The sequence below is a fragment of the Eubalaena glacialis genome, chromosome 18, assembly GCF_028564815.1.
Source record: "Eubalaena glacialis isolate mEubGla1 chromosome 18, mEubGla1.1.hap2.+ XY, whole genome shotgun sequence".
NCBI classification, from domain to species: domain Eukaryota; kingdom Metazoa; phylum Chordata; class Mammalia; order Artiodactyla; family Balaenidae; genus Eubalaena; species Eubalaena glacialis.
In genome coordinates, this window is record NC_083733.1 from 24946950 (window position 1) to 25091128 (window position 144179).

Below are 144179 nucleotides of genomic sequence, written 5' to 3' on the forward strand. Positions count from 1 at the left end.
TTGGAATGGAGGTGCCAATTAGAGAAAAGGATAATAAAACATGAAATATTTTAAGCATCTATCAAATGAGGGCTGTGTGATGGGAATAATGAAATGTAGAAGAAAGAGATCACACATGAGTTATCTTCTGTCCTTTCTTTTACAAGCCAGAGTTCTTAGCTGATTTTTAATGCTCACCAAGACTCCTTATAGTAGGTACGGTATTATGTCTACTTTATACCTGAAGGAACTGAGTTTCAGACACATTAAACAATTTGTCCAAGACTGCTCAGCTATAAAGTGCCTGAGTTGGAGTCCAACCAAGTCCAGCTAATTGCAAACATCCTGCCACTCTACAACATGGCTTCCTCTTGGGAAGCTAACCATGTTGGGTCCTCTACTTTTTAAGTCTATAATAAGGTGCCCAGTAGAGCTTACGGAATTTGCTTGTGAGTCTCTGTGCCTGTGAAGAGTTTCTAAAGGAGGATACTCACAGCACACAGACAGTGGGCAAAGGTGCTAATGGTGACCACAGTATACACTTACTGAAGATTGATGGCCATTGGGGGACTCCTTACAGAGAATATGAAAATCCAGTTTGTTATCAATAGTGTCATGTTTTCACCATCATCACACACATCGTTTCTTTCCACAGTCCACAAAAGGTTCCAGAGAACTGGCTTTGTATCACATGGCACTGGGCACCAGGAATAAAATATAATATATACACTCCCTTGTCCTCTAGAGGTGTGCTCCCTAGCATAGTGTAGCTATTTAAGAATACATTAATTAAATAAAATTAAACATTCACTTCCTTGGTCTCATTTAGTTGCATTTAAAGTACACACTAGGCACAGTGACTAGTGTTGACCATACTGAACATAGCAGGTATAGAGCACATCTATCACTGTAGAATGTTCTACTGGAAGTCTGAATTAGAGGCTCCTAGTTCGGATATGGGATGGAGCTAAGCTTCTAAATTTACTGCCACCACTGCCCTACTGCTTCCAGCTAACTTGTCTATCAGCATGTTCTAGGTGGTTTAATCCTCCAAATCATCATACGAGGAAAGGACGCTGGATGAAGAGACCAAGGCTCAGAGTGTTAAACTAATTTACCCAAAGGCTAGTAAGCAATGGAGCCTGGATTAAAAGGCAGGAGTGTCTGATTTCAGAGCCCAGGCTCTCAACTAATGGGTAATACTTGTTACACCCAAAATACAGTGTGGTACATGGAATAGTTGTATTGTTTGCAAGTTCTATAATGAGTACAGAAAGCTAGGATTGCTCAGGGAAATCTTCACCAAAGAAAGAATAACAAGGAAAGGTTTTGAAATGTAAATGAAAGTTGCTTAAGTAGACAAGATGAGAAAAGGAAATACAAGCAGCGGGTAGAAAAGCAACACAATGTTACGGATTGCCTCCTCAAGCCAGTCCTATTTTATATATTTTGTTGTTGAGATTTTCCAAAATGTATGTCTTGGGCATCTATATGTGCTTGTTATTGTGCTAGCTAGACCTTGTGGATATAAGCATAAGAGTTTGTCATACTTTCTGGAAGTTCACAGTCTACAAAGAACATACGTTGGCCAAGGAACCAAATTAGGACAACACTATAGTAAGTCCTATGTCATATTAAAACTTATCCATCCAATGCTATTGTCATAGAATCTAATAGAATCAGTATGAAGGGAAACTGGGAGGTCAAAAATCCCACTTTCTATCCAAAGGATGAACGGTTTTATCTTCATCCCTAATTTTCATCGTCTCCACTGACACAGTTAAGGAGATGAACGTAATTGTTAAAAGTCTGCACTGGAAAAAGTGAACCTTACTTTAAATATCTTATCTGCCATTTACTACACGTGCAACTTTTGGGAAATGAAAACCTTTCCAAATACTTTTCTAATCTGGGGAATGGGAATATTAATTAATAGCATCTTTATCAAGGTGCTACTGTGAATATTTTCATAAGCTCATGTGTATAATATGCTTAGCTTATACCATGGGTCTGCCCCATGGTATAAACTGAAAAAATAAGAGCTGTGTCACTTTCATAGGAAAGGGACGTATCTGAACAGTTCTAATTATTAAAATCTTCCTTGTAAGTGACAAAGAGGTATATTTTGTCTTTCCAGGATATTTTTTTCCTTCTTCTCTTAGTACAATATCTCTTTCTGCAAAAACCTTATAGTGGAGGTTGTTGTTGCTGTTGTTATTATATAATTTATCCAGCAATTTTAACATTTCAACCCAATCTCCAATGGAATAGAAGGGAGACATGCAACATTACTTAATAGTTATTTAAATAGTCCGTTTCATAGCTCCTCACAACTGTGCCCCCACAAGTGGGCTTCAGAATCATCAAAACATCTATTCATATTTTATAGCCAAATACCAGGTATAGCAAGAATTTTATGCATTTTGCATGTTGTACAGGGGGAAAATACACTTTTGTAAAACTAAACTGGCCAGGTCTACCTTATCACAAAAGATCCTATTCCCCAAATCCTGTCAGTTTTCTATCCGTTCTGCATGACTCCACATTGAACATTTAAAATGAGGTTACACAATGGCATTGCCGTAGAGGAAACTGCTTAGTTATCTCAGTGCTCTCAAGAACGTTCACCTCATCCTTCCTAGTAACCTTAAGCCTGTCCTGATGTTTTAATAACAGAATTATTTTCACTACAACTCAGAGCAGAAGAGTTACAATTTTGCTCAAAAGAAACTCTGCCTATGCAAACTTAGTGTGTAAAACTAAATGTAATTTATTTTTTAAGGCTAATGTGGTTTTTCTAAGAAGCTACACCCTATGTGCTCTACACTTAGGTTTCATGGCATTAAATTTTTATGAGCTTAATTTTCATCAGTTTCTTAAATTCAAGAGGCAATTTCAGTAATAGTATATGAGCTTCATAAACAACAAGTGCATATGTATAATGTTGTTTAATCAGGAAAATCAAAAAGTTAAATTTTCTGTGATCCTTTTTAAAAGGAGTTTTTCTTAGGATGGTATAATTTTCAGAATTTTGTTGTGCATGATTTTTTTCTAGTACTTTTCAATGATATTATATTTAGCTCCAAATGATTAAAAAATCTAGCTATTTACAAATATAGCTTATATGTGAACATAATGTTCTGCTTCAATGGACTTTATTAATTCTCATTATTAAAAGAATCTGCATAAGCAACTCCGTCTTATTGGCATATATCTTGAATTTTAAATGACAAATGCATAGAGTCATGGCTTCACCATTACAGTATCATATAGAATAGTTTCATTGCCATAGAAATTCCCTGTCCTTCACCTGTTCATCCCTATGCTCACTGCTCCCTCTATTTGAAGCCCTGCAACCACTGTCTTTTTATTGTATCTACAGATTTGCCTTTCCCAACATGTCATATAATTGGAATCAGATATTATGTAGCCTTTTCAGACTGACTTCTTTTGCTTAGCAATAAGCACTGAAGCTCATCCATAGCATAATAGCTCATTTCTTTTTATCACTGAATAATATTCCATCGTATGAATGTAACAAAATGTGCTTAAAGATACATTGGTTGCTTCCAGTTCTTGGTGATTATACATAAAGCTGCTATAAAACTTTGCATGCAAGTTTTTTGTGTACACATACGTTTTGAAATGTATGTGTCATGAAACACATGACTACAATTCCATTGTATGCTAAGACTATATTTACCTTTGTAAGAAGCTGACAAACTGTGTTTCCAGGTGTCTGTTCCATTTTACACTACCACTGGCAATGAATGAAAATTCCTGTTACTCCATCTTCTCACCAAAAACTGGTAGTGTAAGTTTGTTATATTTTAGCAATTCTAACAGGTGGTGGTGGTATCTCCTTGCTGTTTTAATTTGCAATTCCTAAAGAGAAATGATGTTGATCTATTTTTATATGTTTATTAACCATCTGCGTACAGGCGTACCTCATATTATTGTGCTTCACTTTATTGCGCTTTGCAGATACTGTGTTTTTTACAAATTGAAGGTTTGTGGCATTCTGTGTTGAGCAAGTCCATCACTGCCATTTTTCCAACGGCATTTGCTCACTTTGTGTCTCTGTGTCACATTTTGGTAATTCCCACAATATTTCAAACTTTATTACTATTATTATATTCGTTAAGGTGATCTGTGATCAGTGATCTTTGATGTTACTACTACAACTTGCTGAAGGCTCAGATGATGTTTAGCATTTTTTAGTAATAAAGTATTTTTAATAAAGGTATGTATATTTGGTTTTTTAGATGTAATGCTTTGTACACTTAATAAACTACTCTATAGAGTAAATATAAATTTTATGTGCAGTAGGAAACCAATCTGTGTGACTCACTTTATTGTGATATTCTTTATTACAGTGCTCTGTAACTGAACTAGCAATATCTCTGAAGTATGCCTGTATATTTTTTTGTGAGATGCCTATTCATATCCATTGCCCAGTTTTAACTGAGTTGTTTTCTTACTGTTGAGTTTCAAGAGTTCTACATATATTTTGATTAGAAAATCTTTATTTGATATGTGTTTTGTCAGTCTTTTCTCCTGGTCTGTGCTTGTCTTTTCATTGTCTAACTATGTTTTCACAGAGGAGAACTTTTTAATTTTAATAAAATACAACGTATTAAAATCTTCTTCTTATATCACGCTTTTGATATTGCACCTAAAAATTCATCAACTAGCTTGAGCTCACCTAGGTTTTTGCCTATGCTTTTTTACATATTTTATAGTTTTGAACTTTGCACGTAGGTCTATGATCTATTTTGACTTAGATTTTCTGAAAAGTGTAATGACTGTGTTAGGATTCATTTTTTGGATATGGACATCCAATTGTTTCAGCACCATTTGTTGAAAAGACTAACCTTTCTCCATTCAGTTATGCTTGTTCCTTTGTCAAAGATTGCATGGCTATGTTATGTGGGTCTATTTCTGAGATCTCTGTTCTGTTACATTAATCTGTCTATTTTCCCTCACCAATACCACATTCTCCTGATTATTGTAGCCTTGTAGTAAATTTTGATATTGGGAAGTTAGAGTCCTTCAATCTTGTTTTTGCTTTTGTAGGACTGTTTTAGCTTGTCTGGCCCCTTGAATTTCCATATGAATTTGAGGATTAGCATGTCAATTTCTACAAAGAATCAGCTGAAATTCTTATAGGAATTATGTTGAATCTGTGCAACAACTTGAGAATTATTGCCATCTTAACAATACTAAGTTTTATGATCCATGGACAAAGATGATTTATAGGTTTTTATTTTTTCCCATTGACTTAGATCTTTTATTTCTTTAACAATATTTACAGTTTTTCATAGTTCAGTTTTCAATTTTGTTAAATTATTCTTAAATGTTTTATTTTTTGATGCTATTTAAATGCAACTGTTTTCTTAATTTCATTTTTGGACTGTTTATTGCAAGTGTGTAGCGATACAACTGATTTTTGCATACTGAGTTTGTATCCTGCGACCTTGCTGAATTTGTCAATTAGTTCTAATGGTTTCCTAGTATAATAGATTCTTTAAGATTTTCTACACACAAGATCATGTCACCTGTGAATATAGATGGATTTACCTCTTCCTTTGCCCCTAATTTTTCATTTTCTTGCCTAATTTTCCTGGCTAAAACTTCCACCACAGCATTAAATAGAAGTGATAAGAGTGCACATTATTGTCTTGTTACTGATCTTGGCAGGAAACATCAAGTCTCTCACCATTATGATGTTAGGATATTCTCTATCAGGTTGAGAATGTTCATTTCTATTCCAAGTTTGTTGAGTGCTTTATCATAATAGAGTATTTGATTTTGTTAAATGCTTTTTCTGTGTATATTAAGATGATTTTTGTTTTTTATTCTATTGATATGGGGATTGTTTGTTTTTTATTCTATTGATAGAGTATACAATCAGTCCTTTGTATTCCTGGGCTCTGGATCCATGAATTCAACTAATTTCAGATCAAAAATATTTTTTAAAAATTCTGTAAAATGGCAAAAAGCAAAACTTGAATTTGCTGTGCACCTTTTCATTTCTGTAAGAACTGTATGAATGTCTCCTATTTCATTATTTGTATTAGTAATTCTTTCTGTTTTTCTTTTGTTAATCGAGATAAAGATTTGTTTGTTTTGTTAACCTTTACAAAGAACAAGCTTTCAGTTTCACTATTTTCTCTATTGTTTTCCTATTCTCTATCTCATTAATTTCTGCTTTAATTTTTATTAGTTCCTTCCTTCTGCTTGCTTAAGGCTTAATTGCTCTTCTTTCTCTAGTTTACTAAGATCAAAGCTAAGATTATTGATTTTGGTTCTTCCTCCTTTTTTTCCCCTAATGTATGCATTTACACTATATATTTCCCACTAAGCAATTTCATTCACTTGCACAAATCTTGGTAAGGTGTATTTTAATTTTCATTTAGTTCAACATATTTTTTAAAGTAACTTGAGACATCTTCTTTGACATGCGTGCTATTAGAGTGTATATTTAATCATGGAATATTTGTGGATTTTCCAGATTTTTTTTGTTATTGATTTTTAGCTTAATTCCATTGTAGTCTGAGAACATATTATGTATGAATTACATTGTTTGAAGTTTTTGAAAGTGTGTTTTATGGCTTTGAAAGTGGTCTATTGTGATGAATATTCCAAATGAACGTGAGAAGACTGTGCACTCTGCCCTTAATGAATGGAGTATTCTATAAATATCAATTAAATTAAATTGGTTGATAGTGCTCTTAATGTCAACTGTACCCTTATTTTCTCTCTGCTTGACCTATCAATTACTACCTGAGGGATTTTGAAGGTCTCCAGTGATAATGGTGGATTTGTCTATTTCTCCTTGCAGTTCCATCAGTTTTTACCTTATGTATTATTAGATGCATACACATTTAGGAGTTGAAGAAATGCTCTTCTCCCAGGTCAGATAAGGCTCTGGTAGTGTCTTTTACCAGAGCAGGTCTCTGTTACGGAGAACACTTGGGCATATTTCACAGGGATTACTCTTTCCCCATTGTTCCATGAGGGGCTCTTGGTTCTTTATCATGAGAACCTTTTGGGGACCCTGAAGGTAAAACTCACAGATGTGTGGCACCCTCCTAAAGCTGTAGCCCCGGGATTTCCTCAGTTTTCTGACAGTCCACACTCAACCTCCAGTAATTATTCAAAATTAACGCTTTTGTGTTCTTACCTGTTATGGCTCCAGAAATTTCTGTGCCAAGAAAGCGGATTCACTCAATGTACCTGAATGTTTAGACTTCAGGGTAACAGTTTGTCCTGTGAATTCTATCCTCTGAAGGGCTCAAGAAAAATAGCTGAGAAGTTTTCCAGCTTTTTCTTGTTATAAAGTTGGGAATGAAAATTTTCAAACTTTTTACATGTTGGAGCTGAAACCAGAAACTCAGTAGTGATGTTTTTAGATATGAAAAAATCTAAGTATCTTAGACTGCATTTGACTTGAAGCGGGGCTTGAGAAAAGGGTTCATGTTTAACTAATTTATGCAGGAGTTGATTCCACAAAGCTTGAATATTATGGAAGAAGAAACTTGAGACAGGGAAAGAAAGAAAACCCAAACAGGGTATGTTTATGAACATATTTCTGTTACAGGTAAGGGGGTCTTACCCTGAAGGATTTAATCAAGCCCTGCTGAGATTTTTGGTGTGTTATGTAAAACGTATGGGCAAGAAACTTGGTGGTTATGAACCGATTCTCATTTGTCATTGATTGAAATGTGCTCCCAGGGCATTAAATTCTTAGAACGTCAGGATGCCACGAGAAAAAGTCCTCAAGTAGAGAACAGCAGGTGATCACAGTAAGAAGCCAGTGGCTAAAGGATGGGGATACTGATGGCCTTTGCTGCACCAGAGATGCATTCCAATGCATACATCACACACATAGTAAGTGACTAAGGCCAGGGATAAAACTCATGACTTTCTGACTCCAGTGTGCTCTCTATACTCTTTACCAAGTACTTTTCTTCCCAAGAAAATATAGTACTTATAAAGTTCCACAAAAATTTTTTTTTTTTTTGCACATATATTCTGTTTAGAATTTACCAAATGTTTCAAAAGATATAAGAGTTCTGCTGGTCCTGCAATCTGACCCTGCAACAAGTAGCCCGAGGGAAGCTACAGGAAATGTCTTAGCTTGCAAGACATTGATCTTGGGCTCATCGTACAGAAAGATATCCAGCTTTGAGGATGAAGCACTTGTGGAGTAATGATATTCACTTCTGTTTGCTGCTCTTCTCTGTCCCTTGAAAGTGCCCTCCACCCAAAACTGTAATTTAGAAATAATTTACATTTCTAAGCTTCACTGATTTTCTATCTAAAGTTATAAGAAGAATTCAACTGGTAGTTTCTTTAAGAACTTCTATTAAAAAACTTTTTTATTTAAATTATCTCAAAATATATTCATTCGAATTGTTGAGAATTTAGTTTAATTCAGACAGTGCTCTAGGTGTGGAGGACCTAGAGTGGAAAGATTTAATATTCAATTATGTCCAGAAAGTCACTGAAGTACAGAAATCTATTGTTCTCTCTTTATTTTCAACAATTATATACTCTCTAAAATTCATGTAAAATCTTTGTACAAGTCCATTTTACTCATTGCTACTTCTCTTTCAAACCCACAGCAAGGCTTTCTCTTCTGATTGAAAAGCTGCGAACTGAAAGATTCTCCTTCATGTTGTTAGTATAAAATAGGGGAAGTTCAGAATAGTGTTCACATACATAGATTCAAAATCAGATTTTCTTCTAATTATGGTTCTTTTACTTTGGCATGGCTTTTTTTTCAAGTTACTTCTTAAAGTAATTTGTGGCTTTGGACAAGTTACTTAATCCATCAGGGTATCAGTTTATTTATAAAATAGGGGAAATAATACAACTTACCAGTAAGTGGTGTACTAGATGCTCAATAAAGTTTACTGCTATTAAAGAATTCCATAGGCTTGAATGTGTTTAACAATTAGCACTTCATTTCCTACATTCCAATCTTAAACACAATCAACAAGATTACCAATAGCTGTCTCATGAAACCTACAGAGACAAACTTTTGCTGCTTCAAAAAGTGCATCTTTCAATATAGAGACTTGATTATTAAAATCAACGTATACTAAAGTTATATGCCTGACCTTCAAATGCCCCTGCCCCTTGCTCTATGCTCCTAGACTTCCAAATAGACTTAAATCATCTATGGAGTTGGAAACATTGATAATTTTATTTTTTGGAAAATATCTAAAGTGGTATTTTTTCCAGCTTTTGTGAGTAGTAGCTGAAAATAGATTTCAATAAAACAAATTAAAACCATTTAACCCCCAAAATGTCCCTCAAACAAACCAAAACAAACCAGTCAAGAAATTCACCCATTTGTGCTGACTTCATCAGTTTGATTTCCTATTGAATTGTTTCCAACTTGGGTTCATTGCTAATTTAGAATTTTGCAGAATGTTCATTAAGTTTACAGCTGGCTGAAATTGTGAGTTTGCTTTGCATGAATTTGGGTTTGAAAAGAAACCTAAGTAATATTTGTCAAACTCATGAAATTTTCATGAGTAAATAAAAACCCCTATTTTTGCTTGATAAGTATTTTATTTCTTGGACCCATGGTTCCTTGATATGAAAATCATTGGGACAATCATTAGGAGAACTTTCTCTGTGGTTGGGACAAATTACTGGGTGATTTAGATAACCATAAAATTAAAATCATCATTTCTCACTGAAGCAGGCAATTTTGCTTAGACATATGCATGCACACTTTAATTTGGAAATCCAAAATCAATCAGTAAATTATGTAGTTAAATTCATGGTGTATCAGACCTTGGGCATTTTCTCCTTCTCTATTCAGCAAAATTTCCTTGGCATCATAGGTCGGTGAATTTATACATAAATTATTTATTGGATCCAAGAAATCAGTTGAGACCAGAGGGCAGACAGAAGAAGCAAGAAGTACTACAATCCTGCAGCCTGTGGAACAAAAACCATATTCACAGAAAGATAGACGAGATGAAAAGGCAGAGGGCTATGTACCAGATGAAGGAACAAGATAAAACCCCAGAAAAACAACTAAATGAAGTGGAGATAGGCAAACTTCCACAAAAAGAATTCAGAATAATGAGAGTGAAGATGATCCAGGACCTTGGAAAAAGAATGGAGGCAAAGATCGAGAAGATGCAAGAAATGTTTTAAAAAGACCTAGAAGAATTAAAGAACAAACAAACAGAGATGAACAATACAACAACTGAAATGAAAACTACACTAGAAGGAATCAATAGCAGAATAACTGAGGCAGAAGAACGGATAAGTGACCTGGAAGACAGAATGGTGGAATTCACTGCTGCGGAACAGAATAAAGAAAAAAGATTGAAAAGAAATGAAGACAGCCTAAGAGACCTCTGGGACAACATTAAACGCAACAACATTCGCATTATAGGTGTCCCAAAAGGAGAAGAGAGAGAGAAAGGACCAGAGAAAATTTTTGAAGAGACTATAGTCGAAAACTTCAATAACATGGGAAAGGAAATAGCCACCCAAGCCCAGGAAGCGCAGCGAGTCCCATACCAGGTAAACCCACGGAGAAACATGCCGAGACACATAGTAATCAAATTGGCAAAAATACATAAGGCAACTGCTAACAGCTATAAAAGAGGAAATCGACAGTAACACAATAATAGTGGGGGAATTAACACCTCACTTAACCAATGGACAGATCATCCAAACAGAAAAATAATAAGGAAACACAAGCTTTAAATGACACAATAGACCAGATAGATTTAATTCATATTTATAGGACATTCCATCCAAAAACAGCACATTACACTTTCTTCTCAAGTGCGCACGGAACATTCTCCAGGATAGATCACATCTTGGGTCACAAATCAAGCCTCAGTAAATTTAAGAAAATTGAAATCATATCAAGCATCTTTTCTGACCACAATGCTATGAGATTAGAAATGAATTACAGGGAAAAAAACGTAAAAAACACAAACACATGGAGGCTAAACAATACGTTACTAAATAACCAAGAGATCACTGAAGAAATCAAAGAGGAAATCAAAAAATACCTGGAGACAAATGACAATGAAAACACGATGACCCAAAACCTTTGGGATGCAGCAAAAGCAGTTCTAAGAGGGAAGTTTATAGCTATACAAGCCTACCTCAAGAAACAAGAATAATCTCAAGTAAACAATCTAACCTTACACCTAAAGGAACTAGAGAAAGAAGAACAAACAAAATCCAAAGTTAGCAGAAGGAAAGAAATCATAAAATCAGAGCAGAAATAAATGAAATAGAAACAAAGAAAACAATAGCAAAGATCAATAAAACTAAAAGCTGGTTCTTTGAGAAGATAAACAAAATTGATAAACCATTAGCCAGACTCATCAAGAAAAAGAGGGAGAGGACTCAAATCAATAAAATTAGAAATGAAAAAGGAGAAGTTACAACAGACACCACAGAAATACAAAGCATCCTGAGACTACTACAAGCAACTCTATGCCAATAAAATGGACAACCTGGAAGAAATGGACAAATTCTTAGAAAGGTATAACCTTCCAAGACTGAACCAGGAAGAAATAGAAAATATGAACAGACCAATCACAAGTAATGTAATTGAAACTGTGATTAAAAATCTTCCAACAAACAAAAGTCCAGGACCAGATGGCTTCACAGGTGAATTCTATCAAACATTTAGAGAAGAGCTAACACCCATCCTTCTCAAACTCTTCCAAAAAATTGCAGAGGAAGGAACACTCCCAAACTCATTCTATGAGGCCACCATCACCCTGATAGCAAAACCAGACAAAGATACTACAAAAAAAGAAAATTACAGACCAATATCACTGATGAATACAGATGCAAAAATCCTCAACAAAATACTAGCAAACAGAATCCAACAACACATTAAAAGGATCATACATCATGATCAAGTGGGATTTATCCCAGGGATGCAAGGATTCTTCAATATATGCAAATCAATCAATGTGATATACCATATTAACAAATTGAAGAATAAAAACAATATGATCATCTCAATAGATGCAGAAAAAGCTTCTGACAAAATTCAACACCCATTTATGATAAAAACTCTCCAGAAAGTGGGTAGAGAGGGAACCTACCTCAACATAATAAAGGCCACATACGACAAACCCACAGCAAACATCATTCCCAATGGTGAAAAACTGAAAGCATTTCCTCTAAGATCAGCAACAAGACAAGGATGTCCACTCTCACCACTAATATTCAACATAGTTTTGGAAGTCCTAGCCACGGCAATCAGAGAAGAAAAAGAAATAAAAGGAATACATATTGGAAAAGAAGAAGTAAAACTGTCACTATTTGCAGATGGCATGATACTATACATAGAGAATCCTAAAAATGCCACCAGAAAACTACTAGAGCTGATCAATGAATTTGGTAAAGTTGCAGGATACAAAATTAATGCACAGAAATCTCTTGCATTCCTATACACTAATGATGAAAAATCTGAAAGAGAAATTAAGGAAACACTCCCATTTACCATTGCAACAAAAAGAATAAAATACCTAGGAATAAACCTACCTAAGGAGACAAAAGACCTGTATGCAGAAAACTATAACACTGATGAAAGAAATTAAAGATGATACCAACAGATGGAGAGATATACCATGTTCTTGGATTGGAAGAATCAATATTGTGAAAATGACTATACTACCCAAAGCAATCTACAGATTCAATGCAGTCCCTATCAAATTACCAATGGCATTTTTTACAGAACTAGAACAAAAAATCTTAAACTTTGTATGGAGACACAAAAGACCCCGAATAGCCAAAGCAGTCTTGAGGGAAAAAAACGGAGCTGGAAGAATCAGACTCCCTGACTTCAGACTATACTACAAAGCTACAGTAATCAAGACAATATGGTACTGGCACAAAAACAGAAACACAGATCAATGGAACAAGATAGAAAGCCCAGAGATAAACCCATGCACCTATGGTCAACTAATCTATGATAAAGGAGGCAAGGATATACAATGGAGAAAAGACAGTCTCTTCAATAAGTGGTGCTGGGAAAACTGGACAGCTACATGTAAAAGAATGAAATTAGAACACTCCCTAACACCGTACACAAAAATAAACTCAAAATGGATTAGAGACCTAAATGTAAGACCGGACACTATAAAACTCTTAGAGGAAAACATAAGAAGAACACTCTTTGACATAAATCACAGCAAGATCTTTTTTGATCCACCTCCTAGAGTAATGGAAATAAAAACAAAAATAAACAAATGGGACCTAATGAAACTTCAAAGTTTTGCAGAGCAAAGGAAACCATAAAGAAGATGAAAAGAGAACCCTCAGAATGGGAGTAAATATTTGTAAACGAATCAACGGACAAAGGATTAATCTCCAAAATATATAAACAGCTCATGCAGCTCAATATTAAAGAAACAAACAACCCAATCCAAAAATGGGCAGAAGACCTAAATAGACATTTCTCCAAAGAAGACATACAGATGGCCAAGAAGCACGTGAAAAGCTGCACAACATCACCAATTATTAGAGAAATGCAAATCAAAACTACAATGAGGTATCACCTCACACCAGTTAGAATGGGCATCATCAGAAAATCTACAAACAATAAATGCTGGAGAGGGTGTGGGGAAAAGGGAACCCCCCTGCACTGTTCGTGGGAATTTAAATTGATACAGCCACTATGGAGAACAGTATGGAGGTTCCTTAAAAAACTAAAAATAGAATTACCATATGATCCAGCAATCCCACTACTGGGCATATACCCAGAGAAAACCATCATTCAAAAAGACACATGCACCCCAATGTTCACTGCAGCACTATTTACAATAGCCAGGTCATGGAAGCAACCTAAATGCCCATGGACAGACGAATGGATAAAGAAGATGTGGTACATATATACAATGGAATATTACTCAGCCATAAAAAGGAACAAAATTGAGTCACTTGTTGAGACGTGGATGGATCTAGAGACTGTCATACAGAGTGAAGTAAGTCAGGAAGAGAAAAACAAATATCGTATATTAAAGCATGTATGTGGAACCTAGAAAAATGGCACAGATCAATCCGTTTGCAGGGCAGAAGTTGATACACAGGTGTAGAGGACAAACGTATGGACACCAAGCGGGGAAAGCTGTGGGGGGGTGGGGATGGTGGTGTGCTGAATTGGGCCATTGGGATTGACATGTATACACTGACGTGTATAAAATGGATGACTAATAAGAACCTGCTGTAAAAAAAAATAAAATAAAATTCAAAAATTAAAAAAAAAAAAAGAAAGAAATCAGATGAGAGCACTTGAGCATATGTATCTTTTTCTACCTATACTGGTTCCTTATAAGACCCCCACTAGTCTGAGGGTTTATGAAAAATATATAATGCAGAAAAACGCTATATATTCAGCTTTTGGCCCCTTAGCAACAATACCCACCAGGAACTGAACCCCAAATCAGGAAGAAAGTGAAAAAGGCATGTAAGAAGTCAAATCACGTGTGTCACAGAATCCTCGTCTTAAAACAAGTTCCTGCAGTCAGGACCTATTCCTGCTTTTTTATTTGTTACTTTATTTTAACTATGCAGTAATATTACCTAGTTTAAATTCATTTTCAAGTATACCAATGGGACTTGCTACAAGATGGCCAAATGAAATAGCTATCACTCCCTGTCCTTCACCATCTGAGTTAAATGTCTCTCCTCTTAGCTCTCACTGCATCTTCTGCTGGCCTTTTTAATGATACTTATTGGACTGTATCATAATTCTATTTCCTTTTTTCTTCTTTGCTTCTTTTCTCTCTCTCCCTCTCTCCCCCTCTCTTTCTCTCTCTCTTTCATCTGCAAGGTCCAGTGACATGTAACTAGTCTTTTTGTGTTTAATGTTCACGCTGCAGGTGACCAAGTTCTACCTACTTGGAATTTAGGGCAGTTTTTATCAGTGGATTTCCATAAAGCAATTCTTTGGATCCTCCTTATGGTTAGAGTTATTTACATGTAGACAAAATTTCTAATTCAATGTATAAAAAGAGCTTGTGTTGTTAATATGGTTCAACTGCATTTATATTTGAAATTTGAGGGAAAACTTTTGCTTTTATAAAATGCTTCATTGTCTTTTTAAAACTATCTTATCTGTTTTGAAGAAAATAAATATAATCAAGAAATCACATCTTAACAAGTTACTGAAAACTTCAAGCTAGTAATAATAATAATTACAATGATAATATCATAAACATCAATAACCACAACTATGTTCGGATTATATATCCTCTGCCAGATATGTGCATAGCTTCCCCCACTATCTGTAACCCCCACCAGAGTGGTGCATGTATTGTAATTGATGAACCTCCACTGTGACATCATAATCACCCAGAGTCTGTTATTTACATTAGGGTTCATTCTTGGTGTTGTACATTCTGTGGGTTTCGGCAAATTTATAACAACACGATTCCACTATTAAAGTATCACATGGAGTAGTTACACTGCCCTAAATAGATTTTATATAAGACATAAGATTTCAAACTATGGAAAACCATGAATATATATTATTGTGCACAGTTAAGTATGTCATATCAGTTCAATTCTATGGTTGATAATGGCATTTTCTGATTCAGTATAGTTTACACACACACACACACACACGCACACACTCACAGACGGAATGTGTGTTTCATCTTTTTATTCCCAGTGATAAGCAGAGGGCCTGGCAAAACTATGAACCTCATGATGTATGCTTTAAATTAAAACCAACAATACCCTATTTAATAACAAAAGCAAGTATTTCTTTCCTCGCAATCTATTTTGTTGCCATTGTTAATAAATGAACCTTGTAACTGACAAATTTAAGAGACTCTCACTGGGGAGAAAGACTGTGCTGAAATTAGGTTTTTGTTTTTTTTACAAATTTATTTATGGCTGCGTTGGGTCTTCGTTGCTGTGCGCGGGCTTTCTCTAGTTGCAGTGAGCAGGGGCTACTCTTCGTTGTGGTGTGTGGGCTTCTCATTGCAGTGGTGGCTTCTCTTGTTGCGGAGCATGGGCTCTAGGTGCACGGGCTTCAGTAGTTGTGGCATGTGGGCTCAGTAGTTGTGCCCTGTGGGCTCTAGAGCACAGGCTCAGTAGTTGTGGCACACGGGCTTAGTTGCTCCTCGGCATGTGGGATCTTCCTGGACCAGGGCTCGAACCCGTGTCCCCTGCATTGGCAGGTGGATTCTTAACCACTGCGCCACCCAGGGAAGTCCTTAAAATTAGGTTTTAAAATAGCACAGCAGTTACAAAGGAGACTAACTCAACAGGCCACTTCTATTCTCATTTGCCTGTACTCTCAGGTCTGAGGGACCTTCCTCAGTTTCTAAGTCAACACAAATCAAACATAATCACACTAGTTTGTCCTTTATGTTTCACTGCCCAAGTTTCACACTATTGTCCAATGTCCTTTGGGCTAAAGCTAGAAGCTTTTTATCTTGGCATCTAAGGCAGCTCGGTGATATACCTGCTATTAGAGTCCAGACTAATCACAATGGTACACAGAGCTAAGGTCATTCTAGCTTTTAAATGCTAATTGTTCTGCCAATGGTCTTCATTTACAAAAATTTTAAAGGTCAAGCTTATATGGTATTTAGTGCAAGAGGCAGACAGACATTCCTTAATTGAATACTCCAGATAAGATAGCATTAGAGAAAGAAAGAAAAAAAAAAACTAAAAGAAATCAAATATAAAAATTGTCTTATGGGAGGGGGAGTAGAGAGTCTTAGATTACCATAGAATATGTGAAAGCAAAGTGAAACAGTGTGCAAATCTAGCGCCTGTTTCTGCTTTTTTTCCCCAGCCCTTTCTTTTGCATTAATAAAACCCTTGCTCTACTCCACAGATTTACATGTAGGTGAATGTCTTAAGGCTCACTATTTCCCTGCTGAGATGTTTGTGTGCCTTCTATAAGCTTACTGAAAAACAAACAAACAATTTTTGTATTACAATGTTTCCATTTATCTTTCAGGCCCAATATTTACTTGTTTTGCTTTTAATTATCTTCCTTTAAGTTGTCATATATATAATTTAAAAAATACTATATACCAGGGAATTCCCTGACGGTACTGTGGTTAGGACTCTGAGCTTCCACTGTAGGGGGCCCAGGTTGTATCCCTGGTCAGGGAACTAAGATCTCTCAAGCCTTGCAGCACAGCCAAAAAAAAAAAAAAAATTACTACACACCAGGGGTATATACCACTCTATGCTGTCCAGATGTTCCCTCTGAAGTTGTGTTCCCACTGCAGCAGTTTTGATTTCAGGAGCTTATTATAACATAACCTGATGAAGTGTTGCAGAGCGGACTTTGAAAATACATTTTCTGGTGTTTTATCTTGCTTATTAGTGGTTCTGTAGGTGCTAGCCTAATTTCTCGTGTTGAAATTATATGAAGGGTCTTTGACTCAGCAACATTGGCAGAAGCCAGAGGGAGGGAACATGGATACTTTTGCACTGGGTATAATGTTGCTGCCCCCTGTCAAGAGAGGGCATTTACCACTCAGAACCTTTTTTGTCTCTTCTGGAACCATTTTCCAAAAATGTATGTTTGCTTCTGTGTGTATTTAAAAGATACTTGGGGACCCAGATAACACCACAAGCCTTTAAAATGCAAAACTAAACAAAAGTATTATCCCTGTAGGCCTGTCTTTGGGTTACTCAGGTTCCTGAAAAGAATTATTTTAAGTTGTGGTGAGATATTAGGAGGGTGCAATCCCTCAGGACACACTTGGTACATTTTGACTGTACTCACGACTGAAGGACAAACTGCTTGACGATTTCTTTTCTTGCCAACAATGTGAAGCAGGACCCTGAGGTTTGCAGATACCATTCTGGTTAAGGAAGGACACCGATAGTAACTAACATTAATCCAGTGCCTGTGACTTGTCAGGCACTGGACTAATTATTCTACATTCCCCATCTAATTACATCCTCTCTTCATCTCTGGGTAGTAAATGTCTGATTTTGGAGGTGAAAAACCTAAGCCATATAGAAATTAAGTAATATGCTCCAGGGTTACACACCTAGTGTCAACATATTAGGATTAGTGAACAATGATGACGATGAAACTTGTCTTTCAAGTATTGACACTGGGTTACAAAATACTGGTGTATAGTGCTTTTTGAATTTCTTTTATTGAGAGTTTGGAAAGAGAACAGATTTTAAAATCATAAAAAAAGAAATGCCCAGTATCAACATTCTCTATTTCCTGGTATACATATACATATATTATGTATCATTATTACCTGTGGGAAGAGTAAAAATAAGATAGGCTTATTGGAGTCTTGATGAATAGCACATCGACACAGTTCAATTATTTCAGGTCATATAAATAACTTTCCCTTAACTACACTGGTGGCCACCAATTCTAAGTATGGTGATAGATGAAACAGAATAATACTTGGATGGTGTGTTTGATAGAAAATTTAAATATATTCATGTGTTTAAATATAAACTAAACGGTATATTACATTTAATGTTATTAAGTGTAACGTGCTTATATTCAGGATTTGGCTCTTGCGGGTTAAAGAAAGGCAGGGCTGTGCTTATTTTCCTTGAACTTCATTACTGAAAGCTAATGATCATCTATTCTATTTTATTACACCCTGCAGTTTTTTTGAGAAACCCATAATTTCTAAGTAGCACCACTAATTAACTAGATGCTGCTGTTTGCATACAAATAATAGTTACTGTAATTCTGCTTATCTTTACATAACAGCACATTACAATGATCAATCCCCTTTCAATTTGATAAACTGGTTTTCTAAAACTCCCCAGGTGTAATATATTAAATAAGGCATATAAGAGCTTGTTTTTAAACATGCGTACATGAGTACTGGCCAGGAAATGGGCTTGGGGTATTATGGGGTGTCTAGATTTAATGTCATTTATGCTTAGGTTTTGTATTTTTAGGGGGAGGATGTACATGAAGATGTAGGGGAGATATGGTAAAAAGACAGCATTCCTAAGGGGTACTTCTAGACCTCATCAACACGGAGTTGGTATTAACTGGCACTATTCTGCCTGCATAAATGCTGTGAGTCTTGTGCAAATAAGAAAAAGAGGCTTTTAAAATTCTGATTTCAACTCATGACTTAGAATTTAATGAAAATGTTCAAGTTCAGCACTTTAATCTCACAAATTGGTTTATCACAGCCTAGTGGCCACTTCTTGTTTTATAATAAGCACAACAAAAAATATCTGTGAACACTTAGAAAATTAAACCGAGGGAAGTATATGCAATTCTGAGCTCATTAGAAGCAATTCATATTTTCATCTGTCTCATTAGAGAGGTTTTTATGAACTGAAAAATGTACTTTTGTATGTGTCTTTTAAATTTTCAGACCAACTGGTAAGAGCAAAGTTTTCTTATTATTTGCAAACAATATACATATACATTTTTAAAGCAAAACTTGAATGAGGAGAAAAGCAAGGCAACAAAAAATTCAGAACCGGGAGGGGATGATAGACAAGTATTGAGACAATGTTCAGTGAATCTTTCTGCATTACAACTCAGATTTAATTCCACACTTTGAGGACCCTGTATCTGAAAGTAGCATAACTGGCATTCTGGACAAAAACCATGAGGTCAAAAATTGAGAAAAAAATATTCACATATTTTAGTTAATGCCCATTCTTTTAGTCTAAAATGAATTTTTTTGCCATATTGAATACACTTGGCCTTTGATAGGAGGTATAAAAAATGTTCTTCTGTGTTTTTGTTACATAAAATAATGAATTTCTGTTGTTGCTCGTGTTTGTGTGTGTGTGTGTGTGTGCGCGCGCACGTGTGTGTGTGTATCAAGCTGGTCAGATGCAAGGCTAACGTTATTAAATTTGGGTGTGAATTTAGGAGACATTTCTAAATTATACCTGGTTCTTACTCATCTTTAGAATGGGCAATATCATCTTTATTGGGGTTATTTTTAGGACTTTTATAATTGATTATAAATTATTATAAGCAATATAATTTAAGCATGGCTTAAGGATTCACCTTAATATTCTTTATCATGATTTTGTTTGAGCTAGAATATCATTGAAAAAACAGCATTCGATAAAAGAATCTAAACGTTTATTGATTTCAAATTCTACCTTGTAAATGGTTGAATTAAGTGTATTGAATCAGGTTCCCCTATTACCTGAGTTACTGCTGGGCTGTTAATAGTTCTCTTGGGATGTTGCAGTGCTTGGGGAGAGGAATCGTAATTCATGTTTGTGCAACCTTAAGAGAAAAGTGAACCGGCTTTAAGTTTACCTTCACTAATTACAACTCACTTCTTCTTCATTGGGCTGAACTTTTCAGTTATAAGCTGGTTGAGAAAGGAGGTAACAAGGGAAGCATTTCCCATTCCCTAGTTCAGGTCCATACACTGGACACCACCTGGTTTCTGACCTCACATTAGCCATTTCCCTCTAGTCTGATAACAGTACCTTATTTCTTTTGGGGGATCCACTTCACTCCCATTGTGAGCTGCTGCCAAATTTTATGTTCTTCTCAAATAATAATTGAGTATGTAACAAAAGCGGTAACACTTCATTTTTCTCTCCCAGAAACTTGAATCTAGAGAAGAATTAGCTAAGCCCAGAAGATTTTTTTTTTTTTTAATGTCCCTGAATTGTCACAATTCTGCCATTTACTTTCTGCTACCTGGATTTTTGTAATTACCCTGGCTCCTGTCCAGGTTCTTCAGCCATCCCTTCTATTCTGTGACATGCTCTATACCCTTGTTACAAATTTTTTTTCCGCCAGAAGGAGTTTCTGTTACTTGCATCCCATGATTCCTAACACATGCCAAACATCACTAAATAATAAGAGTACCCATTGAGATTCGTCATAAGCATAGGATTCTTACCAACAAAAGGATTCCAAGCAGTTACTAGCTATCAAACCAAGTTAGCACATGATGGAAAATAAATTAATCATGCCAGGAAAGTTGATAATATCCTTACTTCTAACATGATAAGATGTTAGGAGTATACTGACTAGACCTCAGAATGTGGTGAGAAGAAAACCATGCCCAGTGGCTGGTAGATAATTACATATATTAATTGTTCATATCTGTATATATATGTGTATGTACATATATATATTATGTTTATACATATGTATTATCTTTATAAAAAGAAATGATTTAAGTATGCAAACTTCACTGCATACTATGCAATGAAATATCTCAGAAAACATATTTTATACACAATTGTTGATATGTGAACTTCATTCACCATCTTTCATTCTAAACGACTTTCTAAAGATCCAATTTTGTTGCCCAGATTTAGAAAATCTCGAATGCAGGGTAATGACTACCAATTTTACAAGTTCACTATATATTAGAATACAATTAAAATAGATTACTCACCTTGTTTTATATATATATAAATATATATTAATTTTCTCAAAATTAGTTTCTCAAAAAATTTTTATGCATTCTTCAACTTCTATAATCCAGGCATAGAGCATTATGTGTATCAAAATGAACAATACAGGCCTCCTGTTCGCAAGGATTCCCATGAATGATATCTTCCCCGTGCCAACAGACAAAATACTAATTGATAAGTGATATAAGAGAGTACAGCAGAGGATACTAGACCCTAAGAAAATATCTGACTTACTAAATGCTCTCTCACCTAGGCATAGGGCAATGACATGCAGATATCTGTTGAAAAACGGACCAATGAATCAATGAATGAGGCAATCAATGGGTAAAAGAAAATGATTTTTAAATATCTTATCAACCTTGGCATAAGAAGGAATTTCAGAGCTGGTGTCAGAAAGTTAGAAAAGATAATTCTGAAGGATTTAGATAAAGAATAAGCAGGTGGGAAGGAGAAACAATATTTCAGGTAAAATAGCATGTCTAAGATTAGGGAGTTGAGAAACCACAGGATTCTTCCGAGTAATTATAAATATTTCAGCATGACTGGAGCAAGAATACAGGGGGGAGGTTACTCCTAAGGAGAAAGTTGAGAAGAAAATGTTGAAGAGGTTTATATGTCTTGCTGAGGAATGTAGATTTTATCCTGAAGGTCTTAGGAGACACTAGATATTTTAAACAGGGGATGGCATTGGTGTATTGCATTGTGAAAAGTCTTGTTCTTCCAATGAATCTTACTATTTTGAGTGAGTTTCTGCTTTCCTGGAATATTAATGGAGTGGGATGGGCAATCACCCCTTTCAGTCAGGGCCTCTGCTGCTTGCTAATAACAGCCTTTTTGTGCTTGTGGTGGTTACATTTTGTAATTTCAGAGAACAGGGTCAGCTTTCTGACTAATTCTCTATATAGGTCCCTGGATGTTGTCCATCTTTAACATTACTCAAATTCCATCTCACTTCTTTGGCCCTAGATTCTTGTCCTTTTAGATTAAGTCTGCTGGATGCATATCTATTCAGTTACTACTGAAATGGGTGGAAAAAGGGTGGAATGGGAGCCAGGTAATCAGCATACAAATTTGCCCAAGAAATACTATACTGTCTCAAACACATAAGAATCTATTTCTCAGATCCCAACATAAATTAACTATCTTGCATTATTGTTTACGAAATAAGTTAGTAAACAAATATGAATGGGTATCTACTGTGTACCTATCTCTTGACACACACACACACACACACACACACACACACACACACACACACATATATATTAGGAACCTGAGGAACTTGTAGTATGTGAAGAAAACTTGGGTGTCAGTTGGAAGTCTGCCCAGGACTGAAAGCTTGCTGTTGCTCTAAGATGTCACTTGGGACCATATCATCAATCTACCCACCTTTCCTGAATGGCTCTGATGCCGATCAGTCTGGTTTCCCTGAGTATTAAAGTAATGGGCTCCTGGCTCTATTTCAGTTCTGTCAAAATAGTTTCTAAGCCTCTCTATTGCCTTCCTACAAGGATTTAATCCACTCCAAGTTCCCTGACACATTATAAGGAGGAAATCTGTTTTCTCTGTCACTTTTTCTTTCTCAGGCTGAGTCTGCACCAGAACATCTTTGCTTTGGATAAGACTGTGCAGACTTGCTATGAAAGCCGGTGTTCTCATTCCTGCTATGAGTTGTCTAACTTAATCGTCTTGTTTCTCCACACTGCCGAGGCTCTCTGCATGCTGCTCCCTGTGAAAGGAGGACCTTGTACAACTTATTTTCTCCTCCTCTGCGAAATGTTTGACCCCTCAAGGAGAAAATACCGTTTCTCTTGGACCTGCAATATCACACCTTTTAATGCCCATAATATTCTTGTAATACATTTTATTTGTTACTACTATCTTTCTCCTGTTGGACAGTAAACTGTCTGATGACAGAACATGCACCTTGGTCACAGTATTAATAACAATAATAATAACACAAATATCTATGGGCTGCATTCTCTAAGCCAGACACTAGACTAAATGCTTTTTTTTTTGACATAATTTCCTCACAACAAACTTCAGGTTGTTTTTGTTTGTTTTCAATTCTTTTTTTTTTTTTTTACAGATGGCATAGAGAAGTTTAGGAATGTGTACAAGCTCCTGTGGCCAGTATGTGATAGAGTTTAGACTTGATTTCAGCCCAGCAAATTCCAAAGCCTTCTCTCTTTATCTCTGTGTTCTACTTCTGCTCCTTGATTATAGTGTACATTTGCTAAGCAGCTTTGATTGTCTGAATCAGTCCTAATAGAAACCCATTTAATGGATGAAGAAACAGAGGCTCAAAGTTTAAGCCATTTCACTAAACTCAAGCACCAGATAAGCAATGAGAAAAGATCCAGGAGGTTCAAAAACTGTATTCACCTTTAAACACTGACCTGTCTTCCTGTATTCCTTTTCTAATGCAAGAACCTATCACAAAGATTGACAAAGGTTAAATATTTGGTAAACTAGTTTTGTTGCTTTTTGTTTGTTTAAAATCCATTTTAGAATAAAAAATAACTCTTTTTGAAAAGGGAAAAATTTCCCATTATTTGTACCAAGTACTGTTTTCACAGTCAACAGTTTACACAAAATTAGTAAATAACCGTCCTAAGGGCTTTGGGAATTTAACATCTCTGAACCACCTATAGAGGTGGTTTGCTCATCTATAAAAAGGAAGTAAGAATAGAACTCATCTCTTAGATCTGTAAGTGGGATTTTAATTTTTTGTTTGCTTATATCTGTGTGTGTGTGTGTGTGTGTGTGTGTGTGTTTATGTGTGTGTCTGTGTCTGTGTCTATGAAGCTGAATTTCTTCTTATGGTCCCAAAGCCTTAAGCTCATCCACAAATTTCATTCTCCTGGTTTACAGTCATGGTGCAGGGAGGGACAAGGAACCAATAGGTCTAATTTGAGTGAATATTGCTTGAAAGGCTGGGAGAGGCATGTTCTCTCCCTTTACATGTTGTCATATCCAAATAGGAAGCCTTGAACCCCTGTAGTCAACACTCCCTGACCAGTCATGGCACTGATACCAGGAAGATCACCAAGATGAGAGATAACTGTGCCTACCTCTAGAATCCCAGTGACAGGTACCAATATATCTCCTTACACTGTAAGCCTGTTGATCTGGGTTTTCTATTACTTGATGCAGAAAGCATCCTAATTGACATGCTTGTGGAGGTGAAATTCATACCCTGGCTCTGACACACACTAGTTATGGGATTTGGGCTTAATGTCACTGGATCTCAGCAGCTTCTCATCAAGTGGCACTACATTTCTACCTTAATTGGTCTCTTTGAGCATGAGATATAATAACATACATTAAGCACTCATCAAACAATCTGTTGATATGTAACCAATTTGGTTGATACTAATTAAGCTCCTTAACTGCTTATTCTTTTATTTCCTGCCACATGAAAAAATAACAAACCCAACATTATTTGGCATCTACAATGTCTCCAGCACTGGCTTTACATTGGTCAACTTACTTAATCCCAGTTACAGACCTATGAGATGAGTTCCGTTCTCACCTCCTTTTTATAGATGAGGAAATGGTGGTTCAGACATGTTAAGTTTCCCAAAACCCTTTGGATGATTACTTACTCATTCTATGTAAACTGTTGACTATGAAAATAATATTTGGCATAAGAAAAGGGAAATATCTGGAAAATAGTTCATTGGAAAAAAAGTATTCCAGTGAATATTGCCCTTTCAGAATATATATAGCCAAAAAAGTTGCATGCTAAAAATTATATTCTAATAAAAAATTAAAATTAGCCAAGTAAGTTTATTTCCAAGTGAGAGTTGCTATAATGTTATGAGAAGGAGTTTGATGCTGGAGAAAATCCCATACATCTCTTTTACAAGCTAGAAATTTATGGGAAATTCATCTATTCACTCTAGCTTCCGTAATCTCCTCTCGAAAATGGGGATAGTTATTAAATTCCAGTTCAACCCTACAACAACCTACCAAAGAGATATTGCATATACAATGTAGAGCATCTAAGTGCTCAATAAATGCTAACTATTATTATATTAATTAGCACATGGGTTTGAGCTCCTAGTCACTGCTCTTTCAGCAAGACATATATTTCTGATTATAATCAAAGTAAAATAAACTTGCAGTCATTGATTAAATAATCATTGGCTATACTTTGTTCTTGCAGAAGCTAAGGATTTGGAAAAAAAAATTTTACCTAGGGAAAAAAAATATTTTATCCATAAAAGAGATAGCAAACTATCTCTTTCATGAAAAAAAAAAGCAAAAAAAAAAGCATGTAAACTATTTTCTCTGAAGAGCACTTTTGAGAAGTCAATTGGATTTATTTTTTCAGCAAATATTTTTATGGCAAAATGCCTTTTACCTTTCAGTTTCCTCAGTAGTAGTGTTGCTGCCAGAGTATATGTTGATCTTTATTTTTATTGAAAGCATACATCGTACACACCATTTTCTAAATGAGGGGCCATCAGAGAATAATAGAAATCTCATAGGTCTTACAGAGCTGCCTCTTACTCAGATACATTGAGACAGTTTGTGTGACTTTCTTTAAAAACACAAAATTGTTATGCTTGTTGAATCACCTGAGTATCTCTTATTTACTCCTTTGGGTTTTTGTTTTTGTTTTGTTTTTTCATATATCTCTAGTTTTTAAAGAATCTTACTAATCTCTATATTTTCAGAATCTGGCAGAATTCATGTCACACTGTAGATTCTTAATTAATGCCTAATAGATAAAGTAATAGATAGAATGGGAGACTAGTCCTAAAACAGCCTTCGTCAAACCCCATATCATGACTCATAGGGGCCATATAAGGCCTCAAGGCCCCAAAAAGGTCTGCCTTGAGCTCTCACTTGGGTTTCACTTGTCCTCTCCTACTGCCAAGCGTGGTGTAATCAATTCTTTCCAATTATACAGTCTATTTTGGTGAAAACTTCTTAGAGATGAGTTTTTCAAAAATGTGAAACATGTCTTTCATTGCCCAAAGTAAATACTCAAAAAATAAATTTCTCAGTGCATTTCTGACATGGCTGATTTATAAGCACAGATCATACCATTTGAAGATGAAGACTTTTGTTCAGCGATATCTGTTACCTTTGTGGGTGTCATACTCATCCCTTACTAGTGATTTGCTTTGGCTGACTGTGACTAGATGGCTTGACCAGCCTCAATCCTTCTCACTCTGCCCTCCCTGAAAATCCAAGTTGTAATATTCCACATATTAGTGGCTTCTCCTTATGATGAGGATTGCTAAAGGGCTGAGCACTGATAAGGACCTAGCATTTTCAAATACAAACTTATCAGCTTTCAGACTCAGTTCCCTTCACTGATTCCCTGTCTCAGTCTACCTCTTACAGCGTATCATCTCTCACCCAGAAAGGTTTTAAAAACTCCTGTGGTTTCCAGTACCATCTGGAAGCTGATGACTCACATCTTTCTCCTCCTATCCCTCACTTTCTTATCTCCTGAGCAATAAACTCACGTATGCATGAAATCCATCTCCAAATTCACCATTTACCAAACAGGAGTCTTCATCAAAAAATGGTCAAGACGGTTAAAAATACACTTTTCATTTTATTTGAAAATAATTCTCAAGGTCACCAATAAACAGCAGAACCACAGGTTTTTGAATGAACCTCTCCCCATTTGATCCTTATGCCCTTTTCACTCAGAGTTCTGTTTATTCTACATCTGAAGTACATTTTAGTGCTATGAATTTTTTATCCACTCACACACATTATTATGTCCATTCCTTGCAAAAAAATCTGTGAAAGATGCATTTTCATTCACTTATCAATGAGAAAATTGAAGTGTGCCCGAGCTCCTTAGGCTAGTAAGTGGTAAACTCACAATTTGATCTTAAATCTGGCTAAGACCATAGCTGATATAATCCATTATGCTTCCTTACCACCATTTTTTGATTAAGAAGATGAAATTTTAAAATTTCCACTTCCATTCCTATATTATTCTGGCTGGTTTTTAGGGTGATCTGTAATATATCTAATAATTTTTAATTAATAGCTATTTTAAAAGGTAACATAAGGAACTGTGTTGAAATTATCCACTCCCTTACTTGTCTGGAGGTGATTACAATTTTTCACAAAGAAATTAAAGAGATACATTTCCCCCTCTTAAGTGACCCAGGCACCTCTAAAAGGGAAGCTAGTCTGCTTAACATATTTCAGGGGCTGCTGAATTATTTGTGCTCTACTACAAGGTCGCTATAATTCCTCACTAGCTATCAATTGTTTGACAATGGGATGTCATCAATCAGCCTGTAACTTTCATTGCCAAGTACATTCTATTTTTGTATACCCATGAACTCACACATTTAGCAGTGACAGGAAGAAGTCTTTCTCTATAGGATAAGCAATGAATTGTGTGTTTCATCTGAAATACATTATTTTACAACATATTATTCAGAAATATCCTTTGCCACAGACAAAAAAAGACTTTGAAAAAAACTGTAATATATTCCTCCTTAAAAACTGTTTTTTCTATGAAGGTTTGCTACAGGGAGCAGATTGAAAAAAAATGCCTCCTATTCTGCCATTTTTTAAAATATGTCTCAGCAAATAGTCATAAATCTGTCAGATATTGCAACCCAGTTTGGTATTATATACTAGGAAAATGAACTCAATAGCAATATAATCTTACTTTCCAATATAACTGAACTCAGGGAAAATATCTCTTGAAGAATGCAGGCATAGAGAGCAAATAAAATCTAAGTACCGCAAATATAAAGAAGTTTATGATAGCATATACAACTTTGGATATTGGTGTTTTCCTTTTATTAATTCTAACACAAACCCTCAATCATATCTTTCTTTTTAATTTGGTTTAGCTTCTTTTTTCATTGCTCTGAGAAAAGTGATATTATATTTTATTATCTTTTACTTATTTTTGTTTGTTTAGGTTTATCTTTCCATTTGAAATATTATTGGGACCTTATTTAGATGTTAGTCTATTTATGCAAACACCATTTTCTCAGAATTGATGCACTGGTATCTGTATCACTGAGATTTATTGATTTCTCTTTCTTGCAAATCAGATAGTGTGTTTCCATTTATCAAATGGGAACTTTAATTGAAAGGTGAACAGAGCTGGCTCAAATTGCTGCTTGAAATGTTTCAGGATTTCAACTCTTTAGCTGCCCTTCTTCAGCGAGAGGAGAGACAAATACATTTGGTCAATTCAATTTTATTTATTTATTTATTTATTTACGGCTGCGCTGGGTCTTTGTTGCTGTGTGTGGGCTTTCTCTAGTTGTGGCGAGCGGGGGCTACACTTCATTGTGGTGCACAGGCTTCTCACTGCAGTGGCTTCTCTTGTTGTGGAGCACAGGCTCTAGGCACGCAGGCTTCAGTAGTTGTGGTACATGGGCTCAGTAGTTGTGGTGCACGGGCTTAGTTGCTCCACAGCATGTGGGATCTTCCCGGACTGCGGCTCAAACCCATGTCCCTTGCACTGGCAGGTGGATTCTTAACCACTGAGCCACCAGGGAAGTCCGGCCAATTCAATCTGACAGCTTGTCAAACTTCTACAAGAGCAATCTTACTTACTGTAGAGAATATGTGCTGACTTTGAGTTTTTGTCACTTAAGTCTTTGGGTAATGATCACCTAAGTGACTGACTACAAATAAATGAAATTGATTGTTCCGTTTTGGAATAACTCTGCCATTCATTGATACTATAATAACATCTAGCAAGTATTTATTGAGTAATGTAGAAGTCAGCATGACAGTGAGAACAGAAAATTGAAGGAAAGAGTATAAAATAATCAGAGCCTCAACACTGGCTAAGTTATTTGCTAATTAGTCAGAGAAAAAATAGCTTCTCATTGATCTAAAATACAGAGTAGTAATAAACTCTTTAATTTGACTCCCTATGATTTTTATAATCTAGGGACTCATTTGCTTTTCAGTCTCATCATTTCTGACTATTCCACTTTTTCTCCTCCAAATTCTATGCTCCAGTCTGAATAAATTTCTTTCAGTTTTATAAAAAAAAAGTCCAGCTGTCTCCTGGGAGACTGTATACATGTTGTACTCTTTGCATAGCTCATCCTCTTTCTTCCGTCTATCTCCCACTATGTACTCCTTCTTGAGAATAGAGATCAAATAAGGTCTCCATGAAGTCTTGATTAGATGCCCTATTTTGACTCCCAGATACTGCACTTCCCTTATCCTGGCCTCATGGCATTATAATATAATTCCTTGTTAAATTATCTGAGTTTCCTAAAGTCCCAGAATATGGGGAGGGGATACTACAGTCCACCCGAAACTTTAAGGATTTATTTATTTAAAGACACTGTACTGAGTTGGACATGTAGTCCCCAAAATTTGTGTCCTTCCTGGAACCTCGGAATATGATCTTATTTGGAAATAGGGTCATAAAGATATCATCAGTTAAAATGAGGTCCTACTGGAATACAGTAGGCCCTTAATCTAATATAACTGGCATCCTTATAAGAAGAGAAGAAACACAAAAACAGACACCCACACAGAGAAAGCCATAATACAAGGGAGACAGAGACTGAAGTGATGCTTCTACAAGCTAATGATTGCCGGCGAACACCAGAAGCTAAGAGAAAATCATGGAACAGGTTCTCCCCTAGAGCCTTCAGAGAGAGCATAGCTCTGATTACCCCTTGATTTCAGACTTCCAGCCTCCAAAATTGTGAAAAAATAAATTTCCTTGGTTTTATGTCATCTAGTTTGTGGTAATTTGTCAAGCAGCCCTAGGAAACTAACAGAGACATGATCCTAGAAAGTAAGTGGAACTCTTACTCCTGACCCTAAATTTAATGTGTCAATATATTGGCATGGCATATAGTAAAAATAGAAGGATCATTTGGCCATAAAATCAGAAGGGATAAGGTCAAATATTATTGTTACCTCTGTTCTTTATTTTTTTATCTTTATACTAATTCAAAAATTCATATATAATAGCTACCATTTGCATTGTCTTCTTATGATGTTTATTGGATCCAAAGCAAAAAATATTCCTTCCAAGATGGAGAATTTGGTTAAATAATTTAAAAAGAAGATTAAACAGTATTTTTTTTCCTGCTAAACTCCAGCTATTGTCTATTTTAACATTAACTGCCTTCCTTTAACAAGTGCCAAATGCCACAAGTATTTTCAACGGCATAAGGATTCTTAAAATTAGAAAAGTAAAAAGGACAAAAATCAACCTTATTTATATATTCTAAATTCTAAGCACTTGCTAGTATCTTGACATATTTTCTTCCTCATATGCAGTGGAAGGAGAAAGTAAGAGAATTAAAGTTTCATTAACCCCTCCTTTAGACTTATGAAGATGTTTCATGTGTAAGAACATGATAATGGTATTGAAAAATCAAAACTTTTTTCTATATGTTTACATTTCCTAAGAAAGGAACTTACTGAGATGTTCAGTTTTAAATTAAGAAACTTACATTTAATCCTGATCACCCTCCCTTAAAAGATAACAAATCTAGGTGTAGGGGGTGAGGGGTATGTGGGTATCTGTACTTTCCACTCAATTTTTCTATAAATCCCTAAACCTGCTCAAAAAATAAATAAACTCTTAATTAATCTTTTCAAAGAGTAATGAATCTCAGGATATCCAGGCCCCAATTCGGAGCAGTTAAATCATATCTTCTTGGAGTGGGGCCCAAGAATCAGTAAAATTCAATAAGAATTAATTTAAAGCTATGCGGCTTATTCTTTTGTGCAGCTATGTTGAGAAACCCTATTATCAATCATCCTTCCAGGACAGTATGAACAGGTTACAAGTGTGAAAAACTTCAAGCTATGGAATGCATTTTGTGTTTATCTTTGCATAACATATACCTGATACACCGCATGCATAGTATCTGGTTTACAAATGATATGTTTAGCAAATGAATGGATACATGTGCATGTGTTCTTGATTTAATGGACATTACTATGGACACTTATCCTTCCTTGGAAACAATTTATCTTATTATCATGCTTTAGTAGGTGGAAGAAGTCTTGCTCTAGGGTGAGATTTTCAATAGGTGATAAGCTTGATGTAAAAGTCTTATCTTCACTTGACTGAGGAGGCTTTGGATAGAATCCCCACACCCCCAAAAAAATCTTCTTTTTCAGGGTGGTTGCTTTGGAATAATTAAATGGTATGGCTTCCTTGAGAAGCAGACCTTACTAACTCTCTGTTGCATGAGTGACTAGATGAGAACTAATGTAGATTTTAGAAAGATGGAAACAATATTTACATGGCTTTCTAATGATATGGCTGTCTACCAGACAAAACACAGACATTCTACTGGGAAAAGAATATTAAACTAATAAGAAAGTTTGCTTAAAAATATAACATTTTACATATTAAAATGAACAGATTATATAATAATGAGATTTCACTCAGACATATAAAATATGAAAACCTCAAAAGACAAGCTTAGTAATAAGCTTAATTAAAATTAATGATCTGGTTCTAAAAAATAAAATAAGACTTTATGGAGCAATATAAAAGGTCAATTATTAACTGGAGAGACACTGTATGATTCTAAAAGTGAACAGTGAATTATAAATGTGCCAATTCTTCCCAGATTAATCTAAAAAATTGATACATTTCTCCAGTAAATGACATTGTGAGTTTTTTTCTGAGTATTTTCAAAGTGATTGAAAAGTTCATCTGAAAAATAAAATGGACACAAGTAACCAATTTTTAAAAATATAACTACTAAGATTACCTGCCTTAATAATTAGTCCTATTTTTAAACTTTTACATACTTAGTCCTAAGAAATTAGAAATTTTTAAATTGAATTCCCACAGACACATGAAGTCTGCAGGCCAAATCAGACTATTAAAATAAAATCTCATTTATTCTTTTGTTATTATCTTTATTTTTCTTATGTGTGTATATATTCCACAAATTTTGTTGAATGCCTAGAAAAGCACTTGTACAGAAAAGCTAATACAGAGACTATGATGTTCAGAGACAAAAGAGGCCATAAACTATGTCAAGTTGTACAAACTGAGCTTATGGATATGGGAGTGGTTAACTGTGATGTGGTTCTTTTCTGTTCTCTTCAGCAAATGTATAAGAAGTTTTGAAAAATTTTGGAGAAGAAATACTGCAATGGGCACTGGGAATAGAAACCAATGGCTTTGAATTTTCTCCCAACTACTGCCACTTACTTTGTCTTTCTGGCCTCAATCTTTCTACCTATAACCATAAGTTCACATGTGTTTACAATCCTCTTGCATGATGTAATTTGCCTCCTTCAAAGCTGGATTGCATTATAAGTCAGAGAGAATGACATTAACATTTAGACTTATTTAATTGTAGGATAACTACCTGTTTGAATTAAACTCAAAGTTCCTACAAAATCAAAGCATGAAACATACAGTAGTCTGTATGCATGTTATATCTTTTTCCCCCTTCTAAAAACCAAAGAACCAGTTAAGTATCATTGGAAAGAAAATAACAGTGTAACTTATACTGAAAAAAAAAATCTAAATTACCAAAATTGTAATGCATTATTGATCTCTCTGGGCATTTTTACAACTGGCTATAGAAGGAAAATTGCCAGTGACAGCAGCAAGATAGTCACAATATATATGTGTGAATATAGGAACCCAGCATTCTTCAAGTCAAGAAGAATTCAAATGCAATTGATTTTTTTCTGATTGGAATTTGGGGATAAATTACCACCCTCAACATCGTGATACAGAGTTGAAGAAAACTGACCTTAACATTCCCAGTCACAGATAACATCAAAAACAATAATAGAAAATAAAAATCTTTGGAATTATCCCTTTCCTTTTCTTTATATACGTAAAATATTTTCTAAAATATTACATGTAATGATGGCATAGTATTTTATCATATGTTATACCTATAATTTATATGTATACTATCTTTTATGGTCTTCTTAATTCCCTGCTAGTCTTCTAGAACACTTTTAATTCCTTGCTATTCCCCACAAAAAAAAAAAAAAGGGGGAAAAAGAAGGTCTTGTAGAGAAACACTAGTGCACCTGCAGAGTAGTTTCTTAAAATACATTTCTAAGCAACAAAGTTGATAAAAAATATTACATTCTTTAAGAATAAAATCCCTCCACACTCTGTCAATGGAGAGTTCTGCCTTTTTTAAATGAAAAGTTTAATAAGCCATCAGGGGTTTAAATCTTCCTGGAAACAAAGAAACATGGAAAGGAAAGTCAAGTTATGTTTCCATTTGCATATAGGAACTGAGTCACTGCCACATTGCCATAGGTCAAGTAAGAATTGGGAAAGAAGTATGGAAAAACTGATACAAAGGCTTGCTCCTGGAAGATTTGGGAAGAATTTAAGAACGGGAGAAGTCAGGGGAAACATCCAATTGGAGGATTTTTGTTAAGTGACTACTTTGTAAAGCCCATCCTTCAGTTCCTCATGAAATGTGCAGTAAACTTGAGGTTCCTCATTAGTGTTGTAGAGCTGGATTTACTTTTGGTGGATGAGAAGAGGAGAGTCTTTCTCGATGGCTCCCATGCGCATCCAGCAATGTTCTATTATACCCGTAACTGAAATTAGGTCTCAAATCTGTCTCCTCTGCTTAATTTCATATTTCACCATTTTAGTTCTACTTCTTTTTATTACTTGCCTGGATAACTGGCTCCCTCTCTCCCATTCTCTCTCTCTCTTCAAATTTAAATTTAGAATGTAATGTGTATTTCTAAATATTTTTTACAGGTGACACCAAATTAACTTTGGTGGAAAATTGCCATTTATAATACTACCAAAGTTCTGTAAAATTATTTCCCTTCACCTATTTGAATAATGGACAATATCATCTAAAAATTTTTAAAGGGCCATTTAATAATCTCCACCCTCCTCTAGATATCTCTGAATATATCAACTAAAGAAATTCAGGACTTTACATGTTGTCTTTTTAACTGCATTTGTTCTGTTTTGAACTATTTGGTTTTCTTTATTTTGCTATTGGGATGTTCATCTTGTCTTTATTGACTTAAAAGAACTTTTTATACATGAAGTTCATTAATATCATTTTGTCATTATATATACATACATAGACACATCTACACAAGTATTTTAAATAATTATCAACTTTTTCCATATGCTTTCTGATTTTGGTGTCTTGTTCAGAAAGCCTCTGTTGTACCATGATTATATAAACATTTACCTATTATTTCTAATATTGTTAGACTTCATGTTTATTTTAAAATATTTAATCCATACTGACACTCTTTGTATATTGTGTGAAACAACATTCTATACTCCTTTCAAATAATTAGTGAATTTCCCTATTTATTGAACTGGTCTCTTACTCAAAGGTTCAAAATGCTGAAGTATCATCTTTATCATGTTGCTCACTCTATTATTTTCCAAGAGTCTGTTTCTTTTTCCCTCTGCCAATACCACACTACTTTACCAACGATAGACATGTTTTAAGTTTCAAATGCTGGTGGCAAGCTCCTAATGAATTGTATATTCCATTGTTTTTTCTACATTGATTTTAGAATACCCCGAATCCCATTTAAAATTTTGGTTACATTATTTAAGGTTATAGACAAATCACTTTTCCCCCCAAATTATTTCAGGTTTCTGTAGTTTCCTATATAGAAACAAGAGATTTCTCTATTTAGCCATAGCTTTTCTGATGTCAAGTTGAAAGAGCCTCTTAACTAAGCTGTTGTTTTCTATTCATCTTCCAGAGTGAACTTTCAAGCACAAATCCTGTCATGTATTTTCCCAGCTTAGAACTTTTCATCGGTTCTCCAGTGAAGATAGGGTATAATTTGATCTCTAGACCATGGATGCAGGACATGGCTTTATTTCTCCATCTGATTCACCCAGTAATTGACTTAGTAGAGCTGGCTTCAACAACAGATGTGCCTAGAAAGCACACATTCCTTATTGCTGAGCAACATTGTCTTCAGAAAAATTCACAGTCCTCTTGTGCTGGCCTCCGTTCTTTGAGGTGGTAGATGACCATGGTTTCTGACATGATGAGTGTATTGTAATGCTTTCCCATTTCATAGAGTAACTGACAAAGCAAAGGTTAAGCCAGGTGCACTTCAGTGGGTTGCTTAAAATGACAGCTTCTCATTCACATAGCAGTAGACAGCGTATGTCAATATGTCAACTAAAATGGTTATTTTTTCTTTGTATTGTTTTCTTTTCTTTCCTATTTAGGCAAAACTAAAGCAAGTAGGGTGCCTTTCTTTAGGAAAAGAGTATAGAAAATTATGTTGAGTTTTGAATATCTCTCTTATTTCTTGGAAAGAGAAAGTCACTAGAAAACAACAGGATGAGACAGAAGCTCCTGCCTTGACCTGGTGGTTCTGGAAGGTTGCTATTTATATAAATAATAACAAAAAAATGCATTGCCAAGAGCTATAACCTTGGCGTGCCAAGTGTCTTGGGACGCATTTGGCACGACCCAGTAGTAAGGGCATTCTATCATCTCCTCTTGGGAATTCATCATGGTCTTCACAGGGATCTGGGCCAGTAAATAGATAAGCATCATCTATCAGAGTGTGCAGGACCATCATTTAATTGTGACCCTGTGTAATAGCAAACAATGTTGACAGTAATTAACTGAACAGACTTGGGCTTTCTCTCTAACCTGCTGTTGAAAGAGAATGGAATCCAACTTTGAACAGAGCAAATCTAGAATGTTTGGGGACAGTTTAAAGGAGAGGACTCTCAAGAGAAGGAAACTGAATTTCCTTCTTATAAGTCATTAGGGGTTCAACTTAATGGAAAAGTAAGAGTTGTGACATTATGCCATGAACATATGGAATAATTAACATATATTAGCAATCGTTTAAATAAAATGCACATATTGAATATCTGCTATTAAATCCAATTCAATATTTTTGTCTACTAATTAGTGGATTTCTATCATCCTCTTTGATTGCTGAGGAACTGGTGACTCAGGTAAGTCAGGGATCAAATGGACAGTGTAAGTAAAGAGAGTCACTGTGAAGCCAAAGCTTCAGTTCTCTGTACTCTGTTTACCTTAATCTTCTTACTTTACCTTGAACTCCTAATTGTCAGATACCAAAATGAATCCTCATTTATAATGCCCACAACTTTTATCACATTACCTAGCATTTAATAAATGGAAAGTGCTTCTTCTGTAGCCACCTTGCTCTTATTATTTTATTTCATCCTCATAGAAAAAAGTATTTGGTATATTTACTTTAATACTATAAATCAAGACACCATGAATTCAAACTAAAAGTTACGTGCTCTTGCTTGGATAGCTGAATACAAACACAAAGCTCATGTTTATCCTGCCATGCTGTGATGCCTCCCAACTACCAGATCAGTAAATATTTTTTGAACTTTTTAAGAATAAAGGGGCCATGGCAATGGAGAAGCAACAATAAGGAACCTCATCTTTGAAACAGTGTTTTAAAATTGTAGCTTATTCTCTTTTATTTTTTAAACTTTTTGTATGCATTGCCTCTGTCTGATACAATGAAAGTTAAACATAAAGGCAAAGGAACTCACAAATTCATTATAAACCTAACATGTGCCAGTGACTAAACCCGGGCTACCATTCTGGGGGGTAATTATCCTCATATAAATGCATAGCTTCAAACTGACAGAAGACAAGTGCCAAAAGCGACACAGCTCTTCAATACCAAATGCAGTATTCAAATTCAAAATTAACTGACTCCTAAGCCAGCATCCTTTTAACTTTCCCATTGGTGCTGTGGTAACATCAGGAAAAGTTTATTACTGTTGCAAATGTTCTTACTTGTTTCTCCCCTTGCAAAGTGAAATCACCCTCTGTTTCAAAGTAGTCCAAAGAGAGAAATGGAGGAATGATACCATCACTGGGCAACTGACTTCCCCATCAACAGGAGGTTTGTTTACATTGAATGTTTGATAGTTGACATCCACCTGCCACAGGGAAGCCCCACATTAATAAAGAAATGAAGATCTGTTACTTGCCTGGAGGCTTAAGTGGTTAATATAGAAGTAATTATTTTATGGAGAAAGAAATGTTCTATTCAACCAGTTCATCAAATTTATATATCTAAAGGATACACTGTGTTGGCACCCAAGGGCAAAGTGAAATGGTTCTGTAAAAGAGTAAAAATGCCACTGCAATTTTTAAAAGATAAATCAAGCAAATAGTTCTACTACCTATTAAATTTTAGGGCTGCTTTTCAAATTGGAGGATATTTCAGAATAACTAAGATAATATAGCAGAGAGGTTAGCATAACCCTTGTGCCCTTCTATTCTATTTACCAGCATTAGAGTCTCCCACTGTCAGAAAGTCACTGGTTCAACAAAGAGTTTTCAAACAAAGAAAGTCTGTGTACCTCAGCACTGAAAGTCAACCAGAACCTAAAATATTAATTCAGATGCTGCAACCTGGCAGACCAAGGGCGTCCAAATATGTGTTTTATCAACATACTTTGTTCACTTACTCAGTGTTGGCATATTCAATACTTTAAAAATGAATTTTTTACCCAAAGAGTTTTTAAAAACCAAGATTTCATAATGTGAATTTTAATTGCCAACTTATTTTTTTCTACGTTTTCAAATCTATCCCCAAATCCAGAGTCTGCCAACGGGGGAGGAGGCTAAGAATAGCATGATATATTTTTTGTTTTATTTTTCTTTCCAGCTTTTTTTGTTGTTGTTAAACTGTTTTTTCACCTTTTTTTCTCTTCAACCCCCTTTTCCTATTTCTACTTTCAAGCAGCTGAATACTTCTAGGCTACAGCTGAGATATGGAGAAGGCATTAAAACATCCCTACATGAGCAGATATAATTAATATTGGAAACTTCTTAATTTGGCAAATATCCACACACTGGTTTTCTTTAAGGTAAATTATTTTGGGGGTTTCTTAGTATTCCCCTAGCCCCTATGTAGAACCCCAACTGCAGTTCCTTAGACGGCTCCTCATTAATCCCACGTATAGACCCCCTGTGCTTGGTTACCTTGCTTTTCACCTTGGTCTGGGTCCATTTCAAGGTGAGACAGTCTGGCTCATACAAAACCCACTACAGTGAAGCACGGTTTGTAGTGGAGTTCACTCTCAATGGACCCCATCTTTGTACTACTACTACTACTATGACTTAGTGTTTTATCTTCTCTCCTTTAGCATATTTTCACAGATATTTGAGATTGAGATGGCATAACTTGCCTCCCAATTCCAGCTCTCTAGGTAATTCTCAGAAGACCCCCTCACTTGACCTGGAGGAGAACACACTGATTATTTTCCCCAATGAAATATTCTCTTTAATCTCTATCTTTCATTAGTGTAAGTAATAGTGTCTAACACTTACTGAGTGATTTTTCTATATTAGGCATTGTTTTAATTAAGCATACCACATAAAAGGACTCAATTTAATATTAAGAGTAATCTTATTAACTAGGTATGGCTATTATACCCATTCTATAAATATGAAAACTGAGGCTTTGTAAATCTGAGTAAATTAATGAAGGCTACTGAGTTAATAAAGTTGCCGAGTGGACTGTATATAAAATAGATAACTAATAAGGACCTACTGTATAGCACAGTGAACTCTGCTCAATACTCTGCAATGGCCTGTATGGAAAAAGAATCTAAAACAGAGTGGATATATGTACATGTATAAATGATTCACTTTGCTGTACACCTGAAACTAACACAGCTTCGTAAATCAACTATACTCCAATAAAATTTTTTTTAAAAATAGGTAATAACTAAAAAAAAAAAAGACAAAAAATAAAGTAAGTAGCCAAGGGGGTGATGGAATCTATAGCTATCTAACCTCAAGGTTTTACTCATCATCACTTTACTGTACTGCTTCTTGCCTCTCAGCACTCATTGGTGATCATCTTGTAATTGCAATTGTTTTATACTCTAGGAAATACAACTAACACATAGTGAGATCCTACTTTTAAAAAATGTTCTGCTAAGAGCATTTAGGTTTATTTCATTTGATCAGCATAAAATGAGACTAAGTGTTATTATTATTCCCAGTTTATAGCTGAAAAACTATGGCTCAGAGTGCTGCAACAGCTTGCTGATGCTAAGAGTTAGATGGTGGGTCTAAGGCTTGGAGACTGGCATTGTGATTGCACAGTTCTTCAGAACTATTCTAGGCTGTCTCCCTCTAGAATGCCGAGAATTCACTAATTTAGGACAGTAGATACAACTAGCTCTTCCATAATACCTAAGAAAATTTAAGAGTCTTTTAAGATGTAGTGAATATATCAGTTTTTATTTCAAGCTTTAGTTCAACTATATGAGCGCTAGTTATATAAGAAATGGAGATCTTTATTGGACTACTGAGGGCAAGGTGAAAAGTATGTATCAGTGCATCATCTATATATATATATATATCTACATGATTAAATGGTTTAATAAGTTTTATAATAATTATTATTGTAGCACATGGCATTATCCTATTTCACATGACAAAACATTATGCTGGAATGTTTTATGTTATTGCAGCTAAGTCTTCCAGAACAATAGGACACCATGTTAGTGGGTGAATTAGAATTGCATTAATTGTTCAGTGAATGCCTACGTCTTGCATAGTAACTGATACTACGTAAGCTAGACATAGACTCGTTGCTGCCCTAGTAATCTTGAAAAGTATAGGTCTAATACACAATATGCCCTTGTGGCAGATGCTGTTGGCTGCCCACTTAACAATCGTTTCCCTCCTTATTTCTTACCAACAGAAACTGATGTGAATCAGACACCAATTAGAAAAACATTCTAAGAAGGTAGGTATGAATCATGATTGGTATAACACGGCAATCTTAGTCTCCTGTACTCTTTCTCGCAGATAGTTCTGCTTAACGATACAGTTTGGGTCAATATAAGATAGGTAATATCTTCTATGGGGATTTCTGAAACAGATTTTACTTTAAGCTTCACCAAAAAACACATGCACGAGAAAAGACCACTTATGAAGCCTCTTCTCCTTTCTTCCTGTTTGAATATATTTATCTGAGGACGTGGTGTTGTAGGTGAGGCAGCATCCTTGTGATTCCTAGGGAAAGAGCCTAAGTATGACAGTCACAACTGAGCATGGCTCAGTAACATGATAGATGGACCCATGTCCTTTATAGCAACATTAAGCCACTACATGAATTTGGATTCACCTGACTCCTTGGTTTATGGTAAATTCGCTGTCTTTGTGGATTCATTCATTGTTTTCCTAGTATGCTATTACTTGTAGATGAACACTCTAACTGGCACACCCACCCTAACTGTGGAAAGCAAAATGATAGCCCCTTAAGATGCCCCAGTCCTAATCCCTAGAACCTATGAAACTGTTACTTTGCATGGCAGAACCTATGAAACTGTTACTCTGTAACATAATTAAGGTTAAGGACATTGAGATGGGAGAGTATCTTAGATGGTCCAAGTGAGTCCAACCTACTCAAGAATCCTTAAAAGCACAAAAATCTTCCACAGGCTATAATCAGAGGGAGATATGATTAAAGAAGTAAGGTCACAGAGATGCTGGCTTGGAAGATGAAGGTGTCCAGGAGCCAAGGAGTATAGAGAACCTTTCGAAGCAGGAAAAAAGCAAGGAAACAATCTTTCCCTTAGAGAATACAAAAAAGAGAACAGACCTGCTGCCCCCTTGATGTTAGCCTGATAAAACTCACTGGGTTTTGGGCTTCTGACCTACAGAACTAAAAGATAATACATTTGTGTTTCAAGCCACCAAGTATGTAGTGCCTATTGGAACAGAGATAGGCTCTCATTCTAATTTAATTCTTGTTTCTTTGTTGTTTTCTTTTTTAAAAATATTATTTTCTGTTTTGATTTTTGTGTGTTTATTCTTAATTATTTTGTCTTTCAACTTTCACTTGTATTGTCAGAATATTTGCTGCTAGTCATTTATCTCCCTTGCTAATTGAGTGTCAACTTACTTTTATGTTGCTGTCTGTAAAATAAGAATAAACAGGCTCTGAGAGAGGCTGGAAAGTTCTTATAGGAATAAAGTGCATTGGCAATTTTAGATCCTAAGAAGCCTATTTCTCTTACTTTGCTGGGTCTTGCAAATGTGTTGAACCAGAGTTGTCCATATAGCTCACTCATATTCTTATATCTTTTTCATACCAAACGCTGAGACAGATTCTAAGACTATTTCAGCCACTCTCCTTATCAAATTTACCTTGCATCCTAACATACTGAAGAAATTTGCCTCAAGTTCCCTAGCGACCCTGTAGGCAAGAGAAAAGTAGAGAGCTCTGTAGTCAGTTGCAAGGGAGCTGTGGATTGGGAAATGGGAGAACTGGGCTCCTCAGTCCTTCCAGCCTCTCACTAATTAACCTCTCACTAATTAGAAATGCCATTCTTAATTACCATCATTTCCCTCTTTAAATGTGGTGAAAGCTAACTCTGTCAGCCTCTGGGGTTCCTATACTTTACAACAGCTGTAAATTACCTAAGTGATTAATATGGCCTCTTCCGATGCCCCTGGAGGTCTGCTCTCCCTGGGGAGCAATGATGTCAAACACTGAGCTCAGCATCATCGGATGGAGTACTTGTTTTCAAGATCTAACTTAATAAAATAATCTGAAATGATGAGAAGTTTGCTCTGAACCTGGTGTGCCATATGGTTCCCAATGAAAGGATGGGTCTCACCTGGCACAGAGAGCAGCCTAGACCTTCTCAAATGTTTTGTCTTATGATGAGATGCCCATTGCTCCCCCCCCCCCCCCGCTTTAAACACCTTTGTGCTGAGTACAAACCTGCCTGTGCTGAATTTTTGTTCTCTAGAAAGAGAATGGTGGTTACCCTTCATGGCACACATGTGCCTCCCCTTCCCAGCTCACTATTGCTTTCCCCTTCCTCACATTTTCCATCCATACTGGTCTTCTAGGTTGAGAATCTCAAATTCCCACCCTCCAGGGCCTTTTTCCCACTCTGTTCTCTCAAGTAGAAAGCTCTACCCGCCCATCTTAGCCTGGTTAACTCCTACTAGCCTTCTAATTTCACTTCAGTAATGTCTTCTTTCACCAGCCCCTACAACTCAATCAACCCCCACCCCATTGTGCTCTCATATTGTGCTCTTTTTTATAGCCCTTTTACCAGGGTCACAAGTTAATATTTATTTAGCTATTTGATTATTTTTATTTTCCAATGCAATCACAGAAACCAGGACAGTTTTGTGCACACAACTGACGTTCTGTTTGACATACAGTTTAGGCTTAATAAATATTGTTGAATGAATTAGTAAATTAATAATTGAGATAACTAGCTCAGTTGCAGCAGTCTTCTCCTGCCAGCAGCATTTAATGAGACAAAGGGCATTTAAAACTTGGCTATCTGCTAATCAGATTGCCTTTTTCATATGAGTGTCTTCCAAGGATTTTATTTCTCCTATGACTGTTAAGGATGTTCAGAATTTTTTGCATTGTTTTCCTTATTCTCTTCAAATCTTAGAGTTCAAATGGTTTGAGATATCAGTGTTTTTTCTCTAGGTTGATGGGTTATAATGCAATGATTCAAGCATAGGGGATGGCTTTATAGTTAGAGAGATTTAGATAAAAATCATCATCCCTCACTGTAAATATTTGAGTCCTCAGGATCTGAGTATCCTTATCTCTTAATGGTGAAGTGATATTTTAAAATTGTTCATCATGAGAAAAATACTGTAAACAAGTGACAATGGGTCCACTCTTCAGTAAAGTGCCTGGTACATAATCAGTGTTCAGCAAATCCCATTCCCTGGAGAGAAAGCAAGAAAAGTAAGATATAAACAAATAGTCTGTGTCAATCATTGTGGTAGGGAGAATAACCGTCCCCTCCATGTCCATGTCCCTAATCCCTGGAACCTGTGAATATATTACACAGCAAGGGGGGAAATTAGGTTGGTAATCAGCTGACGTTAAATAAAAAGATTATCCTGGATTATCTGGTGGTCTCCGTATAATCACATTATTTAAAAAATTTATTTTATTTATTTATTTTTGGCTGTGTTGGGTCTTCATTGCTGTGCAAAGGCTTTCTCTAGTTGTGGTGCTCGGGCTTCTCCTTGCGGTGGCTTCACTTATTGAGGAGCACGGGCTCTACGCCCGCGGGCTCAGTAGTTGTAGCACACAGGCATAACTGCTCCGCAGTATGTGGGATCTTCCCAGACCACGGATTGAACCCGTGTCCCCTGCATTGGCAGGCAGATTCTTAACCACTGCACCACAAGGGAAGTCCCCACAATGGTTTTTAAATGTGGTAGAGGGAGTCAGAAGGGTAAGCTCAGAGTGATATAGTGTGACAGAGACTCAGTGAGACAACTTTGTTGGCTTTGGAGATGGAAAGAGTCCATGAACTAAGGGAGGTGGGCAGCCTCTAGAAGCTGAAAAAGGTAGGGAAAAGGATTTTCCTTTTTTTTATTTTTTATTTTTATTGGAGTATAATTGCTTTACAATATTGTGTTAGTTTCTACTGCACAGCAAAGTGAATCAGCTATACGTATACATATATCCCCTCTTTTTTGGATTTCCTCCCCATTTAGGTCACCACAGAGCACTGAGTTCCCTGTGCTGTACAGTAGGTTCTCATTAGTTATCTATTTTATACATATTATCAATAGTGTATATTTGTCAATCCCAATCTCCCAATTCATCCCACACTCCCCTTTCCCCCTTGGTATCCATACGTTTGTTCTCTACATCTGTGTCTCTATTTCTGCTTTGTAAATAAGATCGTCTATACCAATTTTTTCATATTCCTCATATATGTGTTAATATACGATACTTGTTTTTCTCTTTCTGACTTACTTCACTCTGTATGACAGACTCTAGGTCCATCCACGTCTCTACAAATAACCCAATTTTGTTCCTTTTTATGGCTGAGTAATATTCCATTGTATATATGTACCACATATTCTTTATCCATTCCTCTGTTGATGGACATTTAGGTTGTTTCCATGTCCTGGCTATTGTAAAGAGTGCTGCAATGAACATTGGGGTGCATGTGTCTTTTTGAATTATGGTTTTCTCTGGGTATATGCCCAGTAGTGGGATTGCTGGGTCACATGGTAGTTCTATCTTTAGTTTTTCAAGGAACCTCCATACTGTTCTCCATAGTGGCTGTATCAATTTACATTCCCACCAACAGTGCAACAGGGATTTTCCTCTAGAGCCTCCAGAAAGAACACAGCCCTTCCAACACATGATTTTAGCCTGAGACCCTTTTCTTCCTTCTGATATCCATAACTGTAAGATAATTAATTTGTGTTGCTTTAAACCATTAAGTTTGTGGTATTCTGTTACAGCAGCAACAGGAAGCTAATACAATCATTATCAGCAGCAGCCTCTTTCTCTCTCCCACCGTATATACTTGTACATGTATTTTTATATATTCATATTTATAATTACACGAAGAATAAAACCCACGTATATGCAAGAGGAAAAAAACCACTTAAATTGTAAGACAAAATGGAAAGGATTTTCTTCACATTTAGGAACAGGCATGATTAAAGTGAATCTCCCCTCTGCGATGTTCCCTCAGTAAACGAAATCCTACATCACTGTCATTAATCTGTAATTGTGGCACTAATTTTATGGTGGGATCATGTCTCCCTTATCAATCTCATTTCTTCTACTAGAAGTGGCTTTTTTTTTCACCTTAGAGGTGAGTCTCAGCTGCAGAAATGTGCCCTTCATACTGGAGAGGTCATGGTCAGCAGAAGGGAGACTCCATTAGCTGGACACATCTGCTTTGCAGGTGTCGGTAAATTCTATACTTGGCTCTTAGGTGCAAAGTTATACGTGCCATCAGTGAATAAATAGACCGGAGAGAATTAAATAGAATTGATACTGGCTGGATGTCAGTCTCATATTAGAAAAGACAAAAAAATAATAAGAGGAAACTTTACACTGCTAAGCCTTACTGAATAATTTCATTCTTCCCTTGGTTACCTGCAGATGGAGGATTCAAAGTTTGAAGGGCACAGTGGCTAGAATACACTACATGATCAATAATTGTTTATTAAACTAATATAGTTTGAGCCTTTTACAGAACAAAAACTGAATTAGGAGAAAGAAAACACTGGAAATGATAGGTATCTTCTACTTCCATTTTGTTTCTACATTTTCTCGTATTTGTGACTTTTTATTATAAAAATGATTAAATTCAGATATTGGGTCTGGGTTTATAAAAGCAATTTGATGTTTCTCTATATGATTAATTATGTGTTAAACTGTTATTTATTGCTAAATATACTTTCTTAAGTATAGTTTTCTCTGTATAAATTAGTTTTTAACCAAAAATATTCTATATTTCCAGACTCCATTATTAACAGCACTCAATGCGGCTTCTTTTTTGCAATATAAAATTGCCTCACCCAAAGCACATGGTAACAATCATAAAAAGGAAAGAAAAACATAGAGCCCCATCATCTCATCATCCTGACTAATCAATTGTTTATTTTTTCTACATTTTCTTGTTTTATATGCACATGGTCCCAAAATAGTTAATACAATTATAACTAAGGAACAGTCTCAAATATTTTATTTTCCAAGATTTCTTATGAAAAATTTCAAACATATAGAAAAGTTGGAAGAATTTTATAGTGAACCCATGTATACCTACCACTTTGATTCTATTATTAATATTTTGCTATTCTTGTTTTATAATATATCTACTCATCTATCCACCATAGGTTCAAATCTATATCCTTATTTTCTCTTCTCATTTTGTAGTTAGTGTTTTTCTATGTAGCTGTAATATCTTCTTAACTGCCATTTATGTTTGCATAGCAGTAGCTGTTTTTTATAAGTGAATTTTTCTTTTAAAATGTTATCATAAATGATGTATTGAATTTAGAAATGATTACATTTATGAATAGAATTTACTTTCCAATTATACTTGATAAACATTCATTGAGAACCAATTATGTGCCAGTCAATGTTGGGTGCTGTGGGTATGAAGATGAATAAAACATTTATTTTGCCATAGGAGTTCCCTACTGGTAGGAGAGACTGCAATTTAATTTTATTCTGTCCAATGCAATAGAATAATTACAACAGTAAAGGTACGTACAAAGTTCAGATACAGGCAGAAAAGGACATCATTAACCTTGCCTGGTGTGACTAGAGAATACTTCACAGAAAATTTAACATCTTAATTTTATAGAATTCGGTGGCAAAGAAGTTTGGTTCCTTATCAAAAGAGCATCTGCACTCCCCGAATGATCCCACCCCCTTTCTTGTTTACAGAGCTACAGTTGATTCAATTATCCATAATCAAGTTCTTCAGGGGAGGCAGTTTCAGCCACAGTCCCAGCTTCAGGTTATTAGAATTTGTCTAAAGCCAATCAGGATGGGGCCATTCCCATTACCAATGATAGGTTTAGGTCCTGACATGTAACATGATTCTGGGCAATTAGCCATGATTGAGAAGTTGCTAAAGGAGCTTCTGGGAAAGGTTTTCCTTACTCCTTAAATGTAATTTTCAGGAAGGAATAGTTCCTAATTTGTGGCCTATCACACTTGTAACTGGGACCTTGAAAAAACTTTGCTATCCTCACTATATTCTCCCTAGGAAAGGGGTAGGAGCCTGAACCCTTGATAATATCCATTGAATCAACATATTTTAACCAACTCTAGATCCTGACTACTTTCAGACTTCTTATTATAAAATAATACATCTCTTTGTTATTTAATACATTTAGAGATGGGCTATTGTCACATTGCTATTGTCCCAAAATTAACCTACCTACAACTAATGCATCTAGTTTAAAGAGTAGAGAAGTTGGATGGTGGCAGAAAGACACATGAAACAGAAACATAGAGGCCTGTTTATAAAATGTTAAATGGCACTGAATGCTTAGCTTCTGAAATAAAAAGAGGAGGTCAGAGAGAAGAGGGAAAGAAGGCTTGAGAGAGAGAGAGTAGTTATGATGGTGCATAATAGGATAAAACTTGTTTTCACGTTTATATGATCAAAGGTAAAGAACATGTGGCTTGGGGCTTTTGAAATAGCCTACTATCTTGAAAATGACACAATTATTGCCCTCATGATTTTTCTTTAGCCTGAAAATTTCAGTGTTATTATACCTCTGGTACCAGATCATAAAATTTTAAATTAGTGACTCAGTAATTTCTTCTCCAAAGGAGAGTATTTTCTTATCATATTAGGCTTACAAAATCTACATAAACTTTACCTATATAATCCATCAGGGTGACATGATTACTGAATACTATTTTTCCCAGAAAAATACTACAGCATAATTGAGAGCAACATTCTATAATGCAAATATCATCACAAGATAAGAGTAGGTCACAAATCCAGTCAGAGGCCTTCTACTTATTTGTATGATCTTTGTCAAGTTACTTACACTTTCTGTATTTTATTTATTCATCTGAAAAAATGAAAGCTGAAAAAATTCCTTCTATAAAGAAAGTTTTTTAAGAAAAGGACACACACAGGTTAGGTGGAATAATTGATATCCACAAGCTTCTATTACTTTCCACTTTTCCTACATGAAAATTATGAATTGATGAGATGTCCACCAGAGTAAAAGCACTGCTTTTGGAAAAAACTGACTGTAGCCTGAGTATAACAAACAATATAGCTTTGATAGGGGCAGAGTAAAGGGACAAAGTAGGTAATTAGTTAATCCTACTAGGGGGTCGTAAGTAGAGAAAAAGTATGGGAGAACCCTGTAAGTTAATGATCACTCAACAAAGCAGGTTTGCTTAATCACAAAGCCAAGCAGGCTTGCTTAGTAACAAAACCATGCAACAGAGGCGTGAGACATGCCCCCAAACAATAAAACAATGGTGGCATGAGACATACATCCTGCCCAGTGAGCTCAGTAAGTAAATAGATTCCCAGGACATGCTCCTCTGTGTGCACTAAAAGCAAAAATATAAGGAAAAGGTGACATTATACTAAAACCTGAGATGATTTACCATTTTAGCATGTGTTACCGCCTTTTTGTTCATTTTCATTGCACCATGACAGTCCCAGCTTGACTATGTAGGGACAAGAAAACTCCCCCACCTGACGTGGAGGAGGAATGGATGATGGAAGCCTGATGTCTACTCAAGAATGAGAAAAAGGTAGTCTTCTCCCCCTCCCCACTTCTCCTTTGATTATAAAACTGTAGCTCACTAAGTTCTCAGGGAGCGGCACCCTCTCATCTGCCTGACTGTAAGCCTCACAAGGATCCTATTCTAGTAAGTCACTTCTTATCTATCACTTTGCCTCTCTCTGAATTCTTTTTGCACTGAGACATAAAAAACCAGAGCTCCTCGGAGCACCCTAAATGCCACCTAGTGGTTTCAGCTTGGTTGAGGTAAGTACTGTTGCCCTTCAAGAATGGTAAATTTTTTTTTTTGTAAGTCATGTTTAGTGGTAATTTTTGAGACTCACCAGGCAGTTCAACAATCATAGTCTGGTGAAAAATGAGCACAACTGGCACCAACACAGACAGGCCTGAGTTGGAACACAAGATCTAATTTTTAGAAGCAAAATAATGCAGTTTACCTAACTCTGCTTCGGTTTTGACGTGTGTAAGACATGACACAGTTCTACTGATGCATAAATATGAATATATATATGGCAAGCTCTTTGTTCACACATACGTTGATATGAATAGTGGGTTTAATCAGGCTTCATCTCAGAGTTGGCAGGGCAGAGACTGGAAATTCATCTCACCTCATTCTCCACACAAACTCTGTGCCTCGTGTGTGAGACCAAGTTGAGCGAAAAAGTTGAATGGGACCGATCATATCAAGAATGAGTGGGACATTTTTTTCAGTCCTCTCCTAGCATTTTTCCCTGTATAAGTAGGATGTTATTCTTACCCTCATTGTTTCAGTTGAAGAAGTAAAATACAGAAGGTTCAGGTAACTTGATTATGGTAATACAATGAAAAAGTTACTTCAGAGAGAATCATTGTAAGAGAGAGAGAGAGAGGGAGAGAGAGAGAGAGAGAATGAGAATCTGAACAACTGACTGCTGTTACGTCCCTCTGTGGAGTTAACTTGAAGACACACACTCAGTCTGCACCTACATGCCATATTTTGAATGCACTATTTATGCAAAGGAGAAAATGTAAGCATTACCCAAGACATCCTCTGCAAGCCAAGCTGCAGGAGGAAGCTGGGCATGACAGTGTCTTCTGTCACCACGGGATCAAAGTGCTGCAGCCATGACTCATTGCACAACCACTGGCTTGGATCTGCATGCAGAACAAACTGAGGTGGTTACATTTACAGAGTTCCTTAGGGCAGGAGACAGTTGAAGACGGTGGGCATTGTTTGTACCTAGGATGGGAGGAATGTTGGGGAAATGGGAGGGAGGTCTGGTCCCTCTTTTAGGGCCTTTTAAAAATTTTTTTAATTTAATTAATTTATTTTTTTAAACAGCAGGTTCTTATTAGTTATCTATTTTATACATATTAGTGTATATTTGTCAAACCCAAGCTCCCAATTCATCCCACCACCACCACCCCACCTTCCCCCCTTTGTGTCCATACATTTGTTCTCTACATCTGTCTCTATTACTGCCTAGCAAACTGATTCATCTGTACCATTTTTCTAGATTCCACATATATGCATTAATATACGATATTTGTTTTTCTCTTTCTAACTTACTTCACTCTGTATGACAGTCTCTAGGTCCATCCACGTCTCTAAAAATGACCCAATTTCATTCCATTTTATGGCTGAGTAATATTCCACTGTATATATGTACCACATCTTCTTTTTTTTTTTAAACATCTTTATTGGAGTATAATTGCTTTACAATGGTGTGTTAGTTTTCTGCTTTATAACAAAGTGAATCAGTTATACATATACATATGTTCCCATATCTCTTCCCTCTTGCGTCTCCCTCCCTCCCACCCTCCCTATCCCACTCCTCTAGGTGGTCACAAAGCACCGAGCTGATCTCCCTGTGCTATGCGGCTGCTTCCCACTAGCTATCTATTTTACATTTGGTAGTGTATATATGTCCATGCCACTCTCTCACCCTGTCACATCTTACCCCTCCCCCTCCCCATATCCTCAAGTCCATTCTCTAGTAGGTCTGTGTCTTTATTCCCGTCTTGCCACTAGGTTCTTCATGACCTTTTTTTTTTTTTTTTCCTTAGATTCCATATATATGTTGTTAGCATACTGTATTTGTTTTTCTCTTTCTGACTTACTTCACTCTGTAGGACAGACTCTAACTCCATCCACCTCACTACAAATACCTCCATTTCATTTCTTTTTATGGCTGAGTAATATTCCATTGTATATATGTGCCACATCTTCTTTATCCATTCATCTGTCGATGGGCATTTAGGTTGCTTCCATGACCTATTGTAAATAGTGCTGCAATTAACATTGGGGTGCATGTGTCTTTTTGAATTATGGTTTTCTCTGGGTATATTCCCAGTGGTGGGATTGCTGGGACATATGGTAACTCTATTTTTAGTTTTCTAAGGAACCTCCATACTGTTCTCCATAGTGGTTGTATCAATTTACATTCCTACCAACAGTGCAAGAGGGTTCCCTTTTCTCCACACCTTCTCCAGCATTTGTTGTTTGTAAATTTTCTGATGATGCCCATTCTAACTGGTGTGAGGTGATACCTCATGGTAGTTGTGATTTGCATTTCTCTAATGATTAGTGATGTGGAATATCTTTTCATGTGCCTCTTGGCCATCTGTATGTCTTCTTTGGAGAAATCTCTATTTAGGTCTTTTGCCCATTTTTTGATTGGGTTATTTGTTTTTTTAATACTGAGCTGCATGAGCTATTTAAAAATTTTGGAGATTAATCGTTTGTCCGTTGACTCGTTTGCAAATATTTTCTCCCATTCGGAGGGTTGTCTTTTTGTCTTGTTTGTAGTTTCCTTTGCTTTACAAAAGCTTTTAAGTTTCAATAGGTCCCATTTGTTTATTTTTATTTCCATTACTCTAAGAGGTGGGTCAAAAAGATGTTGTTGTGCTTTATGTCAAATAATGTTCTTCCTATGTTTTCCTCTAAGAGTTTTATGGTGTCAGTCTTACATTTACGTCTTTAATCTATTTTGAGTTTATTTTTGTGTATGGCGTTAGGGAATGTCCTAATTTCATTCTTTTACATGTAGCTGTCCAGTTTTCCCAGCACCACTTACTGAAGAGACTGTCTTTTCTCCATTGTATATCTTTGCCTCCTTTGTTATAGATTAATTGATCATAGGTGTGTGGCTTTATCTCTGGGCTTTCTATCTTGTTCCATTGATCTGTGTTTCTGTTTTTGTGCCAGTACCCTATTGTCTTGATTACTGTAGCTTTGTAGTATAGTCTGAAGACAGGGAGTCTGATTCCTCCAGCTCCGTTTTTTCCCCTTAAGATTGCTTTGGCTATTCGGGGTCTTCTGTATCTCCATACAAATTTTAAGACTTTTTCTTATAGTTCTGTAAAAAATGCCATTGGTAATTTGATAGGGGTTGCATTGAATCTGTAGATTGCTTTGGGTATTATAGTCATTTTCACAATACTGACTCTTTCAATCCAAGAACATGGTATATCTCTCCATCTGTTTGTGTCATCTTTGATTTCTTTCATCAGTGTCTTATAGTTTTCTGAATACAGGTTTTTTACCTCCTTAGGTAGGTTTATTCCTAGGTATTTTATTCTTTTTGTTGCAATGGAGAATGGGAGTGTTTCCTTAATTTCCCTCTCTGATCTTTAGTTGTTAGTGTACAGGAATGCAAGAGATTTCTGTGCATTAATTTTGTATCCTGCAACTTTATCAAATTCATTGATTAGTTCTAGTAGTTTTCTGGTGGCATCTTTAGGATTCTCTATATGTAGTATCATGTCATCTGCAAACAGTGACAGTTTTACTTCTTCTTTTCCAATTTGTATTCTTTTTCTTTTTCTTCTCTGATTGCCTTGCCTAAGACTTCCAAAACTATGTTGAATAATAGTGGTGAGAGTGGACATCCTTGCCTTGTTCCTGATCTTAGAGGAAATACTTTCAGTTTTTCACCATTAAGAAGGATGTTTGCTGTGGGTTTGTCATATATGGCCTTTATTATGTTGAGGTAGGCTCCCTCTATGTCCACTTTCTGGAGAGTTTTTATCATAAGCAGGTGTTGAATTTTGTCAAAAGCTTTTTCTGCATCTATTGAGATGATCATATGGTTTTTATTCTTCAGTTTGTTAATATGGTGTATCACATTGATTGATTTGCATATATTGAAGAATCCTTGCATCCCTGGGATAAATCCCACTTTATCCTGGTGTATGATCTTTTTAATGTGTTGTTGGATTCTGTTTGCTAGTATTTCGTTAAGGATTTTTGCGTCTATAGTAATCAATGATATTGGTCTGTAATTTTCTTTTTCTTGTAGTATCTTTGTCTGGTTTTGGTATCAGGGTGATGGTGGCCTCGTACAATGAGGTTGGGAGTGTTCCTTTGCAATTTTTTGGAAGAGTTTGAGGATGGGTGTTAGCTCTTCTCTAAACGTTTGATAGAATTCACCTGTGAAGCCATCTGGTCCTGGACTTTTGTTTGTTGGAAGATTTTTAATCACAGTTTCAATTTCATTACTTGTGATTGGTCTGTTCATATTTTCTATTTCTTCCTGATTCAGTCTTGGAAGGTTATACCTTCCTAAGAATTTGTCCATTTCTTCCAGGTTGTCCATTTTATTGGCATAGAGTTGCTTGTAGTAGTCTCTTATTATGCTTTGTATATCTCTGGTGTCTGTTGTAACTTCTCCTTTTTCATTTTTAAAAAAATTTATTTTTTTATACAGCAGGTTCTTATTAGTCATACATTTTATACACTTCAGTGTATACATGTCAATCCCAATCTCCCAATTCATCACACCACCACCCCTCTTTTTCTTGATGAGTCTGGCTAAAGGTTTATCAATTTTATTTATCTTCTCAAAGAACCAGCTTTTAGTTTTATTGATCTTTGCTATTGCTTTCTTTGCTTCTATTTCACTTATTTTGGCTCTGATCATTATGATTTCCTTCCTTCTACTAACTTTGGGTTTTGTTTGTTCTTTTTTCTCTAGTTCCTTTAGGTGTAAGGTTAGATTGTTTATTTGAGATTTTTCTTTTTTCTTGAGATAGGATTGTTATAAACTTCCCTCTCTGAATTGCTTTTGTTGCATCCCATAGGTTTTGGATCATCATGTTTTTGTTGTCATTTGTCTCTAGGTATTTTTTGATTTCCTCTTTGATTTCTTCAGTGATCTCTTGGTTATTTAGTAACGTATTATTTAGCTTCCATCTGTTTGTGCTTTTTATGTTTTTTCCCCCGTAACTGATTTCTAAACTCATAGTGTTGTGGTTGGAAAAGATGCTTGGTATGATTTCAATTTTCTTAAATTTACTGAGGCTTGATTTGTGACCCAAGATGTGATCTATCCTGGAGAACGTGCCATACGCACTTGAGAAGAAAGTGTAATCTGCTGTTTTTGGATGGAATGTCCTATAAATATCAATTAAACCTATCTGGTCTATTGTGTCATTTAAAGCTTGTGTTTCCTTATTAATTTTCTGTCTGGATGATCCGTCCATTGATGTAAGTGAGGTGTTAAAGTCCCCCACTATTATTGTGCTACTGTCGATTTCCTCTTTTATAGCTGTTAGCAGCTGCCTTATGTATTGAGGTGCTCCTGTGTTGGGTGCATAAATATTTAAAATTGTTATATCGTCTTCTTTGATTGAGACCTTGATTATTATGTAGTACCCTTCCTTGTCTCTTGTAACATTCTTTAAAGTCTATTTTATCAGATATGAGTATTGCTACTCCAGCTTTCTTTTGATTTCCATTTGCATGGAATATCTTTTTCCATCCCCTCACTTTCACTCTGTATATGTACCTAGGTCTCAAGTAGGTCTCTTGTAGACAGCATATATACGGGTCTTGTTTTTGTATCCATTCAGGGAGACTGTGTCTTTTGGTTGGAGCATTTAATACATTCACATTTAAGGTAATTATCGATATGTATGTTCCTATGACCATTTTCTTAATTGTTTTGGGTTTGTTTTTGTAGGTCCTTTTCTTCTCTTGTGTTTCCCACTTAGAGAAGTTCCTTTAGCATCTGCTGTAGAGCTGGTTTGGTGGTGCTGAATTCTCTTAGCTTTTGCTTGTCTGTAAAGCTTCTGATTTCTCCGTCAAATCTGAATGAGATCCTTGCTGGGTAGAGTAATCTTGGTTGTAGGTTCTTCCCTTTCATCACTTTAAATATGTCATGCCACTCCCTTCTGGCTTGTAGAGTTTCTGCTGAGAAGTCAGCTGTTAACCTTATGGGAGTTCCCTTGTATGTTATTTGTCATTTTTCCCTTGTGGCTTTCAATAATTTTTCTTTGTCTTTGATTTTTGTCAATTTCATTACTATGTGTCTCAGCGTGTTTTTCCTTGGGTTTATCCTGCCTGGGACTCTCTGCTCTTCCTGGACTTGGGTGGCTATTTTCTTTCCCATGTTATGGAAGTTTTCCACTATAATCTCTTCAAATATTTTCTTGGGTCCTTTCTCTCTCTCTTCTCCTTTTGGGATCTCTATAATGCAAATGTTGGTGCATTTAATGTTGTCTCAGAGGTCTCTTAGGCTGTCTTCACTTCTTTTCATTCTTTTTTTTTCATTCTGTTTTGCGGCAGCGAATTCCACCATTCTGTCTTCCAGGTCACTTATATGTTCTTCTGCCTCAGTTATTCTGCTATTGCTTCCTTCTAGTGTATTTTTCATATCAGTTACTGTATTGTTCATCTCCGTTTGTTTGTTCTTTAATTGTTCTAGGTGTTTGTTCTTTAATTGTTCTTCTAGGTCTTTGTTAAACATTTCTTGCAACTTCTCGATCTTTGCCTCCATTCTTTTTCTGAGGTCCTGGATCATCTTCACTATCATTATTCTGAATTCTTTTTCTGGAAGGTTGCCTATCTCCACTTCATTTAGCTGTTTTTCTGGGGGGTTATCTTCCTTCCTCTGGTATATATAGCCCTCTGCCTTTTCATTTCGTCTTTCTGTGAATGTGGTTTTTGTTCCATAGGCTGCAGGACTGTAGTTCTTCTTGCTTCTGCTGTCTGCCCTCTGGTGGATGAGGCTATCTAAGAGGTTTGTGCAAGCTTCCTGATGGGAGGGACTGGTGGTGGGCAGAGCTAGGTGTTGCTCTGGTGGGCAGAGCTCTGTAAAATTTTAATCCACTTGTCTGCTGATGGGTGGGGCTGAGTTCCCTCCCTGTTCCTTGTTTGGCCTGAGGTGACCCAGCACTGGAGCCTACAGGCTCTTTGGTGGGGCTAATGGTGGACTCCGGGAGGGCTCATGCCAAGAAGTACTTCCCAGAACTTGTGCTGCCATTGTCCTTGTCCCTGCAGTGAGCCACAGCCACCCCCCACCTCTGCAGGAGACCTTCCAACACTAGCAGGTAGGTCTGGTTCAGTCTCCTACGGGGTCATTGCTCCTTCCCCCTGGGTCCTGATGCACACACTACTTTGTGTGTGCCCTCCAAGAGTGGAGTCTCTGTTTCTCCCAGTCCCGTCGAAGTCCTGCAATCAAATCCCACTAGCCTCCAAAGTTTGATTCTCTGGGAATTCCTCCTCCCGTTGCCGGACCCCCAGGTTGGGAAACCTGACGTGGGGCTCAGAACCTTCACTCCAGTGGGTGGACTTCTGTGGTATAGTTGTCCTCCAGTTTGTGAGTCACCCACCCAGCAGTTATGGGATTTGATTTTATTGTGATTGTGCCTCTCCCACCGTCTCACTGAGGCTTCTCCTTTGTCTTTGGATGTGGGGAATCTTCTTTGGTGAGTTCCAGTTTCTTCCTGTTGATGACTGTTCAGCAGTTAGTTGTGATTCCGGTGCTCTCGCAAGAGGGAGTGAGCCCACGTCCTTCTACTCCGCCATCTTGAAATAATCTCTCCAAGTGCCTTTTTAAATTGTGGTAATATACACACCACTCCACAAGAACCAGGACCCCCCTGGTGGTGCGCTCTCCATCAGCAAGAAACTTCAAACTTGAAAGCACTGTGTAGGATAATTCATATTCTCTCTCTCTCTGTCTCTGTCTCCCCCTCCCTGCCTTCCTCTCTCCCTAAATACCTCTCTCCATCTCTCATTAATGATCTTAAAAATCTCTGCTTAAAAGCAACAGAAAGCAGTTTTTACAGCCTCTTCAAGTAGCTTTGCTAAACACCTGTGGGGATAGGATTGTCTTATCAGATGGACAAATTTCCATGTATTTCAATCTTCAGAAAAATACCTTCTCTCTACTTGATTCAGGTTGACGTATCAACTTGACTTCAAGCATTTCAAAACTTCTGTGAACATAACAATAAAGGTGTGTATGTGTTTGTTTGTGTGTATTTGTGTATGTGGGGGGTGGTTTCCATTTCTCACTGTCCACAGAGCATTTCCACAGGCATATCTTACATGAACCAAAAAAAAAAAACATTTATATTCCCTGATATAGTAAACCTAAGAATATTACAATTTTTTATTTGAAACTTCTGCATGGAAATAGCATTTTCTTTATGAATCAGTTCCTGTGTTTGCATTCTGCCTGCATTCTTCTATTTCTTAGGCCAACTAAATCACCAACAATATTACCTGTAGAAATCTGTTTATTGTTATTCAATGCTTTTGCCTTTTTCCACAGAGGATTTGAGGTGGCCTTTGGGTTATTTAAAAAAGGAATATAATTCAATCCCAGGTGAATTATTGCTTCTGTGAAAAATACTGAAGTTAGCTTCTTATTTAAATATTCAACAATATTTGCTCCAAAGGAACTTTCTTAAATGCCTACAATGTGCCAGACACTGTGCTAGATAGTAATGTCTGTTAAATATTAAAAATCTTAGTACCAGTTACCACGTTAAATACCATTTATCACATTGAATACTCATAAAAATATTTGAGCTGAATGCATTTACTCCATTTTGCAAAGGAAAGGAATCCTCAGAACAGCATTTGAAGGAAGTATATTAATGTCCTTTTTGCAAACAGGCAAACTTGCTTGCCCCAGGTAAAATAAGTGATGAAATCGAATCTAGACTCAGGTTTTATGAACCAGAGTCTATACTCTAAAATAACATGCCATACTGCCTAGTAGGATGCCCTTCCCAGGCACTGTCAAAACAGTTGGAGAAAACATTTTGGGTATTCACAATTTCATGAGGCCCTTAAAGGATAGGGAGAAAATGAATGATGCAAAGTTCCAACACTCAAGATATCCACAGGCAAATGGGATACACATGTTGCTCAACTTTTATTCAAATCAACAAAGGTGTGATTAAAGTAAGTTTTATTCATGGAGGATGCTGTCATAGATACAGAACCTCAATCCTTTGAGGTTTTGTTTTAGCTTTTCTTAAAGTGTGCTGTGTGCAACACTAGTTTCAACAAGAGATTGTCATAGGTCAGTTCTCTAGAAGCAGATCCTGAGATACGGATTTCTGATCAAGTGTTTGGGGCAATGATCTCAAGACAATTCTGTACATAAAGGGGACTGAGGGAAACGGGACAGGGCAGAGGGCAAAGCAAAGCAAAGATGTGGTTTTATCTGGAGTCTAGCCTCAGCCTGATTTCACAGAAAGCTCTGGTGTGTGAAGGGTACCACTAAGGTAGCACAACTTGGGGCAAGAAAGTGGGACATTTGCATCCCCTATATCTGTCAGTCACTGTCTATAGATGTAACCAGTAGTATACAAGTAAATGTTTAACAAACGGCTCTCAAACAGTCCTTGATCTGTAGACTTTCAAGATACAAATACTCGATGACTGATTTCAAGCTACCAACACGTGACATCACTGGCTGCTGAGTTGGGAAGAGCAAAACTGGCTCTCACAAGCTGGTATGAGCTGGATCCAGTGCACAACTGGGTGTAGCCTTCTAGGCATTTCTGATATAGGAGCCTTCTAGAAGTATGAAGCTGTGAGCATTTGCAGCCGACACTTCCAGAATCTGGAGGATGGGGTCCTAACCCAGCAAAGAAGATCAGGGAGGGCACCAACAGTGTTTACAACAGTAAACACTTTTTTTTTAATGATAAAAACTTTGTCTTAAATATCAACTATTTTACATATCACTTTTTCTTCAGAAAGTTTCCATTAAAAAAAAAATAAAGTGTTTTGATTATTTAGGGCTGACTTACATTTCAGTGTGTGACAAAAACTCAAACCCAAATGCATCTAGTTCTCTCAGCTGCGATAGGTCTGTGTCCAGCCCCTAAACTAATGGCTCAATGCAAACAACTCTGGGATTCCTGAATTTGGTTCCCTTAAGTTCTCAGGTTTTTCCCAACTCTCAGAACCAAAGCATGTAGGAGTGACTGGGCCATTTGAAAGCTTATTTTGCTAATCAGCCTAGTTCTTATAAGATGCAGTAGTCTCAACATGCATTAATAATTTTTAGTTGCTAAAATGACTTTGTGGACAAATACATTTGGGGAACATTAAGTTAAATAAAGATACATTTATTTCTCTAGTGAAGAACACCTCAGGGCCTTTAATATCGTATGGTTCGATATGGCATTTCAAGAGGATGATATGCTTTATAGGGTTTTAAAACTTAAGTTTATTTGAATTAATTTTGGTCCAGACTATCTAACATGTCTAGGGTTTTATGTAGAAAACAGATATATACTTTTAAAACAGCAATTGTTCCTTGGACGACATGCATCAGAATCGCCCAGGTTCTTATTTGACCTGTAGATTCCTAGGCCCATCTGTAAAAATAATGAATCAGAATCACTGATGCCTTGTCCTGGAAATCTGCAGAATAAGCATTGCAGGTGACTCTGATATACCTTAAAATTTGAGAACCTGCACACTGCCTAATATATATGTATACATACTTAATCTTATAGAATACACTGGCTCATTATAAACTATATACACTCTGTTGAATGGCTTTCACTAAATTATGATCTGATATAGTGGCATACGACCCACTTCCAGCAGCAATGAGTGCTAGAAAATCTCCTTTGGAACTTATCAGAGAGTTGTTGCCAAACATATTAACTTCTGCGTTACTTTCTTTGCTCCCTGAAGAAGCATTACTTGAGAAAAAAATTTTGAGAGATTAAGTGGCAGAAAGTTTTTCTCTTCTGATAGAAATCATAGGCTCCTAATGGAATTGGAAAAAATGCTTTCCTGTGATATTGATTACTAAGAAGCTTGGAAACAAATTCTGGGTTACCTTTAGTAGCTCAACAAATTGCTATAACCAGGCTATAGGTTTGCATTTGAACCTTCCTTACCTCAGCATTAATAATAATAACTAACATTTATCAAACTGATAATAATTTACCATGCTCTGTGTTAATCATGTTACATGCAATAACTCATTTAATATTCTAATACTCTATGAATTACAGGCTCTGGCTCACATTTTACTAACTAGGAAACTGAGGTTTAGAGTAATTATAACTCTTGCCCAGATTATGAAGGTAGTGAGATGTAAAGGAGGGATCTGACATCAGAAAGTTCAACTCTGGAGTCGACCCTTGCTATATTTCCTCCCTTTTGTCATAATTTATACTATTTTTTAAAGAAAATATTATCTTGGTAAGCTACCATAATGTTTTGTGAAAAATGATTTAATTTAAAAAAACATGTAGGAAGAGGAGCAAACTATTAAATAAATAAATGTATAAATGTATTTCAATATTGAGGTAATTATCTGAATATTTTGGGATGTACAACATAAGAACAAGAATTGAATTTTGTTTTCCTCTTCTGTTGACTTCATGTTTGGGACTGAATAACAATACTCCCGATTTTAGGTAGTCAATAATTATTCCACCTAGTTTCTTTGAAACAATGATATATAATCAGTGATCATAGTTTTCATTTATAATTCAATTGGTGTTTATATTTTAGATAAATTGTTAAGACTTATTTGAGATACATATGCAGTGCCCACAACACACTTTCAAAATAGTGGATTCAAAATTTAACACATTTTAATTAGTCATACATCCTCCCTGAAGAGGCAACAGTAATAATGTCTTAGAATTTTATCTTATAAAATTGAAGAGGTTCGGTTAGTTTACCAAGATCATGAATATCAAAGGCAGAACTATAAATTAAACAAGGTGTTTTTATAGTCCAAAGCCCATGATTTTCACAACTCACCATATCTCTGAAATATATTTTTAAATTTTTAAAAAACAAATAGAGGACCCATAATTTTTCACTTTCACAAAATTACAATGATCCAGAGACTAAGTTTGGGAAAAATAATGTTGACAGAATCAACTGTAGACTTCAGTGGAGATTTTTAGTGGAAATACTTAAGGGAAGCTTTAAGGAACTGCAATTATCTAGGGAATACGATCAACACAGCCCAAAATAGGACAAGACTTTCTTCTTTTTCCTCATTAGTACTTTTCATTGTTTGACCCATATCCTTAATTGCAGTAAGCTCAGTTGCAGACACAGGATGAAAGTGGGGAAAATGTTAAGTTCTCTAAAATGTAATCTTTTGGGACACAACAATTACCACAAATTTCATTTTGGTTGCTTGAGATGGTGATTATTATAATATATGGTAAAACATTCAGCAAATCACCGGCTGATTGAGATAGCTAAAGAAAAATAACTGGCTTTTTCATAAAACAATTTTTTATTCAATCAGAAGAAATATCTGCTTTTTAATTTTTTTAAATAGGAAAAAATGATTTATAAATGGGTATTCAGAAGTGAAGACAGAAAATATAGCAATAATTTTTTGAGAAACTGTGTCTATTTGCAGTTGGGTACCTACCCTAAATGACACTCCTAGATTACTCTAGGGTAGAACGAGCTTACATAGTTTATACTCATTTTGGCAGGTTTTCAGATTAATGAGACTGTTTTGGAAGGGAGGTGGTGAAAGAGAGAGGATTAATGTTGATAAAGACCTGTCATTCTATTTTTTAGAGGAAAAAAAAAAGGTTTAATAGGAAATATCAATGAATAGACTGCTCAGAAAACATTACTATGATATTCTACTGTGTAGTGGACACACTAGAATTGGGTTGACCCCCAATGAGTCACATATTTATATAACTGTCTCCCCTTGATTGCAGGTTGAACCTGTGACTTGCTTCTAACTAACAGAATATGGCAAAGGTGAAGGGATATTACAAGTGTAAATAAGGTCGCAAATCAGTTGATTTCGAAATGATTAAAAGGTAGATTATTCTAAGTGGGCCTGCCTTAATCAAGTGAAAGCCTTAAAGAGAGATCCTCCTGCATGACCAAATATGTTGTAAGAGGCATGTGGCAGGTCACATGGCAGAAAACTGCAAGTAGCCCCTAGGAAATGAGAGTAGTCCCTGATTGACAGACTACAAGAGAATGGGACCTCCGTCCTACAACTGCAAGGAAGGAAAAGAATCCTGCCAACAACCAAATGAGTTTGAAAGAGGACCTGCAGTTCGGATGCAGCCTGGTTGATGCTTTGATTACAACCTTGTGAGACCTTGCACAGAGGACTCCTCTGGATCATACCCAGACTCATGAACCAAGAAAACTATTAGATAATAAATGTATTTAATTGTAAGCCCCTGAGTTTTTTGTAATTCGTTAAGCAGTAATACATAACGAATGCACACTACTTGAACTCTTTAATGCATACTCCTCCAGAGAAAAATAAATAATGGAGGCCTTTTTGTGGAAAATGAGATCTCTTAGTGATCTCTCACCCTCTTCTCTGATGTTCCCAGAAACGTGCACTTTGCTCTTACCATCCTGAGCTATTTGCTGTTTGTATGACCTGCTCTTTCACAACTCAGAATTTGTACAGGTGGCACATTGTCCAGGAATGCCCATTCCCATTGTGGTAAATCTTCAGGATTCAGCTTTAGTGGACATCTACTGTTTTGGCCTAAAAAGTATTTGTTCATTTTGAATTTGTTAATAATGTATCCCCCTCTCCAATTCTGAGCTCTCATGGTTGACAAGGAGCAAAATCCACCTTTGGTTCAAAGGATGAGAAGGTAACTCAGTTTTTTCCGATCAGATCATCACATTTCCCTAGCCACAGTGATTAGGTCAGGTATGCATGCATATATAGTCAGATTAGCCTCGATACACCTCAAATCAAGAACTTGTATAAAACTATTAAGAAGGAGTCCCTATTTTTGCTAGAACTATATGAAGCCCAGATATAAAAAGAGCTCTTTGGAACTACCTCTTGAGACCTGACAAAGATGCCAATGCAGAAGAAAGCAGAAATAAGGGATGCCTGGAGAAGTACTTGCCCCAATAATATCACTTGGACATTTAGATAAGCCATGCCTGAATGTTCCCTTGGATAATCACTCATCTTTTAATTGAGTAATATAAACCTAAAACGGTGACCCCATACCACTAGCTAATTAATTCCACATATATTTAGTAAGTATTATTTGTAGGGCTGTGTAAAAGGCATTTTGAGAACCGTTCAGATAAATCAGAAGTGGTCACTACCTTTGAGGGATCATAAAATAATTATAAAGGGAGCATAATTTTGAAAAACTAACAGTGATAAATGCAAAATATCATGAAAGAAAAATAAAGCTGAAATCTGAAAATAAAGAACATTTTTGATAAGATAACACTTGACTTGGGATTAGATGGATGGGTTGGATTTTAACACATGTAAATGTATGAGAGGGTTAAGATTACTCCCTGTTGAAGCTAAATATTGTTAAATAAACCATGAGGGCTATAAGACTGGGCAAATGGCAATTATTCTGATGTTGATGAGCATACTATTCATCAGGAAATTGGTTTCAGAATGAAAACAAGCAGTTTAGAGTTGCACAGAGGCTTACCTTTACATACAAGGGATTTAGATATAGTTTAATAAATGAGAGCAAGTATTTATATGTACTGAGGATGATGTTCAGCCTTATTATACACTTCAGGATAATGGTACTCAAAATTTAATGAGCATTGGAACAACGAGATATACCTGCTAAACATGCATACTCCCAGACCCACCCATAAATATTTTTATTCCTTAAGTCTGGGGAAGAGCCTGCAAATATGTATTATTTGTATACGTTCAAAGTAGGGCAAGCATCAGTGGACCATTTAGGGCCCAAACAAGGAAAATTTAAAGCGTGAATGAAAGTGCTATTTATAACTATTTCTAATAGACATACATTGGGACTGTCTCTAGTAAATCAAGACATGTGGTGTCTTGGTTAGACTTCCTCCACAAGCAGAGCCTGAGATAAGGACTTGGGGCCAGATAGTTTATTGGGAAGAGCAACAGATGGAGACAAGGATGAAGAGAAAATGTTACTGAGCTGATTCATGTTATGGGCAGATTAGCTTGATAGAATTTATAAATGGTACCATTTTGGAGACCATTACAAATTTCAATTTTCTTAGCAAAAGGAAATGAGGAAATCATTAACTCATTAATAAAAAAAATCATTAACTTAAAAGTAAAGGGTGGTTGCAAAGGGAGGATAGGTTTTACATTTGAATGGAATGGATTAGAAGTGACAATAAGTACAAAGATGCAAGTCTGGAATCCTGAAGAAGGAATAATGATAGAGAGTAACTTTGGGAAGTATCTACATAGGCATAATAGATGAAGCCTCAGGAAATAATGAAATGACTCAAAAAGAAACGGGGAAGGAATCTTGACTACGACAACCAGCAGTGACTGAAAAGAGACCGGAGGATAAATCTATCATTCTAACTTATTTGGGGCATGTACTGAGCTCCAGTTTGCTTTGTATCTTTGACCAACCAGAAAGAGTTAGCAACTACTAATTAAAAGTACTAGAAGAAGAGATTGTGTCTTGCTTCCTAGGCCAGACAGAAACCACAATTTGCAAATAATATAAAGAAGCACCCTCAAGAAAGGGTTTGGTCAATGTTTGTGTTTCTCCCAGTTAATTGTGGCTCTCTGGGAGGGTGATCCACTAACAGAAGGAATAAGTTCAGGTGAAGCTCAAACTGTGCATGTATAAAAAGAGATATGGATTAGTACTCCTAGCAGCTCAACCTTGGGTCATGGCATAAAGCCACTTGCTCAAGAAAGATGGTAGGGGCTCTGTCTTTACTGGCAGAATGTGCACAAGCCAAGATATAGACAAAGACCACCACGTAAATGCTGCAGGAAATGTTGGATACATAAGTGACCTTTGAGTATGCAACTGACTGGGAATTTGAAATAACATGGCAAGTATTCTACATGACCAGAAATCACTGCTCTTTAGCCAAGGGGAGAAACATGGACTAGTAAGTCTATTTCTAAAGCTAAGAATAGGGACAAAGAATAACAGTTTTATTGTTGATTTTTTACAACTCAGGCTTCGACCTGGGACTTGGCTGTTGCAGATCAAACAGAGACTATGAAGGCATACCTCTGACTTACAGATGACTTACATAAAAAAAAGCAAAACAAAACAAAACCAAAAACCAGGAGTAAGACACCACAGAGATTTTATAGCCATCATTCTCCAGGTGTCCTGGAAGAAAGAGGGTGACACCTAGACATATTAACTTCTGCGTCCCCCTCTCAAGCCAGAACCTGATACTATGTTGTACTCAAGCAGATGGAGAACAGTTCCTAGTAAAAGGGTGGACCTCTTGATTTGAATTTCAGGAGAAGAATGTCTTGTGGGTTAAGAGTATTTTTGCACGTACTGCCTGGTTTCATATATCAGTCTGGCAATTTACTAGATATGTGGTCTTGAACAAAGTATTTAATTCAGTTTCTCCATATTTATAACAGGTGATAATAGTACTACCTAAATTGCAGAGTTATAGGAAGATATTCTTAACATCATTCATGTAAAGCACCCACATTGCCCGGGCCATAATTCTTACCACAGAATACAGATTCAATAATGTAAGCTAGTCTTATTACTGGTACCCAAACATCTTTATAACACAGGAATGTGATATAAAAGTATTTTCATTGTACACTTCAGGCACAAAATCAAAGTAGTCATAGCAGCTCCTAGTTGACCTGTGTGATTACATGAGAGATAATTAAAAAAAACAAAGGAAGAAACAGGAGAGAGAATATAAGATAGGTCGGAGGGGGAGGAAAAAATGAAATACTTTTGGGTGAGAAAATGAAATCGTCACCTACGTCAATACAGAAGATGAATGCATCTAGGGTTTGGTGCCTGAGGTCACCTAGTATGCTGCAAGGCACCTGTGATAGCATAGTCAGTGGGGCTTCAGAGGCTGGGATATTGATGTCCTGGCCCAAGGATGCTCCTACATACTTGACAGGGCTGAACAGCATGGTGCTTGTTAGATGGTAATTCTAGTTGATGAAGTAGGTTAATACTACGTTTAGTTTGAAATAAAGAAGGGAGAACAATGGTTGTTATACACTTTGGGAAGACCTTTGACTTGGAAATTAGAAATAGGAGGGTATAGTGGGTTGAATAGTATCCTTCAAAATCCATGCCTACTCAGAACCTGAGAATGTAACCTTACTTAGAAATAAGGTCTTTAGGGATGTAATTAGTTAAGATGAGGTCATACCAGATTAGGGCGGGCACTGAATCCAGTCACTGGTTTTCTTATAAAAAAGAGGACAAACCGGTTCATCTGTTTTTCCCTTTCTGACTTACTTCACTCTGTATGACAGTCTCTAGGTCCATCCATGTCTCTAAAAATGACCCAACTTTGTTCCTTTTAATGGCTGAGTAATATTCCATTGTATATATGTACCACATCTTCTTTATCCATTCCTCTGTTGATGGACATTTAGGTTGTTTCCATGTCCTGGCTATTGTAAATGGTGCTGCAATGAACAATGGGGTGCATCTGTCATTTTGAATTATGGTTTTCTCTGGGTATATGCCCAGTAGTGGGATTGCAGGGTCATATGGTAATTCTATTTTTAGTTTTTTTAAGGAACCTCCATACCGTTCTCCATAGTGGCTGTATCAACTTACATTCCCACCAACAGTGCAAAAGGGTTCCCTTTCTCCACACCCTCTCCAGCATTTGTTGTTTGTAGATTTTCTGATGATGCCCATTCTACCCGGTGTGAGGTGATACCTCATTGTAGTTTTAATCTGCATTTCTCTAATAATTAGTGATGAACCGGTTTGCAAGGCACAAATAGAGACACAGATGTAGAGAACAAACATGGACACCGAGGGGGGAAAATGGCGGGGTTGGGGGTGGTGGTGGTGATGTGATGAATTGGGAGATTGGGATTGACATATATACACTAATATGTATAAAATAGATAGCTAATAAGAACCTGCTGTATAAAAAATAAATAAATAAATAAATAAAATTAAATTAAAGGAAAAAAAAAAAAAAAAGGACAGATACACAGAGATACCACACACATAAAGGGACTGAAGTGAAGCCTCTTTCTACAAGCAAAGGAAGACCAAGGGTTGCTAGGAGCCGCTAGAAACTAGGAAGAGACCACGGAAGACTTTTTATCCTCTAGAGATTTCACAGGAGACTGACTCTCCCAACATACTGATTTTGGACTTCTAGTCTCTATAACTATGAGAGAATACATTTGTGTTGTTTTAAGCCACCAAGTTTGTAGTGGTAGTTTGTTCTGGAAGCCCCAGGAAAGAAAAACAGAGGCTGAAAACTTTCTTTTTTGTAGAGGGTGGGGAGAAGCATATATGTATATGAGGGTGAGAGAGGCATATATATTTTCCTCCAAACTCTTAATTAAAAAAAAAAAAAAATTGAAGGAAGAATAAAATGACGACCCATATAAACCTATGTAGATCCTCTAAATATTCATATCCTGCCACATTCTGTTTATTTCTATGTGTCCCTAACTATCTTTTTCTGAACAACTTGAAATCAAGTTGATGTCATCACACGTGAATTTAAGAAAATTCATTCTTAAATACTTCAACATGCATCTCCCAAGATAAGGACATTCTCATACAGAACCATAATGCCATGATCACATCTAAAAAATTAACAATAATTCCATAGTCTAGTTAATAGAATACATTTCACTTTCTACAACTGCCTCCAAAATATCTATTTTAGTCTTTTAATGCAACATCCTACCAAGTATCATACATTTGGTCCTTGTATCTCTTTAGACTCTTTTAATCTGGAATAAGAGCCCTGTGTTTTCACTTGGTTGTTTGTTCATCGTGGCATTGATATTTTTAAAAGTACAAGATAGATGTTTTGCAGAATTCCTGCATACTGCATGTATCTTCCTAAAACTGAGTTTTAAAATTACTAAATGCTTAAACTTCTAATTCTCATTTTCCAGACTAAATGATAACTACATGTCTCAAATCGTATTGTAAAAGAAGACAGAAAGGAAGAGGAATAGGAGGAGAAGGAAAGGAAAAAGAGGAGACAGACAACTCCATACCCTAATTATCAGCAATCACAAAATCCACCATAACCAAGCAATTAATTTAGCTAAATATTTCTAAAACATAGTCTATGATACTATAAAAATCAGCTGAGCAAGTTAGAAAACAGAAATGACAACAAATCAGTGATCCTACATATGAAAAGAGTTCGCTCTTATAATTTTCCTAGTAGGAATCCTCTGAGGTTTACTTTTTCAATATTAATAAATCAGAATTCTAGATGTTTGGAGGATGGGATGGTCTTGGTAAAATGTTTGGAAGAGGTTTAATAATGTATTTGGGATTCTCAGTGCTTAGTAGAAATTAACTCTCCTCTACCTCACTGTTCTATGCATTCATTTGGAAATTCATTCTGATAATTACATATATGAAACCATTTCATCTTAATGCAATCTTGCGAATTTGGTAATATTATTTTCATTTAATTTTATTTATTTATTTATTTTTAATTTATTTTTATTTTTGACTGCGTTGGGTCTTCGTTGCTGCGCACGGGCTTTCTCTAGTTGCGGCGAGCGGGGGCTACTCTTCGTTGACGTGCGTGGGCTTCTCACTGTGGTGGCTTCTCGTTACGGAGCACGGGCTCTAGGCACATGGTACTTGTGGCTCGCGGGCTCTAGAGCGCAGGCTCAGTAGTTGTGGCGCATGGGCTTAGTTGCTCCGTGGCATGTGGGATCTTCCTGGACCAGGGATCGAACCCATATCCCTTGCATTGGCAGGCGGATTCTTAACCACTGCGCCACCAGGGAAGTCCCTCATTTTAAATACAAGGAAAACAAAGCTCAGAAAGGGTAAATAACTGGCCCCAAATCAGCCATCTAATTCTTGAACAGGCAGGACTAGATTCCAGTTATCTGTCCTACAAAGTCTTTCAAAATCTTAGAAAGAAATTTTTCTGTGATTATACTAACGTGATATACAGTTTATAATGACTCTGAAGGAATTTGGAAAAAAAAATATTAGCTCAAATTCTAAGCATCTTACCAAGCATATTAGAATCATCTGAAAAAAAATCTGTTGAATAAAACCTTTTTTCCTTTATTGTCCATACTGTAAAATTCCAAATGCAATGCTATGAATGTCTGTCACATTCATTAAGTGCTATTATGTTAGAAGTTTACCTTCTAATTTGGCAGAACTTGGTGGTGTTGACCATATTCTTTGTGTGCTAGTCCCAAGTGTGGCTAGACAAACAGAACTGTAATGAAGTATAATATAATTTATCCTTGTTTCTTCTCTATTGTAATTTTTTCTCAATACCTACATTTGATGGTGGAACTTTTGAAACATGTAATTTTATGCTACAGAATGGCTTATGATAATTTTCTTACTCCTTCTCTTGGACTTGAGTGTTGTTGTGTCTGTAAAATATTTCCAATATACTCAAAATCTAGGACCATATGCACAACTTCCTGTGTTTCTGAAGTTATTTAGAATTTTGCATGACATAAAAAAAAAAAACAATTTCCATTGGCTTAATAAAGCAGAAGTCTGTTTTCTCAGGTAATAGGAATTCTTGAGTTAAGTAGCTGTGTTGTTGATTCAATGGCTCACAAATGTAGGACTAGATGCTGAAGCCATCACCTTGTGACCGTATGGGAGAAACCAACATATTTATGTTATTGAACCGATGAAGGACAGAGATGCAAGGCAAAAAGTATCATGCCAATGGAGTGTGCTCCTTTAAAGAGCTTTACTTAACCCCTAACATATGACTTTCTCGTGCATCACTCTGGCTAGAATTAGGCCTCATGATCAACCTTATCTGCAAGGGAAACTAGGGACCTTTTCAGCTAGCAAATGTGCTCCCCTAAATACAATCCGGGTTCAGCTGATATAGATGAAAGGAAGACCGGTTACTAGGTTCAGTTGTCTGGTCATATATTTTTGTTTGGTTTCCCAGTGTATATAAAATTATGCTTACATTATACCATAGTCTATTAAGTGTGCAATACCATCATGTCTAAAAAATGTACATACCTTAATTTAAAAAAAACTTTATTGCTAAAAATTGCTAACCATTATCTAAGCCTTCAGTGGGTCATAATTTTTTTGTTGGTGGAGGGTCTTTCCTCGATGTTGACGGCTGCTGACTGATCAGGGTGCTGGTTGCTAAAGTTGAGGTGGCCATAGCAATTTATTAAAATAAGACGACATTAAAGTTTGCCTCATCAATTGACTCTTCCTTTCATAAACGATTTCTCTGTAGCATCCAATGCTGTTTGATAGCATTTATCCGCAGTAGAGCTTTTAAAAGAAATTGAAGTCAATCCTCTCAAACCCTGCCTCTGCTTTACCAATGAGGTTTATGCAATATTCTGAATATTTTGTTGTTGTTTCAACAATCTTCACAGCATCTTCACCAGGAGTAGATTCCATCTCAAGAAATTACTTTCTTTGCTTATGCAAAAGAGGCAACTCCTCATCTGTTCAAGTTTTACCATGAGATTGCAGCAATTCAGTCACATCTTCAGGCTCCACTTCTAATTCTAGCTCTCTCACTATTTCCACCACATTCGCTGTTACTTTCTCCACTTACGTCTTGAACCCCTCAACGTCATCCATGAGGGTTGAAATAAAATTTTGGCCTCTTCTCAAGAATCATGAATATTCTTAATGGCATCTAGAATGGTGAATCCTCATGAATTCCAGAAGGGTTTCAGTTTACTCGCTTAGATCCATCAGAGGAATTACTATCTATGACAGCTACAGCCTTACAAAATACATTTCTGTTTCTGAAATAAAAAGACTTGAAAGTTGAAGTTACTCCTTGATCCATGGGCTGCAGAATGAATGCTCTGTTAGCAGCATTAAAACAACATTAATCTCATTGTACATCTCCATCAGAGCTCTTGGGTGACCAGATGCATTGTCAGTGAGCAGTAATATTTTAAAAGGAATCTTTTTTATGAGCAGTAGGTCTCTACAGTGGCCTTAAAATATTCAGTAAACCATATTGCAAACAGATGTGCTGTCACCCAGGCTTTGTTGTTCCATTTACAGAACACAGACAGGGTGGATTTAGCATAATTCTTAAGGGCCCTAGGAATTTCAGAATGGTAAATGAGCATTGGTTTCAACTTAAACTCACCAAAGTCACCAAGCATTAGCTTCTAATAAAAGAGTCAGTCTGTCCTTTGAAGCTTTGAAGCCAGGCATTGACTTCTCCTCTCTAGCTATGAAAGTCCTAGATGGCATCTTCTTCCAATAAAAGGCTGAACACTGACAAACTCTTGTTTAGTGTAGTCACCTTCATTAATCTCAGCTAGATCTTCTGGATAACTTGCTGTAGCTTCTACATCAGCACTTGCTGCTTCACCTTGCACTCTTATGTTATGGAGATGGCTTCTTTCCTTAAACCTCATGAACCAAGCTCAGATAGCTTCAAACTTTTCTTCTGCAGCTTCCTCACCTTTCTTAGCCTTCACAGAACTGAAGAGAGTTGGGGCCTTGCTCTGGATTAGGCTTTGGTTGAAGGGAATGTTGTGGCTGCTTTAATCTTCTATTTAGAAGATTAAAACTTCCCCATATCAACAACAAGGCTGTTTCACTTTCTTATCACTTCTTTGTTTACTGGAGTAGCACTTTTAACTTCCTTCAAGAACTTTTCCTTTGCATTCACAACTTGGCTAACCGGCACAAGAAGCTTAGCTTTCAGCCTATCTCAGCTTTCAATTTGCTTTCCTCACTAAGATTAATCATTTCTAGCTTTTGATTTTTGTCCTAGTTCTGAATTTAAAGTGAGAGACATGTGACTCTTCCTTCTACTTGAACACTTAGAGACCATTATTAGGATTATTAACTGGTTTAATTTCAATACTGCTGCATCTCAGGGAATAGGGAGGCCCAAGAAGAGGGAGAGAGACAGGGGAATGACTGGTTGGTGCAGCAGTCACAACACACATAACATTTATTGATTAAGTTTTTTCTTATATGGGCATGGTTCATGGTACCCAAAAGCAATTACAATAGTAACATCAAAGTCACTGATCACAAATCACGATAGCAAATGTAATAATAGTGAAAAAGTTTTGAAATATGAGAATTACCAAAATGTGACATAGACAAATGAAGTGAGCAAATGCTTTTGGAAAAACGGTGCCAACAGACTTGCTCGACACAGGGTTGCCAACAAACTTTCAATTTGTAAAAAATGAAGGATCCGTGAGGTGCAACAGAGCAAACTGCAATAAAACAAGGTATGCCTGTATTTATTTCTATTAGTGATACCATCATTGTGTCACCAGATGGGAAACTGCTGATCAAGACTGTCGAAGACGATAGTTTTTCAGAAACAGATTACAAAATATTTCTAACATACTCTAAAAGTTAAATATAGATATAGCTATAGATGCAGTGGTATACATTTTTAATTTAACATCTTTATTGGCATATAATTGCTTTACAATGGTGTGTTAGTTTCTGCTTTATAACAAGGTGAATCAGCCATACATATACATATACCCCCATATCTCCTCCCTCTTGGTCTCCCTCCCTCCCACCCTCCCTACCCCACCCCTCTAGGTGGTCACAAAGCACTGAGCTGATCTCCCTGTGCTATGCAGCTGCTTCCCACTAGCTATTTCTTTTACATTTGGTGGTGTATATATGTCCATGCCACTCTCTCACTTTGTCCCAGCTTACCCTTCCCTCTCCCCGTGTCCTCAAGTCCATTCTCTAGTAGGTCTGCGTCTTTATTCCCGTCCTGCCCCTAGGTTCTTCATGACCTTTTTTTTTTTTTTTTAGATTCCATATATATGTGTGGATAAAGAAGATGTGGCACATATATACAATGGAATATTACTCAGCCATAAAATGAAACTGAGTTATTTGTAGTGAGGTGGATGGACCTAGAGTCTGTTATACAGAGTGAAGTAAGTCAGAAAGAGAAAAACACATACCGTATGCTAGTGATATACTTTTAAAATGAGATTTTTTTTAAGCCATGCAATGTCAAAATTTGTACCTATGCAGACACTAGTTAATAGATTTACTGTTGTGTGTGTACGTGTGCAGTTTTCTGAGAAACAGAAAATTTTAAGCTAGAAATTTAGGATTATTATGCTTACTCCAGCTCCAACCTTACCCACAGTACAAATGATACACTTATATTAATATACACACACACACACACACACGCCCACACAAACATGCATATCTCTCAATATGGAGGTCTCAATATCTAACAAAGTACTCAAGGGGATGAAACTCATCTTGTTTGGGGGAAATCTATAAAGTATTTAAATATCTGTTTCTAACATGACAAAGTATGATATTTAATATCATCATAAAATTATTCAAAAAATATCAAAACTCTAAATACAACAAAATGTTCAGGAAAAGAAGTGCATAAGACGATGTTAAAGATGTTTATAAATCAATTAAATTGCACAATTCAAAACAATATTTCAATCTAACTGATTTGCAGAATTAACTCTAGGTTATTCAAGAGAAAACTGACTTATTATTTAAGTCAGTTTGCTGACTTATCAGCAAGATAAAATATTTGCTTATCAAATAGCAAGCAAGAATTATCAGAAACACTAAAGAGAACACATAAAATGCTAAATTGTTTTTGAGTTTTAGAGCTTTCTGACAGCAAACTTAATTTAAAGCAGAGTTATCAAAAGTAAGTGCTTTGGGCTTCCCTGGTGGCGCAGTGGTTGAGAATCTGCCTGCCAACGCAGGGGACACGGGTTTGAGCCCTGGTCTAGGAAGATCCCACATGCCGCGGAGCAACTAGGCCCGTGAGCCACAACTACTGAGCCTGCGCGTCTGGAGCCTGTGCTCCGCAACAAGAGAGGCCGCGATAGTGAGAGGCCCGCGCACCGCGATGAAGAGTGGCCCCCGCTCGCCGCAACTAGAGAAAGCCCTCGCACAGAAACGAAGACCCAACACAGCCAAAAATAAATAAATAAATAAATAAATTTATTTAAAAAAAAAAAATAGTAAGTGCTTTGATTTCAGGGTTGGCTAAAAGTAAAATAGATTTTTAAAGTCTGTCACCATAGTTTTTTGTCAAATTGACAGAGATGGTCCAGTTCATTTGGTTTCTGGAGCTTACATTTTTTTTTCCCCCTAAGGAGAAAACAAACTCATTCCAAATAACCCCAAACCAATATACTACATCTTAAAATTATTAATCTATTTTATAACATCACATACCTCTATGTGTTTCACATTTTGTGTATTTTACCATAGGTTTTATTCTGGAAATGCATGAAGAATGATGAGGAATGGGATGTAAATTCTAATAGAATGTTTTAAGAAACTTATTTTGGATTTAGATGTTTAATAACCAAGCAAATACTATTTAAGCATGTGTCATTCTCAGTGAAGCTCTCAAGAAAATGTGGTGGGATTTTAGAATTCGAATTATGGATCACTTTGTATCACACAGTAAGCAAATGATAGACCTGAAATTTGAACTTAACTCTCCTACAGTGATGTCTACTCTTTTCTACTATTTGTCTCCAAATATAGCATCCAGATTAGCTTCACTATATTGGACAGACAATATTGCACTTTAAACATGACACAGACAGAATATTAACTTGGTTTAAATCTGGAGACGATATTAATTTCATCAGAGATTAACTGCGGAAGTTAGAACAGTTTGCTGCACATCATACATTCCCCAATTCTATTTATGCAATTGATTTTGGTTTTTTTTTACATCATGAAATGCTTTACTCACTCTTTTGGTGTTTTTCTTCTTGATGAAATTCATAAACTTGCAAGTAAAATTTCAAGAAAGACATAATTTAGCTGACTTTACCAGATTACATTGCAAATAACTAAGCTCTTAAAAAAATTAGAATATTTAAAGATGTGTTCTGATTTCTATATACGTCACGATCCAAAGTAACTACTATAAATTTATATTTCTTTCTAATTTTAATGTGGATTTTGGTCACGCTTACTAAGGTAAAGGGTAACTAAATTAATCTAACATTTCTTAAGCAGTGAGAATAACATAAATTTGGAATGCACCCCAGAAAAAAAGCAAAATTACCGCTGATTGCAATAATTTTTACAACAATATAGATTTTTGTGATAAAATATAATGACTTAAAAGATATTCTTCTTCCTAGATCAATTATATTATTTATGTAATAGAGGTTTCCTTGAATCATCCTTACTTTTTCACATCCAGCCTTCCACATGTATGGATTATTTCCAGGTATCTCTTTGCTAGTGAATGGTGTCCCTCGTTTATAGTTGTTAAAGTAAAAGTAAAAATGATAAATACAAGAGGGCTTACTTATTGTAGAATTAATTTTATTATGATGGCCAGTGGTTGTCGAGATTCAACTCAAGTCCTAAATTCCAGTAGAGTCCACACCTATAGAACATTCTAGGAGTGAAGAGTGACTGAAGTGAGACGGTAAGATAATTTTATGGTGGGGAGTAGAGATTAAGTAGAATTTAAATACTTATTTCTTATGTATGTTTATTTTTCCACTGCAAACTGTTTAAAATATATATCTTTTCAGTACCAAGAATGATCTGAAAGCAGTCTGAACCTCATGGACTCAGCTGATAATGAATGACAAGTTGGGGGACTCAGCCAGGAATTTAGATTCACCTTCACTGTCTCCTCTACCTTGTTCTTCTCTTAAGAAGAAGGATACTAATTGTGGACCATGGATACATAAATACTAATTAGACAAAGAAATGGAGGATAGAGTTTTTGATGTTAGGGGGGAAACTCTTTCTTTTGCTCTCTTTTTCTCTTTCTCTGTCTTTGTCTCTCTCTCCCTCCCTCACACTCCCCTCATACCCCTGCAATTCTTAGTGTAGTATCTTCGAATTTTCAGATTGTTTCACTCTTGATATTATTTTATGCAATAAAATGTGATGTGTTTGGGGCTGCCTCCTGCTCATCAGGGATCTTGCTCTGGAATTGCATAAGAATATGAGAATTACAACAATCCTACTCAGGATCTCATTGAGAAACTTTCTTTTCTTGGCATGTTTATCCTTGGGTTTATTTTCTAAACATTTTTTGTCACTGAAGTAAGAGCTTGTACAGGCTATTATTTCCTAGGGTGAGATAAGTAAATGAAACAACAAAAAAGGAGTCTTTGACAAAACAATTTCTGATCTAATATACATTTAGGTTGTCTCAGTTTTGTCAAGCAATGCTTTCATAAGCATATTTATAAATATATCCTTATGTGCTATGTGCTAGCACAACTCTTTCTGTAGTGTGGATCCTAGAAATGAAATTGGCTAGGAAGTGGGTAAACACATTTTAAAATTTTAATACCTCCAAGTTGACTTCTGAATTTTTTTTTTTTTTAACCAATATACACTCCTGCTGCAATGTTTGAGCAGCTCTTGAAATTCCTTTGCCAATACCTAGACATGTTTTAGAGGATGGAAACACTATAGACCATGAAACTGTCATCTAAAGCACCACAAAGTTTTGGTCCATGTAAGTTTAATCTTGTATCAGAATGAATAAAAACTATTACATGCACACTTGGCCATTATGCAGAATGGCCAATATCTCTCTCTATATGAGAGAGATAGAGATAGAAACTAACAACTTTTCTCAAATATAACTTAGAGCAGTTAAATAAAATTGACCTTTCTTTTGTCTTTCTTTTGATTTCAACAAAAATTAATTAACTTCAAGAAATGTTTACAACATTCGCTGAAATGTGGGCTTTATATCAGTTATGTATTAATGCAGTTCATTATTTATGAATACAACATTATTGATTATCTATTCTGTGCTAAGCACTCAACTAGGCACTGAAGACAGAAGAGAGAAAAAGAACATCTCTGTCCTGAGAAGCACATAGTATATTTCTTGAACAAACTAGCCTTCAACACAACGTGAAGAGAAAAAAAGATGAAGAAACAGAATAAATGTGATGGGATCAAGAAAGTGGTTTCTCACTGTGCCCCACAAGGCATCAGGCAAAGCTTCACAGGATGAGATGGTTGAGTTTGTTGTGAAGGATGTACTGGAACTCTCCAGGTAGATAAGAATAGAAAAATCACTTCATAGAGAGTATACAACCTGTGAAAACCAGCAGGATATGAGAGACAATTGAATAATTGGGGAAGTTTGTGTAAAGACATATAAAATGCTTAGAATGGTGCCTGGCACTATCATTATTTACAGAATATTTGCTACCATGATCACCATCATCATCATTATTATGTGAGTGGTAGTAGCAATTATTTACTCTTCTTCAAAACTCTATGTATCAAATATATGCTCCCAATGTATTCCCAACCTGTTCACAATGAGAAAATTAAGGCACAGATACATTAGGTAACTTTTCTAAAATCACATAGCTGGTTAGTGGGGGAGTATGGTAAGAACTCAGGCTGTTGGTAGTTTCATGTAGTTCAGCTTCAAGACACATATAGAAAAGATGTTGGAAATGCAACAGATTATGAAAAAAAGTTATATACTAGTATAAAGATGTTGTTCTGTAGATCAGAGAGTTTCTGAAAAGTATTATGCATAACAATGTATGATCTAATACAAATGGTATCGTCAGCAGGGCCATTTTCCTTTTGTGTGTGTGTGTGTGTGTCTGTGTGTGTGTGTCTGTGTTTTGTTTTTGTTTTTTGTTCCTACATCTGCCAGCACTGGAGAGGTCAATGATAGTAGTGAGCTAGTGAGAGAGAAAGTAAGTGAGAAAAAGAGGTCTCCTTTGCTATATGCTTTCGTCTAATGGGAGTAGCAACTCGAAGCCAGTCCTCATTAGAGAGGTGGGAAATGTCTTTACCTTTATAGAAGATTAAAATGTTAATCAGTATAGGACTGGATGACTTCTGAATCAAGACTTTTACAGCAAAAATTGAACATAGGACATTTTATTATCTAAAGTGAACAGAGAAATGATGGAGTCTGCAGGAGTTATCATGCAATAACAGAGGAAAAATTTAATTTCCTGTACTGAGTACATTTTAAAGGGACAGTAGAATACAAAAATAAAGTTATATTTTGAGTACTTTCTGTAAGTTTAATATATCCATTAGAGATGTTTAAAAGACAGAATCAATTTTTACATCAATGAGGAAGTAGGAAGAGTAAAAATGAGCTAAATATTACTTCATTAGTTGCTTAAGTGAATAAAGGTATTAATGGAGATGTTAATAAAGATATTAATGGAGGGAAAAGAATGAGATCAAGTTTGTATATGTTGATGCTGCAGATGTAGATATTTACAGATATCAAGACAGAGATGTCAATTAGCATAAGAGAAACACAAATCTGGTATTTCCAGTTTATACTTTTTCAAGGTGAATTTTAGATATATATATTTCCTTTCATCTTCTTATTATTAATTCAGAAACAATTTTTCCTGTTATTCTACTTTCTGCCTCAGGAAAGTGCTCCCATTTACTGGTGAACCAGAGCTTAAAGGCCTCAAGTAAACATCACAGTAAAAAGCGTTTTTATGTTGTTGTTATTGTTGTTGTTTTCTGCTGCAATTTCCTTAGGAAAACTTTTGGTAAAAATGATTTTCAGAAAACCTGACAAAGAGCAAACATACAGAAAGAACTTATAATAATGAAGAGAGGAAGACCATTTCCCTTCTCAATATGACTAGGAAGAACAAAGGGAAAAGCACTTAAAATTAAGCTTGTTTTATTTTTATTTATTTATTTTTTAATTTCTCTAGTTTCATCACCCTAATTTTCTTCTGCCTTTGATCTATGAAGACAGAAAATAGAATTGTGGTAATCATTTCACAATGTGTACATATATCAAATCATCATATTGTACACTTCAAATGTATACAATTTTGTCAATTTTACCTCAAAAAAGCTGGAGAAAAACCAGAAGATAGCAATTTAACAGTATTTGCACTTCCTATTATAAACCTGTACAAAAGTGTGTGTCTATGTGATTAACTGATAATTAAATTGTCTTCATTGTAACTACCACAATTACTTTTTTTCTAGAAAATTGGTTTTGCTCAATTTTGTTTTCATGTACATCTTCCTTTTTTATTTGTAACATGTTTTTGAGGTATAATTGATATGTAATAAGATGTACACATTTAAGGAATACAATAAGTTTTGCTCATGAAACCATCACCAAATCCAGATAATGAACATTTCCATCACTCCAAAAGTTTGCTGATGGCTCTTTGTAATTCCTCCCTCTCACCTCAGCTCACTCACATCTCTGTCATCCCTCCCACTCGTTTTTTTTCCATCATGGTATATTGGTTTCCAACTCTCTAGAATTGTATATAAATAGAGCAATCCTGTGTGTGCACTTATTGGTCTGGCTTCCTCAACTGGAATACTTATTTCAAGATCCACCCATACTGGAGCATGTATCAAGAGTCCATTCTTTTTATTGCTGAGTATTGAACAGATATACCAAACATATTCATTCTGTTCACCTGTTAATAGACAATTTTGGGCTGTTTTCAATTTTTGGCTGTTACAAATAAAGCTGCTATGATCATTCTTGTACTACTTTTTGTAGAGACATCTTCTTTAATTTCTTTTAGGTAAATACCTAGGAGTGGAATGGCTGGATCATATGATAGGTGTATGTTTTACTTTTTAAGAAACTACCAAGATGTTTTCTAAAGTGGTCCCACTACTTTACATTCCCACTAGTAGTGTATGAGAGTTCCAGATTCTCTACAACCTCACCAACACCAAGTGCAGTCAGGTTTACTTTTAGTCATTCTGATAGGTTTGTCTCATTATGATTTTAAGTTTTACTTTCCTAATGAATGATGTTAAGCATCTTTTCAGGTGCTTATGTGCTATCTACATATATTTGGTAAAGTGTTCAAATATTTTACCCTTTTTTTTTTTTTTTTTTTTTTTTTACCTGATTTGTTTCCTTATTACTGAATTTTGAAATTCTTTTATATGTTCTGGAAATAAGTCCTTTATCAGATATATGTTTTGCAATATTTTCTCTCAATCAAGTAGACAAAGATCATAAAATGCAATCCCTATCAAATTACCAATGGCATTTTTCACAGAACTGGAACCAAAAAAATTTAAATTTGTATGGAAACACAAACGACCCCAAATAGCCAAACGAAGATTTCTCAGATCTTGAGAAAGAAGAATGGAGCTAAAAGAATCACGCTCCCCGGCTTCAGACTATACTACAAAGCTACAGTAATCAAAACTGACACAAAAACAGACACATAGATAAATGGAACAGGATAGAAAGCCCAGAAATAAATCTATGCACTTTTGGTCAATTATTCTATGACAAACGAGGCAAGAATATACAATGGAGAAAAGACAGTCTCTTCAATAAGTGGTGCTGGGAAAACTAGACAGCTACATGTAAAAGAATGAAATTAGAACATTCTCTAACACCATATACAAAAATAAACTCAAAATGGATTAAAGGCCTAAATGTAAGACCGAATACTCTAAAACTCCCAAAGGAAAACACAGGCAGAACAGTCTTTGACATAAATTGCAGCAATTTTTTGGATCCGTGTCCTAGAGTAATGGAAACAAAAGCAAAAATAAACAAATGGAACCTAATTAAATTTAAAACCTTTTGCACAGCAAAGGAAACCATGAACAAAACAAAAAGACAACCCAGAGAATGGGAGAAAATATTTGCAAATGATGTGACCGACAAGGGATTAGTCTCCAAAATTTACCAACAGCTCATGCAGCTCAATATCAAAAAGCAAACAACCCAATAAAAAAAATGGGCAAAAGACCTAAATAGACATTTCTCCAAAGAAGACATACAGATGGCCAACAGGCACATGAAAAGACGCTCCACATAGCTAATTATTAGAGAAATGCAAATCAAAACTATCAAACAATGAGGTATATCACCTCACATTGGTCAGAACTGCCATCATCAAAAAGTCTACAAATAATAAATGCTGGAGAGGGTGTGGAGGAAAAGGAACCCTCCCCCACTGTTGGTGAAAATGTAAATTGGTGCAGCCACTATAGAGAACAGAATGGAGGTTCCTTAAAAAACTAAAAATAGAGTTACCATAGGATCCAGAGCTCTCGTTTTATGTAGCCCTTTCCTTTTTTTTTTTTTTTTAAACATCTTTATTGGAGTATAATTGCTTTACAATGGTGTGTTAGTTTCTGCTTTATGACAAAGTGAATCAGTTATACATATACATATGTTCCCATATCTCTTCCCTCTTGCATCTCCCTCCCTCCCACCCTCCCTATCCCACTCCTCTAGGTGGTCACAAAGCACCGAGCTGATCTCCCTGTGCTATGCGGCTGCTTCCCACTAGCTATCTATTTTATATTTGGTAGTGTATATATGTCCATGCCACTCTCTCACCCTGTAACATCTCACCCCTCCCCCTCCCCATATCCTCAAGTCCATTCTCTAGTAGGTCTGTGTCTTTATTCCCGTCTTGCCACTAGGTTCTTCATGACCTTTTTTTTTTCTCCTTAGATTCCATATATATGTGTTAGCATACTGTATTTGTTTTTCTCTTTCTGACTTACTTCACTCTGTAGGACAGACTCTAACTCCATCCACCTCACTACAAATACCTCCATTTCATTTCTTTTTATGGCTGAGTAATATTCCATTGTATATATGTACCACATCTTCTTTATCCGTTCATCCGATGATGGACACTTAGGTTGCTTCCATGTCCTGGCTATTGTAAATAGAGCTGCAATGAACATTTTGGTACATGACTCTTTTTGAATTATGGTTTTCTCAGGGTATATGCCCAGTAGTGGGATTGCTGGGTCGTATGCCAGACACTATCAAACTCTTAGAGGAAAACATAGGCAGAACACTCTATGACATAAATCACAGCAAGATCCTTTTTGACCCAGCTCCTAGAGAAATGGAAATAAAAACACAAATAAACAAATGGGACCTAATGAAACTTAAAAGCTTTTGCACAGCAAAGGAAACCATAAACAAGACCAAAAGCCCTTTCCTTTTTAATAGTCCTGCCAACTCTAGCTTCCTTGATCTCTCTGTACTCGCAATTATGCCTCCTCAACTCAGGGAGTCCATTAAGCTCTGTGTGAGTTTCCCCTCCCTTTTCCATGGCCTAGAAACTCTCTCAATGCAGTAAGTTGGGACAATTATAGAGCTTACCTAGATCATCTCCTGTATCTCAGGGATCACTGTCCTTCATAGCCTGATACCCAATTTCTTGAGAAGGGTTGTTTCATGTGTTTTGCATATGTTTTAATTTTTTCAGATAGGAGAGAAAATACAGTCCACTCTGTCTTGGTAAGAAGTGGACATTCTTTCAACTACTTTTAAAATTAGGTAAAACCTAATCTGGCACCAGCATAAGAGAAATCAGAAACATATAAACATTCTTACAACAGTTAAAGGAAATGTGGATACCTCTCCTAAATAGCATATTAAGAGATAAGTTTTCTGTTTGGAAAGACAAAAGGGAGATATGACAATCTATTTTATAGATATTATTCTTAAATTTACCAGTGAAGTGATGTATGATGTGTTATTCTCAAATAATTAAATATCTTCCTTGTGTTCCAATACATGAAACAAGTCTTTGCAAGTTCTAAAATATTGTGGCTGAAATAATTCTAGTATCAGAAATGTTGCTGACACAGGTTGAAGTTTCTCACTCTTCTCTCTGACCCCAATAAATCTGAAAGCATTTGCTACATGTGAAATTTAAGGTAAACTCACTCTGTATGTATTTGTATTTATGAGTCTGTGTGAATGTACTTAGCTATGTTCTCATACACTTCTATTTCCTTTTACATTCTATATAGTGATGGATAGAGCTAAGTTTACATTGTTTAAAAAATAAAATGCACCTACTTTGACTTGACATAGGAACTCATCAGAAATTTGGTTCTTAAATACTGCTTTTCTAGGTAATAGAGTATTTAAAAGCAGGCTATCCTGAGAGAAACAATATTTACAGAGGTTTGCTGGATGGATGCACAGTTTGAAGTAGCAAAAAATCTATCATTAAGTAAAGCCAGGTCACTTGAGAGTCATGATCTCTTTATAGTAAATTCTGATTAATGTCTTTTAATGGATTTGGCACTGAGTTTGGGCCAATGGCTCTTATTGTGAGATATTATAACTACATTTACATGAAACTCAATGCAGTCTATTATAAAGGTGTTATTGAAGACATTTTTTATTAATTGCACATTGTCTTACTTAGAAGAGATCACTCTCAGATCTGAATGTGCAGGATAGCTGGCCACTGGTCTGTGTTTATTCTTATGGCTAATGTTAATCTTCTCATTGACCATTATAGTTTCTGCACAGTCTGCATAGGCTGTTAGACATCTTAGAAGAAAAATAGTGGCCCACCAAAAACAAGCAATTTTATGACATTGATTTTAATTTAAAAACTCATTTTAATGAATCTATTTTATTCCTTATAATAGATAAGTGAGGCAGTGCTCAGATTTACTCCTTGCATACTAAAGCATTCAATCTCCCAGTCTTCTGGGATTATCGATGACTGCAAAATCTTGACTGAATTCCTCTGCAGAAATTCCCCTTGGTCAAAGAGAGTCACATCACTCAAGTCCATGCCTCTTTCCTAAAGGCAACTCTTGTCAAACGATTAATTAATACAAGCATATAAAGGCCCGGAAAGCTTTCCTCAATTTTGGATAACACTGAAGGGTCATCTCAGATTGAGAACTCACTATAGGCTCAGATGAGGTCCTTTTTGCAATGGCATCACAATTAAACTTTTCTTTCCACACAATCCTTCACTCCACCACAGATGTTGATGCTAAGACCAATCACCAATAAAATTTTTGTATACAAATATTCATCTCAGAGCCTGTTTTTATATTGGCAGATGGTTCCAGGAAGCAGAGTCTAAAGTGATACTCTGAACATGGCTCACTGGTTCACTGGCTGGCAGAGGACCCCTAATCATTGCTGGTGAGTAGAAGGAACACTGTTAGTCCCTGAAATGTGGGAACAGTAAAATTGTCAAAGCAATCACCAAAGTTAAAATGAGACACCAGTATAATGGAATGCAGTGGTAGGTACACTGGTATACTGGTACTTTTAGAGGTAGAAGGAAAACAGTAATCATAAGGGCTATGGATTTGGAAGAAAATTTCTGGGGGCAATCAACTAATTGGAGAAGGGCAATGAGAAGCTGATGATAAAAATCAACAAAAGGACAAAGTGTGAAATCCAGAAGTCCCTGTCGGCTGCATACAAATATACTCTTTCCTGTATCCAGAGTCTCAGAAAAGTTTAGAATCAGGTATAAAAATTAATTATAAGATTAGTATAGGTCCAGAGAAGGTTGTATTCTCAATCATAGCAGGCCACTCTGCCAAAGTCAGAGGGCTGATTAGGAAGAACTGAAGCTCTGAGGCTTGGGAAAGGGATATGCAATTCAATGCAATCAACACACTCAAAGATCTTAAATCCAGTTTCCCAGGACCTTCTGGATCTGTAGATGTAATTTAGCCGTAACTGTTGAAGCCTCTACCTTTTTTCCTTTGTTTGAAGATGATGAAGCACATTCTGCCTTACAAAATGGCATATACTCCCTGAGGATAAACTCTGCCATCCTTCTTGACCACAAGATAAATGACTAAGCTTAAGTCTCAACCTAACCCAGGCAGGGATGCTCTGTTTCTGCAGGACCTGCTGATGCCTCAGGGCCATCCAAGATGTGCTGCCTGGAGACTGGAAAATGCATACGGGACTAGATCCTAATTGTTCCAGTTAAAAGAGAGTTATCAATATAGAAGGATTTCCTCATGAAACAGGTTTTAACACCCTGGCAGGGACCCTGAAAGATGGTAGTAAAAATGCTCCCAGAATGATTCTTGTTCCCTTACAGAAAGTGATTGCCCAGAAATGCTGTGACAGACAGTTTAAAAAAAAGAAAAAGTCAGAGAAATGGATATGCTAAAGATATATGCTATATAAGGTGAGGAATCCCGTCAGATTAACAAATTAAGGTCGTAGAAGGCACTTCACCAATGTGATAAGAAATAGACTAGAGAGAGTAGCTGGCATCATTGAGAAGCTCAAAGGTGGATTCCTCTGTAAACCAAGGATGAGAATAGTAATTGTAATTATAGAACTTCTATGATTTATGCTAATAGGGATGATAAAATACTGAAAATAAATAGAGGCCAGCTATCTTCTCTCAACCACTTGTCAGAAGCCAGGTTGTGAAATTATTGTAATGTGCAAGAAGGTCTGAAAGGCAGCCAGAAGGACCAGATCCACAGAGTGCCAGAGAAATGGATACAAAACCACATTTATAGGGGCAAAATAGACAGGCATACAAAAAGGGTGCTGCTTAATCTATACAGTCAAAAGAATTCAAGTTGGGATGATAAGGAGGCTGAGGGATATAAATCTCAATAAAGTCATGATCCCTTTATCAATTTTCAAAGGAGAGGCCAGACGTCCAAAAGAAACTAGAACAAGCATAAATAACATTTTCCCTAGTCTTGCCCAAGAAACTTAAGTTCCTTTCCAGGAAAACCATACATCAGGGAAAGGGAAGTAACCAAACATTTCGAGGACCCAAAACATCACCATACATGCTGTTAGTGTAAGGCTTATGGGGGCCACGTAATCTATGGACTCTTAGCTTGGCACAATGAACTGAAATTTTATATGTTGAAACGCCAGTCCCCAATGTGATGGTATTAGGAGGTGGGACCTCTGGGAGGTAATTAGGTCATGAGGGTGAAGTCCTCATGAACAGGATGAATGCCCTTATAAAACGGACCTTAGAGAGCTCTCTCTCCTTTCTACTGCATGAGGGTTTCATGCCACAGATGCTAAAATTTGTACTCTTCTAGGTTACTGCCTCTAACCATTCAGCAGCCTTTCAGGAGGCCAAATCCCATGCACTGAAGTTTTAATCAGGGAGCATAGGTGCAGTTTTGAGTGCAGAGTGCTGAGAGAGAGAGACAGAGACAGAGAGCAGATGAATGAGAAAATCTGAAAATAAGCTGAAGATAGATGTCTAGTACACCTAGCAAAATGTGCCATGGTTCTCTCTAGATTCTTCTTTATATCTAAAATATTTGTGCAACAATGAAAGAAATGCATAATGTATGAGGACTGTAAAAAGCGAAATTCACCATATTTTAGAAGTATCATTGAACATACTTTTTTAATAAGTAAATATAACTGACTGTAAAGAGCCCATCACACACTAGCATGCACACATACACTCATATACAAACCAAATTAAGAGTAGAAAGATAGAAGAAAAAAATAGACCAAGTGTTATTTCAATACCAACTTGTGTCCATAAATCCTAACAGAGAGTAAACATTTGGCTCTTGGAAAAACGTTGTTCACGGAAGCATAATATTGTTTGCATACATTTAAAAGATAACCAACTTGTTTTATTCTATTTATTTATTTATTTTAAAAAAATTTTTATTTTTGCCTGCTTTGGGTCTTCGTTGCTGCACGTGGGCTTTCTCTAGTTGTCGCGAGCGGGGGCTACTCTTAGTTGCAGTGCGCGGGCTTCTCATTGCAGTGGCTTCTCTTGTTGCGGAGCACGGGCTCTAGGCATGTGGGCTTCAGTAGCTGCAGCACACGGGCCCAGTAGTTGTGGCTCGCGGGCTCTAGAGCGCAGACTAAGTAGTTGTGGCGCATGGGCTTAGTTGCTACGTGACATGTGGGATCGTCCCAGACCAGGGCTCGAACCCGCGTTCCCTGCATTGGCAGGCGGATTCTTAACCACTGTGCCACCAGGGAAGCCCTCAACTTGTTTTAAAACCACCATCAAGGAAATTTTTCTCAGGAACCTAACAGTCCAAGATAGCAACACACTCTGTATATTATAATGCATAGTTTTACAAGATGATACACATACCAGCTTCAATTTGACTTAGATGTAGGCAGCACTTTGAGACCACCGTGGAAGCTGCTACAACCCGCTAGAAGGACTAGTGGTTGGAAACCTTGATAGAGTCAGAAGTGTGAATAAAAATAAGAACGATCTGGGGACAGGAATGAATATTTAAATCTAAGAATATACGTTACAGATCTTCTGGGATTAAGGACTGTTTGGTTTTTTAGTTTGTTTGATTTATTTTTTGTTTTGTTTTTTCCTGCTTCCCATTGACCCAGTCACTGATCTGTAGAAATAATACACTTAAAGCAAAACAAAATATTTTTCCTGCTCCATTAAAATTCTTAACAGATTCTTACAGAGCTATAAAAGTGAAATTGTATTTAGTCTATATTTTTATTCATATACATGTATTCTTCTATTAAATAAGAAGGTGCATATAAAAAACAGGTTATCTATATTTAAAATGTAAAGAATCCCCCAAAAGTCTGAAGCATATGTTTCTCCTCCTGTCTTTCTTAATGGTGCCAACCTGCCACTTAATTTTAAGCTAAGAAGCTTGGTTGCCAACACCCTGAGGAAAGAGCATCTTCTTTTGCTCATCATGTTGTTCTCAAACCCCAAATTGGTCAATAATAATGTGTTTGAATAAATAAATAGAGAGCATCATGGCTGGTAGATAAATGCTATATTATGGTACTGAATATATGACTGTAATATGCAATAGTATTTAAAACCTGAATTTCATGAAAGTAGTGAGAGAAGCTGGCTAGAACTATATATGTAACTCATATATGTGAAACTGTGACAATCTTCTTATGGATGAAACAATATATGTACATGTGGGTGGGTGTGAATTATATATTTCCACTTAATACATTGTTGTAACAAGTAAATATAACAATTAGATTAGTAGCATATTGTAAGATCTCTGTGCTGACCATGAAAAAAACTACTTTCATAAAAATTCTATCTTTTCATATTGCACTATTATACAAGTCAGCTAGAGGAGACTATCATTTTTAGTATAAAATACTAGTATTACTGGTGTAGCAATAAATTCAGTTCTATTTATGACTCTTCAGATTTAGACCCAAGGTTATTGCTTAACTTTAGTTTCTATGACTTCTACAAGCATTAAGCTTGATTGAACCTCATATTATAGTACTGACAAATGAATCAATAAACAAAAAAACTGTTGATGTAAATCAAAATTACAGTATATAAGACAACATTTGCCTCTACATTTAGTCTAGCATTCAAAAAGTACTTTTGCTTTAATTTAGAAATGATATTTAGTACCAAAACATACAAAGTAACCTTGGTAATTACTGGTGAAAACATTCAGTCATACTACAAACCTTTACTGTTCAACTGACTATAACTGTGTTACATACATACAATAAATATCTGACAAGTATCACAAGACAGCATTACCTTTTGCTCATACTGTCACTGAAAGAAACAATTTTGGAAATATTTACTTGCATGTGCCTAAGCAAAATATATAAGCATATTTACTTAAAGATTTGGAATAATGATTAAAACCCACATGCTCAGCTGAATACTTTTAGAATAAAGGATTTCAGCTTGGGAGTTGCTAACAATCATTACATTTCCTATATTCCCATAAGCACAATAACTGGGAGGATAAAATTTACCATTCATAATAGGTCTAAAAATAAAATGTATCCTGGAAAAATTCAGTAAGGAACGTGCAAATCCTTTCTAAAAAAAGAAGTATAAAGTATTACTGAGGGATATAAAAGAAGACAAATAAATGAAGAAATATTCCCAGTTAATGAATAAGAAAAAGCCATGTTGTTAAAATGACAATTCTCTAAATTATTTTTTTAATCCTAAAAAATCCGTTGGAGATTTTATTGCTATTACATAATATTTTTTTAGGTGTATGCATTTATAAAGATATGAGAACAGAAAAAAATCTGAATAAAAAAAGAACAAAAAGGCTAAATGTTGTATGGCCAGATATCAAAATGTATGCCAAAGATAAATAATTATAAATAATACAATAATGTCTAAATTATGAAAAGTTATATTGATGGAGCAGAATATAAATTCTTTTATAAAATAGCCACGATATTTTGTTATAAACTTTTTGGAAAGTCAAGAAATTATTTTAATATTATTCATTTGTTTGTACAGATAATTAAAATATGTATACATCTAGAAGTAGAATGAAATTCAACTAAAATGACAAATTAGGAAAATAATAGTTACATAAATGATGTATATCAATGAATAATCTTACAAAAGAATAATTAACACATATTTCTAATTCTGAAAATGTCTTTGTAGTTAAAAAAAAAATTAGAGAAGTATACACCAAGATATTAAACAGTAGCTTTTTGTACTTCCCAAAACAGTTCTCTTTCTCTGCAGCCAGGAAATGTTCTAACTTTTAAGGACTGCTGTAATTAGATTAAAGTGCTGGACAACTGCATGGGTGCTCTATCACCGCCATAACAAATGACCACACATTTAGTGGCTTAAACCAACACAAATTTATTATGCTAGAGTTCTGGGGATCAGTCTGAAATGGGCTGAAATCAAGGTGTCAGCATGTCTGCCATTCTCCTGAAGGCTCCAGGGAGAATTTGTTTCCTTCCCTTTTCCAGCTTCTAAAGGCCATCTGGCATTCCTTGGTCAATGGAAGAGGGAAGAGATCTTCAAACCCAGGAGTATTTCATCTTCAAATCCCTTTCAGACTCTCACTTCCTCTTCTGCATCCTTCACTCACTTTAAAGGATCCTCCTTATTATATGGAGTCCACCCTGATAACTGGACAGTCTCTTCATCTCACAGTCCTTAACTCTAATCACATCTTCAAAGTCACTTTTGCCATATAAGTAACATAAACAAAGGTTCCTAGGATTAGAACATGAACATCTTTGGGGATCCATTATTCTGTGTCATGTAATGTGTTAACTTTATTAGTGTGTTTAAGGGTTTTTTTTGGTATGCTTTTCTGTCTTTTCATTTTCTAAAAATAATAAACAATTATTAGTTATATTATATAACTAAAAAAGAAACAAAAAAGATCAGAAGAAATCCAAGTGGAAAATAATGCCCTAGAATAGGTATACAGATACCCACATTCATAATGTTGCCCAGTCTAGCAACTCGTTGCATATCTGTGGACCAGTTACTTCCAAGGCTCTGCTATTTAATTTCTTAATGTGAAATTAGGGGGTTTAAACTTTAAAGACAACTTTCAGCAGAGGACTAAAAACTTGGACTAGGACTCCATGACTTTATGAGATGTTCCGACTGGAATGGCAGTGTAGGCAGAAAAGCCAGCTAATGTTCTCCAGGACACGAAAGGCACTTTGAAAGTCGTTGCTAAGTCTGTTGGGGGTTATTTGGAATGCTTTCTCTGTGTCTTCCACATTCACTTGTATTGTGGATAATTAAAACCCACATATAATACAGAATTCATTTACTCAGACGACACACAGCAACTAGTTTATGTTAGACATGGTGTTAGGAGATTACCTCTATGCCATAAGTAATATAAATAAAGCAAACATATACTGTTGAAAGATAAGCACAAAGATGAAACAGACATATTTCTGTGTCACAAGACATTGAAACTTCAGCTGGGCAGAGAGAATAACCACCACCCTGAAGACAGAGATTGTGTTTCTGTGCTATATATCCCCCAATCCTTCCAGCACTCTGCCTCCATTGCCTTCCAAGAACCCTTTCTGTATGATTGATAGTTAAAAGGAACTCAAAGGCTACTTCCTTTCCTAGCTTTGGTCTTACATAGCCAATGATCTATGTCACATATCCACTGGGATGTGTAAAAGGAAGACATAACTCAACATGCTCCACATTCATTAATTGGATCATGATCTTTCTCTTCAACACTAATCCCCTTCCTTGATTTCTAATTTCAGTGAATGGCACCATGATCAATCCTCTTACGTAGCCAGAACCCTATGAGTCATTCTTGATATTTAATCTCCCTCACTCATTCTATCAGTCAGGGTACCAGCAGGAAACAGATGGCACACTCATTAGAATAACTCTAAAATATTTTAATTACGGGAATCTTCATGAAGGGTGGACAGTGTATATGGCTCCCGTAAGGAAAAGCACAATATCCTGGGACTCTACCACCTTTGCCACAAAAGAGCCACTGAATCCAGAAGGAAAGAGTCCTGTAGATCTGCTGCCTTAAAAGAAGCAGCAATTTTGATTGAGAATGGGAGCCACCCAAGACAACCCTTCAGGGAGGTAGCCAGGGGAAGAAATACAGTAAGTCCCCTACATATGAATGAGTTCTGTTCTGAGAGCGCGTTCGTAAGTCCAACAAAGTTAGCCTAGGTACCCAACTAACACAATCGTCTATATAGTACTGTACAGTAATAGGCTTATAATACTTTTCACACAAATGATACAAAAAAAAAAAACCACATAAAATAAAACATTTTTAATCTTACAGTCCAGTACCTTGAAAAGTACAGTAGTATAGTACAACAGCTGGCATACAGGGGCTGGCATCAAGCAAACAGGCAAGAAGAGTTACTGACTAGAGGAGGGCGAGGAGGTAGGAGATGGTAGAGCTGAAGGATCGTCAGCAATAGGAGATGGAGAGCAAGCTGCAATTTCATTCACCCCTGACACTGATGGCACAGGTTCTGGTTCCTTGCTGGATTCAATTTTATCTACCCTCTTGAAAAAAACGATCCAGTGATGTCTGGGTAGTAGCTCTTTTTTTCTCATCATAGATGACACAGTAGCACTGGATTGCATCCTGAATGGCTGCTGCAACCTTTGTGTACCTTTCTATGTTTGGGTCCTGTGCCTCAAAAATTAACAGTGCCTCCTCAAATAAAGAAAATCCCCTTGCCATTTCCTGCATCATGAATCTCTTCGGTTCTTCAGTTTCTTATTCTTCCTCTTGTCTCTCTTTGTCTTTTCTCTGGGCCTTCAATTCCATCAAGTCTTCATTAGTAAGCGCCTCATGTTGCACAGCAAGAAGTTCAGTGAAGTCGTCCTCTTGCAGATCTAGCTCCAGCTTCTCACTGAGGGTCACTAAGTTGCTGAAGACCTCTTTGGACTCCTCATCCACCTTCTCAAGTCCATGAAAATTGTGAACAAGCTACGGGCAAAGGTTCTTCCAAATCCCATTCATGGTGATGGCCATAACCTCATGCCAAGCGAAGTCAACGTTTTTTATGGCCTTGTAGATGTTACAGTCCTTCCAAAGTTGTAGCAAGGTTGTTCCTAATTCGTCACTCACCTTTACTGCCTGACGAAAAGGGTGATATAAATAATATTTCTTGAAAGTCGCTGTAACTCCCTGGTCCATAGGTTGGATGAGTGAAGTAGTATTCGGTGGCAGATGCACTACTCTGACATTGGGATGAAAGTCATCCATGAATGGGCAGTGGCCCGGAGCACTGTTGAGCAGCAAAACAATGTTGAATGGGACTCTTTCCCCAAGCAATATTTCTCTACCTCTGGGATAAAGTGGTGGAAAAACCAGTCCTGGAAAATGGCCCGTGTAACCCAGGCTTTGGGGTTACTCTTCCACACAACAGGAAGAGAGCCCTCGGCTATGTTTTTAAGGGCTCTTGGGTTCGCCGAATGTTAAACTAAGAGAGGCTTTAGCTTCATATCCCTGGAAGCATTGCCACCAAACAACAGAGTTAGCCTATCCTTTGCTGCTTTATGGCCTGGCATCAACTTTTCCTCCTTACTGATGTAACTTCAGTCTAGCATACTCTTCCAGTACAGTCCTGTCCCATCCACATTTAAAACCTGCTCAGGTATATATGTGCTTTCATCAATAATTTCTTGAAGTGTTTCAGGAAATTCCCGGGCAGCTACCGTATGTGCACTCGCTGCCTCGCCACTTACTTTTACGTTGTGAAAGTTGGCTCTAGCCTTGAACCGATGAAACCAGCCATGGCTGGCATTAAAAGATGCACCCTCTGATTCTTTGCTGTGTTTCTTCTTCAAGTCTTCATAAAGGCGTTTAGCTTTCTCTTGAATCAACATTAAGCTGAGCAGGACTTGACGCTGATGCTGATCCTACATCCACACACTGAGAACTTTCTCCATCTCCTCCATCACTTTTCCACACTTCTTTGATATTATTGTCAACATCATCGGCACAGCCGACTTCCACATGTTCCATGAGCTTGTCCTTGTTCTTTAGAATTGTGCCGATGGTTGAACGATTCATGTTATAAGAATGAGCAACATCTACCATCTTTTCACCTCGCTCCATTCTCTCAATTACTTTCACTTTTGTTTCCATCGTTATTGCTTGGCACTTCTTAGCAGTACCAGCTACATCACCGCTCCTTTTACACTTGCTTCCAGACATGCTGGGCTTGAAATAAAGATGCTGTACTACTGTACTCTGTACAGTACTGTACAGTAAAGTACACAAAAGCACAACCACTTGTAGAGGACGCACACACATGACAATGTATGCCAGACATGTGAACTAATGTGACCGGACATGCAAACGCATGCTTGCATCTTTGAAAGTTCAAAACTTGAAGGTTCCTACGTAGGAGACTTATTGTAGCCTTACCTCACTGTCTTACATCCATTGTTTTCCTGTCGATTCTCACTATTAGCTAGACCCAATCAAAAGCCAAAGACTAGAGAGCCACTAGGGCTGACCCGTGGAACAAGAGGAGAGTGGCAAAGACAGGAAAGGGAATTTAAAAGAGCAAACTGAGTAAATATAGTCCTGGTTACCCTCTCTCTGCCACCAAATCTTGTAAATATGTATTTAACCTGTCAGCTTCCTCCTACCTTCCCTAACATCAACACTACCCTGGTACAACTATGATAATGTACTTTTAAAATTTTAAGGTTCTCTTCTAATTAGTCTCCTCTTATTATCCTGACCCTTCCAGCTAAACTAAAATGAGCTTCTCAAAACTCATGTAAATTATGCTCCTTTCCCTATTTAAAAGATATCAATATTTTCCTAGCAGCATCAGAATAAAAGTCAGAATCCTTAACATGCCCCCTCCCTGGAAAATTCTTTTATTTCTCATTACCTACCTAACTCCTCATTTTCCTTCAGATCTTTATTCAGTCCTCACTTCCTCTTCCAAGTTGTCCTGTTCTTTCTGACAAATCACTTATTATTGATATTCATAGCATGATCTCCTTCTACCTGTAATATTTATTATTCTTGTAATATAACATTTATTGGAACAATTCTTGGTTTCTCCTATAATACTAAGGCTGTAACTGTGTCTCATTTTGCCTTAGTATTATATCCTCATTGCCTGTATAGAGCTAACAGTAAAATACTGTAAAACATAGTAAAACACAGTAAACCATAATGAATTTATCTTGAATGAATAAATAAATGTATTAAGTAACTCTTTCATTAACTTAATTTTTCCCCACAATATACATGATGTATGAAGTTCACACATGTGAGTTAACTGCATGAATGTTGTGAGATTTCGATAAATCTCCCACCAAACAGCTTATCCTCTCTTCATGTGTTTTTCAAAGGCCCAAGAACAAAGTTGGATATCTTGCTCAAATGAGTAAACAGGGTTGATTTAGACTGAAACTCAGAGAATCCATAATGAGAAGAATGAATAGAGATTAGGGATGATGGAAAGAAAGCCTCTACAGTTGAAAAGTTGGGCTTGAGGAGTATATTAGTTGCCTATTGGTATTGTAAAAAATCACCACAAATTTAGTGGCTTAAAACAATACAACTATATTATCTTAAAATTCAGAAGTCCAAAATGGATCTCAGGGAACTAAAATCAAGGTGTTGACTGGGCTGCATTCCTTTACAGAGCTTCTGGGGAAAAATCCATTTGGTTGCCTTTTTCAGTTTCTAGAGATTGACTATATTCCTTGGCTCACAGCCCCCTTCCATCTTGAAAGCCAGCAGTGCCATCATTCTTGCCCTTACTTCTGTGGTTACATCTCCTTTTCTGATCCTGAATCTCCTACTTCCTTCCTTTACTTATAAGGACATGGGTAATACATTGTATCCATCAGGATCATCTCTCCAACTCAAGATCCATAATTTAATTACATTTGAAAAGTCCATTTTCCCATGTAAATTAACATATTCACAGGTTCCTTGCATTAGAAGTGTGAATGTCTTTGGTGAGTTATTATCTGCCTATCTCATGGAGAATCAGAGGTGGTTTGATAGCTAATTTGAGGAGCAGCTGTCACACGTGAGAAATATATAAAGATTAAGTGAATGGAGTTAATGATGTAGCATGCCACCCCAAATTTATTCTCCCAGTTGCAGGCAAAGCTGCTGATAGGGCCATCCCATTTTCAGAGCTCCCATGGAGTCAAATGACGCATGATGCTTTTTTTGAGAATGGCACTACTGTTCAACATTTTCCTCTGCCCAATCTTCCTTCCTTCTCCTCTATTCCAAAGGTGTAGATAACAACAGCACTCCTTAAAAAGCCCATTTTATGCTAATTTCCAACCCAGAGTCAGCTATGCAACGCTGTTAAAATTTTTAAAAAAGTGATGGAGGGATTGGGGGTGGTGGTTGGAGGGAGGGAGAGAGAGAGAGAGGGAGGGAGGGAGAGATATTATGTTGAGTCACATCTACAGTCACAAAGTGCCTGTGCTGGGAAAGCTGGAAAATAAGAATCGGAGGAGAAAAAATTACTTAAAAAAAAAGAAAAAGAATAGTCACAGTATGCTGTTGTTTAATACTCTAGTGGCTTCTCATTATTGTTAGAATATCAACAAAATTTATTTCTCTCATAGCCACAAATACTTTATAATATCCAGTTTCTGCCTACCTCTTACATACCTTCTAGAACCCAACCCATGCTTGTGCATATTCATCCACACTGCCCTCCTTTCTTACCCTTTATTACCAAGCATGCTCTCACCTCAAGGCCTTTATACTTATACTGTCTTCTGCTGGGAACACTACCTCTACCCTGCCGCAATCTCGGAACTTCCCCTGGCTGCAGTCTTCTTGTCATGTGGGTCTTAGCTCAACAGCGACTTCCTCATTGAAATCATCCCTAACTATATAATATCAGTCACTATCACACCACATTGTTTTATTTCCTCTGTATCACATATCATTATCAAAAACAGTCCTGTGACTATCTTGTTTATATATATATTCCCCCTAATGTATATACGATCTTTGCTCTCTACTGTGTAACCAGAGCCTAACAACCTGTCTGGAACATAGTAGAGGCTTAACTATTGCTTCTTGAATCAGTTTCTCTTTTTTAACTTCAATTTTTGCATTCTGAAGTGAGAAAACATCTTGCACAATTAATACAGTTTCAGGAGATCCCATGTGGGTTCCTCACCATTTTGTGCCTAAGAGGTCGTCTTTCTTCTCCACCCCTGGTGCCATAGTGGGAAGAAAAAATATCAGCCACGACTTCTCCCATGAGGAATCTGGTAACCTGATTATTAGGCCTGAGGTACTCCCAGAGCTGATAATCTTCTTAGCAATTTATGACTTACTTCTTGTTTTACAAATTGGGATGAATATATCTGAAGTGATATTAAACCAAAAGTAAAGGGAAGATTGCATTCAATAAAGGTAAGTGGATAGGAAGACCATGATAGGGTTTCATGCTGGATTTTCAAGAACAAGAATGGTTTGGACATAAATATGGAAGGAGAGCACATCAGAAAGCCAGGGGGAAAACCTGAACAAGACATACACCTGGCAAAGAAAAGAGTGTAGCCATGAAAAGGCATGAGCCTATTTTGTACAGTGTTCACTTAGTAGAGAAAACAGACACAAGAATAAAAATCCATGTGGGCATCAGTTAGATGATGGAGGGCCCTAGGTATCAATAGTTTGTACTCTAATCTCCTTAAATAACAGCTGTAATCATCTTTGTACGTGTTCAGTGTTCAGTGGCTTGTAAGTGACTATAAAATAGACTGGTAATGGTGTCGACCAGGATAGAGGATAGAGATGGGATGGAGAGATTGGTAGTACAGACTCCAGAAACCAGTTATAAAACTTTTCCCAAAGCCAAGGTGAGAAGCAGTCATCACCTCTTTTTTATTTTCCTCTTGTCTCTCACTTTTAAATGCTTTTATTAGTTCTGCTGATAAATATGTCCCTACTTCCACTTTATGTATTTATGGATATAATGAATAACTTTCCTTTTTAATTTTCTACTCAGTTATAAGAAGACAGCAAGTGGGAAAACAGAAAGTGATCAACATAGAATATCAAAATGCAGTGTGATCGGTTCCTTATTAATTGAAAATCAGTTATACTTTTCTTATGGTGTAGATTTATCAGGAAGTTTGGTGAGTTGGTTCAGAGTCCAAGATCGGTGTAAATATTAAAACACAGATAAAGGAAAAATAGTCTATTCATAAGATTAAACCTTGAACTATACCAATAATAAAAATCTTCAACTCTTTTGCTGTAGACATGCCAAAGGAGAAGAAAGGACAACTGACTGACAGGACTGAGAAACTAATGAAGAAGGTGCAAAATAACTATTAATGATGGTATTTATATCTATCTGATTAACAACAATAACAATAATAAAATAAATGAATGAGAATAACCAATACTGACAAAGGTAGAGTAAAAGGATGCTCTTATTTATCACTTCTGGCAATGAAAATATTTGGTAAAAAATCACAATATTTATGAAGAATTTAAAAAATCTACATCCATTTTGTTTCTGCCATTCTTCTTCTGAGAAACAACTTGAATTTATTACAATATTATAGAAAACGTGGAAAATTATTTATGAATAAATAAAGATGATCATCATAGTGCTAGTTATAGGAGTCAAAATGAGAAGTATGATAAACATTTGATAATCACTGAATAATTAATTGAAATATGGCCATGTCACCGGATAGACTATAAAAGATCAGTGAAAATACCTATAAATAATTTGAATGACATGAAGATTTTTTATCAGATAACACTTAGAGGAAAGAATAAAAAACAATAGCTATTTAATACTAAATTTAGCATGGCTTCACAGGTGTCAAAATAAGAAACAGACACACAGTGAAACTAACAAAAAATATATACCTAGTTTTATCAGTTATGTTTGACTATGGAGATTATAAAATTATAGATAATTCTTCCATATACTTTTCTTCATTTATTTAATGAGTAAATTTTGTAAAGATTAAATGAATATATGAAATGTTTACAAAAGTAATATCTAATGATGATAGCCTTATAACTTGAGATGGAGGATATAAAAATAATTAACATAAATGCTGTCTTAGTCCATTCAGGATGCTATAACAGAACACCACAGACTGTGTAGCTTACAAAAAATAGAAATTAACTTCTCACAGTTCTGGAGGCTGGAAGTTCAAGATCAAGGCACTGTCACAGTCTGGGGAGGGCCCCCTTTGAGGTGCAGACTGCCACCCTCTTGCTGTGTCTTCATATAGCGTAAGGGGAAAGGGATCTCTCTGGAGCCTCTTTTGAAAAGACATTGATCTCATTAACGAGGGGACTGCCCTCATGACCTAATCACCTCCCAAAGGCCACATCTCCTAATAATATTAACTTCGGGGGTTAGGATTTCAACATATGAATTTTGGGAGAACAAACATTCAGACCAAAGCATATGCTAAGTTTTGTGTATTTTTATTTATTCAGGAAATCATCGGTTCACTATATATAAACATTTTGAAAAATCACTACATTAGCAGAGCAATAAAAAAAATACATTGGGGCTTCCCTGGTGGTGCAGTGGTTGAGAATCTGCCTGCCACTGCAGGGGACACGGGTTCGAGCCCTGGTCTGGGAAGATCCCACATGCCGCGCAGCAACTGGGCCCGTGAGCCACAACTACTGAGCCTGAGCGTCTGGAGCCTGTGCTCCGCAACAAGAGAGGCCGCGATAGTGAGAGGCCCGGGCACCGTGATGAAGAGTGGCCCCCGCTCGCCGCAACTAGAGAAAGCCCTCGCACAGAAACGAAAACCCAACACAGCCAAAAATAAATAAATAAATAAATAAATTAAAAAAAAAAAAATACATTGTATTCCATTCACTTACAACCATATATTTCACTTGTAGAATACTAAATGTAACTTCATTTTGTTTTCTATATTTTCCAATTATTTCATTTGTGCTTTTATAAAATCATAATAATTACTATATAGTGGTTATAAGGTAAATAAAATTATGATAACATTCTTAGATGGCATTATTTCAAATAATAAATTATACCATTTTGTAAGTCTCCTTTTTAAAAATTATTTAATTTTATAGATAATAGTTTAATTTTCCCTTTCAGTGTGTTCAAAATACTTTTTCTCTTTGTACCTGTTTATATGAAAATATTTTCTAGAGTGCAAAAATCTAAAAATAAGTTAAACTTGTATAAAACATTTTTCAATGAATAAGGGTATTTTTATTTCATTTGAGAATTCTTGAAGATAAAAGACACCGTGCTGCCATCAGAATGGTTATTATCTACAAAGACTGTATTGTGGAAATGGATTAAAGAGATCATATATACACACACACACACACACACACACACACACACACACACACACACTAAGGAGAAAAAGACTGCACATATTGGAGATGTCTATTATAGTTTAAAGGAGTACGGACAACCTATAAAGAAAGAAGAACCAAAAAGATCTGAGTCACAATATTCAACTTGGTGTTCAAGATTAGAACAGAGGACAAATACCTGCTTTCATCTTTTAAAATGTTTTTAAGATACATCTTTTTATTTTTAAAATTTTATTCCTAGCAATGGGCTGTACTTTATAGGGAAGTGGGGGAAGGTAAGGTATAGATTAAATTCACAAACTATTTTAGGGGAAAAAAAAGGGAAGATATGTAAAGTAGTTTTATGCTCCTACTGTATACTTACACTAGCACAAAGCTTCACTAAGACTCTTATCTCTCTTTTCACTTGTGGCATGAAAGGAACATTCCCTAAAAAGGGGAATTTGGAAATGACACAAAGGGTCTCTCTCTCTCCTTCTCTAACAATTCATACACAACATCTTGTCAAAAACGTACATGTGGGGGACTTCCCTGGTGGCGCAGTGGTTAAGAATCCGCCTGCCAATGCAGGGGACACGGGTTCGAGCCCTGGTCCGGGAAGATCCCACATGCTGCGGAGCAACTAAGCCCGTGCACCACAACTACTGAGCCTGCACTCTAGAGCCCACGAGCCACAACTACTGAGCCCGTGTGCCACAACTACTGAAGCCCATGCGCCTAGAGCCTGTGCTCCACAACAAGAGAAGCCACCGCAATGAGAAGTCCGCGCACCGCAACGAAGAGTAGCCCCAGCTTGCCGCAACAAGAGAAAGCCCGCGTGCAGCAACGAAGACCCAACACAGCCAAAAATAAATAAATAAGTAAATAAATTTATTAAAAAAAAAAAAAAGCATGTGTGTGTGTTTAACTGTATTTTATTGATAGAAAGCCAAAGATCTCAAATAATTGAATGTGTTCTGGAAAATTCCTATAGGGAAACTAAAAGCAGGATCTACCCTATTACACAATTTGAAAATTCTCTCTTATTTCCCTCACAAAATTAAGGAATTAAAAGCAAATAATTGCTAGCAGTGCTTTAAGTACATTTATATTAAATATATGGAGTGGATTAAGTTCCTCAATGACCTAGACTCAAAAAAGCCAAAAATATATCTTTATTCTTTAACTGTGCTTGGTATCTATCTCAAGCTCCAATTCCTTATAGTAGTGAAAATAACATCTTGTCAATTTGGGGTAAGTTGTCTTAAATTTTGCCCTCCACAGAACTGATTATAATTCCTGGGAATAATGTTACTCACCAATATCCATTCTACTACAGAGGTATAATAGATTATGGTACAACCATTCTCCTCGCCTAGAGGTTGGTTTTGGAACGGGTATGTGAATTATTTCTGGTTGAGGAGGCATGAATGGAAAACTTCTTGGAGGAGGAGGAGCTGTTGGTAATGGTTTTCTCACTCCTAAGAGTCAAAAAGTGTCAGTTCTCTTGCCTTTCTCTGGTTTTCTTGTTTTTGTTGGTCATGCATAAAATAGCTGCACCCAACTTGATATTAAGTTGGAGACGAAGTCAACCCCGGAAAAGGGAAGTGCCAAGAGAATCTCTGAGATTTGGAATAAGAAACCTGGCATCACAACTAAAGCCATTTTTACCTCTGGATTTCTCATTAAGTTGATAACAATAAGCTTGTTTATAACTTACCATAGTTTGAGTCCTTACTTTATAGCAAGCACTAAAGTTAATTTACAGATGAGGAAACCAGGCTTAGAAAAATCCTGTGATTTGTTCCTCAAGGCCAAAGAGTAAGTTCAGGAGGCAAGATACCAATACAGATATTTGACCCATGAAATTTCAACCACTCCTCTATGTAGTGCTTTGACACTTATATCAGTCATCATGGGGCTTACAGTTTCTACTATATGTTTTCATAAAATCTAAACCAGTCATTACCTGAAACCAACAGTCAGATTCTAATCCTTTCTCTCACTTACTAAATAAAGCATAATTTTGGAAATATAATTAGAAAATCATATATTTGGAGACTGGTTATATCATCTCTAAAATAAGGACCTTGAGAAAAAGACCTATGATGTCTAATCTAAGTGTCTCCCCCTCCTCACTGGGCAAAAAAAAAAAAAAAAAAAATCTAGGAATTTAGGAAGAGAGAAGTAAAAATGCAGAATATTTCACATTCACTTGGAGCTCTAAATATTAGTTTCTCAAAACGAAAAGACAACCTATGGACTGGGAGAAAATATTTGCAAACGATATGACAGACAAGGGCTTAATTTCCAAAATACACAAACAGCTCATATAGTGCAATATGAGACAAATAACCCAATCAAAAAAGGGGCAGAAGACCTAAATAGACTTTTCTCCAAAGAAGACATACAGATAGCCAACAGGTACATGAAGAGATGCTTGGCACTGATAATTATTAGAGAAATGCAAATCAAACCTACAATGAGGTATAACCTCACACCAGTCAGAATGGCCATCATCAATAAGTCTACAAATAATAAATGCTGGAGAGAGTGTCGAGAAAAGGAAACCCTCCTACACTGTTGGTTGGAATGTAAATTGGTGCAGCCACTATAGAAAACAGTATGGAGGTTCTTTAAAAAATAAAAATAGAGTTATCATATGATCCAGCAATCCTACTCCTGGGTGTATATCTCGAAAAGACAAAAACTCTAATTTGAAAAGATACATGTACTTCAATGTTCATAGTAGTATTATATACTATTAACAGTAGCCAAGACATAGAAGCAACCTAAGTATCCATCGACAGATAAATGGATAACGAAGATATGGTGTGTGTGTGTATATGTATGTATGTGTGTGTATATATATATATATATATATATATATGGCAATATTACTCAGCCATAAAAATAATGAAATAATGTAATTTGCTGCAACATGGATGGACCTAGAGATTATCATACTAAGTGAAGTAAATCAGACAGAGAAAGACAAATATTATAGGATATCACTTATATGTGGAATCTAAAAAAATAATACAAATGAACTTATTTACAAAACAGAAATAGTCTCACAGACATAGAAAACAAGCATGGTTACCAAAGGGAAAGGGGGATGGAGGGATAAATTAGGAGTTTGGGATTAACAGATACACACCACGATATATAAAAGAGATAAACAATAATGATTTGCTGTATAGCACAGGGAACTACATTCAATATCTTGTAATAATGTATAATGGAAAAGAATCTCGGAGATATTCTTTGATTATTTAAATTAGAATAGGCCCCCCCACCTTACTATCTCCTTTACATATTTTACTCAGATTCTTCACACTGTTTTAATTACATATCAAATATCCATCTCCCTGATTGGAATCTAAGTTCCATAAAGACAAGAGCTTTTGCTTCCAAATTCCACAATTTGGTTCACAGATATAACTTCATGTGATCCAACATTTTATTCAATACATGGTCAAGTTGCCATATTCTTGGTCTAAAAATAGAAATGACAACAATAGCATGTTTTGAGCACAACTGACATTTACTGAGGGCTCAAACTATGCAAGAACTAGGTTAAATGTGATATGCACACTTTGATTTAATTTTCACAATCAGCCTATTAGGTAGGCTTTGTTAGAGAACTTAAGTTCAGGGACATTAAACAACTTGCCTAATGGCAAACAGGTAGTACACAGAGAGACGGGGAGACCATGAAAACTCTCACAGTAAAATGTGTTGACATCTTTGTTGGCAAATCAATACGAACAACACACACAATGATAAATTACTGTAAAGTATGTGAGAAGATAGTTTCATGAACACCTAATATGAAAAACCACATTAATTCTGTTTAAAGTGGGAAAAGCCAAGTGTTTCTGGTAAACAGTCTGGGTCTTTATAAAGTTCCCACTACAATAGAAGGCTGATGCTAAGACTACAAATGGAAAAAAAAAAAAATCCTTTGTGTGGAGTATGTTTCAGGCTGGCTATGGATTATAAGTGTGACATTTCCCCGTTTTGGTTTGAGAGCCTCTTCACCTGACATCTATCATCTGCCTAATACTAACCTTGCTTTGGTTTAAAGGTTTTGGTTAAACCCCTTAGCTAAATGCTTTCAATATCCTGACCTTGTTTCCTTCCTGATTTCAGCTTTAAAATTCCAGTGCTCCTCATTTTGCTCTTAGTTTATCTTAGGACACTCTGAGTATTTCTGCCATCTCCATTATCTTTTGTTCTGTGTCAATGTGTCAAAAAAAAAAATATATAAACACTGATGAGGAAAAATAGAAGAAAATTACTCTTTACGTTTTGCTGATTTATTTATATCGATAGTTTGGTTGTCAGGATGTGTTCTTGCTGTAATGACAGTTTTTACCTAGGTTCAACACTTTGGAGACCCAACCCATAATAAGCAAGCAATTCAAGTCGTCAACAGGAAGACATCCACAGTGGATCAGTACCGTTAACAACAGTACTTCCTGAAATGGCTCTGAACCTATAGTCCTGACTCTGTTTATATAGTTTAAACCTCTGCTCCATTATTTCTGGATTTTTACCTATTCCCATGTCATAGTTTTTCTTATATGCTAAATTCTGTTTTGAACGTATAGATCCTGGGTAATGATTTGCACCATCTGTAGGGTAGCCGTCCTAAGACAGCTCTGCCAAAAAAAAGGAGCCCCTTTAAATTTGGCTCATTGAAGACTGATTTGAAATATCTCACCATCACCTTATCACAGATAACACACATACACATACACACAAATAAAATTTCCCTTTCTAAGTTAAGCCTAGTACTCTCTTTCAGTTACTTCCTACAAAATGAGATACATATAAAAATTTAGAGATACGCTTTCAAGATTTTCTCTAGACTTAATCATCACTGGTTTGAGGAAAAACAAAAATACCTTAGGTCACTGGAAAATTTAAAAAATGACCTAAAGTTCACTCCAGGCAATTTATTGTTTTTAACAGTCCCTAAAACCTCTTATTTGTGCCTCTTCTCTGAGTAGTATTAATACTTCTACAGTATTCAACGTTAATTCACGTGTCTAAAAGTGAAAGCTTTTTTCACCCCAGGGATCATTTAAAAACGTTTGCCCATTTGGCAAATGCATCAAAAAATGTAAATAAATTAGACAAAGACCTCTACAGTGAAAACTAAAAAGCATTATTGGAAGAAATTAAGAAATGCAAATAAATAGTGAATTATAACATGCCAATGGATTCAAAGGCTCAACATTCTTAACAGATCAATTTTCTTCAAATTGATCCATATATTCAACAGAAGTCTAAATATCCAACACATTTTTTTCTAGAAATCAGAAATCTGACTCTATAATTTACAAAATAATGGAAAAAACATACAATAGCTATGATGGGGAGAATTCTAAAGTTGTCCCCCAAATTTCCAACCCTTAGTACATCTCCCAGGTATAATCTTCAGCCCTCGATAGTGGGTGGGCCTGTGACTATAACAGATATCATACCTTGGATTACAGTACACTACATGGCAAAAGTAAAGGGATTCTGCAGTTGTAATGAAGGTCCCATATCAGATGACTCTGAATTAACCAAAAGGGAGAATATCCTGGGTGGGCCTGACCTGGTCAGGCGAGACCTCCAAAGGGACTAGACACTTCCTGAAGGAAGAGATCAGGAACATGTGAGTATGTAAGGGCCTACACAGGGGTTATGTGGCAAAAAGCTGATGATGGCCTCTAGGAGCTGAGAGTGGTCTCTGGCTAGACAGCTAACAAGAAAACAGGGATTCAGACCCACAACCTCAAGGGATAAAATGTTTCCAAAAATCGGAATGAGCTTCGAAGGGTAAGATCCAGGTGAGAACACAATCCTAGCAGATTCCTTGATGTCAACCTTAAGCCTTTGAGAGGGGAATACAGTCATGCTATGCTCAGACTTCTACCCTAAAGAAACTGTGAAATAATAAATCAGTATCTTAAGCCACCAAAGTTCTGACAATTTGTCATTCAGCAATATAAAACTAATACACCAATACAATTTTGAAAAGTAACAGCAAAGTTGGAGAATATATATTACCTGATTTTAAGACTTAAAAAGCCACAATAATCTAGACAGCTTTGTATTGATGAGAAGCTATGCATAATGATCAGTGAAACAGAATAAGAAGGTCTGAAACTAGTCTTAGACATACAGTGTAAATTGATTTTTAGGTAATTTAATGCAGAATGATAATCTTTTCAACAAATGGTGCTGAAACAATTGGATAGCCATATGAAAAAATATGAACCCTGACCCTTCATACCATGAAGTAAAACTTCTAGAAGATAACGTAGTAGAAAAATCTTAGTCACATTTGCTTAGGCTAAGATTTCCTAAATAGGACCAAAAAAATAAACCCACAAAATAAAATAATCATAAATATGAACCTCAAAATTGAAAACTTTAGCTCTTTAAAAGATACTTTTAAGAACATAAAAATGCAAGCCACAGTACAGTATATTTGCCAAATATTTCTTCAAGAAGCTACGGAAATCCAGGATGTAAAAATAACTCATATAACTCAATTATAGATAGGCAAAAAATCCAATTAAAAGTAGACAAAATTTTTGAATAAACACAGACAAGGAAAATATAATAGTGGTAAATAAGCACATGTAATGATATTCCGTATCATTAGTCATTAGGGAAGAGGAAGTTAAAACTACAATGAAGTACCATTACATACCTAGTAGAACACTAAATTTTAGAAAGCTAACCATACCAAGTGCTGGCAAGTATATGGAGCAATCGAAATTCTCATATGCTACTGGTGACCATGTAAAATAATAAAGCACTTTGAAAATTGTTTGTACTTTCTTAAAAAGTTAATATACACCTACCATATAATTCAGCCATTCCACTCCTAAGTGTTTACTTAAGATAAACAGACATATGTCAACACAAAGACTTTCACATAAATGCGATAGCCACTTTATATTATATATAATAAAGTATTATATATAATAATATATATAACATGGACTATAACTCATTACTATCCTTGAATGCCTGACAACGTATCTTTTATGTGTTGTTACCTCATTCCTTTTGCTCCCCAACCCCGAGCTGAGAAAGAACAAGAAAAAAATTTTTCTCACAATAATTGCTCCCAAAAAAGCACAGACCCTTCTCTGCCCAGGCCTTTCATTAACTTCCGTGAGTATTGAATTTGGCTGCATAGAGAACGTAGAAACTTTGGACAAGAAAGACATTTAATTCATTTGTTAAACAATTTTAAGGTCTAGGAATTTGTAGTGACTTAGCCAAGGTCGCACATGTTAAGGCATAATTGGTACAAAACAGGTGTGTAAGCATCAAGTTTTTCTCTTTCTCTCCCCTTAAATTCAATTACTTTTTCTTTTCTGCTGTGGATGTTTAATGTTGTTGGGGGACTATCATATTAATAAATGCTTCTACATAATATCTACATTGATGGAATCTTGATGAACATATTTTACAAAGTTTTAGAGATTATATATGTAGCTGCATATTTTAGGATCTAAAAAAGTCAAGCTCATTATCATAAATTTTATTGTAAATATAACCTCATTTTTATTGATTCATCTATTTTTAATTAAATTGTCCTTTTACTATACCTTTCCTTCAACTGGTATACTTAAGACAACATGCCAGTTTCATCCATTTTGTTTATGTGTTTAAAGCGACCACATAACATTTTTGTAAGTCAGCTCAATCTTTGTAATTTTCAAATTCAATTAAGTTGAAAGCTTTGTCTAGTTTGATAAGAGACAACTGCTGAAAGCTAATGCCTTGTGGAAAAAATGTTACAAGGACAAAATATCATGTAACAGAGAAAGAGGAAAACATATCTTTATTTAACAATCAGGTGAGGTTTTTCAAATACTCCATCCATTACCTAGAAGATACTACTTAAAATCATACGTGGTTTCAAATCCCTCTTTAAAACACAGTGCAAGAGTGACCTTATTTTTTATTTTACTTAAAGAGTAAAAAGGCACATTTTCTGCAGAAGCATGCTAATGTTCAGTAATTCTAAAAATGGCTTTAACTTTGTAGCTATATATAATTAATTTGTGTTCACAGAAATGATAAAGTGAAGTATGATTTTTACTGATTTGTATTCAAAATTAGGACAACCTTCTTGATGCAAAACCTTCTCAGAATATGTGTTTTTAAATGACTTACGTTTCCCCCACCTACACTGGGAAGTTTGCTTAAAGACTGCTCAGCTAATACTTCAAGTCAAGAAATATGTATTAAACCTAACTCTATGTCAAACACTATGAAACATCCTGTAGACAAGTTTATGACTATAGTCATAATCCCCAAGGAACTCATGGTCTGAGAAGATCAACAGGCTCATGCTTAACTATTATATTAGGAAGATCACAAAGGGTGCTATAATAGAGTTATAAAAATCAGTAAATCTCTATCATAAGGAGCAATACATATGTAAAGAAAAAAGTTATGATTGAGCTATGACTTAAGGGTTAAATTGATAAGTGTAGAGAAATGTTTTAAGTTGGCGGACTGGCATAAACAAAGCGTAGTGACAGGCTTTATGGAGCTAAGTATCCACTGCAGATGGAAAAAGCACAGGTAAGTGTGTGTCGTGGTGAGCTTGGGAGGGAAGGTAGGACTTTGTTGGAAAAGCCTGTGAGGCTCATGGGGTATCTTTTGTACTTCAAAACACCTGTCACACTGTACTGTACAGTATAGACCTGAAGTTAATTACTGGTGTAAAACCTTTTCTGGATCACCCAACACAATCTGTAGAATAAGAGTAGCATTATATTTTGGAGAGCAGTAGAGTGATAGTGAGAATTGGTAATGGAAAAAAGAGTGAAAATGAGCATACATATATAAGGATATGGGGACAGTAGAATCAACAGAACCTATAAATTTTACTGAACTTTTTCTCCTTACCACAAACTCTGACCCTTCTATGGAGTATTTCAGAAGTAAGGATGTTGGAATTTTTGTCTTTTTCTTTGAAGTACCAATCATTGAGTCAGTTCAATTTGATGAGTAGTTTCAATTGTCTCTTACAACTGGTTATATTGTATGTAACGTCCCAAGTTTTCAGTGATTTTTTAAAATTGTTTCATATTTTTTAAAAAATGTATATTTATTTTTGGCTGTGTTGGGTCTTTGTTGCTGCATGCGGGCTTTCTCTAGTTGTGGCGAGTGGGGGCTACTCTTCGTTGTGGTGTGCGGGCTTCTCATTGTGGTGGCTTCTCGTTGCGAAGCACGGGCTCCAGGCACACGGGCTTCAGTAGTTGTGGCATGCAGGCTCAGTAGTTGTGGCGCATGGGCTTAGTTGCGCCGCGGCATGTGGGATCTTCCCGGACCAGGGCTCGAACCCACGTCCCCTGCATTGGCAGGCAGATTCTTAACCACTGCACCACCAGGGAAGTCCCAAAATTGTTTCACATTGTTTTGTTTTAATTTACCTTTCAGTGGCTCATGTTTTTCAAGCAACCATCCCCTTACTTGTTGGATGCTAATAGTAACTTCTTGTTGGAATGTATCTCCTCTTACAACACACACACACTACACTTTATGAGTCTCAAATCTTTGCTAAAAATAATTATGCCCTGTTTAGGTAGGTTACATAATACTATTTCTCATTGGGAAATTTCATCTTTGAACAGAAAATAATCTCTGTAAATCCAATGATAATTTGCTTTGCTAACTGTGGATGATATTTGAAGGGAAAAAACAAATAACAAGGAACTATTGTGACTCATACTAACAAGCATTAGAATAAACCAAGCATTTATCTTTTCCATTCTAAGTGGATCTCCCATTTATTTATCTATTATCTATATATTAGTCAAAGTAAACCAATTCAATAGAGTATTTTTTTAAAGACAGTATTTTTTATAATACTGAAAGCAAACTATTATTTTTTGTTCACTCACTTGATTTAGGTCCTAAAACTCAAAAATACGTCAGTGATTTGGGATATGACATTTCTCCAGCCTGCTTCATTTGCCTCATCTATAAAATAAAGAAAATGGACAAAACAATCTCTAAATCCCCTGTTATCTCTTAAAAAAATCCTTCTTTCCTATAATTACCAGTATGATTTTCTTTTTAAACTTTTGAAAACAGAGAATTTTAAGGAACTGTTTTATAGTGATTTGTTTGGACTTGATATTTTAATGGGCAGCCATATTTATACCCTAAATTAGTTCTCAAAGGTCAAAAAGCAATCAATTATCTACAGCTTTCCTGCTTTAATTGGTAGTGTACCTTTGGAAAAGCTTTAAACATAAGTGTTGGCAGCCTGTCTCTAATATCTGAAGGTTCCAAGAGGAAAAGGGGGGATCTTTTGCAATATATAATGGATTGAAGTTCCCAAATTAAATATCTATATTTAATTGCCTTGGCATCTCTGGTTTCCTCACGAAGTTCTGTACACTTGGCAATGTTTACATTTTCATTTTATTTGTATAAGAATATCAGGATATCTGAATATTTTAATAGGTATTTTAAGAGACCCTCTGAAGACACTCACTGATATATTAAGAATTATGTAAATCATCAAAAATTTAAACTAAGGAAATTAAAAGGAAAAGAGGCAATTTTACAGAAAGGTTAGATATGAGGCCATATTGATGTCCTTCCTATATTTTGTTCTAGTTCTTTGCCCTTTAAGATAGATAAATAAGAATAGCAATAATAATAGTTCTGTGTATTATGTTATTAATTTTTAAAAAAAATCTTATTTAATGCTCACAAAAAATCTTCAAGGTGGAACTATTAGCCCCATTTCATCGATGGAAATTTGAGACTAAGAAAAGCAGTTACTTGCCCTAAGCGTCAAAGTGGTAGAGTCAGGTTAAGAATTCAAATGTATTGCTACATCCTGGTTTATCCACTTATTTTTCAATGCATATAACTAGACAGTAAATCATTCAGTGATGGGATAATTAACTTAAGACCATCATCTCATCTACACTCTTTTCATTACTTGATTATACTCTGGCCCACAGCATCCTCATTTTTGCCCCTCCAATTCTGAACTTCCTATCACTCCTGGCACTTCTTGACTTAGTACTGTAAGGTGACTGACTCCTCCCAGTTTGCCCTGCAACTTTTCCTGCTTTTAGTGTTAAAAGTCCTCTAATCTGTGTTTGTCCCTCAGTCCTAGGCAAACCAGGATAACTTGCCTGGGACTGTCCTGGTTTTTAAACTGAAACTTCTGCATCCAGAGAACTCCATCAGTCTCAGGCAAAACAAGATGGTTCGTCACCTTAAATGTCAACACTGTCTTTCCTTTACAGACTTTGGCTTGGCTAACTCCATTTCTTTAACAATCTCCTATTCATACACAAAGGCATGTGGTGCCCTAAATGCTGCCCAGTGAAACCAGCCCATGACCCAAGCTATTTGGAAAGGCCAGCCTCCATCCTGAGGGATGCTGGACTCTGGTGTTCTCAAAAACCAGAAATAATATCTCTTTAACAATTCCAATCCTAGTATTCATATATTTCACTTGTTTTTTTATTCTAATTCGTAGTAGGCATTTGTTGACTTAGAGAATGCCAGATTTTAAGTGCTTAGCGGTGAAGCATGGGAGAAAGTTGTGTTTCTAATACATCTGGAGAAACAAATATTTTCTCACTGTTTACTTTCAGTCCCCTTTTCCAATTCAATATTTGCTTTCTTACTGTAATAAGATGAGCTGGAGAATAATGAGAATACAAGCTGGTTTTACCTTGAGAAATGCTTCGGGGGAAACAATTCTAACACTGAAGAAGAGAATTGTGAAGTTTATTAAATAATTCTGCTCTCAATGAAACCATCAATAGATGAGTGTTTTAAAAACATTGCTAACCATCACTCAGTAAGGGTAATATGTTTCACATAACCCAGAGAAACAAACTTCATTATAAATTTCTGGTGAACAAATTATTTGGATTAAATTTTTTTAAAAAACACTCTTTGAAATCATTTCATTAAAGCTACATATGATATTTACATTATATCCAGATCAAGATAAGGAAGGAGCTATGAATAAAATTGCCTAATCCTTAGTTAAAATAATTTCTCCACTGATAAAATGCCATATGTTTACCTAGAAAATATCTCAGTTTCTTTTAAAATAGAGCAAATTATTAGACATTTACTATTTTAGTTCAGAAAGGGAGCGCAGACTTAAGAAGGTCAGAGAGGGTACTAATTTAGAAAGTTCACCTAGAATTTTATGAAAATGTTTGCAGAATAGAGTTTAATGGCTGAATAAAGTATAGCCCAAAATTAGAAGACCTGTGTCCTAAATTCACCTTTAACATTGACTTCCCTGGTAATCTTAGCAAATTTCCTTTAGTTCCCTGATTTTTACAGATAGGGGAACTTAGCTGTCTTTAAACTTCATCAGTGATAAATTATATAATTTTTAAAAGGTGGTAAATGAAGAAACTATTGATATATTCAGTAATGGAGGAAGAAACTTGAAATTACTATTAGACATTCATCTATGTTATATTACCTTAGTGAGCAATTTACCAGATAATGGTCACCATTCTTGCATCCTTTTCAGTTCTAACTTGAAATTTTTAAAATTCTGAATTATCTATAGTTCATATGTGTTAATTATTTCATTTTTTAAAATGTAACATTATTTTTTAAAATCCTGTTCTCTTTAAGGTATTCATTTAAGTGGCAGATATTACTTAGTATCTGTTGGGTCCCAGGCATCAAGCTTAAAGTGGGAATCCAAAAAAAGAACATGACTTGCACCTTTTAAGAACTCAAACTTCAGTGGGTAAAACAACCAGGATTCCCTGATTTTCCACTTTAATGATACATATTGATACACGTTCTGGAAAACTACAGAACTAAGCAGTGAATGGGTCTTTTCCTAACAAACCATTGGAACATTATATTGTCATTGGGAATAAAACAGCAGCTGCTTGATTACAAACGGCACCATTTGGTAGACTTCTAGAAACATTAAACAAAGAATAGCCCATTTGATTTCTTCATATTTCTAAACAAGGTTTGAATTTCTGCCTTATGTTATATTCTATGCCAATAAAATAAACTGAGGGTGTCCTTTAATAAAAGACACACTGCAATTCTATGATATCTTAAATATTCCTCTGCAGCTTGGGAAAAAATAATGAACTGTTCTAATAAGTGTGGTGTCAACATTCAGTCACTCATTAAAAAATATTTTATTCATCATTTTTGTATCAAATATATACTATAAATAGAGCAATAAATATGACATGGTTAAGTTTCCTGATCTCAGGAAACTTAAAGTCAAATCAAGTTCGTTTATATGGAAGTAAACAAATCCTTGAAAGACTACCTGGCTTGTCCAAAGTCACCCAGCTAACACATGTGGATTCTGGCTCTTGAACATCTATCTCCTCCTCACTTCCAAATTAGTACCCTTTCTAAGGTCCCGTGTGATGTTTGTCTAGTAGCTTTAAAATCACAGTTTGGGAATGAAATGGCATAAAATATCTTTCTTCGAGAAACTTGGAACATGGATAATACTTATATGTAATTTTTTAACAAAGAAAATAATATTTCTAATAAAAGTTCTAGGAATGCAAAATATCCTTCCTTGCACAAGTTTCCTCAGCATTACTGGGACTTAACGTGCATCGAACAAAGACCGCACCTGAATGCAAGCCAAGTGACAGCTGGTAGGCAATCTTTATAGTCATTGACAAATCTAAATCCCCTTAAATAAGAATGTAAAATTAAATTACAATTAGAACCACATATCCCCTTACAGGAACTCAGACACCTTAACGCTCAGTGGGTGGGGGGAGGTCTAATCCATACACATGACTTGGCTGAAATGATTATACAATTTTTTTTATAATTTATACTTTCCCATTTGGTAGCCACAACCTGGCACCTTTAGAAGTATTCATTCGTTTACAATCTTTTCGCATGATAGTTATTTTCCTTCGTTTCGGTCTAAATGAAGATAAAATAACTCATTTTCATCTAGAATAACTGCTGCTTTCAATCCTCTATATGTGCTGTAGCATAACTGTTCAATATTAAGCTTGGCATTTAAAGTATTTAGGATTGACTGAAAGTGTTCAGAAAGGATAAAAGCTTAGTGAACTAATTCAGGAAAAAAATCATATTTATCAGAGCCAATTTCTGTAGCTTGACATTTTATGATTCACTTCTAAGCTGCTAAAATAGCTTAAGAAACCTCTCCCTCCTGGTCTGTCTGATTTTTTTCTTGTATTCTGCCTAATCCTGCCTGAAATTTGTGCAATTAATATCGACGCAGGCATCAAATCCACTGACAATGATCACCCAGGAATTATGCCTGATTAGGAAGAGTTTTATACTTAATATGTCTGTTAGTTTCATGATAACTGTACCAGAGAGATTCTGGAAACCAGAGATATTACTGAATTCTTGGATGCAATCAAATTTATACATGGGATGGTTCTCCCTCCATAGGATACCTTCCAACTATGAGATTTTTATTTTAAAGGTTCTTACCTGAATATCTTTAACAGGAAAAAAAAAAAAATCAGGAAACGTTTACTATTTGGATTAGAGTTAGAGAAACGGAATTAAGAGCTTTGACCAGAAAATACTTGAATAATTTATCAAGTCCTCACTGAAGTCTATAAAATAAGTTGACAAGGGATCTTTCAGAAGGAAACCAGAATCAGTTGGAGTAATTATAGTAAAATTTCCCCCCAAATTACTTTATCCTCCAAGAGCAGATGACAGGTTTTCACAGAAATAATAAATGTAAAATCATCTCACAAATTGTGCAGTTTCTGTTATCCTTTGAGATTGTACTACATTTTGCCTAAATGCTTATTTTATATGCTTTATAAAAAATGAATAAAGGGGGCAAGATTTTGATTCTCTTAGAATAATATTTGTATCTAAAGCTATTCTCTGAATGACTTATATATCTGGTTTATCTTGCATACATTCATAGAAGTAGCGATGCATCACTTCAGATTTTATGACTTTCTTTTTTTAAAAAATATATACATTAATTAGACAATGTAAAGATGGTTTTATTTATTTTGATGCTTTTTTTTTTTTAAACATCTTTATTGAAGTATAATTGCTTTACAATGGTGTGTTAGCTTCTGCTTTATAACAAAGTGAATCAGTTATACATATACATATGTTCCCATATCTCTTCCCTCTTGCATCTCCCTCCCTCCCACCCTCCCTATCCCACCCCTCTAGGTGGTCACAAAGCACCGAGCTGATCTCCCTGTGCTATGCGGATGCTATCTTTTAAAACAGAATGATAATGACTGTTATTTATTAAGCCTTTATTGTGTGCAAATCATTTTTCAAAAATTATTGGTACCTAAAGTAATTTAATCCTTAAAAACTATAAATCAGATTATTTGCTTCTATAGAGGAAGAAACTAACGTTCAGAGAGGGGATTTGGCTAATGTCACAAAACTAGTTAATGGTAGAGCTAGAATTCAGAAGCAAATGTAGTAGATTTCAAAACTAGTCTATTATGTTTCAGATTTCTTCCTTACTTTAGATCAAATCCCAATAGGTACAAGCTAGCAGGCTGCATAAAATTGCACTGCATATACATGAAGCTATACTGTGCAAGATTTGCAAACTTCATATTCAGAATAACTCTTTTTGTAAATCAGGGGTAGTCAATATCTCATAAGTTGCTGTAAGCATTACATGAGACTGGATACGAATATAACATGCTTAGCACAATGCCTGCAATGTTGGAAAGTCTCATTAAATGCTAGGTGATCAATTTTTTTTCAGCTTTACTGAGGTATAATTGACACATAGGAATTGTATATATTTAAGGTGTACAATTTGATGTTTTGATATACATATGCATTGTGAAATGATCACCACAATCAAGCTAAGTAACATATCCAATGTGATAGTATTTTTAAATGTGGTGGAAACAGTATTTTGACCTTTGGGCTAAAAACCGCTTTTACCAGTTATTTTCATCTGCACTTCTTTTAATTTTGTATCTGAAAATAATGTCAAACTTCCAGAAAAGTTACAAGAAAGAACAGCACAAAGAACAATGCCATGGTTTTCACCCTTCTCAACATTTAAACACATCTGCACTATCCCTCTCTCTGTCTCTCTCCATCTCTGTCTCTGTCTCTCTCTGCTTTTAGTATGTATATTCCATTGTCAGGAAAATCTAAATTATTTCTACTGATATTCTTACTAATAATACAAATAATAACATCAACAGCATCTAATATTTAAGGCAGCTTACTCTGACAGGAACGCTCCTAAAAGTCTTACATAGATGAATACATTGTGTCTCCACAACAATCTAATAAAGTACTCATTATCATTATCCTCATTTTAGCATACTACAACTTTGCTCAAAGTCTTGTAACTACTAAGTGGTAGACCCATATTTGAACCAGAGCACTCTGACCTGAGAGACCATGAACTTGACCACAGTAAGTGGATAGGTTTCTGTTGCTACTGTATGATTGATTGTCAGCTACTATTACAAAGCAGTATTGAGCTGTCACTAATTGCTCCTGAAACTGATTTTTACTAATGCAACTACTGTAAACTATTCAAGATTTTACTCCCCCTGAATTTACCACAGAACTAAGGTGTTATGAGAGTTACAGACATGGGGAAATTGATATTAATAAAGATGTAAAACATCCTTCCATTTTGTGTGGGTCATGCCCCACTTCCCTACACAAAGCACAGAGACTCACAGCTTCACAATCTATTATTTCTGATCATGAGCAAATACGCAAAACAAATTTGCTCTGCGGAACTTATTTAATGGAGGAATATGGCTTGTTAAAATTAAGGCTGTTTTGATTTGAAAACAAAAATCACAACTCCTTACAAAGGACCTTTGTTGAATTATCATTATATGAGTTATAGGCTAAAGGAAAGGAAGAGACAAATATCACATCACATTGACTGACACTACGTCATTTCACTCTTTCTGGTTATACTGGCATGTAGCCTCAAAATTACGCTGGTGGCCTCAGATCAGAGAGAATGCAATTAAGAAGATAAAACAAGACAAAACAAACAAAAAGCATCTGGTTTCACGCCTGGCCTAATCCAATCTAAACCTCTCATTTTTTCATTTTACCACTGAGGTCTGAAAGAGTAGAAGGAATCTGCCCAATACCTAAGGCTTGAGGCAAAAGTCACAGTTTAGTTTTTTATCAGCTATCTCCCAACTAGTCTCAGGATTGTTTGTTTTTAGGAGTTAAGTATTCTTAGGTGTGAACAGACTGAAAGATTTCTTGCAGTGTTGGGTTGATTCCTGTCACTACTAGTCAAGACAGTATTTCCATATAGGATGCCCAGAAAACCATTTTTTCCAGGTTTAATTTACTACAGCCATGTGGTATGCTCTTGTGGGTGCTTATAACTCAAGGTTACAAACCTGGAGTCATGTTGGTTGGTAAACACTCCCCTTGATGTCATTTCCTTTTATAAATCCAGTTCTCATTTTATACATAGGATCATGTGACATGTTTGGCTTAATATGTTTCCACATTTATGGTAGGTAGATAAGGTAATGGGATGGCAATTCATGAATTTATTTTCAAAGGTTGAAAATACTCATTAACTAATTTTTGAAGTTAAATAGTTCCTGGAAGTAAAACTGTGGTCTAAATGCTGTAATCTCTTTGGGGTCTGAAACATCTATTCCTTCTGCTTCCTTAAATTGATCTTGCCCTGAGCTGAAGTTGCAAATGATTCATAGTACTTAAGAGACATTTAATAAACTGAAGATGTATTCTAGTGCTTCCCTTGTAGTACCAACTCCTAAATATTTTTTTAAACACCTTTATTGGAGTATAATTGCTTTACAATGTTGTGTTAGTTTCTGTAAATATTCTAAGTTGAGTACTCAAAATTAAGATAACCATTGTCTCCTTTGCTAAGATTAGAGGATAAAAATAAAACACGAGCAAAGCCAAGGATTTGATCCTATATCCACCCTCTCACAATCCAGAGACTAGGCTAAATATTGTCTTAAATTTGTAACATTTCCTTAGCTATCTTGGATAGTTTAATAGCTTATCTCAATATTGCATGGAACACTTCCCATCAGAAGTGTTTAGTCAGACAAAACATGGGTGCTTAGAGTTGGCTCTTATCACTGGGTTATTTTTTTTTCTTTATGTAACATTCTAATTCCTTTCAGAATCAAATCCAGAAGTTCCCCCATAAATTTGTGAACACTGACCCAATCTTTAACAGATATATTATTTACAAAATGTTCAAAGGCTCCCTTGGAGCTGCTGAAATCAATTAGATCAATAATATGAATTTTAAACAACCTCTTAATATGTATTTATATATGAATCACAAGTTACCAAGATACTTTAGTATGTTTTAGGTCAATAATATCCCCTTTAGAAGCCTAAAATATTTTGAAGCAATTCATATATTTAAGCATCCATGGCTATTTCTCTCCAAAATCAATCATAATACCATCACAGATTCTGTTTTCTGTCAACTTTGAGGCACTTACTATTTTCTTTCTGAAACACTTATTTCTAATATAATTTTCTCAGCATCTATTGATAATGGATGTTTCCTGAGGTTGGCAAAAACCTAACTGGATTCCCATTAGCTTGGGTGGTCAAGGTTTATTCCAGAAAGACGTGTATTCTATTTGTTACAGTAAGCTAGATGGGAGTGCCAAGCATTTATTCATCAGCCACTTGATTATAGAGGACTTTGGTATGTAACGTGGACTGTTAAAACGTTAATGCATTCAATTATACAGTCTTTCAAAAGACTTAAATAGAAACTTTGGAAACGTATTCTTTGGATTTCTAGTCTTCAAATACCATTGGTTTGCTATTGAAAATGAATGAAAGCTAATTCCATAGTGATGCCACACCCCAAACCAAGGGATTTGAGTGAATTAAGTTATGACTTACTAAAAAGAGTATCTCTGTTTAAACATCAGACATTCCATCTTGGTACCAAATTGAATTGATTGAACACCTATAATGAGAACTGAATAGTGCTAGTTATAGCAAGGGTGAATACGGAGATTACCAAAATCATTCTTTTTTCACAGGCGTCTCAGAATCTTTTGTTATGGTCTTCAAAAGCAGGTGCATGCACGTTAGGGGTTATGTACAACAATCTGTACAGAAAGATAATAGAATAAATCAAAATAATGTTGCCCATCTTGTGGGCCACACACAATTGAGTAGACAATTCTCATACACACTGATTACTTCTGACCTTAAGCGCTTGCATCCCTCTACCTGAGAGTTTTCTCTGACCACAGGCTACAAGGGATAGAGAGTCAGGGCTTCCATGATAAACTTCAACCAAGGAAGGGGCATAAATAACCCAGTTTTCTTGAAACTATTCTGAGGTTCTTTTACACAGGTTCTTTTACATCAGGATTAAATCCAGTTATTCATCATGTTATCCTACTCATTAATTTAATGCTCTTTTATTGACTTTCTTCTTTTCCCTGTCTCATTTTCTCACTTCATCACCATGCTCTGAGATAACCAAATAAATTACTTGCACCCAAATCCTTGCAAGATATTTTATAAATATTGCACACATGAATTATACCTATACTTAATATACTTATACACAATTTACTAAACTAATATACATACACACAAGTATGTAATATATACATATGTGCATACATATTTATATATATTTACTTATTGTACATATACATATATCAGGTACTATATATATAGTACCTGATAAAAATGTCTTACTGAGTGACTGCAACATAACTTCTCCTATTCTATTCTTAGGTCAGGCTCTGCTATATATCAAGGCAGAAATAAAGAATAAATGATATTCAGTGGGCTACTTCCCTGAAGGCTTGGGCTTTAGGTGGGTGAAATGAAGAGGGAAATTCTATTCCAGTGGTTACTTTCCATTCTTCCTCTTTTTGGCCCATATTGACAAAATGCTGCAGGAGTGCCTTCCTTAGGAAGGAAATGAGGCTGGGTGGTAGTTGTAATTTAAAAGTTATATATTGGAATTAGATTCAGGCATAAGAGTCTGTAAATGTCAGTGAGTGGAACTGAGTGGTCTACAAAGAAGCAAATTGGAGATAAACTAATTCAAAAGTAAAACATACCTTCAAGAAGAGCTAAGTAGACAATGTTCAGGAACTAGCAAGAGGGATAATTTCTGGATATAAAATGGGTGAAATGACATTTGCAAAACTGAGATTAAAGCTGGGAAACAGAGTCTTCCAACCTCCTACAGGAAGTGGGGCTACCCTCAGCCCACCATGCTGTGAGAAGTCTAAGCCATAATAAGATGCTCTGAAGCATCTCATGACACACAGAGAAAGAAAAACCACAAGGAGATGGTCCTAGGCACTAGAACTCCAGCCCTAGCCCAGAGAAGCCCCCCCGCTGAATCCAGCTCAGCTCCCAGCTAGGCAAAAGAACTACGTAGTCCATCTGCTCCTAAGTTCCCAACCCGCAAAATGAAGTGGTTGCTTCAAGCCACTACAGCTCAGGGTAGTTTGTTACACAGCAACAGATAACAGAACTACCTTTTTTCCTGAAATTGTGCTGTTGGGAGCCTGAAGTCACAAAACAAGTTCTCAAAACAACTAATTATATCATTACTTAAGCCGTAGCAATCTTAGGCAAGAAACAAAAATGAATAATCAATATGGCATGTCTTTACCTGCAAAGTAGCTAAGAACAAGGTCTTTGGATTCAGACAAGCCCAGGTTTTAGCCCCAGCTTTGCCTCTCAACTTCATAACTTTGATTACTTTTACCTCTCTGTCAGTTTCCCTAGCTACTGAATAGGATTGATACTTGTATTAGTTTCCTGTAGCTGCCCTAACAATTGACACAAAATTGGTGACTTAAATAGAAATTTGTTTTCTCGTAGTTCTGGAGGCCAGAGTCCAAAACCAAGATGTCAACAGAGCCTCATCCCTTCCAAAGGTTCTAGAGGAGAACCCTTGCTTGCCTCTTGCACCTAGTGGCTCTAGGTGTTTCTTGGCTTGTGGCTGCATATCTCCAATCTTGGCCTCCTCACATTTCTCTTCTATGCCTTCTCTTCTGTGTCAAATCTCCCTCCACCTTTCTCTTAAAAGGACACTTGTCATTGGATTTGTGGCCTACTTGGATAATCCAGGATGATTCCCTCATCCTGGATTATCCAAGATCCTTAACCCAATTATATCTACAAAGAACATTTCCCAAATAATGTCACATTCAATCTTGCACCATATATAGTCAATATTCACAGGTTCCAGGGACTGGAATATGGACATACTTGGAGGGGGGCAATATTCAACCCACTACAATCCTCTAACATATCTTATAGAAATATAGTAAAGATAAAATAAAATGGCATATAGTGAGAATGAAATGCATGCTGACATTTTTATTTTCATCTTTATGATCTATAGTAATGCTTCTATATTACTGTAGTCTATGTAGACAAGTTTATGCAAGAAAATGTTTGACACAGAAGTCCTTTCAATGAATTAGAGAATAAAGTGTTCAATCTTGACTCATATATCATGTAAATGTTCCAAAGTCAAAAAATCATATCTCTAACTGTGAGAATGCACTGTGCATGTGTGTGGTATGTGTCTGCCTGAGTGAGTACATGTGTGTTGTACGTATGTGTGTCTATTACATTCTAGGCCTATGGATTTAACTTCCTTAGATTTAGCATTTAGATGTTGCTAAAAAACACTGGTGATTATAACTCCTTCACAACAAATATGCAGGTGTATGTTTTATTAATAATCAAGAAGTCTCTATATGTATGACACAAACATTTTCCAATATATTTTCAATTCATTGCCACCTGCATCTTTCCCAGAGAAAATAGAATACCTTCTCACTCTCACAACATGCTAATGAAAATAAACAAGTCTCATGCTGATCTTAAACTATTTTGGCATGTTCTATAAAAATATATTTCTATTTTTACCAAAATAAGCTTATAGCTTTCAGAGGCTTCTGAACTCCAAACATTTTCATAGAAGGTGGTATATTAGTAATTCTTTTAGCTTAAAGAGAAAAAAGGTAGATTTGTGTTTGATTTATGTCAGAAGTTTAAAACCTAATGGAAACAGTCAAAGTTTTAGATGAAAATATTCAGTGTGGTGATCAGACCACTAATATAATTAAGGGAACAAAAACTATAAAGGCAGTTGCACCAAAACATGTGACTGCTATAAAATGACATCCTTTGTAAACTAAAAAATGTTTTACTTTAGGGATTAAAATTTGTTTGACATTGCCTAATGAATTATTTAAAATTTGGTAAATAACTGAGAGATCCATTACTGTTTCATTTCATTTTGAGGACATACTATTCTCCACTCTGAAACAAATACATTGATCATAGGACTACATCAATTTTTATTTGATAGTAAGTATCACACACAAGTTAGCCAATAACTTTGATCAATGTATTTTCAATAGGTCAATTTATTTCAAAATGCTTGTCAGTCTTCAAATAGTAAAGTGAATTTATGCATCATTTAAATTATTGTTTCACAAAATGCAAGATTTGTTAGACTGGGTTGTTGATTTTGTCAGCCAGACAATGTTTGAATATTACTCTTAGAAGGTTTTAGTATTTTGCGGGTCTCGTTCTAAACTACACTGGTTTTGGTTTTAAAGACTTAACTAAGAGTTTAAAATTCTAACAATATAAAAGTTGACATTGAATTTTAAAAATACGTGTAGAAAAATTACGAGATGTAGGTACAAGAAAGAAGAAAAATAGCAGCCCTCTTTTTTTTTTCCTTGATAAATCCTAATTAGTATTAAGAAAAGGAGAAATTAGTGGTGTGCACAGGAGTAGGAAAAAGTGGATTTTTTTTTTTTTTCATTTGGCTTTGAAAGTGATAGAGGAAATTATGGCAAGGCCATACCTGGGACTTGGAATTATATTCATTAGGAGGCCTGATGGAGATAGAAGAGAGTATAATTGGGATCTATGCTGTGCTAAGTAAATTAAGTAGTTCCCTGAATCTCTTCTTTCAAGCACTCAGGTTGCTACAGTAGGATCTGGAAATAGGACTTTTGTGTCCTTAATGTTCAAACCTTTATATTTCAAATCTGCCACCATTCTACCAGTATAATAATATGGGCAAGGGGCGTAACATGTGGGTTGGTCAATCATTTTTCTCTATAAAGCATCCTGCCATCCCAAGATTTCATTTGTTTATCCTCCAACACACTGAAATCTTGGCAGAGAACATAATGCTGAATTTAAAGTCTTCAAAGAGAAACTAGATAGGGGTCCCAGCAGCTGCTGGCGAACCTGCTGGTTCCTCTAAAGCAAAGAAGACTGCATTTGAATAACTTAAAATTATGCTGATAATGGTGTGAGAAGTGCTATTTCACATCCAGGATATTAAAAAATATATATCGCAGCTTTTTCTCTTTCTTTCTCCCATTGATTTATTCATTTTTTCCTGTATTAAAGTATTATTTAACTTATTATTTGGTTCTTCTGAGTCTGCACTTTATCTCCTTTGTCCAAAATTGGCATAAAGAGTAAACTGAACACTAAATGGTAAATATTATTTGATGTAGCCAAGAACCATATTAAATTCATAGAACCCACTACACATACAGGTGCTTTTATTTGATTAGTACAATAACCTGCATGTGGAAAGGAAAAGGAGTGGTGAATTATTGGAGCTAATAGTAATAAGCTTATAGTATTTAATTGCCTGCATTTGGAAAGCTTTTCTCTTTTTAACTCTCCTATGATATACAGTTATTGATTGATCAACTAAAAATCACCGTATTTAACATCTCCTATGTGAAATGCTGTTGTTTGATGTCTTGCTAGCATTGCAAATAGCTTCTATTTTGAGTCTTCTCTCTTACCAACCAAGGCAGGGTAAAGAAAGGGGGTAGAGGAGGGCTTGGGTAAGAGATTTCTCTCTTTCTACCTTATATATAACAGTGAAGTTGCTAAGCAAGAGATATTTCAAGAGGCAAAAATAATTCAGTATTAAGATGAAAGCATAGATAACTAGGAGAAAATGGAACAGGCTGTTGAGAAAAAATACTGACATGTGGATACAGTTTTAAATTTAGAAATAAAGAAGCAATCACAAAGCAACATATCAACAAAAAGCTATAAAAAGCCTACTTCAAAAAAAGCTGCCAAAAGTATTTCCAGCAAATGTGACAAACTGACAAAGTCTTTATTAATATAGAAAAGTTACACAAGTCAATAAGAAAAATACCAAGAATTCAAGAAGTAAATTGGAAAAAGACCTGAACAGACCATCTGCAAAGAGGAAATACTAAGTACTTATCAAGTATATGAAAAACGATTTCTGCCTCAATAGTAATCAAATGAATGAAGATATTTTAAACTAAGATACAATTTTATCTCTATTTGACTGGCAAATATTTTGTTTATACATATATAAATCTAGTATATATATTATATATGTAATATACAATAATATATTATAATAATATAATTTATGTAATATTATAATTTGTTGCATGTAATATTTGTTATTTATATACGTATAAAGACGGTTATTGCCAGTGACGTCATTTTGGAGAATTAAACCTAAATGCGAAGTTCTATGCATTGATATATTTTTTGCAGTATTATTAATAATGGTGAAAAATCGTAAACAATTTATTTATTCAACTACAGAGGAATGATTAAAGCCAACTAATACTGTGTTGCTATCAAAATCTTATTTTGAATGCAAAATAGCAAGAAGAAAAATTATTTGTGAATTAATTCTATGAAAATTGAGAGTAAAACTATTATTAACATTTTTTTTATCTCTAGTGTATTTTAAAGTAACCTCTGTATGTGAGTGTCTGTGTGTATGTCTATCTATGTATGTGCATGTGTCTGTGTGTTTCAGGCAGAAAATCTTGGAAACTTCCTTGACTGCTTGTTGTTTTCCACAAACCTCGTCCAATTCATCAGAAAATCCTTTTCATTTTACCTTCAAACTATATCCAGAATCTGATAACATGTCCCAGTTCCACTGTTTCTACCAAGTCATTCTATCCACTTACTTCCATAATGCTTCCTTTATAGTAGATTCTCACTCCCGTAGGTCCATCCACTTGCTGCCTTTGTGTTCACACCATTTGCCACCACCCATCAGCTGGCCATAAGGTTCTTCCCTGTGGTATAGGTACAAACTGAGGGAGAGGAATCCAAGTAGCAGTTTATAATGTGGGGTTCTAGGCCACTTGCTCATGCAGTTTTCATTTACTCTCAAACCTACTCTGCCCGTATCTCTTGGATGTACCATTTCTAAATTAGAAAGGACTGTTGTTGATGCCTCCAATCTTATGACTTATTGAAACTGACAGAATCTAGTCCATGGTAGTTGGTTCTGATTGTATGGCCATTTGATGACCCACAATTAGATACTTTGTATCTACAAGGACCTAATAGACTATCAAAATCTGTTTCATATAGATTTCTGCTACAGACAGCATGGCCTGGCTTCAGAACACTAGGGTTCTACATTGCAATTCCTCTAAACGGGCTTGCCATAAATTCCACATGGTATCTTTTTCCATTACATATAATACATAATACCACATGGTCTGCTGAGTCTCATGGCCCAAGTGACAGAGCTGTTTGTACCACAGCTGGAACCAACCAGCTAACTGTGGGCTAACCGCAGTTTAGCCCTTTCCAATTCTAAACTCCACTTACGGTAGTCTTCTGTGTCATTAGGTTGAAGCAATGTGTGAATTATACTGCATCCAGAATAGAAAATGAACAAACAGACACAGTGATTCCTTCTTATTTGTAAGAGATGCAAGATGCAATTATTTGTATTTTACTTTAGAGAGGATATCCTGGTTTGCCCCACACAACCAGACCCTTAAAAAATATACTGAAGTGTTGAGCTCTTAAATCTTTATTGGTTTCACCTCCCAATTTCTGGAGTGCATATATTTTGCCAAGTCTTCCAGTATATTAGGCATGTCTTGCTTAACTATCTGATTAAATACATATCAAGGATATTGCAGACAAATGCGAAGTTGTGTGGGACATCCAAATAATACAGGACCCCTTGGACTGCACTGTGATAGAGTAAGAGATAGTTAACATAATCCCAAGAGAGCTTCCAATTGGCCTTCCCCACTGTGACAGCTCTTCCCACAGGCCAAGGAACTGATGTGTGTATGGTGGGCAGGGGAGGGGTGCTTCCAGCAAGCAGATGTATCTCCATCAAAATGACCACTGAGTGGTTCCATAAATCCAGTGCACACACTGTGAGCCAGACATGGTCCAAGACTTCTTTTCTTGCCTGGTCACCATAAATTATATTCTCAAGGGAAGGAAGAGGAGAATAATAAGTCTTCAGGTCCTGGGTTAGTCATGTAAAAATAGACTCTGCTTCATAAAATCTTCAAAATGTTTGGATAGTATCTATTCTAAGTATTTAGGTACCTCAGTAAATGGTTCTGGGACCCTTGGGAAAGGACTAGGAAAATCATTACTGTATGCCATGTCCTTTGTACTGGATTTAGGATTCTGGTCTCTTCTTTAATCAATGGATTGTAGGTCTGAAAAGATTGTCATTTTTTATTAGTGAGGGTTTTATGATTATCCACCTATTTATTTTTATTATACAGATTAACTAATACCCTTGTTGGCTACTCATTTATCTTGCCTCTTGGGGATGCTGCATTCGATTTACCATTTCAACTGTAATCTGCATTAGGGTCCCTTGGTTGTCACTCCAACTTTACTTCTTGTTATAATACTAGCCCCACCCCCAAGCCCTTGACAATGAAGCACCACCATCTGGTCTCTATTATTTCAGGGACGTTATGGTCTCTATTGCTGTAATGGAACCAATTTCTGTAACAATATATTCTACCTTTAGCCCTGGTGATCAAACGACAGTCATCAATAGTTTCTCAGTAATGCTAGTGACCCACTCACCAGTCAATTCCTTATTACTTAGTGAATAGAATGTCTTTTATCTTCTTGTGATGTGTAGTTAGTATATGAATTTTTTCAGGCTACACAGTATCTCTACTCTTGCATGCCCATTTATGTAAGCCTTTTGGTTTCTTCTACTTTCTGCCATGGCAATATTGGCATTTCTAGTTTCTTTACTATGAATCATCATTTTCTCCAATATTACAAAAGCTATCCTAGCGAAAGATTAGCACCATCTTCTAGGGTCCTTTACATAGCGGCAAATCCTGTCCCGTGGAAGAGTCCTTCATGTTGACAAATGTTCCATTGTCAAACTTTATGTTTGCTGTCCCAAAACCGTCCCCCCCAAAAAAACCCAGTGCCCTGAGCTGAGTCTCATATATTCTTTTTTTAGCTTTTTCTTTTAATTAATTTTTTTGATACATGCTATACTATTAAATACTATGTCCTTGCATGTAGTCTCTTTCTTTCCTTAGCAGATCCAAGATTTTCCCATTTGGTACATGCTGTGACTTGACCCTCGTTATTGTTCTGATGACCAGAAAAGTAGGTGGGAGTATATCCTGAGGAAGGCATGTATCCGCCTCTGAGACAAGGCTATGCATCATCTTCAAGCAAGGATATGGGGAAGGTCCCAATCTTTATCCAGATGGAAGATACTTCTGCAGGCACAGATACTTCAGAGAAATATGGGGATTTAATATCTTTGTGTGAATCAACATGGATGTTCCCATTACAGATCTCATGGTCCCAGTTATTTTCAACCAGCACTCTGACCTGGGAATAGCAGACTATGGTTTTAAGAATTCAACACTCTCTGGAAGCTCTGTTGTCACTGAAATTAAGTTTACAACGTGATCCTCAGCTTTGTCTGAGCTCAAGCTCTAGGAGATAACAGTCTCTTTTATATGCTGCCACAGAAGAATGCTGGCTTTTGATTGAATTTAACTTTTAATTGGTGATTTGGTTGTTAATTTCTCACATACTTTTATTGTATTTCTCCAATACATTGATAGCTCCTAGCAAGAGGCATTTGATACCATGATACTTGTCATTAGAAGATTCCTAGAACCTCTCAAATGCTTAAGATATCATACCTGCCAGAGTATTTCCTTCCACAATATCCCATCTCAATTCACTATACATGAAAGTAATCATATATGCATCTCTATAGCATGCCAGATGATATCAGGACACTGTCAGTGATGCAGTCTACACTGCCAGCTGGACAGCATGTACTCTAGCTCCAAAATCCCATTCTAAATATGTAAGTAACTCTTATAACTCAACAACTAAAAGATAAATATTCCAATTTAAAATGGGTAAAGGACTACACATGAGCACATGAAAAGACGCTCAACATCATTAGCTATTAGGAATATGCAAACCAAAACCACAATGAGATACTACTTCATACCTACTAGGTGTATTCAAAAATACAGAAAACAACAAGTGTCAGTGAGGATGTGAAGAAACTGGAAACTGGTGGTAAAATGATACAGCTACAGTGAACAGTTTGGCTTTACCTCAACAAGTTAAAAATAGAATTACCATATGACTGAGAAATTCTATGCCAAGGTATACGTCCAAAATAATTGAAAATGGGATCTAAAACAAAAACTTGCATGTGAATGTTCATAGCAGCATTACTTATAATATCTAAAAGGTAGAAACAATCCAAATATCCATCAATGGACTAATGAATAAACAAAATGTGGTATATATCCATACAACAGAATATTATTTAGCCCTAAAAAGGCATGAACTATTGATACATTCTACAACACAAATGAAATCTTGAAAACATTTGCTAAATAAAAGAAATCAGACATAAAAGGCTGAATCTATGCTTCAATTTTATATAAAAATCCAGAATAGGTAAATGCATAGAGACAGAAAACAGATTAGTGGTTGCTTAAGGCTGATGGGAGCAGGGAATGAGGAGTTCCTGCTTAATGAGTGCAGCGTTGCCACTCAGGGTGATAAAAATTTTCTGGACCTAGAGAGTGGTGATATGTTGCACTACATTGCGGAGGTACTTAATACCACTGAATTATGCACTTTAAGATGTTAAAGTGGTAAGTTTTATTTCATGTATTTAACCACAGTAAAATATAAAATTCTATTCTAGATTTTGCTTTCTGGGATCATATTCTTACATCATATTCCTCACAAAACAGACTTTGAGCCACAAATATAACTTCGGCAAGCTTCTTGAAGAGAGCTGTGCAGAACAACTGTGAGGGAGTAAGAGAAGCAGGACTGGAAGAGGGAGAAGTTGAACTGTGATACAGTTAGAAAGGAAGCCTCAGGCCATCCTACCAGTAGCTCTGCTAATGGGATATTCCTTCAATATTTCAAAATTAAGGTGTGAGATCAGATCTTCATACCTGAATTCCTACCAGACTGTCCCCAGAGAGGGAACTTAGCCTTGGGTGAAGCTGCACACTTTGGCCAAAGACAGTTTCTTAGGGAAGGACTGAGCTGTGAGGCATTCGTGTCCAACATTATTAGCAGCTGTGGAAATACATGCCTCAACCTTAAAGAGGACAGTCTGATTGGTGCATCACAATATTCACTGCAACACAGAAATGTTTAGCGTGCCTATATCGTAACTCACTGGCAGGAAGCAAATCTGAGCATTGAATTCCATACTGACAATTATCCCAATGATCTTTCCATTAGAGTCCAGCAACTCCCTAGAATCTGTTGGTAATGAAAATAACCACCTCTCCAATCTTTTTTGTCATTTCAGTAAATTTTGCTTTAAAATTGTGATGCTATCCTAGATGCTTATACTTAGATGGCCTGCACATCAGGATAGCCCTGACTGCAAATCAGCTTTCCCAAGGTCCCCATAACTTCTCATCAAATCTTTGTTTATGTACCCATTATTCAATTAAATTGTTGACTGAATGTAAATAAATAATTTATCTACTCCAACAAGATCCCCTGAATACTTGTATTTATTTTCTTAGCCTTTTTATGCTCTTCTCAGCTTCATGCCACTTTTTCATACAAAAGTTGACACTTATGGTCCTCCTTGGCTACTGAAGGCAGCATGTAAAGAGTTGGAATGGTTTGGAATGTAAGTCTCCTTGGGATCCTCTGAGTGTGGGTGTTGGAATTATGAAGGTGTCAGCACACTTGGCTTTTGGTTCAAGACAAACTGAGGCACAACTTACTCTTCAGACCTCCCCTGTGGGATCAGACTGAAGCCACCCTCTGTGGGGTTCTTAGTAGGGGAGGGAAGCAGATCAGGAAATGGGAGAGAATCAGGCAAGTGCATGATCCATCGCAGGCACTTTCCCCAGAAGCTCTTCCTTAGTAAGTGGCCTGTGGACTGCATCTCAGGTTCTACAGCTGGAAACCTACCCTAAGACACTAACTGTGGATAATTGCATTATACCTACAATGAATAACTGCCTTAACTTTGTGAACATCTTAACATGCATATGTCCCTGGGTAAGGGAACTCCACACCTAAGGTTATACAGGAAACAGTCTTCAATCTAATCATAAGCTCACCACAATTTGGTTAAAAGCAGTTTAATGATTACTTAACTACATAACAATGGATGGTTTTCCTGATTTCTTTACAAACACAAAAAGCATTTGATACGGCTTAATAACGGCTACACAAAAAAAACTACTAAAGAAAAAAGGTTTTTTGGGTTGAGGGGTTCCTATTTTTCACTTCTCTAAGTGACTTTTCACTTCTATAAGCAACATGGTTTTCTTCAACTGCTCTAGTCAGGATGTTGATGATCTGTCTCCCATATTGTCCTCAAGAGCACCTTCACACCAGTGTTCTGAAAGCAAAGTCCCCAGAGACGCTGGCCAGAGGTGAAGTATGCTGAGTGTAAGAGCCTTCCTAATACACAGCTGTGGCCTTGATCAGCTTCTGGAAATAAAGAGTGAAGGAGATTGGGTGGAGCATCATTGGTTTATTTTGCTGAAGCCCAAACGGTAGAAATTCAACTTCTGGCTGTGTAAGGAAAAGAAATAGAGACAATGGCATTTTCACTCTCCTAAGCAGTTTATCCAGATCAATATGGGAAAGATCGCTGCTTTGCTGTGGCTGATCTGAGCCTTAATTAAGGTTTTTCCTCTCTAGGGCTGACACGCCAGCCACCTTCATGAGTATTGGAAGTATTGAGTTTCTCTTTCAAAAATTTGGAGTTAAGACAACATCAGCATGGCAAACACAACTGAGGAAGATTTTTTTTAAAAATCCATAAGCTAGTTTTTTAAGTTTTTTCTAAGGTAGATTTAAGATCTGAGTAAAAATATCCCCATGGTTTTCTTTTGCTTTATGAATAAAGTCACAGTATCATAATATAGTAAAGTAAGTCCCTTTTAATCTTGGTCTTCCTTTATTTTTCCCTTTATCCATGCTTAAAAAATATATATGCTAGGATCCAGCTATGTCAAGCAGCTATTTTTTCCACAACTCAGCATCTTTTTCTCACTTTGAGTCTTGGACATGCTGGTCGTTCTGCCTGTGATGCTTTTCCCTGCTTCTTTAACTCAGCCTTCAAACCCAGCTCAAGTATCACCTCCTTCAGGAAGCCTTCCTTCACTTTGGTCTCTGTCCAAGATTATTATGGTCACTGTCTTCTTTTATTTGTTCCACAGAAGAACAACAGCAGTGTAGCATGAAATGCTTCATCTCCTGAACTGTACTAAGCTGGTTGAGGAAAGAGAATGCTTTCCTTCTTTGAATCCCTGACTCTTAGCAAAATCTTTAAACAAAGCAAGTGCTAAATAAATGTTTGTATAATTACTGAATTACTGAATGCATTTGATTATTCAAAAGTTTTACTATTTTGAACTGATACATACTTTAAAATTAAATTTTCATTCCAAAGTCAAATAATATGTATGATATATCTTAGCGTCTCTTGCAAAGGCATAATTATGAAATGTGGTTCTTCAGTGGGTGAATTAAATGACCTGTTTGAGAAAGGTATTTCTGGAAATACATCCCTTGGTACTAGTCTTTTGAAAATGTATATATGAAATTATTTCTTTTTGATAGAACAGCATCCCCAGGAATAAGGGAAACCAATATTTCTAGAATCCTCTTGTAGGGTTTTCAAAATTATCAGTACTTGAAATTTTATCTCAGCCTTTACAAAGATTGCATTAGCATAAAATGTTGTGTTCTTTTGATTTAATACATTCTTTGAAGGGGAAAATATTCACCAGAAATAAGAGTTGGGATAGGAAATTATTACCTGCCAGGTGACAAACAGTACTTTACACTGATGAGAAATTATTTTTCAAATGCAAATTATGGAATTTGAGTTGACACTCAACCCTTTTGGAAAAAATTACAAAATTTAAATTGAATATCCATTATTAAAGTAATAGGGCTATTTGAATTATAGCAAATTGCAAATCCAAAATTAATGCGTTCTTTTCTTGAATGTTACCTGCATTATTACATTTGTCAAATCGTGTCTGTACCATGATTCAGCACAATTAGGGTTCCTTAAACTATAAAAAGATGAGTATACTAACTACTTAGGATAATTCCTTTGGAAAACTAGGCTGAGGATCTAGGTAAAGAAAATGGTTTTCCTGATAATAGTGAGGCATTTTGTAAGCTATAATTCAGGAGATCTTTGTCTTGAAAGATTCTTCACCTCTTAGACTCATAATACTCCATAGAAATGATTCTGTTCTTTATTGATTTGTCTTCACAGTATTACAGTATTCCAAATACAAACCAAACGAAAGATGCTTATTCTTGAGGATATTAAATTTTCTAAAAATAGACAATAATAAATTTATGTATGAGGAATTCTTCTCCAAAAGTGTGCATAACTTATTCTTCTCATGGTTCTCCACGGAATGACTACATTCAAAATAAGTGGAGATATCGGTATTAATCAAGAGATGACACTAAGTCATGGACCCTTGACTAGTTGTCAGACATACTCAATCCTTGAAAAAACTGTCATTGTTGTAAAGAAGGAGTGCTTTTGAGCCTACCATTAATTGAATTTGTTGAGAGTCTTATTCCTCTGCTCAAAACCCTTCAGTGATTACCTTTGAACATCCTAACTTCTCACTATGGTCTATGAAATCCTGCAAAATCTAGCCCTTGCCACTCATCCTACCTTCCTGATGCATAATTCTCATCACTCACTCTGCTCCAACCATCTTTCCTTTCTTTAAATACAGTCAGCACTTCCTCAACTCAGGTAGACTTTTTGATGATGGCCATTCTGACTGGTGTGAGGTGATACCTCATTGTAGTTTTAATTTACAATTCTCTAATAATGAGCGATGTTGAGCATGTTTTCACGTGCCTGTTGGCCATCTGGATGTCTTCTTTGAAGAAATTTCTATGTAGATCTTCTGCCCATTTTTTGATTGAGTTGTTTGTTTTTTGATATAGAGCTGTATGAGCTGTTGGTATATTTTGGAGATTAATCCCTTGTCAGTTGCATTGTTTGCAAATACTTTCTCCCATTCTGTAGGCCATCTTTTTGTTTTATTTATGATTTCCTTTGTTGTGCAAAAGATTTTAAGTTTAATTAGGTCCCATTTGTTTATTTTTATTTCCATTACTCTAGGAGATGGATCCAAAAAGATATTGCTGCGATTTATGTCAAAGAGTTTTCTGCCTATGTTTTCCTCTAGGACTTTAATAGTGTCTGGTTTTACATATACAAAACAGAAATAGACCCACAGACATAGAAAACAAATTTATGGTTACCAAAGTGGAAAGGGGGGGATAAATTAGAGTTTGGGATTAACATATATACACTACTGTACATAAAATAGATAACCAACAAGAACCTACTGTATAGCACAGAGAACTATATTCCGTATTTTATAATAACCTATAAGGAAAAAGAATCTGAATTGTTTATACATAACATATATATTATATATATATATATTTCCATTTATATATATATAAAACTGAACCACTTTGCTGTACACCTGAAACTAACACAACATTGTAAATCAACAATAAATAAATAAATAAATAAATAAATAAATAAATAAATGTCATATCCTCAGAGAGGCTGCCATGAACATTTTTTCTAAAAAGTCTCCCAATTAATCCTTGATTTTTTAAAATTTCAGCCCCTTATTATTCACTTCATAGGAATGTCTTCATTTATAATTACTGTCTTACTAATTTGTTAACATCCAAAATGCTTTTAAAACATTGACAAAGGATCCACATTCATTGGAACATAAATTCTCTAAATCTGGACTATATCAATCTTTTCTCCATTAAAACCTCAAAGTACCTAGCCCTCAATATATATTTGATGTTTGAATACATGAGTATGATATTTTCCTGAATTAACTTTTTCTACTGTTTTATCTATAGCTATGTAATCAACCATAAACATAATGACTTAAAACAACAATAATGAGTGATTATTTATCATAGCTTCTGCAGGTCTGGAATTTGGGAGCTTGGCTGGGTGGTTTTGTTTGGCATCTCTCATGAGGTTACAATCAGATGCTGACTAGGACTTCAGTCACCTGAAGGCTTCCTGGGACTGGAGAGGCTAATTCCAAGATGGTTCACTCACATACTGGCAAGGTTTTGCTGACTTGTTGGCCAGAGCCTCAGTTCCTCTCCAAGTGGAACTTCTTAACTCTCCTCACTGCACGATGGCTGAATTCCTCCAGGGGAGAAATTCAAGAGACCTGGGCAAGAGCTGCAATGCCTTTCATGACCTAGCCTCAGAAATTACACACCATCACTCCTGCCATATTTTATTGGTCACCAGGCCAGCCTTGATTCTGTGTGTGAGGATACTACAAAGAGCATAGCTGCCAGGAAACAAGAATTATTGGAGATTCTTTTGGAAGCTGGCTACCACAGAGGCCTCAATTATTTCTGCTTGTCAAAGCTCTGATTCTCCTCCTCTTTGGGGGCAGGCCAACACCCAACGCTTCCCTTCTTCCCTGATTTCCCATGTGTTCTTTACTTCTTATAAATGACAATTTTGATTCATTTTCCATGTGCTGCTAAACATTCTTCATTTTGTCAGAGTATCATCAGACCAGAAGTTATCATTGATTCCCAACATTAGGCATGACCACAGAAGCCTCATCTTCCTACACCTTCCTCTGTCTCTTTCCCTCTTCTCACTCTCTCTCTCTCACACACACACACGCACGTGCATGCATGCACACACACACACACACACGCACAGATACTGTCTAGATTAGATACTACCTGACTTGTCACAGGTAGGCAGTTTCAGAGGCAGATTTTAAATCTAACTCTGAGTAAGTCAGAAAAATTGTGGGTCCGAATTACTGAATTCCTCAAAAACACAACAGAAATTCATGTGTGTGTGGCCTACTTATTAGTATATAAGAATTTATTTTAACACACTGATTCCTTTCCAACTACCTTTCCTTGATCTCGAGCTAGTATTAAATACTCCTAAGTTCTTTAGTGGCAAAAATTCTTATCCTCTATCACTTTTTTCAAGGAGTGAGACAGCTTATTTTAGCCAGGTTTAAAATTCATTTAAGATTCATGTATGCTGAGTTCTAGACAAAACACTAACCTTTTGGTGTGTGGCCTTAACTTTGTCAAACATAACTTCCTGCCTTAAAAAAAAAGTTTTAAATGTTAATTAAAAACACTCCAAGTGTCTTAGTCAAAAAATAGTCCTGATCTTAGACCCGTTCTCGCCTACAAAATGATGAGTTACAGTAAGAAGCATATGGATTAAATGTCTCTGCAAATTTAATGTGAATTTAAAAATTAGTCAGTATTTGAGAAACAAATCTATGTTTTGAGGAATTAACGAGTGACGATATTTCAGCATAATCTAATATAAATTGCAGTTAGTTTTAATTCCTCAGGTCAAAATTGGGAGCATGTGCCCAGATTATACTCACAATTTTCCTGATATTTCACCAGAAGTTCAAAAGTTTAATGGGAGCCAAAGTAAACTATTGGTCAGATGAGACAGTTGGTGTTAGTGACAATGACCTCAATGATACTTTCTGCCCGAATCACCTCAGTAAGTGAACACAGTATGAACAGAAATCCCAGATTATTAGTCCTTGGGATACTAGAGATGATTGAAAATGTAGAACATTTGGTCTTCTATGGGAACATGAATCCATAAATCACTATAAATTTCATTAATTTATAATTTATACTCTACATTCCTCCAAAAGGGATTTGAATTGGCTCACAGTATAAGATATATGCAATTGAATTCATTAAGCCAATAGAATTAGTGCAGGAACACCTGTTTTCCTGATATTTGAACAGAATTTTTTCAAACATTCATTAAACAAACATTAATTGTTATCTTACTATATGCATCCCATGGTATGGGGGGTGAGATATATAAATAACAAAACTCCTGCCTTTTTAATTCAGTGGGAGAGACAGATAGTAAAGATATAGATTATGTTTATAATACATGTAACTACTTTATATAATAAGATGACATTGGTTTTATCTAAATATGAGAGGTAATAGAGTTTTAAATAACAATATTCACCCTGGCCGAGAAAAAAGAGAAAATAAAACAGTTGCATTGCCCCAGAGCTTAGTATAATTTGATGCCACACTCATTTTTCATCTGAAACAAATGTTTAGAGTGAATGGTACCTCCTCTGTGAATAAACATCATTTTTCCAAAGGATGCTCAAGAGTGATTAGAGATCAGTATGGATTCATTTCTGTCTTATAATTGGAAATGCTGGCCCTACACAGCTATCAGATGCCAAGACATAATCGAGGGCTCAGGGACCTTCTCTTCTTACCTACCACCCTTGCTCATTTATGTACATGTAAATTTCAAATCTTCTTCGGTCCTCTGACAGGTGCACTAAAGAATCTTGAATTATTTACACTGTTCCTAATGTAAAATGGTATGCATTTAGCAACTGAGCCAAAATCTTTTTGCAAGGAAACCTAGTTTTCAAATACCAGAGCAGTACAGGATTAGTGAATCTCAGCAGAGGTGTAAGAATTAATCTCACTCAAGGTATCATTACCAGCATATTCCGTAGAAGGGTAAGAAATAAATTCACAATAGCTAATTCTTCCATGACTGTCTTAAATTTCTTCTTCTCATACCTGTCTCATATGCATTTCCCTTCTTCCTTTTAACTCCTTGAATTGTTCTTTGTTCTTTAAATGGCTGCAATTTGTGTAGTGCGGGGTAGCTCCTATAAAGCCACCAGCTTGACTCCACAGTATAGATGAGCACTACATTCATGAGTCCTCCTATCAGAGACTTCACTCATAGCCTTACTCTTAACCTCTGCCCTCAACCCACCTCTTCTCTCAACTCTTCCTATCTCCATTTTATTACTTATTTTCCAATTTGCAGCTTGGTCTTTAAATTGATTCAGAAGATACTTTTCATGATTTTAGGAACACAAACTTGACTCCTTTTGGAAGAAAACAAAATGCTACTTCTCCTACACATGGTTTATTGTCCTGGTTTGATCCAATCTTAAAGCTCTAATGGTACTGCCATATTATAACAGTCAAAATCATGGAATATTGGAGAAAAAAGTCACAGTTCATGGCGATATACATGGAAAGGAACTGGGGAAAATATCAGCTCATTTATACTTTTCTGCTGAAAAAAACTACTCTGCATTGTAATTTAAGTTATGAATAAGGATAAAAATAAAGTGTCTCATTCTGATTGGGGCTGCAGTTGTCACTTTCATGAACTATTCCTTATCTATTAAAAAACTAGTCTGACTCCCATCTCAATCTCAGCCAAGGTGATCTACTCAAGATTTGCCCATCTCTTGTCTACTATTTTAATTTTGCTCAAGACATTTTATATTTCTAGGCAAGCAAAGGATAATTTTGGAGGGAAAAATATTATGAATTTTTATTTGTTAAAAAGAAACAAAGCCTCACGCACAAAAATAGCATAGAACCTGACCTTAAAATGACTATGTTTGTAGCATGCTAAAGATTTTTATGTTAGGTTTTTGGATTTTGTGTTGTTCTTATTATTTTAGATTTGTTTATCTTACCTTTTCTTCCTACTTGACCGGACATTGTTATGTCATAACAAACACTTAAAAACTAACATTATAATAGCAAATTGTAATTACCATTTTTAAACATGGCAATGTGTTATTTTTATTTAAATTTCTAACATACATTCCTCAAACCATTCTAAATCTTCAATAATAAACAACCATTTATTAATGAACACCAGTACTACAACCCCCAAGAAGAATAAAAAACCAAAGATCTTAGTAGTTTATATGTAATGCAAGCATTTTGTTTATATCTCCAGAGAAGTTGTCAAAAGACAACTATTTACCCACGTATACACACCGTGAGGAAACAGACCTATACATTGTTTAAAGACAGGGACTAAATCGCCCAGTTTTCACCGAGTCTACTTAATAGTGACAGAAACTTATCATTGTCCATTATCATTGTCCATTGCCTTCATCTGAGTAGTCAATAAATCTTCATTAAGTACTTACTATAGATGACAAACTTCACCTGCTATCAATTAAAGTTTGTAGTGACTAAAGAGCTGCCTTGATTTCCCTGTAGTCACATTGATCCTAATTTTAAGATACCAGGACATAGCTTCCTATCACATCACCATCTAAAAATAGGTGATAGAAAACCACAGGACCAACAGAATTATTAAAAACCAATTCCAGGATTTTCCTTACTTGATTCCCAGTTTATTCATATTTCCTACTCATTTCCACCAAGTATTCAGTACCTGCCTCCACAGCCTATGTGCAGCCATACATCTGGACATAGATTTGCTTTTTGTACTTTACCTTCTTGGTCCTAACCTCACCTTTTTTAAGGACTTTGAACTCTTATTAAATCTCTGATATTCCTGTCCACACAAACTTGGTAGAATATCCCATTCTATTTTTTCTCCTTTGACCTCCACTGTTATCTCTAGCTTACAAATGTATTTTAATCACTGATGAAGGCAGATATATCTGTAGGTAAACAGTATGTTCTATAATACATTTAAGACAGCTCACAAAAAGCCTGGTAGATCCCTGTGTATTTTTATGAAATTGTATACATTTTATTCAACCCAAATTTTGTCATATTGATTTATCTAATTTAGATCTCCCTAATGACGCTGTTAAAGGTGAAGCTGTTAGCTGTTGAAGGTGAAGCTGTTAGCTATGTCATCCCCCTAATCTTAATGATGGGGAGAGTTCTACGAGGCTCCCTTACTCTTCTCCCAAAACCATTATTTCCTCACTATAGTAAAAACAATGACCCAGATCTCTATTTCTATCATCTCTATCTCTGTCTCCACCTCTGTCTCTATCTCTATTACCTATACTTTTATCTATATCCATATCCATATATATCTATCCTTTTTTGTCCAGGAACATGTTATTGCAATAGTAAGGTTTTACAGTAAAAATGTGACCCATAAAGGAAAATTCCAATAGTGGAAGACAGCACAACCCTATAGAATCAGGCTAGGTTTTGATTTAAATGGGCCTGGTTCAAATTTATCTTTATTGAATAACATCAGGGACTTTGATCCTCTGAGCCTTGGTTTACTTGCAAACCAAGGAAACTAGTACCTCATTTACAAGGTTTCTGTATATAATGAATGATAAAATGATATAAGCCACAAAAGAATAGTCTGTCACATGGTAAGTTCATAAAATACGTTAGTTTTTATAACCATAAACCATGGTGATAAGAGCAGCTAAAACTGAGAAAACTCTGTGGGTCACACACTCTTCTAAATGTTTTAATTCAGCCAACAACCCCAAATGGTAGGTAGCATTATTATATTTTTTATTTATTTATGTTTTATTTAGTTTTGGCTGTGTTGGGTCTTCGTTGCTGCTCATGGGCTTTCTCTAGTTGCGGCGAGCAGGGGCTACACTTCATTGTGGTGCGTGGGTTTCTCATTGCGGTGGCCTCTCTTGTTGTGGAGCACGGGCTCTAGGCACACGGGCTCAGTAGTTGTGGCTCGAGGGCTCTAGAGTGCAGGCTCAGTAGTTGTGGCGCACGGGCTTAGTTGCTCCACAGCATGTGGGATCTTCCCAGACCACGGCTCGAACCTGTGTCCCCTGCATTGGCAGGCAGATTCTTAACCACTGTGCTGTCAGGAAAGTCCCGGTAGCATTATTATTGCAGGAGAAACCTGGGGCACCAAAGTGCTAGGGAGTTTGCCCAACCATACTGACGTTGTAAAGAACTGGCAGAGGCAGGATCCAAAACAAGGCAGTTTGGTTCCAGAGCCCCTTTCCCTTCACTGGGACTCATTGCTGCTCCTCATGTTTGAAAAGTTAGTAAACAAGGGCAATGGATAACTCCAAAGACAAGTGTTTGTAACAGGTTCTGAAACTTGGCAGAATTACAAAGAAACAGAGTCTTGCTGAATTAGAATTATGTTGAACAGGTTTAGCAACTGAAAGCCAGCAGTGATGCTTAGCATAGAAGTACTGACTTTTATGCGGACTGTGCATTGTACTGCATCACATTGACTTAAATGAGATAGAGTCATTCCCATCACAGCTCAGTTACGGGCAAAAGCCGCTGCCATCCCCCCACCCAGATACTGGTATATAATATTGATTTTAGGCATACACACTAAATAGACTGGAAACTGATTGAAATTTATGGAAAGGAATTAGCAATACAGTGATTTAATCAAAAATTTATTGAAAGTACCTAAAATTAATGGCTGCTATTGATAGATATAATTAAATTAATAGAAACACATTGCATTTAATTGGGATTTAATTGGAGACTACTAAAACCAAATAAAATCCAGTGGAAAACTGATAGGTTAGTATCTGAATTTAGATTTATATTAAAAATATTCAGTGCTCAAACTAAACCATTATTCCATAGGGATATCCCCAGGGACTTTCTGGATTCACATAATCAATGTTTCCTGCAAATTTATCTACAAGAGGAAAAGGGTAACTTTAAATTGATAAAAAGTTTACATCAGATTCAATAGATAGAAAATATTTTAAGAGGCAAATTTCTATATGACTTGGGGAATAAGAAGAAAGTATTCTGAATGATTCACAGTCATAAACATTTCTCTTGAAAGTTTTCCAACCACTTATAAGGCAAAACTCTAAAAGTAGACCATGCTTACATCTTCACCTACTTTTCATCTCTTTTTTTTTCATTCTATCATTTTTTTTTACCACCAGAGATAAAATTTAATTTCCAGAATTCTAGACTTTTCCTCATCCCATAAAATCTGAATCTCTCCCTATAGGTTTTTTTAAATTAACAGACATTTGATCAAAGCAAGGAAGCCCAAGATAGTAATTAAATCTCATACAGTCTGTAGCCTTATGGACTTAAAAGACTGTAGGCTAAGATGTCAGATATCATGTTTTGTATCCGGGTCTGTTACAAACTAGTTGTGTAATACTGAACAGTTTACATCTTGTATGTCCTTCTTTATAATCTGAAGTGTAAGGTATGCCTTCTCCCGAGGTTAATGATGGGTGATATTCAGCAAAATACTACATAAGACTTAATCTGATGCCTTGCATATAAGGGGATACTTCTTTAATATTACCTCCTACTTTCTCTTACGGAGATTTGAACTAGACCAAATTTGTATATATGTCTTTCTTCCTTAGTGCCACTTACCTTGTATCTATTCAAATGATAAGGGTATCATGCTTTATGATCATGTAAACCCTGTGACAAACGTGGGGATTTTTTTCCACCTTGAGTTATGGGTAGGACAATAAGTTAAGCAGAGTACAACTCCTCATGGAATGATGATATATATAATGACATGAGTATTGGTAGCAAGCTGGTGGCATGATGTGTATTTTTAACTTTCAAATTATTTTCTTCTTAGTCACTGTTGTCTTAGTACAGATTCCACTGAAAGCAAAGCCTAAAATAGGAACTTAGGTTCAGATAGTTCATTTTTATTTTAGAGGTGATCACAGGAACTCAGAGTGAGGTTGCAGAGTCAGATAAGGACAGAGGAAAAGCTAATAAAGTGTATTAACCACTCTGAACAACTGGATTCATTTTTGTTAGCTGCCCTCTGAAGAACTGCACATTCCCTTCAAATTCATCCATCAAAGCTTGGTTAAACCAAAGCCTAGACCCCAATGGTTGATGGATGCCACTGAGGAATTAAACTTTCTATATTTTCAGGCTTCACCTGCTCAAGAACTGAACAAGTTCCCATGGCTTCAGAAAAAGATCTAAGGCAGCGAAGGTGAGACATGGCAGGTGCCTAGGTGAGATATCATCAATGTGTACACAGGACTTTCCACTTCAGCTGAAGCTAAAATAAGAGCTCTATGGTTCTGACATTTGAAATCAGGATATTTTATCATGGAAAAAAAACAGTTTTTCTTGAAAAAGCAAAAGGCATGATAGCAATGTTCTTTCAGTAATGTCACAATAGACATGAAGATAGTGATAATAATTACAGCTAATCTTTATTACTCATCTATATATGCCAGCTGCTGTTTAAAGCAGTTAGCCTGTGTTTTCTATCTAACACTCACAAATGAATTCTTGATTTCCCAAGCTCAAAATATGCTTCTCCTCTTGCCTTTCCTAACTCAGTAAATAGCTACTCCAGTATGCAGGTGACTTGACCAGAAATCTTTGCTTCATCTTCAACTCCTCCTATATCCCATGGGAGTAAATACTGTTGCCTTTACCTTTATATACATCCTGAACTTAACCACTTCTCAGCTCCTTCTCCATTACCACCTTGGTTCAAGCAACCATCAGCCGCAGTCTGGTCTCTCTGTTTTCTCCATGCCCCTCCCAGCCCCATCAGAGTCTATTCTCCCCAAAGCAGCCACAACCATGGTGACTCACTGAAATCTCAAGCCACATCACGTGACTCTTCAGCTCAATACTGTCCCCTACAATCCCATCTTTTCCAAAGTACAGAACAAAATCATTTAAATCATTTGAAAGGGGCTGCATGATTTTAATTTCATCCACAACTCAATTTTTCTCCCACTGTTCTAGAGGCTCTGGATTCCATGCTGTTTTCAAACACCCTAAACCCTTGTCAGTGTCAGAGGTGTTGTACTGGATGCCTTTACCTGCAATGCTCTTCCTGTCTGATGTACTCACAGCTTGATCCCTTACTTTATTCACTTTTCTCCTCAAATGCTTCCTTCACAGAGCTAACAGTCTATATAAAATACAGCTTGTAGAAAAATGCAAACACCATCCCTTTCTACAATAAAAAGCCTGCTAAAATAGTAAATCCCTATCCATCTACTTGCCCACATAGCTTTTTTTCAATAATTGACATGTTACATGTTACCATCATTTTAAAAAGTGTTAGTTGCTTCACTCCCACTTGAATATAAATTGCAGAGAGCTGGGGCTTTGCCTTTTTGATCACTGCTGTTTGTGCAGCCCTTACCATAGTGTCTGTCAGAGTAGATAGCTTATACATAGGTATTGAATGAGTGAACCATAACCCTAAGAGGTAGGTGCTAATATTGTTACAATTTACAAATGTGGATACTGAGATGCAAGCTAGATAAGTATCTTGCTTTGCACAACCAAGGCCATATACCTAGTAAATGGAAAGAAGTGTTACCAAATTATTAGAGGTCACAGGCTAATTGCTACCACCTTCGGATGGGGCACGAACTGCCCAGTTTTCCACAGCTCACCCATCTGGCCCACTGCGCTCTTTTACGATACCTGCTTGACAGTTGTTGCATTTGAGTTTGCAAACCCAAGCAGAGACATTAGAGGACACGAGGAGACTGTGACAAATGATATATAGACTAGATCTGGAGAGTTGAGAAAGAGAGAGACAGAGAGAGATTGGAAAAGATACTGTGTCTCCCAATCCATATGCCCGCAGATGTATACATGGAACCATTTCTTTCCCAGAGAAGCCAAATTCATTGCAGAACACACCCACTGGATTCTTACTGGAAATGGAGTTTTGTGTTTCTCAACTAGATCATAAATCCTTTCTAAGCTGATGCAAACCTTTGTAAGCACTGCTCAAACTGGCTTTAATTTTTATTAATCATTTGAATCCATCTCACAACACATTTTAGCTCTCACTGCCCTCTGCTTATGACACTTCTGTTGTCTCACATCTGATACCTAGCTTGAAAAGGGGTCTGAATCTTTAGTGGGTTTTATAATGGAAATGTCCTACTTGACACTCATTGTCATATAAAATCATTTTCAACAATACCATTAAATTCAAATCACAAATAGGTTGCTTTTTCTAAATTTAATTTTATTTATTTTTTTATACAGCAGGTTCTTATTAGTCATCCAATTTATACACATCAGTGTATACAAGTCAATCCCAATCTCCCAATTCATCACACCACCACCCCCACTCCCTGTCGCATTTCCCCCTTGGTGTCCATACATTTGTTCCCTACATCTGTGTCTCAATTTCTGCCCTGCAAACCGGTTCATCTGTACCATTTCTCTAGGTTCCACATATATGTGTTAATATACGATATTTGTTTTTCTCTTTCTGACTTACTTCACTCTGTATGACAGTCTCTAGATTCATCCATATCTCTACAAATGACCCAATTTTGTTCCTTTTTATGGCCGAGTAATATTCCATTGTATATATGCACCATATCTTCTTTATCCATTCGTCTGTCGATGGGCATTTAGGTTGCTTCCATTACCTGGATATTGTAAATAGTGCTGCAATGAACATTGGGGTGCATGCGTCTTTTTGACTTATGGTTTTCTCTGGGTATATGCCCAGTAGTGGAATTGCTGGGTCATATGGTAATTCTATTTTTAGTTTTTTAAGGAACCTCCATACTGTTCTCCATAGTGGCTGTATCAATTTACATTCCCACCAACAGTGCAAGAGGGTTCCCTTTTCTCCACACCCTCTCCATCATTTGCTGTTTGTGGATTTTCTGATCATGCCCATTCTAACTGGTGTGAGGTGATACATCACTGTAGTTTTGATTTGCATTTCTCTAATAATTAGTGATGCTGAGCAGCTTTTCATGTGCTTCTTGGCCATCTGTATGTCTTCTTTGGAGAAATGTCTATTTAGGTCTTCTGTCCATTTTTGGATTGGGTTGTTTGTTTTTTTAATATTGAGCTGCATGAGCTGTTTATATATTTTGGAGATTGATCCTTTGTCCATTGATTCATTTGCAAATATTTTCTCCCATTCTGAGGGTGGTCTTTTCGTCTTGTTTATGGTTTCCTTTGCTGTGCAAAAGCTTCGAAGTTTTATTAGGTCCCATTTGCTTATTTTTGTTTTTATTTCCATTACTCTAGGAGGTGCATCAAAAAAGATCTTGCTGTGATTTATGTCAAATAATGTTCTTCCTATGTTTTCCTCTAAGAGTTTTATAGTGTCCGGTCTTACATTTAGGTCTCTAA